Source organism: Arvicola amphibius, chromosome 2 (genome assembly GCF_903992535.2).
Source record: "Arvicola amphibius chromosome 2, mArvAmp1.2, whole genome shotgun sequence".
Classification (NCBI taxonomy): Eukaryota; Metazoa; Chordata; class Mammalia; order Rodentia; family Cricetidae; genus Arvicola; species Arvicola amphibius.
Window position 1 is genome coordinate 26,168,103 of NC_052048.2, and position 106,102 is coordinate 26,274,204.

Below are 106,102 nucleotides of genomic sequence, written 5' to 3' on the forward strand. Positions count from 1 at the left end.
TGCTCCCTGTCATTATGATCATGGACTCTAACCCTTTGAAACTACAAACCCCAAATTAAATACCTCCCTTTTTTATGATTAATAAATTAAATTTTCAGGTAGGGTCTCTCTATGTAATCCTGGATGTTCTGGAACTCACTATGTAGACTAGGCTAGTCTCTAACTTACGGAAATCTAATGTCTTTGTCTCCCAAGTGCTGATATTAAAGGCATGCTCGACCTCACCTGGCAAATACTTTCTTGTATAAGCAATATAAAAGTAACTAAGACAGTAATTATGCATATGTGGTTGCATATGCACACGTGTGTGCATGTGTGGGGAGGCCAGAGGTAGGATTAGGCTTTTGTTCTTCACTGTTCTCCATCTTTCTCTTGAAGATGAAGTCTCTCACTGAATGTGCGGTTCATCAGTTTGCTAGGCTCCCCGGCCAATGAGATTCAGAGATCTTTCTGTCTCTGCTCACCTCCCTCTGTGGCTGGAGTTGCAGGCATGCTGTGCTGGTTTTTTCCGTGAGTCCTAGGGATGAACTCAGTTCCTCATGCTCGTACATCAGACATTTCACCAACTAAGGTGCCTCCTTACCCATCAGGACCATTTGGTGAAGTAATTACTCTTTTTTGGTGACTTCGTGCTTTTGTTCAAAATCAGCGAACACACACATGCACGCACGCACGCACGCACGCACTTGCGCATGCACACCAATCCCTGCCTTCCTTTATTGTCTCAGTTATTTATGATGCTCCCTTTACAAAGCACTCACAATAGCTTTAGCCATCTTGAAATCGGGTCCTTTATCGCTTCTTAAAAACAAAATGTTTTAGCTGTTCTAGGCCCTGTACTCTTCCCTGTAGATTGTAGGTAAACATCCTTTAAATTTTTATTATTTTTTCATACGAATATATCAGAGAATATGTACTTGAAGTTTGGCTGGAGTCTTCCAAGTGTCCTACCAGCTTAAACTTCCCAGCACTGTGAACCACGGTGCCTGTTTATACCCTCACAAGGCAAAGGGAAGGTAAACCATGGACTCCTCAAGTTCTCCTGACTCTGTACAGGAAGAGCAGTGGTGAATTTGCACTAGGCAGAGATGCTCTGGGTCTTTTGCATCAGAATGTGCCCAACATCTTCTGAGCTGGCAGTCATCCCTTGGGAAACAGAGCTTTGATGATGATGATGTCTGTTTCCGTGTTAGTACTGAGATAGAGAAAGAAATGAAGAGGGGGGGAGAACACTTGAGTTTGGCACATAGGGCAGAGTATTGAAGTCAAGTCCAGGAAGCCAAGGACCGGAGTGAGTTTCAAAGCACAGCAAGGAACCATTAGGAAGACGTGTTAACGAGCTGTAAAGTGGGCTAACGAAAGGGAACTCTGCGGATTTGACAATAGGGGGCAATGCTGGTTATTCTGTATGGTGCTATGGTGACAGATGTGCAGCTGCAGAGAGCTGGCAGATGGAAGGGAGATAAGTGAGCGGAAGCAGCTCATGAAATGGCTGGTGACAGGAAGGAAGGAGATAATATCGAAGTAGTCACAAGCGAGGTCAAACGTGGATAAGAAAGAACAACACATTGACCACCAGAGGTGAAAAGTTCAGTTACTAAAAGGACACGCAAAGGGCAAGAGGAAGAAGGTTTCACATCTGGGCCCTCGAGGCCCTGAGATAATGGGGGTCCCAGCAGACAAGCGAGGGAACGAGCTGTAGGGCCCCTTTCGCCATCTAAGGACGGGACTGAATGACTGGAAAGACCGTGCAGTCTCTTCTTGTCGAGAGAATTTATCTTCTCAGTGAAACGGACGATAAAATCATGTACCAAGAACAAGGGAGGAAATGATAGGCTTGGAATAATTAAACCAGGAAAAGATAGACATCTGCTCAGAGACAGCGTCTCTGAGTGGTGGAGATGCCAGCAGAGGCAGGGCCTGTGCCTTCTAGTGAGACCAGCCTGTAGCACACATAGCGCTGTGTACGTGCCTTGGGCAGTGGCCGCCATCATCTTGGTCGTAGTAACTGACAAGTCTGATGGTGGCAGCCATGCTGGACCGTGGAGAGCTTCCAGGGTGGTTTAGAGGAGGAGAAGCAATCTAAGAAATCTAAAGGGGATGAGGTGGACAAGAAACCTAACAGTAGGTGGCTGGAAACCTAACAGTAGGCAGCTATGCTTGGTAGGAAGAGATTTGAGTATAGGACATGAAGTAAAACTACTTCCTGCACTATTTTTCCGTAATATATTCCTTTTTTTATTCTTTTAAAATTATATTTTAAGGTTAGCACACAAAGTAATGAATTTCATCATGGCATTTTGTTCTGTTTTGTTTTGGTCTTTTGAGACAGGATTTCTTTATGTAGCCCTGGCTGTCCTGGAACTCACTCTGTAGACCAGGCTGGCCTCAAACACAGAGATCTGCCTGCCTCTGCCTCCCAAGCACTGGGATTAAAAGCCTGGACTACTTATATGTGTTGTTAATCTTTATCCTCATTCATTCTCCTCCTCCACCTCCCTCCTCTGTGCTCCTCCCCTTTCCAGTTGTTTCTCTCTTTTCCCCCAACTAGTCTTTTAGTCTACTCACTGGCTTTATCATCACATCGACTTCATCTGTAATATGTTTCTTTGAATTTTTTCATTACATTTATTTTTATATGCACACACGTGTGTGCACACATGTGCATGCCACAGTACAATATGTGAAAGTCAGAGAACAACTTGCCCTGGGCGTTTCTCTCCTTCCACCATGCGGATCCTGCAAGTCAAACTCAAGTCACCAGGGTTGGTAGTGGCAAGGGCCTTAAGCCACCAAATCATCTTGTTGAGCTGTAATATTTTTCTAAAAGTGGCACTAATGAATTAAAATATACACTGAATTAAAAATGGTAATAGTTACAGAGAAACTGTCTCAACCCCCCCCCCAAAGAAAGAAAGAAAGAAAGAAAGAAAGAAAGAAAGCAAATGGATGCCACTAGCGTTCAAAAGGCTGAAAAGCTTGTTCTTTTGCTAGGGTCCTTCCTAACTCTCAGCTCCAGAAAGTCTTCACATTATAAATTTTAGCTTACTTGTTTTCCTTTTTGTCTTGTAGGCCTGGAGATTGAATCAAAGGCCTTGTATAGCTCGGCAAGTGCTCTAACACTGAGCTAGGTCCCTCCCCAATTTTGGTTTCTTATTGCTCCAATTTCTATATTGGGAAGGAATGATACATAGTGCATTTGTGTTAGGGTTTGTGTATTTCTGACTGCTGTCTTGAGTTATTTCTATTTTCTCTGAGTTGTGTGTTCATATCCTTTATTTGGCATTACTCTGAGCAAACACCTGTCAGGAGATAACTCATGGAAGAACAGTTTTACTGTAGCTTATGGTTTTAGGAGGTATGGTCCATTATGGTGCACTCCTAACCCTCCCCAACAGAGCCTCCGACTGGGGACCTACGGGGGACATTTCATTCAAATCACTATAGTCAGGAAAAGGTGCTCTCACAGTTTCACGTCTGCCGCTGTGGTAAAATGCCCTGATGAACAGCAGCAGGAGAGGAGGTTTGCTTCATCACAGTTCCAGGCTACAGTCTATTTCTTGGGGAAGCCAGAGCAGCAGGAGGCTGAGATGTCACATCGCACCTGCACTCAAGAGCAGAGAGAAACAAATGCTCACATGCTTGGTGCTCAGCTGACTTTCTCTACTCTGTCCTGTCTAGGACCCTGAACTGGGGAATGGTGTTGACCACATTCAGGCCGGGGCTTTCCGTAGCACTTAATCAAGACAGTCCCTCATAGACATGCCCATAGCCCAACCTTACCTAGAGAGTTCCTCATGGAGACTCCCTTCAGCCAGTTCTAGGTTGTATCAAGCTAACAATTAGATCTAACCATCATAGACGCCAACAGGCATAAGAACCAAACTAGAAAGGAACCTCCACACATTATATTATAATTAAAACATTAAACCTTCAGATGAAAGAAAGTATATGGAAAGTGGCAAGAAAGAAATACTAAGTTACGTATAAGGGTAAACCCAACAGAATAATGACAGATCAAAACTTTAAAATCCACGAGGGCATAGAAAGATGTATTTCAAAGTTCTGAAAGATACTGACAACAGACTACTATAATCAGCAAAACTGTCATATTGGAGGAAAACCAAGCATTCTCCATCATAAAAAGTCTGAGAGTATTTATGACCATAAAATTAGTTATATATAAGGCATTTGAAGTAATCTTTTGGAAGAGAGAGAGAGAGAGAGAGAGAGAGAGAGAGAGAGAGAGAGAGAGAGAGAGAGAGAAATAATCTATCCATGAGGTCACAGGAAAGAATAAAGCACTCTAGAATAATTGTTTAGCAGGGGAGGAAGACAAACCAACACTATCCAATCAGCAAAATGACAGGAAGCAATGTGTGCCTTTCAGTAACTACTCAGGATATTAATTGTCTCTACTTGCCTATGAAAAGATTCAGACTAGTAGACTGGATTAAAAACAAACAAAGCAGTGATGGAGGACTCTCATTGGTTAATAAAGAAACTGCTTTGGCCCATTCGATAGGCCAGCCTTTAGGTGGGTGGAGTAGACAGAACAGGAAGAAGGAAGTGAGGTAGATGGCTCAGACAGATGCCATGCCTCTCCTCTCTGAATCAGATGTAATGAAGCTCCGACCCAAGATAGACATAGGCTATAATCTTCCCAGTAAGCCACCCCTAAATATGGGTTAATCAAAATATGAGAGCCAGTAAGAGGCTGAAGCTAATGGGCCAAGCAGTGTTTAAATGAATACAGTTTGTGTGTTGTTATTTTGGGTTTTAAGCTAGCCGTGTGGGAGCCAGACAAGACGAAAAGCAGGCCGGCCTGTGCCTCACACTACAAAAGCAGGAATAATCTATTTGTTGACTCTAAGAAATAGACACTACTTTAGGATCAAGGGTGGAATAAAAGGTATTAAAGACCTAGGGACCAACTACGTGTCGCTGTTATAATGTCTGACAGAATAGAATTCAAATGAAAACTAGTGAGAGAAGAAGAAAGCCAGTTAGTACTGATTAAAAGAACAACCCACTAAGAAGGCATTATAGTTCTAAACATATGCCCCAAACACAGGTGCATACAACTTTATAAAACAAATGTAAAGTTTTCATTAAGCAGTAGGTTACTTCAGTACCCTATGCTCAGCAATTGGGATATTTCTGCGACACGAAAGAAGCAGGGCTGGAAGGATGGTCCACCAGATAAAGGTCCTTGTGGTGCAACCCGAGAGAGCTGAGCAACCTGACTTTGATCCCTGGAAGCCAGGGATGTTTCCAGCTGAAGGTGGAAGGAGAGGAGTAACTCCACAAAATTGTCCTCTAGCCTCCACTCTTGCTATGGCATGCATACATTCACACACATCATATATGTATATGTACACACACACTACTACTAATCAGTAAAAATAAAGTTAAACAAATAACTCTTCAAATAAACAGAGAAATGTGTAAATTAAATTATATCATAGAGCAAATGAACTCAACAGATGTCTGTAAAACTTTCCATGCAAACCCTGAAGAATGCATGACTTTTGCATTTCATGTGACTTTCACTAAAATGGATCATGTACTAGGACATAAAACAAGTCAAATCTGGACAACTTGAAACAAGTCTTGAGTTCTATTGGTCACAATGCAATCATTCTACAAATTAACAGCCAGAGATACACTAGAACATATACAGACTCACGGAGATTAAACAACACAGCACTGGTTGAGGAGTAAGTCCTTTAAGAAATCGAGAAGGAATTAAAACATCTTTATCCAAGTGAAAATGAAAAGACGACATGGAGAACAATGAGAGCTGTCTTGAGAGAAAGGTCTGTACATCCAGTGACTCAGGGAGGTATCAAGTCAATACTTAGTGATAACCCTTAGAGTCCTTTAAAGAGACCAGCACACCAAACCTCAACTCAGTAGATAAAAAGAAATTCAAACCAGGGCAGAAACTGATGAAGTAGAAGCAAAACAAGAATAAAAAGCAATACAAAGATAATGAAAGAAAAAGTTGGCTCTTTGAAAAGATAAATGAGGTTGACAAATCCCCAGTCATTGTAACCGAGAGAGAGAGAGAGAGAGAGAGAGAGAGAGAGGATCCCAATTACATAAATAATAAAGATGGAAAAAGAACAGCAACAGATACCAACACAATTTAGAAAAAAATTAGGAGATAGCTTTAAGATTCATATTCCCCAAATCGGAAAATCTGAAAGAAATGACAAAAACAAGATAAATAAATGCATCTATAACAAGAAATAAGATTGACACAATAATTTAAAATCTCCCAATTAAAACAAGCCAGGTTTACACTGCTGAATTCTATCAGCCCTTTAAGAAAGAACTAATGATGTTTCTCACACTATTCCGTATAACAGAAAAGGAGGGACATTGCTAAACTCTTTGAATGGAGCTGTTGTTATTCTGATACCCAAACCAACGATGTTAAAAGAAAAAAGAAATAGAAAATTACAGACCAATCTCCTTGATGAACACAGATGCAAAAATTATCAACAAAAGACTTGCAAACCAAATTCAACAACACATCAAAAAGATCATTCACCATGATCAAAATGTCTTTAATTCGAAGATACGAGGATAGTTCAATGCATGCTAACCAATAAATTACTACATAAAAGAACTCAAGGGCAGAAGAAAATCTTCTGAAAAAAGAATCAGACATCCTTCATGTTCAAAATCCTGAAAAACAGACCAGAAGGAACACATCCCAATAAAGGCTGCAAGTGGCAAACCTGTGGTTAACATTGTGTTAGATGGGGGGAAACTCAGAGCATTTCCACTAAACCAGGAAGAAGACCAGGGTGTCAACTTCCCCCGTTCTTATTCAGCATAGTGCTGGCACTCTTACCTACACCAATAAGACAAGAGAAGTAAATGGACATCAACAGGAAAGAAACCGAAGTGTATTTACTTTCAGATGATCTGATCCCGAAGACCCCAGCAGAAAACACTTAGAACTGGTAAGCACATTCATCAAAATGGCAAAATACAAAATTAACACATGAAGATCGGTGGCCTTCCCATATTCTAATGACAAACATATAGAGAAAGAAATCAGGGAAATAATTCCATTCACGACACCCTCAAAAACAACCCCCCCCCAAATAACAACCGTCAAGATAAACCTTGGAATAAACCTAACCTAAGGGGTGAGAACACTCTATGCTGAAAACTTTAAATCACAGAAGAAGCCAAGGAAGATGCTAGGATATGGGAAGACCTCCCCTGCTCACAGATTGGAGGAATCACTATTGTGAAAATAGCCTTTCTACCAAAACAAACACACACACACAAAATCTATAGATTCAATGCGACTTCATCCAAAATCCCAAGGACATTTTCACAGACACAAAAAGTCAGTATTCCAGTTCTTAGGGAAACACAGAAGATCTGGATAACCAAAGCAATCCTGAGCAAAAACTGATACTGCTGGGGCATCACATGATTGACTGTGCTATATTTTGGAGCCAAGTAATAACAATAGACATACAGATCAGGGGAATAGAACAGAGGCTCCAGATACAAGGCCACACAACTACAGCCACCTGATTTGGACAAAAATAAACACTGGGCAAAAGGCAGTGGTTTTCAACAAGTGGTGGTATCATTGCACTAAAGAATGAAAATAGATTCTTAAAATTTTTTTTGACAGGAATTCTCTGTGTAGCTTGGGTGGTCCTGTGTACTGAAATGCACTCTCTTGAGCAAGATTGCCAAGAGCTAGGAGATCCACCTGCTCTATCACCAGAGTGGTGGATATTAAAGGCCTGTACCACCACTTCCTGCTGAAGCTAGAGTCTTATCTCTCATTCTACACAAAAATAAACTCCAAGTGGATCGAAGACTTCAGTGTAACCTGAGCTCTGAAAGTGCTAGAGGAGAAATATAGGTCATAAACTTAAAGGCACATGGTCCCGGTGAGATGGGCTTTAGTAACTAAAGGTGCTTGCTTCCAAATCTGACAACCTGTGTTTGATCCCTGGGTCCCACATGGTGGAAGGGGAGAACGGACTTCTGCAAGAAGTCCTCTGACTTCCCATGCATGCTAGGCCACCTGTATGTATGTATGTATGTATGTATGTATACACACATGTATGCCCCCAGTAAATAAATAAATATAATGGAAAAATAGATAGTAAGCATATGAAAGAACTTTGAAAAATGACTCTAAACACTCAGTAGATAATGTCAATAATCAATAAATGGGACCTCATGAAACTGAAAGTTTCTGTACAGCAAAGGACACTGTCAGTTGACTGAAGAAGTGGCCCACAAAATGGGAGAAAATTTGTTTCAGTTATACATCCAACAAGAATTACTATCTAGAATATACAAAGAATTCCAGAAATTAAACAAGAAAGCAAACAACCCAATGAAACAATAGGCTATGGAACAAAGCAGAGAACTCTCTCTCTTCCCCCCTCTCTGCCTCTCCCCTCCCTCTCTCCCTCTCCCTCCCTCTCTCCCTCCCTCCCTTTCTCTCTCTCTCCCTTTCTCTCTCTCCCTTTCTCTCTCTCCCTCTCTCTCTCTCTCTCTCTCTCTCTCTCTCTCTCTCTCTCTCTCTCTCTCACACACACACACACACACGGAAGAAAATGCAAACTAAAACTGCTTTAAGATGCCATCTTATCCCAAACAGAATGGCCATCATCAAGATAACTGGAAATACTGGTGAAGGCGTGGGGAAAGGGTAGCCCTATCCACTGTTGATACATTGGTGCAGCCACTGTGAGAATCACCCCAGCATGCTTGGAACACTGACCTGTCAGGTAAGAGGTCCTACTGATGCCGTAGTGGTATGGCTGTTATTGGGGTAACCCACCACTTTCTGCCTGGCTATTAGGCCTGCATCACAGGAAATCATGCCTGGTATTGTAAGCTTGTTTGACAACCTGTGGCTGGGGAAGCTACAGGCAATAGGGAGGAACCCACTGTTGTTTTGCTAAATGGTCATGTTGAAAAATTGCCCCCTAAATATTTGTTTATATCCCTAGACCTGTGCTGCTCTCAACCTTAGCCAGAGAAACTCCTTTCTGCAGTAGGCAACAGTTAATGCAGAGAATCCTAAGTCGTCAAAGTGATGGCAACAAGTGACTGTTGAGTGATCAGCCTCACATGGAACAAATACTCTCGCTATGTCGAGAGTCCCAGCACCTATCACTGTGACCGTGGCCTAAGGAGGGGATTCTCCTCACTGACAAGATGAAGATGAAAGAGGAAGCATCCCAGACTGGCACAGGAGCCTGGATGTTGCAGGCATACATGCTGTAAAGGGATCTAGAGACCACAGGAAGCTGGTCATTACTGCATCTCCCAGTGAGCCCGCGGAGCACTGGAGCCTGGAGACTTCCTGAGCACGGTCCTCAGAGCTCTCGATGTCAGACCTCAGCATGTTTCCATCTTGGGGACCCGTGGAGATTCCACTGCAGCTGCGTAGAATAATCTTTGTTTGGGGAGTGACTTTGACAGAAATCTGAGAGTTTTCTGACTTGGGGAGCTGAGGCCACCACATCCTGGAACTGGTGGAGATTGCAAATGCCCTCTGGGGTGGGGTGGAAGTGGTGGGGTGGAGGCAGGATTTGAGAGCATCTGCATGTGGTTTTTCTGGGGCGATGCTGAAGAGGACCCTGCCCTCTTGCCACCACATCTTCGTGCTTATCACACACTCCTCTCTGGCATCTAGAAGATGCCTGCCCTGCACGCTGGAGAGAATATGTGTCTAGAGAGGCCTTCTCTCTGTGCGCTATTGTCCAGGTCAGAAACCTAGCTGAGAGGAGTTTCAGGCAGCTACTGCCTGGTCAGTCCTGAAATACTCAATGGGCACAACAGCAGGAAGAACTTGGTGTGCCGCTCTCTTGAATGGCTCATTGCCTTGGAGGCGCATAACCCAGGAAGACCCAGAGAAAGACTTCAATTAATCATCCACCTCCATCTGCTCTTTGGAGAGCCCGTCTTTGCTGGGAGAAAACTCTACTTTATTTGTATTTCTTAAAATTTTTATTCTTTTTATTTGTGCATGCTTTATTATGAAACTTTATATTTGTTAGGTCTCTGGCAGCCCATGTATCCAGAAATGAGCTCAAGTTAGACTATAGAAGGATTTCTGATGGTTAGATAAGAGGCAGCATTCCTCAGGAAATAGTGAAACAGGTTTTCTGTTCCCCTAAAGAAGTCATTTCCCCATAGGTAGCAGAAGGGACCTATGGTTCTCCAACTGATATATACCCCTCAGCATATCAAACCCCACATTGGCCCCCCAGGCTCCCTCAGTAGCACAAGTACTTGTTAAACACTTCAAGGTCTGTGCTAGCATCCTGGCTCTTCTCGCCTCCTCCCCTACTCTAAACTCCCTCCAGCTCTCTGGCTTCCCTCCCACAGCTGCTTACTCTCTGTATAACCCGGGTATTCTCACTATTCCCTCTTGCTGCCCTCCTACCATCTCACTACATTCTATTCTCAAGCTCTTACTCTCTCACCAATGCCGCTATCTTTCCCTCCTGTGCTCCCTCCCCCCTCTCCCCGCTTCCCCAGCCCTGACCATGTCCAGTCTGCTCTATTCTCTCTCTGCTCTAGACCCTTCCAGATGCCTCTGGATATTTTCTTTATCTTATTCACAAGAAAAGCCTTCCCCTAGCATCGAGTGGTTAAGTTGGCAGTTTCTTTACTACAAACTTAACTCTTGAATACAAGATTCCCTTAAATTGAGGTGGCTGGACATCCCATTTTTCTAGGACCTCCACAGTGGGACAAAACCCTGGGCCCCTCCCTCAACTCCCTCAGCTTTTATAGCCAGCCAGCAGGAGACCTTCCTGAAGGTAGGCTCTCCCCAAACCCAACCCCATCCATCTGACCTTCCAAGCTACTGGCCCCACCCTACCCCCAAACTCACCTATCCTCCTGCAACCTTGGTGGAACTCTGAAACACAGCTTGCTCCAATACTGAGGGCACTTAAGAGCTTGCTCCAATATTGAGGGGGCTAGGAGCTTGCTACAACATTGAGAAGACCAAGAGAGAGGACCAAGGGAGTGAACCAGGAAAGAAGACCAAGAGAGCAGGCTTAGAGAGACTTCAGAGGCTTCCTGACACATAGACATTGACAGTATAAAGCAGACCAAGAAAAATTCCCAAACAGACAGCCACTGCAAGGATTGGACCAAGGCACAAAGACACTTTTACTGTAATTTTAATGGGCATTTGCATTGAATCTGTAGACTGATTTCAGTAAGATTGTCATTTTTGCTATGTTGGTTCTACCTTCACAAGAGAATAGGAGATCTTTTCATTTTCTGATGTCTTCATTTTCTTTCTTCAGAGATTTAAAGTTCTTATCATGCAGAATTTTACACTTGTTCCGATAAAGTTACTCCAAAATATTTTATGGTATTTATGGCTATTGTAAAGGATGATGTCGCTCATTTATCATATGTGGAGAAGAGGTGCATTTGGGTTGTTTTCAGATTCTGTCTGTGACAAAATAATTCTGCTGTGAACATAGTTGAGGACATGTCCTATGGTATGGTTGAGCATCTTTTTTGTATAGGCCCCAAACTGGTACTTCTGAGCTTTAAGGTAGATGGTTGCCTAATTTTCTAAAAACTTGCCATACTAGGATCCAAAGCAGCTGTACCAGTTTGCACTTCCACCAGCAATGGAGAAGTTTTTTTTTTTTTATCCCACATTTCTTAAAGCATAAATTGTCAGCAGTATTTCTTTTTTTTTTGTTTTGTTTTGTTTTGTTTTTGTTTTTCGAGACAGGGTTTCCCTGTAGTTTCTAGAGCCTGTCCTGGAACTAGCTCTTGTAGACCAGGCTGGCCTCGAACTCAGAGATCCGCCTGCCTCTGCCTCCCGAGTGCTGGGATTAAAGGCGTGCGCCACCACTGCCCGGCATCAGCAGTATTTCTAATCATGGTCATTTTTACAAGGATAAGATGGAATCTCAGAGTTGTTTTAGATTTATATTTCTCTAATGGCTAAGGATGTTGAACATTTTTTAAATGTCTTTTAGTCATTTTAAGTTCATCTGTTGAGTTTTCAGTTTAGGTCTGTACCATATACTTTTATTAGATTATAACTAATTTCCTGAGTTCTTTGTATGTTTTGGAGTGGATTAGTAAAGGTATTTTACCTTTTTATAGGTTGATATTATGTCTTGTTGACTATGTCCTTTGCTAAACAGAAGCTTCTCAGTTCAGGAGATCTCATTTATTAATTCTTCTTCTCAATGTCTGTGCCACAGGGCTGTATTTGAGATGTGCCAAGGCATTCAAATGTACTTCTAACTTTTTCCTCTGTGAGGTTCAATGTGGTTGGTTTTGTATTGAGGTCTTTGATTCATTTAAACTTGAGTTTTGTGCATAGAGATGAATATGGATCCATTTTCATTCTTCTACATGTTGATGTCTAATTAGGCCGGCATCATTAGCTGAATATGCTTTCTTTTTCCGTTTTCCTATCAGCTAGGCAGACTTGCAAACATAAGAGAAGGATAGCTTACAAGCTTTTAATTATATATACAATGGTTAAAGCCTTAGTTATAATATCCTTATTGGGAGATCTTGGGCCACTAAGTAAAATTCTTAAAGGGAGCAATGAGCCAATTTCCAATAGAGAGCTTATAGAAGCTGCCAGACGGGTACTCAAGCAGGTGGAGTATAGATCAACAGGTAGAGTATACAATAATCAGCAAGTACAGCATATTAATTATGATTCAGCTATGGCAAGTGTGTGTAGTAAGTACAAAGCTTATTCTACAGCGGTTTTATGAAAAACTGGACGCTTTTTATGGCTGCACCTTCCCATTTTTGCCAGTTAAGATATTAAACTCTAAGGTGTGTGGTGGCAAGATGGCACAGGACAAAGAGAAGAAGAAGAAAGCAAACATCTTGGACTTGTCTAAGGGCTTTGACAAGACCATCCAAGTGACGTTCCAGGGTGGCTGGGAAGCCAACGGGATCCTGAAAGGGTTTGACCCACTGCTCAGGACCTTCGAGTACATGCGAGACCCGGATGACCAGGACAAGCTGACGGAGGACACAGGGCAGCTGGTGTGCCGTGCACCTCAGTGGTGCTTCTCATCTGCTCACAGGACGGCATGGAGGCCACCCCCAACCCGTCCTTACAGCAGCAGGATGCTCAGCAGGTGGAGGGCACCCTGACCCTGGGGACCTCCCTTCCTGTGTAAACTTCCTTTTGGTGTTTTTGTTTCTGTTTTTTATTTATTTATTTATTTTAAATAAAATTGCCCACTTGATAAAAAATAAAGCAAACAAAAAAGATATTAAACTCTTAATTTAAACAGTAGCTATCTAATACAAAAGAGCAGGATAAAATCTAGGAGATAGTTTAGCAGAAAATTGACTATGATCAATGTTTCTTATACTAAGCAATAGATTAATTGATAATTTTAAGATAGCGATTCCTAGACAATTTGTTTGCTCAGTTCAAAGGCCAGAGAAATGGTCTTTTCCCAGATGATCATTGCTGCAATTTGCACAACTCTATTTTGCTAACGTTATAGCAAAGATCCCTTAAAGATGTTATGCAAAAATTTTACACATGGTTCTTCCAATGAAAGAACTGCGTATATGGTTACTAATGGAAAGGAAATGTGGAGCAAGTCATGGCTCCTTAAAAACAACTTAAAAGTATAAAAGTTGCAGACACATCTGCCATGGTAGCACCAAGGTGACCTTTGCAAGGTTAAAAAGCCCTTACAATGAATTATAAAAAGACCCGACCCTATATTAATTTGGGGTCGAGGATGTGTTTGTGGTTTTTTTTTTTTTTTTCAGAAAGAAAATAAAGCTGGATGAGATGACTGCGTATACAGTAAAGGAACGGCAGACCCGATGTCATCGTTGCTGCAAACGCCCCCATAGAGGAGTCGGAGAGGAGTCCTTGGTTCAGTTTCCCCCCGCCCCCGCAGAGAGAAGTGCCTGATCGCACTGCAGAGTGCCAAGCTGCTCTGGCGGGACAGCTGCTGAGCTACTTCCAGACACTCAGGACACACAGACCCAGAGGCCCTGCTGCATGACGACTACAATTTTCTGCAGTCCGAATCCTGTTTGCTTTGGTGCTGAGATGAAGACTGAACATCTGATTGTTTTAATCTTTGGGACATACATAGAATATTTTGCTGTCATTCGACATAAGCTCAGAAGGGCGCGGATGTCTGCAAGGACAGGATGCTGATGTCCCTGTTGAGGGTGATCAGAGCATCCGGGATGGCTGGTTCTGCCCAGGTCTCTGGTGTTCCAGGCTGATGTTCGTGGGGTGAAGAGTCCAGGGCGATTTCCAGGTCCAAGATGTAAACAATGGTATGCTGCAGGATTTCCATCTTGGCCACCTTGTTCTACGGGATGCTGGGCGCCAACCAGTTCCTTGAGCTTTGAGTAGCAAACACTCATGTGGTAGAGCAGGCTCATTGGGTGGTCCACCAGCGTTTTGCTCCGTTTTGCTCCGGGAGATGCCCAAGATGTGGCCTGACAGGCTGTTTTCTTAATGGATCTCACCTGACGAAGGCTTTTTACTGGCTCTTACAAGGAGAATCTAGGAGGGAGTCGCTGCAGGTGGGCTGAGCAGGTTGCAGGGTACCAGGCTTTGCTCAGAATCCGGAGCCTTTATCTTAAAACAAACAAACAGATGAATGAGTGTGTGAACGACACTTTCCTAATGGACTAAACCAGTAGAGGTGGTGTGAGCCTGTTCTCCCCGTTGAGGCTTCAGGGTTACTTCAGGTCCTGCACTAATGGCCACTCTGGGACACAGTAGGACCTGGTTTCAAAAAATTGGCATGATCAACGTGCACTTTTTAAATAGAATCTCATCATATAGCACAGGCTGGTCTTGACCTTATGGTGACCTTTCTGCCACTATACATTGCTACACACACACGCACGTCACTTGGGTGTGATGTTAGCTGAAAACATCCTGTCTTGATTTGTTCATCTCCTAAGTAACATGTGGTAGAATTTCGCTCCAATGTAAGAAATTTCAATTTTTCACATACCAACCATCATCATTTGTCTTATGAGTTTCTGAGTTTTTATAATCCGGACCATTCCTTTTACATTTTAAGAGGTCATAAAACAAATTTTCCACATTCTCACATAGTGCATTTTTATTTATTTCCTGCTTAAACATTTAAAGCCTTTGGAATTTATGTTGGTGCAAGATGTGACTTTTCCATCAAGCCCGTATACCTGCCGCTATAACACTGATGGATTGATCCACTGCTTTAGAACTAATTCAGAACCTTACCTGTGTCATAGATCACCTTCCCTGCAAGCAGATAAACTTATCACTTTCTATTTTTCACCGAGTAGTGTGTTTCCTCAGTTAATCTGTTTCACAGTTTAAATTATTGCATCATGATGCAGTTTGGATGCAATAAACCTGTCCATTATGTTTCCTTACAGAATTCTTCTTCTTTGCTGATTTTTCTACTTGTATATTATAATTATATTGGTAGACTTGAGTTTTCATACTGACTTGCTATTCCCTGTGTTTAAATGATCAGCACCCATTGTGGTTTTCAGTAGTGTTTTGTCCAGATATGTCCTTAATGCACATAACTTCTGATCATATTTCCCTTCTGTTCTCTTTTCTCACACCCACTTCCTTCTTTCTATGTCCCTAATGGTCCCCGTTTTCTTTCCTACCCCCCTTCCCCCTAAATCCCATGTATGAGAGAAAACATGATGATGTCCTTGCAAGGCTGGCTTGTTTTGTTTGTAGGAAGATAGACTCCAATGAAATTGCAGGCAAATGACATGATTTCGTTTTTATAATGGATGAATACACGTCTGTTGTGTGTATACACCACACCTGTAAAGATCCCTTCATCTGTTCATGAGCCTTTGAAGGGTGATTCGGTGCTTGGTTGCCAGGAACAGTGCCATGACAGACATGGGTGCAGTTATTCCTACACAGTAAGTTGTCTTTGATTCTTTGGGTTAAAGAAGTGATGTGCTGGCTAGCCTTATGTCACCTTGACACAAGCTAGAATTATCTGAGAGGAGGAAACCTCAATTCAGAAGATGCCTTCATAAGATCTGACTGTAAGCAAGCCTGTAGGACATTTCCTTAATTAGTGATTGATGACGGAGGGCCCAGACCATTGTGGGTGGTGCCACTCCTAGGCTGGTGGTCCTGGGTTCTATAAGAAAGCAGGCCGAGCAAGTCAGGGGAAACAAACCAGTAAGCAGCGCCCCTCCATGGCCTCTGCATCAGCTCCTGCCTCCAGGATCCTGCCCTGCTTGAGTTCCTGTCCTGACTTCCTTCAGTGATGAACTATGATGTGAAACTATAAGTCAAATAAACCCCTTCCTCCTCAACTTGCTTTTGTTCATGGTATTTCATCGCAGCGACAGAAACTCTCAGATGGGGATGGTACATACTCTGTTCCAGCACAGATTTCCATACTGACCAGGCGAATAATCTTCACCCATGTTTCCCCACATCCTCACCAACATCCATTGCTTTAATTTTTTCACAGTAGCCATTCAGCCTGGGAGAGTTAACATCCCGGTTTACTTATTGATTTCCATTTCTTTGATGGGCCAAGAGAGTGGCTTTTCTTTTCTTTTTGTTTTTTTTTTAAATAATCTAAAAAATGTTCTGTGAATTTTTGTGCTAATGGGACTGGTTGGTGAAGGTGAAGTTATCCTGTGTCCTGGCAGTCACTTTCCAATTAACCACTCAGAAACTTATTAATTACAAATGCTCAGCCAATAGCTTAGGTTTCTTTAACTCTTACAACTCAAGTTAACCCATTTCTTTATTTTTTTATTTTAAATTGGTTTTTCGTTTTACATACCAACCACAGTTCCCCTTCCCTTCCTCCTCCTTCTCTCCCCACCTCCCCCCACCCAGTTAACCCGTTTTATTAATCACTGCTTTTACCTCTCCTCTACGTCCAGTTTTCTTTCTGTCTGGTTCGTGACTCCTCTGGCTCCACCGTTCTTCCCAGTGTCCTGAGTCTGGTTCTCCCACCCAAACTTATCCTGTCCAGCTTCTTTATTAAACCAATCACAGGGACATATATTCACACAGTGTGAAGGAATATTCCATATTTCTCCTACCCTGTGTAAAATATGCTGTGATTGGCTTGTGGGCCAAAGTTGGATGTCCCAACATTATAGAAGAGCCTAGGGTGACTGTCCAGGCCATCAAGAGGCCCCTGTCATTAGGAAACAACCTTCTGGGGTCTTTGATGGGTTAAAGACTAAAATTTAGACAAAGATTTTTAGTTATGATAAACAGGTAAATTAGATATGAAACTTTGTACTCACAAAGATAAGATAGATAACAGAATATTTTTCTGATTTTGCCAAATACAAATGACCGAATATTGTAACTGTAATTCTTACTTGATAACTTGTTTGTTGTATATAATTTTACTGTGTTCAAGTTAAAACCTTCCTTTATAATTTAGACAAAAGCGGGAAATGCTCTGTAATAATCCTTCTGTACACTGCTTAAATTAACCTGTGATTGGTTTAAAAAAGCTCACTGGCCAATAGCTGGGCATGATAAGGAAAACCAGACTAAGGACGCTGGGAAGAAAAAAGGATGGAGTCAGAGAAGTCGCCAGAGTGACATGGAGAGGAAACAGGAGGTGCAAGATGGAAGAGAGGTAACGTCAAGTGGCAGAATGGCACCGTGGTGTTTATTTTTGGGTTACTGTTCTTTCTTTCTAAAAGAAAATCAAACAGACATGTTATGTAGCTTAAGTGGATTGTGAATTTGTCATGCAGTCCGCGATAGCCAGGCCTAACTTGTGTTATCTTGTCTCAGCATCCTGAGAGCTGGGGCTAGGGTCCACACCACAGGGTCATAGATTTTATATTTTCCCGCTCTCTATATTTTCTCTGTGTTTTCTTTTCTTTTTTTTTTTTTTTTATCAATTCCATGTTAGATGAATAACTGGAAAAGATTTTCTTTCATTCCTTACTCTGTTTCTTTACTTTGTTAGGACTGTTTCCTTTGCTGTTGAGTAGCTTTTTAACATTCACGGAGCCATGTTGGTCAACTGCTCTTCTAGAGTTTAAAACTTAAAGTCTTAATTAAGAACCTCGATCCATTATGAGTTGATTCTTCACTAGGGACTGGGATTGGGATCTAGCTTCAGTCTTCTAGATGTGGGTGTACAGTTTCTCAGCAGCACCTGTTACTGCGGCTTCTTCAGTGGATGCTTTTGGGGTAGTATCTGGTGACTGCGGCTGCATGGCTTTATTTCTCAGGCTCACTAGTGTACTCTGAAGCCAGCTATTACGATAGCTCCAGCATTCTCTTTCCATTTAGGGTCTCTTTGGCTTTTCTCTCTTTTTCTCTTGAGTGCTTACTCACCCTCTCTCTGTGGGTGCATATGTGCATTTCTTTATAATGTTGCGCTCTCCCCCTCCCCCCCATTTCTGTGAGGAGGGTAAGTGGAAGAGATGTATTAGATTTCTAGATAATGTCTAATAATATGGTCATTTTCACAGTATTTTGCTGATTCGTGGACTTGGGAGGTTGTTCTACCCTCCAGTGTCTTGTTCAGCTTCTTCCTTTAGGTCTTGTGGTTTTCTTCAGAGATGTCCTTAACCCCTTTGTTATGTTTATACTTATGCTTTTCCTTATTTGAGGCTATTGTGAACACAATATTTGTACTTTGAGTTTTCATCCTACTACCTTTCTGACAATATTTATCAGATATGAGTCATCTGTTTGAATCTTAGTGTCTTTTAAGACCATTATCATCTGCAAAAAGGATAATTTGACCCCTTTGCTCTCTATCTGTATTCATTTTATTCTTCTGGGTAAAATTCAAGTACCTTTTCTTTTCTTTTCTTTTCCTTTCAAAATAGAGTCTCACTATGTAGACCAGGCTGGCTCAAAAATACAGAGGTCTACTTGCCTCCGCATCCTGAGCACTGGGATTAAAGGCATGTGCCACCACACCCAGTGGAGTTCAAGTATTTATTTAATAATAACAGCCAGAATGGATGTCTTTGTCTCATTCTTGATGTTAGAGAAAACATTTTCAGTTTTTCTCAGAATATTGCCTATCGGTTTGTTGTGCACAGTCTTTGCTCTGCTGAGTTGTGTTCTTTCTGCTCCTAGTTTCTTCAGGTCTTTTTATGGCGTAGATACACCTGATGTTGTTAAACGCTTTCTACACGTACTGAACTGATCACGTGCTCCAGGACACTTACTAATCTGTCAAGCCACCTTTGCTTTCAAGAGCAAGAGACAGCTTACTCTTAGTGCACAATCTTTTAAAAGGGAAATTATATTTGTGAATATTTGAGGACTTTTGTATCTAGGCACCTCAAGTAAATTGGTTTTTAGTGCTACCTTTTGTGTGTGTCCTTATCTGGTTCTGACGTCAGGGTAAGACAGTTTGTAGAGGCATTTTATCTGAGCTTCCTCTCCCATTCTCAGGACTTAAGAAGCATTCCTCTTTTCTATGTTATGAAATAGTGTGAGAAATAATTGTTAGTCCTTTTTTAGAATTCCGAAGTGGATCCAATTGGTCTTTAGCTATTCTTGTTAGGAGATTATTGCTACTTCAGTTTCGTAGCTCATTATGTAGCGGAATGGCTAAGGCGACGCCATCTTGTCCTGACTATCTTCTGTTTTGTTTCTGCCTCCACACTCCTCAGCCTTCTACACCCCACCCCTGTGGCCACAGCCTCCTTGGCAATGCTCTCAAGACTGTCTGTGACCCTGACCACGGTCCAGACCTATTAACCAAAACGATCAATGTTTGAGCAGGCAGAAACATAAAACTAAAATAACTAGGAGGAAGTGTAAGTCAAAAATAATTGTCATGTGGTGTCTGGAAAATACCACCAAGCTCTACAAAAAGGCAGAAGTTGCTCTGAGTCCCCTCAAACATTGATGTCATTGTGGTTTTTGTCTTTAAAAATGCTGTTCCCTAACCTTTGGCACCAAGAGACTTTGAGGCATGAGTCTGTTCTTGGTCACCCACTAATGAAAGAATTCATATATTTTAATCAGTATAATTAGCATGGTTGCCAATAACTATCTCCTGCGGACTATTTCATTAGAACTGTTTACATTGTTGATGTCTTGGTAAATCACACATCTGACTAGAAATGTACATACTTCATCAGTCATGCATATGCTCAGAAATTTATTATTCCCTCTAGATTTTCTGATTTACTGGAGTTTAATCTTTTAAGATAATTCCTAACTATCATCCCTCAGCCTCACACACCTCTCCTTTGACTGGAGGGGTGCAGTGATAGTTTATGTTTCCTGGAGTTAATGCCATGCTAAAGTCTGTGTCCAGTTGTTCTCTAGGGATCTAATTGTTGCTTTCTCTTCAGTGTGAATTTACCCTGATAAAGGCCCAAGGACCTTGTAGGGAAAGAACCATTGACTGTGTCCATGTTTGATGTTACACAGGGTGTTTCCTTAAGAAGGTCAACTTCCCTTCTCTGTAATCTGGCTTTGATGGTTTCTATAATTCATCCCGAGTTTTATACACTTGACCTGAAACTCTTCTGTTTATAGAAATCAAGTGAGGTGTCAGGAGGCTGATTTATATTATTTGTAGGCGTGGTTATAATTAGCCCATTCAGTGGCTCCGTGGGAGTCACATTATTTTACCTGTCACTTTGATTCTACTCTTGACTGTGATAACCACACTGTCATGGACTCAGTGGTTCTGAGCCTTTAAGATTTGGAAGTCTTAATTCCCAACATGGTGCTATTGAGATATAGGGGCCTTTGGGAAATTATTAGACCATGAACATGGACTTTTCACCCACACAGTGTCTTTTTAGGAAAAGCCCAGAGAACTAGTTTGAAGACTGTGACTACATTTCAGCAGACCAGCTAGTCAATAAAAGTCGTGGAGCAGGGAGGAACATTTTCTGAAGCTCCAGGGCCTGACAGCTGTCCAGCAATGCCATGGGCTGGACCACTGTTCCAGTATGGAATTTAGCCCCTCTGTCCACGTGGGTGTGCCCTGAAAGGTGGACTATAGCTTTAGCAGGTTAAAGAGAATTGAATATTAGGTTAGATACTGTATTGCTTTTTATTTTTTAATTTTTATTTATTTATTTATTTATTTTATTTTATTTTTTTTGTTTTTCGAGACAGGGTTTCCCTGTAGTTTCTAGAGCCTGTCCTGGAGCTAGCTCTTGTAGACCAGGCTGGCCTCGAACTCAGAGATCCGCCTGCCTCTGCCTCCCGAGTGCTGGGATTAAAGGCGTGCGCCACCACCGCCCGGCCTGCTTTTTATTTTATCATTTTGTCTTTCCAAAGTTATTTCCCTTTCCTTGTCTCTCTTCCTTTTGGCCATTTTATTTTTATCCATTCTTTAAGAATTTTGTATATCTATACAATGTATAAAATAGTCACACAATGTAAGGATATTTATACAATGATATTTTGATCATGTCACCTGCATGTTCCTCTCCCAACTTCGTCTTCCCCTTTCTCTCTTCTTCCTCTTGATTTTCTGCTCTTATAATCCGCTGAGTCCAGTTAGAGCTGTCTGTCTGCCTGTGGGTCCTTGGATGTCCAAGGGTCATCCTTGGAGTGTGTGGTCCGATTTCTGACTTTGTGCATGGTGTAAACAGAAGAGCAGTGCTTATATTTTTAACCATTGCTGCCATCATGTGGTCATCCTTCATTACTGTACTGGGGGTAAAAGGCTCCAACTTCTGACCATAACAGAACAGGGAACACACATACACACACACACACACACACACACACAACACACACACACACACACACACACACACACACACACACGAAACTCCAGATGGTGATGCGAAGAATCTGAGACCTGCATCCTATGTGTTTCATAACAGCATTCGTTCTTTAAAAACCATTCATCTGCATGTAACCTAATTTGAATAGTTTCCTAGTCCTAATCTCATCTCAAAGACGCGTAACGACTCTGGAAACGCATTGTTGATCCCGTCTCCTTACTGAAGTGGATTCCAGAAAAAAAAAAATGCACAGGAAGCTGGGCCTAGTCTCCAGAAAAGTTTCCATTGCTAAAAATCTCTCAGGAGACTTCCATTTTGTTCTAGAACTTACTGTATTGGCCCAAATAAGTTTGGCTGTCCCTAAAAATTAAATAACAAATGTTTTAAGAAGTACAAGTTTACTTGAGACAGATCTGTGCAACCGCCCCAGCACGGCTCTGTCCTCCATTTCTTGTCGTCCTACACCGCATCTGAGTGCGCAACCATTGCTCTTTGCTGCTGTTTTTTGTTTTGTTTTTTTCAGACAGGGTTTCTCTGTGTATCCCTGGCTGTCCTGGAACTCACTCTGTAGACCAGGCTGGCCTCAAACACGGTGATCCCCCTGCTTCTGAGTCCCGAGAGCTAGAATTAAAAGCATGGACCACCAGGCCCACATCACAACCACTGTTTTTAAATGACCTCACCAGCTTCTATAATAAAAACAGACCCTTGATAAATTAATCTCACCTCATATCTCCAGTCTCCTAGTGGCATAAATAAGCAGGGGCGTCGTGTTTTTTTGCTAACACAGCCTTTTGTTCACTGTAGCAAGTATCTGTCACAATCAATTTAGACAGGGAATGCTTTGTTTAGACTGATCAATTGTCCCTGCTCTTTTAGGTTTCGTGGTGAGGGGGCACAGAGCTCACAGTACGTAACAAACCAAAACAAAGCTGAGTAAAGGACTTATCTCGGAGGCATGGAATAAAGTAAGCCAGTGAGGACGAGCCAGGTCCCACTAGCCCTGCGAGGACACCATCCAGCTATTAACATTTCCCTCTCCTCCCTAAAGGAACTAAGGCCTTGACAGCTGGGCCCACATGTTAGAGACTTGGCCCTCAGCCTGTGGTACTATTGGGGATGGGGGTGGGATCTTAAAAGGGGCTGACCAATGGGAGCAAGACAGGTCGCTGAGGGGATTATGGGACTCTGTCCGTTTCTTTCTCTCTTTGGAAGGCTGATCCTGAAGTGAGTGACTTTCCCACAGGCTCAGAAAAACAGGCTAACTAACCGTTAGGATTTGAATCTCAGATGTCCCCACAGGCTCATGTGTTTAAACACCTGATTATCAGTTGGTGGGTCCCAGGCTGAGGGGATACAGCCCATCGTGGTCACCTGGCCATCACCTGGTGGTTCCCAGGCTGAGGGGATACAGCCCACTGTGGTCACCTGGTCTCAGTGGGTGGTTACCAGGTCGAGGGGATACAGCCCTTTGTGGTGGGGAAAGAATAATGGGTAGGAATGTTTAGGTCCAAGGATGTAAGAACTTACGAAGCAGATTCCTCATACTCCATAGATCGAGAAGCAGACAGAACTTGGCTGGGCTAGAATTCCCAAACTTCACCCTACTGCCATCTAGGAGCCATATCCAAAAGATTCCACAACCTCTCAGAACAGCACCAGCTTGGGACCGAGCATTCCTCAAACACCCAAGCCAATGGGGACACTCTGCATTAAAACCACAACACCTTCTATGACATAACAGATTTATCATTACCGTTTTCACAGGACCATTTCAACGGATTTTCAAGCTGTCAGTCAGGATAGCTATTTCAATGGCACTAATGGAGCCTCTTTTTACCTTTGCAAAAAGTGTTTCTACCCAGATGTATTATGTATTTTTCCCCCTGTGTTGGAAACTGAATCGACTGTTCTGGAATAATCCTTCTGCACACTGTGTGAATATAAGTCGCTGTGATTGGTTTAATAAGCAAGCTGACTGGCCAATAGCTGAACAGGATAAGTTAGGTGGGAAAGTCAAAGAGAGAATGATGGGAGGAGGAAGGGTGGAGTGAGGGAGGGAGACAGAGAATGAACTGGACACGCCAAATGGAACAGAGGTAAAAGCCATAAGCCTCGGAGTAGCACACAGATTAATAGAAACAGGTTAAGTTGTAAGAGCTAGTTAGTGACACCCCTGAGCTTTTGGTGGAACTTTATGATTGATATTAACTCTCTGAGTCGGTTATTTGGTGAACAGCTGCTGGTGATTTGGGAGCAGGCAGTCAGTACAGGAAAACTCCACCTACAGTCGACACTTAAGAATGCCGGTCAAAATGTACATATGACCTCAGAGACTGTGGCAGCATGCACTGGGCCTGCGCGGGTCTGAACCAGACACTGTGGGGTCCTAGAGATGAAAGAAGAAGTAGACACATGCCTCCATCCCTAACCCAGAAGCAATCTCTGATTGATAAGTACTTGATGTAGTGGTATATTATTTTTACTCTGATAAATAAATCTTGCTTGAAGAGCAGAGGCAAAGCTAAAGCCACTAGAGCTCAAGCGATGGTGACACACACCTTTAATCCCAGGATTCGGGAGACAGTCAGATGGACTTCCATGAGTTCAAGGCCACCCTGGGCTACACAAGATCAATGCAGAAACAAATCCAGGTGGTGGTGGATCACACTTTTAATCCCAGTCCTAGAGAGTTACACTTCTTTAATCCCAGCACAGGAGGGAATCTAAAATGGGAGGAGAGAGAGGCTTAGTCATCTTAGTTTTGTGGTCACCCAGCTTTGGATATTATATGATGTTCTATCATCATATAATATCATATTAGATATTATAATTATCCCTTAGAAAGCTGTTTGTTTTCTTTCCTTTCTTTTTTCCCTTTTTTTTGGGGGGGGGGCGGTTTCCAGACAAGGTTTCTCTGTGTAGTCCTGGCAGTGCTGGAACTAGCTCTGTAGACCAGGCTGGTCTTGAACTCAGATATCTGCCTGTCTCCGCCTCCCCGGTGCTGGGATTAAAGGGGTGCACCATCACTGCCTGGCTACTGTTTGTTTCCTAATGACAGGCAAACATGAGATGGGTTGGGATGGGAGAGGAGGGAGTGACCAGGAGGAATAGAGAGAAGGCAAAGTCTAATCAATACATATTATGTGAGTCAAAAAAAAATCTATTTTTAATAAAAGGGAAAAAATTTTAAAAACTGTTGATCAAGTATTCTGTCATTGAGTTGTAATCCCTGCCTTTTGATTTTTTGAGGTAGAGCTGGGTTATGAAGCCCAGGCACACCGGAACTTTCTCAGTAGCCTAGATGGCTCTTGGGTTGGCCTTCCTCCTGCCTCATCCTCCAGCAGTGCTCTGAATGCAGCTTGAACCACCACTTCTTGCTTGCTGCACAGCCCTGTTTCACTAATACACCCAGCGGGACTTTTCTTACGGAGGAAAGGTTGTCACACACCTCTCTTCATGCTCTGGGGGTCTGTATTATTGAGCAGTGTGGTAAAGTCTTCCCCATTTTCACAAAATGTAGGTGGAGTTTTTCTGTGTCCTGGCAGTAGCCCCCAAATAACCACAAGAGACTTAATATCAATTATAAATGCTCAACCAATAGCTCAGGCTTATTACTAACCACTTTTACATTTTAAATTAACCCATAGTTCTTATCTACTCTTTTCCACGTGGTTTGCATTTTCTTTCAACATGGAACAATTGTCTTGCTTCTCTCTACATCTCTCATGACTCCTGAGATTCCACCCTTCTTCTTGCCTGTGTCCTCTGTGTCTTGCTGTCCCACCTATACCTACTGCCTAGCTGTTGGCCAGTCAGCTCTTTTATTAAACCAGTCAGGAGGTGCCTTGGCAAAGGCACATCTTCACAGTGTCCAAAAAGATTATTCCATATCAATAATACGTGTTCTTCTGTTTGAATGCTATTTTTGTACATTGCAAATGTGGGGTCTGGTGCAAGGTACTAAATGAGCACGGAGTAAATTTGGATTAAGTGAGGAAAGAACCAAAGATAGAGACTTTCTGTAAGTGTGCATTTATTTACCACGCTTGTTCAGTTTTTATATTACAGAGACAAACAAAAATCACCATCTTGAAGGTTCCTGGATTTGGGGACTCCAGCAACGTCTTGCCCAGAGAAATTACTTTCAAAAATTTTGTTTCTCTGTGTATGTGGAGAGAAGAAACAACACATTAATGAATATAATTCTAACTGGGTACTGACAGTAGGGTTTTCTGCCGGAAAGCAAACTGGTTATGGTGGAGAACGGGGTCCATTGGATTTTCTTCCATAAGCTACGGTATACTTTGGTAAGGAAGCTAGAGTAGCCTTTCAGGGGCAGTGCGCCCATTTCAAGGTGCACGTTTCTGTGTTTTCATACCGTGGGAGAGGCCTGAGCTCATCTAACAAAAGTTCTCGGTAGTTTTGAAGGGAACCAGGTCAGAGGAAGGCTTGCAGCAAGGAGTGCTAGGTGCTCACCTGAGCTGCAGGGGGCGCTGTATTCAGCGAAAGCCACTTCATCTGAAAGACAGGAAGAAAAATTGAGAAGGGGAGTTTTGATGCGAGAGGGTTTTGTGGAGCGCAGTCGATGTTTTAGAACTGACCAATTTTCTCATTCAGAACCTGGATGACTGTTGAAAAGTCGTCTCTTTGGGGACATCAGACAAACTAAGCAGAGAAATTTCTCCCCTTGAAGCCACTGGTTGACACTTTATCCTGCGTCGGTGAGGTGGCTCAGTGGGGAAAGGCGCTTGTTGCCATGCCTGAAGACCACAGTGAGTTCCGTCCTCAGGATCCACATGGCAGAAGGCGAGAGACCCTTCCCCCAAATTGCCCTCTGGCCTCCAGAGGCACCGTGACATGCCTGCCTCTCATGAAATAAACAGATGTGCATCACCACCAGAGTAATTTACCCTGCGGAGGAAATCGAAGTATGCTTATCCTACAGTGTTTGAGTAGACTACTGGGAGTGCGTGTAGACCTAAATCCTCTCAGATAACTTCCTATATTTCTGATTTGTTTCCTTCATTGCTTCTTGAACTCTTCTAGTCTGAAACATTTGGCACAGAAACCCCCATTTAATTCTTCAGCTCTGACTTTGCTCTCTCTCTTTGGTCATCAGTGATCACTCAGGCTATAATTCTCTCTCATCCTTTTATTCCTACTATAATTATTTGTACAATTCTTCATTGCTGTATTGCTATGTTCAGAAGAAGATTTGTGTATTTTTTAACCTATAGACACTTCTTGGTAAAACGTTTGGTCCCTTGGGTTATTTGGACCTGTTTGGTCCTACATGATTGTTTAGACAAACAGGTAGGAACAAGACCTTGGTGGTTGAATAAATTGAAATCTCATAAATATTTGTCATACTCATATTCTTTTTTTATTAAGAGCTGACTTGGCCAGTCTGGCCTATATAATGTATCACTGTCTCAAAAATAATAATTTAAAAAACTGGGTGTGATGGTGTGTGTTTGCAATGTCAGTATTTGGGAGGCGGAGTCAGGAGGTTTGAGAGTTTGAGGCCAGCGTGGGTTATATAGTGAGAAGCTGTCATAAGGAACTCAAGTTGCTTTAGGGTCCTCCCTGATCTCCTGCTCACCTGTCTCATAGTAGTCATAGACTTTCACAATGGCAGGCTGCAGGTTTATTACTGGGATGTCTTGTTGAACCACAAAGGAGAAGGTCAGTGTCTGATTGGTCACCTGGTAAAGAGAGAGAAATAAGTCCAGAATCTTTGAGGTGGCCGCTGTTCTCCTTCAGCTTCACTCGGTCCTTGGATTCTGAGAAGCAGCTTATGTGTTGGGTAGCATTTAACTCACAGTCACTGTGCTTCGTAATGGCTCACACGTGTGGATGCTGATGTGCATTTTAGAGTAGGGTCCTGAGGAACTGAAGCAGAGGCTCCTGGGAGTATGTGAAGCTGTTCTAGTCTATTAAACTATTTCAAAAATCCAATTCCTCATTAATGTGCAATATAGGACACTTGGGACCCTATGACAAGTCCCAGGACATCCAGCAATGAGAAAAGAGAATTTAAAAATTATTTTTAATTATTATTAGTGGTATTTTTTATTCTTATTATTATCATTATTACTGAGTGTGTGTGTGTGTGTGTGTGTGTGTGTGTGTGTGCATGTATATACCAGTGGTGGCCAAAACAGGGCATCAGATCCACTAGAACAGGAGTTACAGGTAGTTGTGAGTTGGTGTGGACTCTGGGAACTGAACTCTGGTCCTCTGCAAAAACAGTAAGGGCTCTTAACTGCTGAGCCACATCTCCAGGCCAGGGAAAGAGAATTTAAAATATCATCTAGTAAGAACAGAGGGAAGGTGTCTCTCCAAAAGTCTTCTGCTAGAATTGTTTCTCTCCTGCCTTGTGTTTCCCACAAAGACTCACCTAGACATGTCTGGGAAGGCAGGAGGGACCCTCACCTGATCCACACAGATCAAGGGCTGGGCTGTGCACCTGTACATGTCTGGGGAGGCAGGAGGGACCCTCATCTGATCTACATAGAGCAAAGACTGAGCACCTATACATGTCTGGGGAGGCAGGCGGGACCCTTACCTGATCCATATAGAACAAGACATTGTTGGTGCTCACTTCCGTTCTGCTCACATGCTCTGATCTTTCAAGCTGAAAATGAGATAAAATACCTGTGTCACTGAAAAAGCAAAGGCCTTAGGAGGAGAAAAGGCAAATGAACCGTGGGATTGAAGGTGATAGAAAGGAGATGTCACCAATTCATTGAAATGAATTCGAAGAAACTTCCCTGATAAGAATGAAAATATATTCAGGAAATTGTGAAGGATGCTCTACCAGAGGCCTGACTTAGTGGGTATTTTTGACTTTTGTTTGAAGGTGAAGTAATCCTGCATTTTGGTAGTACTTACTAACTTCATCTTTTCTGTGCAAGCATCTTTCTCTGTACTCTGCTATTGATCTTAGTTTGTTGTTAATTTTTATAGTTCTTAAAGCACCACATCTATAATTTTGGTATTTAATAATATTTCCCCTGAATCATTATTGACCAGGTTGATCACACTTTAACAATTATTGTTAGCTAGACTGCGGACTCAGTGAATTAAGGAACTTTCTTATATTTCTCCTACTGGCCGCTACCACAGTCCTCACCTATACTTAGAATCATAAGAATCCGATTTTGTTAGATTAGTACTAATGTTGCTTTGATACAGGTTGGCATTATTACAATCATGTTGGCATGCTCCTGGTCTGAGAAGACAGAAAACCCAAACTTCTGGTCTACCTACCTTTTTTACTGTTGCTTTCAATGGAATGAAACCAGACACCATCTTCACATCAACAATCACCATGTTGGAGGCCGGGCGGCTCCCTATGTAACTGCAGACCAGGGAAGTGGATGAAGAAGTGATTTTAATACTTTGAATTTTTCCTTTATTGAGGTCCAGCACTAATTCCTGATAGGCCCTGTGTGATTTTTTTTCCATTCCTCAAAGTACACGGGCTTTACTGTCAATATAAATAGTTCTGAAAATAGAATGTATAACAATATCATCTGGAGAGTTCATTAAAAATAGAGGAATCCATGGGGCTTGCTGGGCAGTCAGCATAGTCTGCTTAACAAGTCTCGGGTCAGTAAGAAACCTTATCTCAAAAAGCTGGTATGTATGGAATCTGAGGACTGATGGTTGATGTCCCCCCCCCCCCAACTCTCTGTCTCTCTCTCATAGGATTCCCCTTTGTATGCTGTGAATACTGTTGATTAATAAACTAACTGCCTTGGCCTGTTGATAGGGTAAAGCCGAGGGTGGGGGAGGGCTAAACTGAATGCTGGGAGAAAGGAGGCAGAGTCAGGGAGAAGCTTTGTAGCCCCCTCTGGAGACAGATGCTGGATGGAACTTTACCCAGTAAGCCACAGCCATGTGGTGATACACAGATTAATATAAATGCGTTAAATTAATATGTAAGAGTCAGCCGGTAAGAAGCTGGAGCTAATAGGCCAAGCAGTGATTTAAATAATATAGTTTCTGTGTGATTATTTTGGGGCCGAGAATGAGCAAGTGACCTCCTCCAACTCTCTCTCTCTCTCTCTCTCTCTCTCTCTCTCTCTCTCTCTCTCTCTCTCCACACACACACACACACACACACACACACACACACACACCACTGTTGTGGAATATTTGTTTAATGATGAAAAGATGTGTTGCAGTCTTTTATGTTGCATTTGTTTAACTCTGTAAAGATGTGTTACTTTGCCTGCCTAAAACACTTGATTGATCTAATAAAGAGCTGAATGGCCAAGAGTTAGGCAGGAGAGAGGGATAAGTAGGGCGCCCAGGCAGAGAGAATAAATAGGAGGAGAAATCTAGGCTTCAGAAGAAGAGCAAGGAGGGAGAAAAGGTGAAGAGGAGGATGCCAGGGGCCAGCCATGGAGTAAGAAGGAAAGCAAGATATATAGAATAAAGAACGGCAAAAAGTCCAGGGGCAAAAGGTAGTTGAAGAGAAACAGGATAGTTTAAGTTGGAAAAGCTGGCTAGAAACAAGGCTAAGGCTGGGCATTCATAAAATAAGAATAAGTCTCAACGTATTTATTTGGGAGCTGGGTGGCAGGCTCCAAAGTGTGCTAAGAGCAATGACACCCGACACACTAGTGAAACAAGATGATAGGCGCACTGTGGGTGTCTTCCTTCCGTTCAAGAGCCCTTCAGCTTTTGCAGTTAGACCCAACTGCTGGTTATGTTTTATATGAAGCTTTTGACAAGTTTCCAGAAGAATAGAATCTTTTTTTCCCCTCTAGAAAAATGGAATCTTAAAAGACCAGGAAGGCTTGGCTTTGCTGGTAAAGAAGAGTACTCCACATTAGCTATCTATTTTACTACGATAGGAAAGTGAGAAAGGAACGCCAAAACTAGACTGATTAGAGATTCTGATTCTATAATCCTTTTTAGTTCACTTAGCTGATGTCAAGCATTTTTTTTTATAAACAAAGCAAAATCTTTTTCTTTTTGTTTTTAGATTTATTTATTACGTATACAGTATTCTGCCTGTGTGCCAGAAGAGGGCACCAGATCCAATTATAGATGGCTGTGAGCTACCACGTGGTTGCTGGGAATTGAACTCAGGACCTCTAGAAGAGCAGCCAGTGCTCCTAACCTTGAGCCACCTTTCGAGCCCTGACAAAGCAAAATCTTAATGAAGAGACTCGCTTTAGATATATCTGAACCCATTCCGTGAAGAGTTCTGGGAAGACAACACTGTAGTAGCTGAGAGAGAGAGAGAGAGAGAGAGAGAGAGAGAGAGAGAGAGAGAGGCAGACAGAGACTCATACCTGATTTCTAGTGAGATCTGGAAGCTGTTGTGGCCTTCGGGGTTATTACAGGTCAGAGGTACTGTCTGTACCCTCAGAGTGAATGCAGACTCCTGTTTCTCCAAGTGCTCGTTGTATTTCAGCGTTGTCTGATAAGTAGTGGATAGAAATACTTTACCTCCATTGCACTGGGTCCTTGGACTGATTTCTCCCAGTTTGAGCATAATGTGCGCAGGTAGGCAAAGGGCGACTTTCCATTTGGGGGAATCAGGCTCACAGCTACATACCCGCAACTTCCCCAGAATTTTACCTGAGCATGCACACATCCTTCCCCTGACACACTAATGTCATAGTTCCCCGGGATGTCTGGTAGTGAGACTTGCTGCAGTAACAGGCGGTTATTGTTCTCTACTTGGAACTTTCTAGAAAATGTCCCTGAAGACTGGATGGTCACCAAAGGAGTTTTCTGACTTCTGGTAAAAGTCGCTGCTCCGTACATGGACAAAGCATGGAGAGCCACCACGGTGTCCTGCGAGGGATGAGTGTAAAAGTTCAGGGTAGCATCAGTGTGGAAGGGCTAGGGCTCTCCCCGAAGCCATGACAAAAGTGTCACGAGGTTTTGTCTCCAGTTATTTGATCTCTAGACTTTAGGAAATATTTGAGAATCAAAGACATTCACATAATTTCTCTCCTTAAACAGAGTGCCTTGGCAAATGCAGATTCCCGTCTAGCCAGTACAAAGTATAAATACAAATTAGATTTTTCTCCTAGCATTTGCTGGTTTCTTCCTCTGTCCCCAAAGTCCACGATGATGCCCACCATCTTCCAACAACATTGCATTCCTGCTCTCCTCGCCAAACTTTCTTCTGCACTTGACGAGCAATCCAGAGACACCAACATCATGACCAAATGCTCGCCGTGATTCAATCTTATCAAATAAAAGGAACCACTACAAATTAGTGTTGTCCTTCATCGCCTTGCTCCTCGGTGGCATACCCTATGGGGATGCACTTCATGCTCTAGAAAGGATCTCTCCCATGGGCTCCCTCCTTATCCCAAGACAGCTCCAGATGCTCTCCTGATGGCACAGCCCAACAGGAGAACGGAAGCATGTGGCAAGGGTCTTACTATTTCAATGCAGACCGCCTATTGCATGGAAGTGGAATAACTGGATTGCCAAACAGGGTCACTAGTGCTGTGGAATTTTACTTCTACTTTCGAGGAGCCAGTCCTCTTATTGTACTTCTACAGAGATAAATTCTGCCACCTATGCCCCAGATACCCAGAGCATAATTTATAGATATTATGGTAGGTGTGTATTTTTTTGGAAAATATTACCCCATGAGAATCATACTGACTAGTTGATAAAGCACATAGTTTACAGTCTTGATTATTTCCAACTGTCAAGAAATTAAAGCGTGCAGCAGGACTCCTACTAGCTTGGGGAAAACCTGAGGCCAGTCTCTCCATACATAAGACTAGGAGAGTCTGTCAGGAGAAAGGAAATGGCCACTCCTCAGGGTAGCAGGATGATAAAGATGTCTGTTTGGTCCAAATAGCATCTCTTAGGTACTCCACGTGCTGTTCTAGGGTGAGGGATTATGTCTAGGAAACTGGACTTTCCAGGGTTTTTGCTACTGTGTTCTATCAAGGTTTGGGTCTGGGTTAGAGGTTGTCAGCAATGTGGGTCTGTTTCACTACATGTGGTATGAAGAGAACTCTTGTGTCAGAACACAGGATCTAGGAAAGTTTATTATGGGATATATCATCCCCCACTTCCCACAGACCTAAAATATGCAAGAATAACGCCATTGTTTTTTTTTTCTCTCCTTTCCCTTTTGATTGTTCCTGCATCTCTTGTTCCAATCCCCTCACTGCTTGGGAACTCTGAAGAAAGTCACCAACCTGTGTGGAAGAGAAGCCACCATGGGAATTCTGCTGCTTTGTGAGCCACTTCACAATGAGTGTTGCCAAAGTTAGGTCCTCAGGGGTTGGGGCTGGCTGGGCAGTGAGGAGAGTGAGGAGGACGTAGGCGTTCATCTCCACTTCAGCAGAGGGAGCCTGCGGCTCGTACAGATGGCTCTTTGAGTTTTGGGGTTTCTGAGGTCTTTCCCAATGGATGGAGTTATCTTAGAGTAAAAATAGAGAAATAACAAAGTATGAGTAGTCAATGAATGACTGTATGTCTATAGCTAGAAAGAAGGAAATATAAAAGGTTGTAGTAGGTTTTAAAATCTTCACTCACAGTAATTTATTAATCCCTAGCAAAAACCTTCAATCAGTATGATGGGGTGTGATTGAGAAAATTATCTAGACGGAGATTCCTAAGGTATTGATTAAACTACATCCTCAACGCTGCTCTAGCGGAGTTGGCGAGAAGACAATAGCAGACATGAGTCTTTCCCTCATTAACTCCCTCACACCCAACAAAACATCACTTGGTCAGTGTTCAGTCCAAATGACTTAGGGAAGTTTCCTGTTGGTTTCAGAATTGCAGCTGAAACAGCAAAACCTTGAGTCATAATTTCCTTTTCTGTGTTATTCATATCTTTGCTCCTCCTAATTGGGTATATGTGTATCAGAGAGAACAGTTAAGTGTTAGCTACATCTACCTTTGTAATGGTAGTTGGAACTGTATACATTCTACGGTGATACTACATTTGTTGATTTGGATCACTCTATGAGAAAATACTGAAGAGAAGCTGTTTGTATATAGAAGAAAGACTAATTTCCTAATGGGTCAGTCTAAGGAGAACCTCGGTGTGCCATAGAGATGGAACTAAACTGTAATACTATTTCCACACTCCGTATACTCCCCTGTTTCCCTCCACTGGAACCGGATGGAGACGAACATGATAACACACACCCTTACCTTCTTTTATAGCTTCATTATCAAGTGATTTCAGGATTTCATTTTTCTTATCCTGGCTCCCTGCCAGACCAAAAGCATAGGCCAGCAGTGCCTTGGTGTACACGAAGCTGCCATTTCCCCCTTGTTCTATTGTCTTCCAGGATGTCTCCAGGCAGGTCAGGGCTTTGGAGACAACAGGATGCTGTTGGCATAACAACAAAACCTGAGCAATGTGATGAACGGTCCCAGTAGGCCCTGGAGCAGACAGGGAGGATGTAGACATTTATGCTTTTCAAATCCATCCTTCCTTTCCCTCACTTCCTCTCTCCCTTTCTTCCTTCTTTTCTATCTCCTGTCACCGATCTTTCTTTCTTTCTTTCTTTCTTTCTTTCTTTCTTTCTTTCTTTCTTCCTTTCTTCCTTTCTTCCTTTCTTCCTTTCTATTCTTTATCTTTTGGGAATCATTCATTTTTATAAACTATATACCATTTAAATAGAGACTTAAAGGGATAGTATTATAGGCTGTGGGTTTGGCTTGATTTTTGGAACATATCCAGGATTTCATGGAGCAGGTAGATGCTCATTAATGGAACCTTAAAAATACAAAAGTATTATAGAAAAGAAAGCTACCATTTGGCTTCAGACAGGGTAGAAATGATATGGTATTCTCCTCTGTATGCTGTAGATATATTTTATTACTATTGGTTAATAAAGAAGTTAATGGCAGTGCAGAATAGAGTAAGGTGGGAATTTTAAGCAGAGACAGAGGAGAAAAGAAGGCAGAGTCAGGAAGATGCCGGGTAGCCCCTGGAGGGGACAGACACCAGCTGGAACCTTCCCAGTAGGCTACAGCCATGTGGTGATACACAGATGAATAGAAATGGGTTAATTTAAGATGTAGGAGCTAGCTAGAAATACACTTAAGCTGTTATGCCATTAATATAGTTTCTGTGTGATTATTTTGGGTCTTGATGGTCTGAAAGACAAATGAGCAGCCTCTGTCTACGTAAGAAGCCACAGGCTTTACACCCTTTTGGAAAGCTGGAGAAGCGATATGACACCTACTGTGTATTTGAGTGAACTCTCCAGAAGGGCAATGGTTACATAGGCAGAGAGGGTCACTTCATCTGCTACTCCACCCTGCAATCAAAAGGGGTGAAATAAGTAAAATACACAGCAAGCAATTCATCAAAGATGTCTTCCCCGCTCATGTCCGACCCTCTGTATTCAATGGAAATTTTTTCATTTATATCCTCATCAAGAGAAAGTATATTCCAAGCCTAGGGGCTTCTTCATCCCAACAGTAAGTAGTATGGCCTGACTTTCAAATGTTATTATTAGGTCACCATGATTATAAGTAGTTCAGAATAAGTCACCTTCATTGCATTGTTGAACAGCGATCCGGAGCTCCTGAAGCAGCCATTGTCCTGCTGTTGCTTGGAGAGCCAGGTGAAGGCGTGGGTGATGTGTGTTTCATCGATGAAGATGAAGGCTCGAGCCTGGGCAAAAGACTTGAGCACGAAGGCTGTGAGCCTGATCGGGAAGGGCGAGTGGGGAGATGAAGGCTTTTGTTCTGATGCAGCACCGTCACACAGGGTGTTGGTTGTCTGCATGTCTTATCTCAATAAGACGTTCTGATGTAAAGCAAGGCTACCTAAAGAAGGGTAACAGCTTTTCAAGTTTCCATTACGAGCGTCTTTGGATGCTCAGTAATATGTAGTCGGGTATTGACTGGTGAAAGATCTTGGGGGAGAAGTGAAAAAGCCAGCTTACTGAATTGAGTAGAGCGGGTGGTGCAGAGTCAAGGCAGATGAGCCCTGAGACAGCTTCGGTTCTATACTTATGATTCGGGCTACCTCAGCTATGCCCCTTACAGGCCCAGGCATTGGTTATAGCTCCATGAAATAAGATGCATGTGTAGTTGCTATGAGGAACAAGAGTTGAACAAGGCCTGACACAGAGTGGACTTTTCTTACCAAGTGTTTCCTTGGACATCTCGATCCCCAAAGGCACTGTAGGAGCCGTCTTTGTGTTTGTAGTTCAGCTCCCTCTGATAGCCTGGAACAGAAGGCTTTGAGTGGGTTTTGAAGGAACTGAGGCCTCAGAGAATGACAGGATGTAAGTCTGAAGCCGGAGAGGCCCTCATATATGCTGACTTATAGGACTGACTAATGAGAACACTGCTCAGTTTCCCCTGTCCGATCCTTAGCCCATTTCTAGAGAGACTGAGCCCAAGAACAAAGTGAAGTTTTTGACTGATATACTGACCAGCACTGAGATACTCAATGGCCTCTGACTTGATCTTCTCAGTCAGCTGTTGGGTCTCATTCAGATATTTCAGTACGTAGATGTTAGGAGCAAAAAGGGCCATGTTCTGCTCCCCACAGCCAAAGGGCATGCGGAGAAGATTCTGTGTGTTTCTTATGGCTGAACTTAAGATATCACCTGGGAGAAAGAGAGGTAATATTAGACAGAACAGTCATTATCTTCAAGAACAAAATAACATTTTTAATAGACTTATTTCTCAATGATATGAAGGCATTCTAAGGGTGAGGTGTGCTAGGAACCCAGTGGGTATTGAGGGGATAGAGACAGAAGATGTTAAAAGTTTACATGTCGTATTCTGAAGTTACATTTGGGATATCCGTGGGGACGGAGCAGTGGTAGTGACTCTTGTCCCCAGTCCTCCAGTTCTCCAGAAATGGGATGACTCACCCAGCACAGAGAAGTGGGCTCTGGCTGAATCTTTCACTACCGCTGGTGGGAGCACCAAGGACACTTTTTCAGATATCCCGGCATCTTAGAATAAAACAAATGGGTAGATGGTTACCTCTGTTTTCCGCATTTCTAAAGTCCCCTAAGGCAGTCACTTTAGAATTGTGTCATAAGCTTTGACCTCTTGCCTCCCTAGAAAAATGATCTTACAAATACTACAAATCCGCATTTCCTGGTACTGCTGGCTTGCCAAGCTCTTTTGTTTCTGCCTTCATCACCAGTCGTATTGAAGGAAAGCATCTCCAAAAGGAATTTCTGAGTCTCCTATTAATTATTAATTACTATTTACCTAATTTTTAAATAGACACATGAAAATGTGTTTCTTGACTGAATTTTGATGTAGGTATTTCTTTCCTAGAGTTTTTTGCTTTGTTTTGTGTGTGAACTTTGACATCAGTGTTTTCTGGCAACAGAGAACCTCAATTGAGAAAATGCCTCCATAAAATTGGTCTATAGGCAAGTCTTGGGGAATTTTCATTTTTAGTGACTGATGTGGCAGGGCCTAGCCCAGTGTGGGTGGTGCCTCCTCAGAGCAGGTGGTTCTGTCGGGTATGTGAGAAAGCGAACTGAGCAAGTCAGGGAAAGCAAGCCAGTAAGCAGCGCTCCCCCACAGCCTCTGGTTCAGTCCCTGCCTTCCCTTTAGGAGGGACTGTGAACGTGTGAGACGGAATAAACCACTCCTCTCCGAGTCGCTTTTGGTCATGGCGTTTTAAGGCAGTGATGGAAACCTGAAATAAGGGAGTGTGTGGATAAAAACCCAGTGTGCCAGCATAAGCGAGTGGATAAACTAACTCTGAGCTGTCTTTTATTTTTCCTGGGTCCCCCTGAGCTGCCTTGGGCGGTTTCACTGATCACTCCAATGCTGCTGCCGTGGAGGGCTTCTCTATGGCAGGAGTGACGGCCAGGTTACCTTGTAATAAATAAATATCAGGAGAACCAGAATAAACCAATGGGAAGAATAGGGTTTTTCTTATCATGTCCTTGGCTTTGTAAAAAAGAAAGAAAGAAAGAAATCAGTCTCCAGTGACCCCCTTCATGCGTGTCCTTTCATGGAAACTTTTAAAGGGTGTTAGCACCATGTGATGAGTCTCTTCTACACAGTCTATTAGTAGCTGTCACGAGTTTGCTCTATTTCATTTCTTTTGCTAACTTTTATATAATAATGGATTTTACATTAAATTAAAACTATTATTCCAATTTCTTTATTCTTTTGACAGACATATTTTGAGGAAGCACTACACCGCTCAATAGTGTAGGTGCTGGCAGAGTAGCCGTTATTGTGAGTGGACAGCCTCTGCCTTCATGCTGGTCCCTCAGAGGAAACAGAGAGCTTCCCTTGTGAGATACGTTGCTGTATTTCTTTGCAATAGTATGCCCAGTGAGGAGCACAGATGAAAGAACAAGCCATAAATGCAACCACTATTGAAAAATATTATGTTTAGTGTTTACTACACATCATGATTTAGCTAGGCTAATGTATGGAATTTATTCAGACATAAGCATAATTACTTTTATTTATGATCTAATACAATACAAATATGGTCTATCCCAAGATATTTCTGCATTTTTCATTTTATTAGGAAATTTTTGATTAAGACCTCTTCTTAGCTATTCCCTATCTATAGCTTTCTAAAGGACTGAATGAGAAGGTTTCTGTGTTCCAAAGAAAGGGGCTACAGTGAACTCTGAAGTCCCCGGCAGAACAATGACCGCACTCCTGACAGCTGCATCAGATAAGTAAAGATCTTGAAAATTTATGTGACTGAGTTTGTTTGTTTTTTTTTTTTAGATTTATTTATTTATTATGTATACGACATTCCTTCCAGGTATGCCAGAAGAGGGCACCAGATCTCATTATAGATGGCTGTGAGCCACCATGTGGTTACTGGGACTTGAACTCAGGATCTCTGGAAGAGCAGTCAGTTCTCTTAACCTCTGAGACATCTCTCCAGCCCCCCTGAGTTTGGTTATTTTTTAGTGGTTATAAGGTATACAGTATTCTAGTTTTCTGTTTTATTATTAATTTTTTTGTTTATTTTACATACCAGCCACAGTTTCCCTTCCTTCCTCTCTTCCCATTCCTTCCCCCCATCTCCTTCTCACCCCCCATCTGTTCAGAAAGGGGCAGGCCTCTCATGGGTGTCAACAAAGCATGACATGTCAAGTTGAGGCAGGACCAAGTTTTTCCCCTGGCATCAAGACTAGGCAAGGCATCCCAGCATGGGGAATAGGTTCCAAAAAGGTAGATCAGGATAGGTCCTGATCCCTCTGCTAGGATCACTATTCTCAACTATTCTGGTTTTCTTATAGGACTATTTCAAGAGATGTGAGTAGATGTTATAAGCTATTATCGTATTGCTGTTTTGAAGGAGTCTCACCTGATGCACAGAGCAGTGAACTGAAGGTATGTTCTTTCTTAATTCCTTCGGGCTTGGACAAAAAGATAGAAAGTTCAGACATGAGAAATTACTGAGTGTGTAAACACGAAGATGCTGGAGACATTGCTTTGTGTGTGTCTCTGTGTGTGCGTGTGTGTGAACAACGTCTTTACTTTTGGGGCTAGTGCTGGAATTAGATGGTCTAATTTTCCACCGTATCAGGAATGGCATAAACATTTGAGAATTTGGGCATGCCAGATTAAAAAGAAGGTAATAAGGAAAGGTAATAAAGACAAAAGGGATGGCATAATAGGAGCAGAGAAAGAGGTGGCGCTTAAGAAGATAACCCATCCCCTCTGCGCTCCAGTCAAGGGACTAGGAGAGGGAGAAAGGCAGAACCCAGTGCTCTGAAAGCAGGAGCTTGCGCTTGCTGTGAGCGGTCTCAAGGTCATGTGCTATCATCTTTTGTTTTTCATCTAAACACAATCAACATTGCTCCAGGCTCAGGACACAAGGGACATTACTCACCTCCACTATCAAGACTTTGACAACTGTGTCCTTTCTCCCAGTTTCAGGAACTGTGGCCACCTCAGAACCACAAGGCTCTGGGGACTGTCGCGCTTCCGCAGTCACAGAGAAGTTCACATTCCCTGAAACACACACAGAGCTGAGCTCAGTTGTGCCCGGAACTTGGCACCTTCCAAACCCCAAGGCCTGCAAAGCATCCTCAGGTCTATGAGCAGGTCGAGGGCTTGTCCTGTATTTAAGAAGATGGTGAGCACGGGCCAGAAGCAGCAGTGATGGAGAGCTTGGGGGCCCCGTGAGAAGAAAGAAACTTAAGAACCTTTCCTGCCGTCACCATTTCTGCAGAGAGTCCCCTTCCGGAGTTCTCACTCACCTAACAATTTGGGAGTTACCAACCAGGATGTGGTATGCCTCCCATTGGCACAGAGGCAGTGGGAATCTTGGTCTTTTGCCACTGGGACAGCTGTGAAATCGGGGGATTCTTCCAGCAGCACACTCACCTGTGGCCCCACATGGGCAAAGAAACAGCAAAGATGTCACCATAGAGGGACAACTTATCATGTATGGGTGGAGGTAGGTGGAAGGCTGTAGAGCATAGGAGTGCAACACACGTGCCTAAAATGTCACATATGCTGACACAGAACACTTCATAGATTTCAGATGCACATACGTGTTGAGAGTTTTATTTAGGTATTAGCTACACAAATAATTAGAGAGATAACTATATATTTCTCTATTTCTATTTGTTTTATCTTGATGGCAGACGTATTTACTCTACTAGATTTTTAACTACTATATTAAAGTACACATCTACCTCTAGTGACAGAAAATCCTCTGTAGAACAATATGCCATTTTATCCTGACAACAGCCTAACATATCTATGTGGACCATATCTTTTGATTGTGTCCAGAGGCCACATGGAATATCCAGTGTCAGTCTGTATGTACTATTTAACTAGTGTCAAAATCACCTAATACACTTTATGTGGTGTCCATATTGTTAAACAACTCTTTGCTGTATATACGTAGCTAGAGTCCGGAAATTTTGTAAGTATTTGGAATCAGTGCTGATGGGTACAATACAATCTCTTCCTCTTTTTATTTCTTCTTTCCACTTGATTCTTAGTTAAAATTTGCCCACACTAATTTCCCTCTTTCTCTCTGGTCATACTTAATTTGGAAAGGTCTTCACCCGAATGCACGCAGAGAGGTAGTTCAGCACCGTGGCCTTGAGCGTGAAGGCTTCTCCACGGATCACAGAGTAGGGCATCGTGAGCTCCACGAAGAAGGGCTGGAAGGCTTGGAAAGACACCACAGGAGAGAGGCCAAGGCCAGTGTCATTGGACAGGCAGAGGGCTCCGGCCTTCCACTCAGTGATGGTGTCAGGGGCCGTCAGTTCCATGTCAGCTACTCCCGAGGAGCTGGGAGAGTAAGAAGAGTGTGAAGCACAGAAAGTGAGCGTGTGAATTAGTTATTTCTGAGATGGCACCCAATGAGTATGACCTAACGCCATCACCAGTGAGTATGAACCAAAGCCACCTCTTTGAGTCCTTCAAAGGAATGATGGGAAGAGAGCAGTGTGAACAGGACTCCACATGGAGAAGTGAAAGGTCTTTCTGTGGTCTTGTTTTCTCAGCTCAACTATTGGCTTCCTGACGCCTCAAAGTCTGGATGGTAGTGGAAATTTGAACATAGATTCGAACACCCATCTTCAAATTACCATATAACAATTTTATGACTTATGCGGTCATCTCCACATAGCCATCTCGTAGTCTACTCCGTGTAGGATTGCCTTACTTACTACTCAGTATGTTCCTGAATGGTTTTAAGGATCAGAAAGGTGTATGAAAATTTTATGTGATTTTTTTTTGGGAGTGACGGAAATACATATATCTTATAATTGATGGGTTGATATGCTATGATCTTCTAAATTAGTGATTTCCTTTGTTTATGATAGAGATTATTTAGCGAAATACTAGAAAATAGAGAAATAAAATTTTTATACCCAGTCCAAATCCTACAAATGGAAATCACTTACTTTACTGTGACTAAATCCCAGATCCAGGTTTCAGGGAAGTATTTTCGAATGGTCTCGGTAAGTGGATCTTCACGAGGCGGATCTTTGCGAGGTGGATCCTCACGAGGTGGATTTCCAAGTCTTGCCATATGCTTGTTTTTTTTGGGGAGAGCCACATTCTTATACACCGCAGGAGGCGCTATGAAGTTACAATGGAGGAAATGAACAAAGTACTTAGCACAGTGGGGTACAATGGGCCACAGTGTGCAAGGTAAACGTAGCTTAGTTTTCAGTTTTGTCTTGACTGTTACATGCTGCTACTACAACTCTGGACACGATACATGGAACCACTCATTTTGGTGGAGGGTGGGTAACATCTTTGTCAAAAGTGGAAACTATGAAATCCTGGAGAAAGCATCCTAGTGCAGCTGGAGTTGGAAGGAAGCACAGTGCATATTTTCTTGGGTTGGATAGTCAGGGAATGCTTACAGATATAATGTTCCCCCTAGGAGAAATGAAGAGCCATAATACTAACTCCCAGGCAACAGATGAATGAGAATCACTTCAGACCAGTGCTGAATGATAGCTACATTATCAACAGAGACTTTCTTGGGATGCTTTTTTCCCCTCTAGATTCTAGATCTGTAGGATTAACCCATTATTTTAATAGCTTTTGATTTATATACAAACTGAGGGAGATATAGGTACAAACTCTTGAATCAGAAATATACATAATGGAGCTGGGTGGTGGTGGCCTTTAACCCCAGCACTCGGGAGGCAGAGGCAGGCTGATCTCTGTGAGTTCAAGGTCAGCTTGGTCTATAAGAGCTAGTTCCAGGACAGGCTCCAAAGCTGCAGTGAAACCCTGTCTCGAAAAAACAAAACAAAACAACAAAAAAGAAATATACACAATGGAAAAGTCCATATCAAGGTTGTGTGTGGGGGTGTGGAGGGGGGGAATTGGCGATGCAAAGGAAATTTATTATTCAAGAAACATAGCATTGGCTTGGGTTTACACTGGCAAGAAATGCAAGGTTTAAAGGTAGGGACAGAGGGTCTGTGCTCTGCTTTTTCTAGGAAAAAGTGTACATGCAGATTCAGTTAGGACTTTACCTAAATATTTCCCAATGGAATCTCAGCATTGAAAATCTTTCTCGTTTTTAAGTAAATATACACACAGATAGCTTCATTTCTACAGGTCCTTCTCCCTTCTCTGTGATGGCTACAACCTCTAACCTGTCTTTCTATTGGCCTTTGATGACTTAGTGATTTCTAGTATCTAAGTTCTTCACTCATTACCTTAAACGTCTCCAGGGAGTTGCCTAAATTATCCAGTGTCTAGAGTAGTCCCAGTGCCTTAGGTCCTGTTACTTTTAGAAACTTATAATGATATTTCAATTTCTTTTTGAATCAGCATGAGGAAAATTAATACCGTCCAGTCGGAATTATTTTTAATTTATGTTAACACACATGTCAAAATAAATTTTAGTATTTAGAATATAAATAATAATGAAGATGGGGATTCAAGATTTCAAGTTATATTGCAGAGGTATAGTAATAAAACCAGCATGGTACTGGTCTTGGATACTATACATGTGCTACAATTTTATTTTATCACAAAAATAGACATGCAGATTAATGGAACAGAATACGAGATCCAAACACAAGTTCATCATAATTACAGCCATCTGATAGTTGACACAGAGGCCAAGACACACACAGAGGGAAGCCAGCATTTTCAACCATGGTGCTGTAAAAACTGGACGCTCACATATAGAAGAAAGAAAATAGACCCATGTCAATGACCCAGCACAAAAGTCAACTCCAAGTGGATCAAGGACCTCGACATGAAACCCGAAGCTGCTAGAGAAGAAATGTGAGCAGTAACCCTGTGACACGGATGTGCAGGAAGGGGACTTTCACAGAGCATCCATTCACTTAGAAGGTAAGGTCAATAATTGACGAATGGGACCTTACAAAGCGAAAACGTTTCTGCACAGCGAAGGAAACCATCAACAGAGTGAAGCGGAAGCCCACGGAGTGGGAGCCATACATCTGACACAAGCAGCCCAGTTTTAAAATGGACTGTGGATCTAAACACAGTTTTCAAAAGACATAAAAATGGCCAAGAAATAGCTTTGAAAAGTGTTCATCGTGCTAGTCATTAAGGAAATTAAATTAAAACAACTTGGAGATTTCATCCTACTTCAGTCAGACTAGCCAACGAAACAACTGACCCAGGAGTTGGAGAGGATGTAGGGAAGCGGAAACTGTCATTGGCTGATGATGGGAATGCAAGCCAGTGCCGCCTGGAAGTGACTCACAGGAGAGGAAGGGGAAAGGTTTAAAGTGGCTAGCCTTGGTTGAAGGCAGGGGAGTGCGCACCTTGTGACTTATGTGCTTTGCTTGTGCTGTCTTCACCCCTGTCTGCAGTGCCTGGTCTTTTCCTTCTCCTCTTTATCTGCAATGCTTAGGAAATTCTCTTCACCTCTCATGAAAAGTCTACAAAATTCTTCACACTTCACATAACGATTCTCTATTACAGTAACTATTGCATCTTGTCTTATCTGTCTCTTTAACAATGAAGGAAGAACCCCAATTTTTAACTTCCTTCTAGAATCAGCATGCATTTGGACACATTTTGCACAGGTAAGTTTGGGTTCTTTCTCTCTTATTTGGATACTATACATGTTCTACAATTTTATTTGATCATCTTTGATAAGTAATTCACATTTATTTTATTCTGAAAAATACATGCAGATATGTTATTTTACCTGCTAACAACACTGGAGGAAAATCTTTATGGTGAAAACATAGTGTACGAGGTTTGATCTTCAAGTTGGTGAATGCCTTTAAGCCTATGTCCTGGAAAGAACATTATTAATCACATAAAACATCTCAAAATTCTAAAGACAATGTATATAAAAATTATAGTAACTAATTCAGATATATGTTAATTCTTATTCAAATTGTGTTTTTCATACTCTTTAGAGTATTTATCTGTGGTGAGGAACACAGAATTCACAGTGAGGCATATGTTCTGACCTTCTGTCTGATACAATGCCCTGTTATTTTATTTTATTTTATTTTTTTTAAATATTTATTTATTTATTATGTATACAATATTCTGTCTGTGTGTATATCTGCAGGCCAGAAGAGGGCACCAGACCCCTTTACAGATGGTCATAAGCCACCATGTGGTTGCTGGGAATTGAACTCAGGACCTTGGGAAGAGCAGGCAATGCTCTTAACCTCTGAGCCATCTCTCCAGCCCCATGCCCTGTTATTTTAAAAAGGCATTCACAGCCATGTACAGTGGTGCATGCCTTTAATCCTAGCACTCGGTGTAAACAGACTGCACATTCTTTTCTCAGCCACCCAAACCCAAATAATCACATAAACACTATATTAATTGCTGCACTGTTTGGCCAATGTCTTAGGCATATTGCTAGCTAGCTCTTATATCTTAAAGTAACCCATTTTTATTAATCTGTATATTGCCACTAGGCTGTGGCTTACAGATGCTGGCATGTTATTCCTTTGGTGGTTACATGGCATCTGCCTGACTCTACCTTCTGCTCGGATTTTCTGCTTTGCTATATTCTTCCCTACTATAGGCCAAAGTGGCTTCTTTATTAACCAATGGCAATAAAACATATCCACATAAGCATACAGAGGGGAATCCCACATCAACTTGGTATGCAGAGGCAGGTAGCTCTCTGCTGCGAGATATTTGATTACATTGTGTAAAGATATGTCACTGTGATTGGTTTAATGAAAAGCTAAATAGTCAATAGCCAGGCAGGGAGAGAAAGTAGAAAGAGGAACTTAGTTGGTGGGGAGGGAGAAGAAAGAGAAAGAGATGCCAGGGCCAGCCAGTTAGACACAGAGGAAGCAGAAAAGCAGAACATACAGAAAGAAAGAAAGGTAAAAAAAGTCCAAGGCAAATGTAGATAAATAGAAAGAGGTTAAATTAAGTCATAAGAGCTAGTGGGAAAAGCCTAAGTTAATACTGAGCATTCATAATAATAAGTCTCTGTGTCTTTATTTGGGGACTGGCTTGTAGGACAGAGAAAGACTCGTTACAGAACTCTGTGAGTCTGAGGCCAGCCTGGTCTACAGAGTGAGTGCCAGGAAAGACAGAGCTACATTGTGACAGCTTATTTCAAAAATCCAGAATTTATTTTTAAAAAATGTCACTTATTCACTTTGTGCCTAGACTGGACACTTTCCAAGATGCAATTTTTGCAATGCTTGGGATTGAATCCAAGAACCATAACACATAAGGTCTGCTAGTGATTTATATCCTTGATCTGACTTTGAAATTCTTTACTAGTTTAGCTTCTCATTAAAGCTAAGCATCATAGCTCAGCACGTTGATGGGTAATACTGCTTACCTCCACGTATTTGTAGACACCCTTCTCATATCCGTGTAAGTATACGACACTATGATTAACCCTATCATCTCCAGTCCACACACACGGTTCATCAAGTAGCTGATCCATAGTATGAGGGAGGTTGTTTAACTTCATCTCTGGCAGATTGTATATCTGTAAGAAACAAGGGAGACTCTTTCTTGGGCTTTCTTGGAAGATACTCACAAAGAGAAAAGAATCAGTATGATCACTGCAAATCACTTCTGGAATGTTCGATGATCCCTAAGCGAGGTTTTCTAAATATTTTCTATTGAAGAGTGCTTTAATTCTGAAGGTGCTCACAATATTTAGGAAAAGACTAAAAATACTCCACATATTAAAAAAGAGGTATGAACATAAATCCTGCATATTATATTTGAGAATGATATAATTTTAACATATTAATATAGAATATTAAACATTGAGAAATATGTTTATGCTACTTCAACCATTCAATACATATAAAATACCAAGGTTGTATATTTCAGTCTACTGAAATAGTATAAAAACAAACAAATAAGACGAAAGTTAAATTAGTCAATATGTAAATAGCCTGAAGAGATCTGAATGAAGAATTTGCTACATATTTTTTTCCTAAAATTCAGGGGAAAAAATTCAAAATAAAATAAACCCAAGCCACCTCCATCTTTGACAGAAGGATGCATTCAAGCCTTCAAACAGCACTTCACAGGATTAGAAAGAGGTCGAGGGGGCTGGAGAGAAGTCTCAGAGGTTAGGAGTACTGGCTGCTCTTCCAGAGGTCCTGAGTTCAGTTTCCTAGCAATCATATGGTGGCTCACAACCATCTATAATGAGAGCTGGTGCCCTCTTCTGACATGGAGGCAGAACACTGTATACATAGTAAATAAATCTTTTTTTTTTTTTTTTTTTAAAAAAAAGAGGCAGAGGGACTGCAGGTAATGTGTCCAAATGGAAGTGCATCACGTTTTAGCAGCCATAGGAGATGCTTGGGAAATATGGAAGTGCATCACGCATCAGCATAGGATATGCTGGGGACATATGGAAGTGTATCATTCATTTGCACCCATAGCAGATGCTGGGGAAATATGGAAGTGCATCACGCATCAGCATAGGATATTCTGGGGACATATGGAAGTGTATCATTCATTTGCAGCCATAGCAGATGCTGGGGACATACAAGCAAGTTTGCCAAACTTTGCCGGACCCAGCCTGGGCAGTGGAGGATGGGAGAAGTCAAGGCTAGGTGAATGTGTGTGAAGAAGACAGGAGACAAAGGCTTGCCAACCCAAGGTGCTCCGAGCCTGTGTCTCTGAGACATGAACTTTTCTTGGGATGGGGTGGTGTCTGGGCAAACAAAGCTCACAAACTGACTTTTGTCTTTGGTGGCTCCCTTTAAAAGAACAGACTGGCTTGCTTGTAAAGCAGCAGCACAGCCAGTCATATGACAGACAGTGACACCCAAGCCCAGACCACAGGACCAGCTTCAGTTCCCTATGAATACACTTTCAATTCTTCTGCAGATTTCCAGTGTTAATGACAGAAACCAATGTGAGCAGAGATAAGAGACTTGAGGAAAAATAGTAATTAGAAACCAAATAATAAAACAAAAGGCTCCAAAGTAAACAGAAAGGAAGAAATAAACAAAAACTATAAAATTCTCACCAAGATATGACGCACTGCATCCATGCATCTATATTTAAAATCTAGAGCAGGGAAAAGTAGGTTTGGACATAAAGCTAATTTGCAACAAAATATTTAAAAATATGAAAGGTACATCTGAAGTAAATTGTTCGGAAAATAGAAAAACCCAAGGATAACCAGGTTAAAAGAAAGACAATGTTAGATGATTTACTTGAGACACCCACCATCTGTCTAAGAAGAACAACAGAATGACAGAGAAATTGATACGAATTGAAACAAAATCTTAGAGAAGAAGCAAATTAGTCTGTCCTTCCAGGTTTTAAACTTGGGATCACTATGATCTCAAGGCCCTGAGAATTTAGCGGTCTGGATATGTGCGTGGGGAAATTCATATCTTACTTTCTTAGGCATTTAACAGAAATTGCCTGACTGGTGAATCAATTAAACAGCCACACACATGCTTACACCCACCAGCAAGATTATGACTTTTGACCAGATGCAAGACCAGAGATGTTTTCACACTATATTCAGTTCAGCCAGGTAGTCTGAAGTGCTGTCTGCATCACCGTTTGTCAGGACTCAAGTGGATATTTAACAAATATGGCCAGCTTGATCCAAGTGACAGAACCGGGCAATAATTGCACAACTGATACTCAGGAGCCTTCAGCTTCTGAATAGGGAACTCATATTTTCTAAGTTCGGAGGCCCCAGCTGAATGTGGGCTCCGGAGCTCTCTGTCTACCCTTGGTTCACAGTCAGTGTGTGGGAGGATGTGAGTTAAGGCAGTCCACAGTGAAGCAGGAGTGTTAACGCCATCTCCGCTTCCACGCTCCCTAGCTTTAACTTGTTCAATGATGATTTGTATTGATGTTGTAGTTTATGTGGACTGTTATTTCATACAGGGCATATTTTTTTTTGCAACTGTCCTTTCTTGTCTTCTTACATGTTTTATCTCATGTATTTAAAACAGTACTGTCAGAAAAGACCCACAGGCTCACCAGGACATGGCGAGAACCCAGGGCTCCCACGGCCTCACATGCTAGTGAATATTCTGGAGATCAGACACAAAACAGAAGACCTTAAAAGATTACAGAGAAAAAAAATAAATAAAATAAAAGCAAAATTAATGGCTTTGTGCCTTTTAGCGCTAACTTAGGAAGATATAAATTCAGAGACCCAATGTCTCCCGAGTTCTCAGGGAATGTGATTTCTTAGCTGACGTTTTGCCCCATTTCAAAGTATTAATTATTACTGTAAGTATAGATACTTGGAGCTGCAAAAGAAGTTTGTCTCTGATTCCCTCTTTCTCAGAATAGTACCACCACATGCTTAACACGCAAGGGAGTCAGCGACCTGAAAAGAAGTCATAAGAAAATTAGAAAACAGTGAACCAAATACAGGGGTGAACACCTGTGTTACAGAAGTCATCCAGGAAGAGAGCAGCAGGGTGACAGAGAGCTCCTCTGGGGACAGCAGAAGAACTGCCACAGATGCCAGAGAACTGAAATCGAGTGAGGGGGAGGATGGCCCTAAAGCAAACATGAAAAGGAATGATTAAATGTCAGGACGTACAAATGAGAGGAAATATAGCCACAGCACACCATCTGACTTAATAACGAGCCATAATTTTTGGTTATAGAAATGAAGACTTTCTAAGAATTTGACACACGAATCATATAGATCTGTAGGCGGGATGAAGATAGGAGGGGTCTGCCTAATCAGTATTATCATGCTGCTTTATAGTAAGAAGAATAAAGAGATAATGTTAAAAATGAAGGAAGGTCAAGACTTTCAAAGACAGAGAATTTAACAGAGAATGGGAAATAAAATATTAAAGAACTAGCTGTAATCATTGAAAGTATGAGCAGCCAAAGCATGGGTAGTGCAGGTGGAGACCAGCCCAAGGGAGGGAGGAACGATAATACGAGCAAAAGGGTCAAGACCGTCAAGGGGATAACCACAGAAACACCTAACCTGGGCTAGTGGGAGCTCATTGACTCCAAACTGGTAGCAGGCGAACCTGCATAGGACCAAACTAGGCCACTGAGTGTGGGTAACAACTTTGTGGCTTGGATAGTCTGTGAGGCCACTGGCAGAGGGACCAGGATTTACCCCTAGTGCTTGGACTGGCATTTTGGAGTTCTTTCCCTGTGGAGGGATACCTTGCTCAGCCTAGATACAGGGTTGAGGGCCTTGGTCCTGCCTCAAAGTGATGTGTCGTCAGACTGTTGACTCCCCTTGGGAAGCCATGCATGCTCTTGTTTGTTTGCTTGCTTGTTTTTTAAACTAATTGCCAGTATTTGTCAGCTAAAGCAATTGCTCGAGAAATCTCTTATTTAATAGATTTGGGGGAAAGTCAGACTCTAACAGAAAAGCATTTTAGTCATATTTTTTTCTCAGCTGTTTTCTGCATGTGCGCCATAAAATTCTGCCATTAAAATGAAATTAAATGCTGGTTTACCTTGTGCGTTAGTCGAAGATTGGTTAGTTCTCAGCGCTGTCTGGACTAAAGGTTACGTGCGCACCTTACACACATTTTAAAATAGGCTATTAGCCAGTGTCAACAATTTCTTAAAACTATTACATGATGTGTAGTTTTTCTTACTAAAGCCCATTCTTATTTCCATATGAAGAAGAATTTTGCTGTGGTTGTGGTTTCAGTTGCACGCCTGAGAATTTTCAAAACAAGTTGAGAATCTCCTTGTAGTGTTTTTAAATTTCAAAGCGTTATGTATTTTTCTTATTTGGGGAACTCTTGAGATGCCCAAGATTCCATCTGTGTAAACGGTTTTGTTTGGCTCCCACAGACAGCGTCTCTCTGAAAAGCTCCATGGGGAGCGTGTTAGGGGGCCAGCCACTCCTGGTGGAAGAGGAGCAGTAAGGACACAGAGGACCTGGGCCACACACAGGCTTACAACCCACTGAGTGCTTGGCTTCAGGCTTTGTCTCGAGTTTATTGGCTGAAGATTTTGGAGTTGTCCTTTGGGATTTTATAATGGAGAGCTCCTTTAGCGATGACTTTAGCATTAAATGCGGTGTTTTTACATTAAAGAGCCCTAGAGTCTGAATGACCTCTGTTTTATCAGAACCAGCACCCCGGAGCCTCACCTCTGGCCTCTCTTGGACAGAGGATGATAAGGACTCACCCAGGAAGGGGAGAGCTCAGCTTCAGGTCTCAGGAGCAGCACGCTTTGGTCCACGGCTCTCAGGCCACAGAGGGACTGAGGAGAAGCTGTGAGCTGCAGATGGGCATGTGAGGCAGGAAGACTTTGGGCTGGAGTGAAGCTCAGGTCCACCTGTGGGAAGGGGAATCAGGCTTAGCCAGCTTCCTGCTCTAGCAACCCGGAAGCTCGCCACTTGAGTCACACTCCAACTCTGCGTGCACATCTGCTTGCGTGCACATCTGCTTGCGTGCACATCTGCTTGCGTGCACATCTGCTTGCGTGCACATCTGCTTGCCAGATCATGACTGTCGGGAGATCAGCTGAGGCTCTTCGCTTCCTTTTCCATCACTGGGATTGATTTAGGATGGCAGGAGATATGTCAGTCAAACTCTGAAGCAATACGTGACTATTTTGGCTCCTTGAAAATCTTGCAAATAGCTCATTTTTGATATGTGTGCGCATGTATGTGAGTATGGTGTAATGCACATGTGTGTACAGGTGCATGTACCCATGCACCCAGCAGAGGAAGGTGTGGGTGCCCGTCTCTCACTCTCTACCTTATAGACACAAACCTGGAGCTAAACTGGCAGCCGTCAAGTTCCAGCAATTCTCCTGCCTCTGGCCTCCACAGCACTGGGGCTATAGGAGTTACCGGTCATGCCTGGTTTGTCACATGAGTGTTGGGATCTATGATTTAATAGTGTCATATGATAAAATTTAGTAATAGCAAGGCCCTATGTCTTTATTATACACGTAAAAAATTATAATGAAAAACTGGAGGGAAAACGAAGTACACTAACAATTGATAGGCCTGGATTCTATTACTGGTCTTGCATAACACTATGTGACATTAAGGGCCTAGGAGATGGCTCACCGAGTAAAGGCACCTGTCATTGAGTCTGATGCCCTGAACCTGATCTCCCAGATGCCTGTGGAAGGAGACAGGCATCGAAAACTTGTTCTCTTTCCTCCACATGTGTGCATTCATGTGCACATTGCTCACGCAGGTAAATACAATAAAAATTTTAAGTTATCCGACGTTGAAATAGTTAGCAAGCTGCTAAGCATTCAGTTCCCCTCTCTTGTCCCCCACTTCCTTGCTTTCTTTCTCCTCAGCCTCCAGCCATTTGGGGGTTTGTGGATTAAAATCTGGTGCTCCAGTGCTATCTGCATCTTTGCACTGAGGAACGCACCTGTTACTGGGTTTAGTTTATTGAAATCTGTATCCTTAAGACATGTTTTTTTTTTTTTTAAAAAAAGAGATTTTTAGAAATAAGTCACTCACTTTGTTGGGAAGACACTTTTCAATGTCAAAATTTGCAGAATCTGCAATCATTTCTCCATCAGGCAAGATGGCATAGATGAGTATCTTAGCCACCGGAGCCATGCTCAACTCTACAGGGATCTCCAGGGCGAAGTCCCCTTTCACTGGAGCTGGGGAGAATGGGAAGAGGCACAGGCATGGGTCAGAATACTGTCAGGAAAGCCCAAATAGCTAAACACAGGGATCTGGGGGACTGTCTGTATGTGGAAGACATTCTCACATCTGGTCTGTTCTGTGGTTAACTGTTTGCATGCTAATGATCTCAGGAGGGTGTGGGATGCTCACAGCATGCTATCTTCCACCAAGATGGTCACCATGGAAGGTTATAGTGCTTATTTGTAGCTAATCAAATACTAATCTCTTATCTCCTTTGCCCCCTAACATCCCAAACAGCATCTGGTAGATACTCCTGTTATGAAAAGGGATGAAGCAACCTTGCCTGATATTTCATTTATTATTCAGATAAGAGGAGGAATAATATAGATGACAACTTGATCTCAGAGGAGCAAGCTACATTTGGAAATAATAAGCATATCTTTGGAGTTAATGAAATGTTCGCTGTATTTCCATTTCTTTTTTTTTTTTTTTTCCCGAGACAGGGTTTCTCTGTAGCTTTAGAGCCTGTCCTGGAACTAGCTCTTGCAGACCAGGCTGGTCTCGAACTCACAGAGATCCGCCTGCCTCTGCCTCCCGAGTGCTGGGATTAAAGGCGTGCGCCACCGCCGCCCGGCTTGTATTTTCATTTCTTGAGAGAAGATTATGCAATTTTAGAAGTCTCTGTTATTGCTTCTGGTGCATCTGAGCAGATTCACACACCTTTTCAAGATGGGTGCTACGACTCCTATTTAGTGTTCGTAGAAAAACTAACTGGATATTTTATTAAATAGATGAATAGATTTTATAGTTGGTCAGAGAGGTTTGGTAGCAAGGAGGGCTCAAAGGGGGATGGGACACATTGATTTCCCTGGAAAGGGGAAATAGAAGAGATCTCGTGGGTGGACTGGGGGCAGTGGTGGTGGGAACTCGAGGGACTGTGTTGGGGAGTGGATGGAGGGGAGAGTATTGAAAGAGGTGACTGGAAAGGGGGCACATTTTGGGGTCAGGTAGAAACCTGGTGCACGGGAAACTCCCAGGAATCCAAAAGGATGACCCCAGCTAAGACTCCTAGCAATAGTGGATATGTAGCCTAAACTGGCCATTTCCTGTCATCACATTGGTGACTATCCCGACTGTCACCAGAGAATCTTCATCCAGTAACTGATGGAAACAGATGCAGAGACCCACAACCGAATATTAGGCTGAGCTCAGGGAATCCCTCTGAAGAGAAGGAGGACGGACTGTAGGAGTCAGAGGGTTCAAGGACACCACAAGAACACAAGTCACAGAATCAATTAACTTGGCTCATAGGAACTCAGAGTCTGGGCCAATAACCAGAGAGCCTGCATGGGACTGACCTAGGCTCTCTACATAAATGTGACAATTGTGTGGCTTGGTCTAGTTGTGGAACTCCTAACGATGGGAGTAGGGGCTGTCCCTGATGCTTTGGCTGACTTTTGGGAGCCCATTCCTCATGCTGGGTCGCCTTGCCCAGACTTAGCACAAGGGAGGTGCTTAGTCTTACCACAACTTGATGTGCCATGTCTTACTGATGTCCATGTGAGGCCTGTCGAACAGAAACCGAGGAGGAGTGGATTTAGGGGGTGGGGGAAGGAATGGGAAGAGATGAGGGAGGGAATACTTCAGTGAGAATATGAAATAAATAAATCAAAAATTCATTGTATAAATATATGTAACATTCAAAGAATAAATAGAATGTCTTTAAAAATAAAAGCAAAGGACTGGAGAGATATCTCAGAAGTTTAAGATCACTTGAAGCTCTTCTAGAGGACCCAGCACCCACATCAGGCTGCTTAGAACTCTCTGTAACTGATGCCTCTGACTTTGAGGTCACCTGCACTGATCTGCACATACTTATAAATGTGTGCGCGCACACACATGCATACACAGTTTAAAACAATAAAAATGAATCAAATGGATAAAAACTGATGTATCTTGACCGGCCTAAAGACGAAGGCTGAAACCGTTCAGATTTTTTTTTTTTTGTGGATGGACATTAAGATAACACATTTTGCCTTGGTGGTGATAATCTGTGTGTAAATGCATAGATTCCTCACTTGGGGTGTATCTTGGAGTACTTCGTATTTTTAGGGTTACCTCTTTAGAATAGAAATTTCACCGTGCTGAATGAGACCCACTTTTTAGGGGTCTGAGGCTTGTCCATCCTGAAGATCCTGGTATGAGAGATAACCTACTTGAGATGGCAGAACCTGGCCTTCCTGCTGTGGAGGGTGTTTACAGAGACACAAGCACCATGGCATCCTTAGCCGTTCAGTGGTGAGATCTCTCTGGTGATTCTGTGGGGAACTCAGTGGAGACGTGCAACCGGGTGGGAACCACTCACATTCTCCTGGCTCCGTGTGCTGCGTGTGGCTTCCAGTCTGGATAATTCTGCCCTTGGCCATGACCTGAGATTAAAAAGTGTTTTTCAAGCTTACATCGAAATTTTACACGGCAGGAGGAGAGGCGCATGGTCAGGAGGTGAAAGGACTCTTTGTATTTCTCAGCGTGGAGCTAGAACTCACCAGGTAATAAAAAGTGAGTTCTCTCAGCACTCTCAAGACCGGTCCCTTCAGAATAAAATGTGCCCGGATTGTCTTAGTCTGACTGCAGGGCCAGACGCCGCCCGCCTCTGTCTCCAGCTGGACGTAGCTCCAGCTGTAGGAGTAGACACTGTGGGCTGAGTGGTGCACCTCTGCGTATTCGACTGCTGCGCAAGGGTACAAACGACAAGGACTTTCCTCCCTGTGATAGACCTGGAGAAACAGCACATTTTGTCATTAATCGTTTTAAAAAAATTAGACTTATAAAACTACATAACATTCCATGTGCTTCGGTGGCTTTGAGGCCAGGTACTGGAAAATCAGGAGATTTGGGGCCCAGTATTGATAGTGTAGCAGAAGCCAGAGGCTTCTCATTGCAGTGAACACTTACAAGTAAAGATGTAGAGACTAAGGGTTTACTGTGTGACTCACTGGAGCACACTACAGCTTCCACACCAAGATTTTATTCTGTTTTTTGTTTGTTTGTTGTTTGTTTTACTTTAAAATTTTTTTTTGGGCGGGGTGTAGCAAGAACAGAGGGCAGAAGCAAGGGGACGGGGAGATGAGCAGAGTTGGGATGCATGATGTGAAATCCACAAAGAATCAATGAAAAGTTTTTAAAAACATGCAAAAAAAATTAGAGATAAATTTCATTACTAAAGCAGTACAAAGAGAGTGTGGGGAAAAGAAAAAAAGAAGCAAGCCCAGAAAGAAAGGAGATGAGGTCCAAGTCTGAGAAAGAAGATCAAGGAGCAGCGCACTAGAAATCTGAAGTCCTAAAATAAGACAGCTTGGCGTGGGAATACTTCTTCGTTAAGCTACACACTATTGAGTTCCAGCTGTTACAAGGCTTCACCATATGTCTCATGCCCCCATTTCTGACTCACTTTGATAGTGAGGGACTGTATGTCGACGTCGGTGATGTTGATGGAGAACTCTGCCAGGCCATGCTGATCCGTGGTAGTAACATTGGTGTAGCCAAGTTCCCGCGGTTTGATGAAGACTTGCTCATTTGGGATGGGGTCTCCTTTGGGATCCACTAGACGGACCTGAATTGAACATGGAAGAAAAGTTTAGTCTAGGTATGATGATTCTACACAGACTATAAGAGAAAAACGTGTTTCAATATTATATAAAGATCTCAAAAGATGCACCAACTAACAGCATGCACAAATATCTAATATCTAACACAAACACCTAACACTTTAATCTAGTAGAACTGGATGTGCTATGAAAGCCAGGGGCTAAAGATGGTATATTCCTACCATGGCTCCATAACAGACACTTCACACTTAGCTGTTATTCACAAGAAACCATTGATGAGTTCATTGCACAAACAAAAGGGGGTAGACGCCCTGACGCTGTCAAAATAGAAGCTAGTTAGGGCCCTGAGGCTAATGGGGAGTGTGGTTTTATTATGAATATGTAGCATAGCTAACATCATTATTGAAACTCAGTGATACTTTGGGGTTTAAGGTTTTCAAGGACGGTAGTTATAAATAAAAATTTTGCTATATAAGCATTTGATTTGGGGCTTCCTGATAACTTTTTTTAAACTTTTTCGATTTAGCTCTGAGAATTGAACTCATGCGCTTGACCAGGTGAAGTACAAGCTCTGCCAGCAAGCTAAATTCCTGTTTGGCAAGCAGTGATGTCAGACAAGTTGAACACCCAGCAGAATGGCTGGGTTGAGGAACCACAATACAGCCCAAGCATCTATGAATCCAAAAGTACTTTACTTTCACAAAGAATGGAATCCCGTATTTAAAGTGTGAGTCCACTTTCACGAATATGAGTTTGGTTGTGGTTCTTTCAATTTCAGTTCTCCTAGATCCACTGAACTCGAATCCTGAAAAAGAAATTAGCAGCACCATTGAAAGCCCAAGCCAGTTAGAGAAGAATTATTTGCATTTTACGTCCTTTTTCAACACCATTTAAACCACCGTTGACGTGAACAGGTGTGAGTTTTCACAGCCTCCTTCTCCAAATTCTCACGTACCTGTCCCTTCTTCTATAACCTTCGCGTCCACTTGAAGATGCTGGACTTGATAATACCTTTGCTTTAATTCAAACACACTGATGTCTATTTCTTGTGTGGTGCAGCCATTGCTGTCTAGCTGATATGCAAGATAAAAACAAGGTAAGAAGGCACAGTATTCAGATCGATGGGCAACTCAAACCTACATGTGAGGGCTTCTTTGAGAAACATGGGTGCTCAGTGCTTTACAGCATGGCATTCTGGTCATAGGCACCGGGACTCAGCTCACACACGGAGCTGATGGGTGCCACGGTCACGAGCCAGGCACAAAGCTGCCTCGGCTTTGTCATCTATTACAAATAGTGATTGTCTTCGTAGACAATAAAGAGCACGAAGTAAATTCACAATGAGAATGTAATCCGACCACTTACTTGTATATCATTAGGACTTACTTTGTATTATTTAAAATAGCAACTACAGGCTTGCATGTAGCTCAGTGGTACATTTTACTAGTAGGCGTGAAACTGTTGGCTTGATACTACGTGCCAGTAAATAGATTTTACTGGTAAAAAAAAAAAAAAGTGAAATCTATTTCCAGATGTGTAATGGGAGCTTAGGTGTTGCCTCGGTGTGCCTCTGTGATTGAGAAAAGTCTTCAGAGGAAAAAGAACAGATATTATTCTGAAATGTGAAAGAGAAGGGTCACCAGAATTATATTACTTTGTTTTGTTTTTTGTTTTGTTTTGTTTTGGCTTGGTTTTTTTTTTGTTTTGGTTTCTCTGCAGCTTTGGAACCTGTACTGGAACTCACTCTGTAGCCCAGGTTGGCCTTGAGCTTGTAGAGTTCCACTTCTCTTTGCCTCCTGAGTGCTCAGATTAAAGGCTGAAACCACCATCTGGCTATTTTGTTTGTTTGTTTGTTTTTGTTTAGAGACAAAGTTTCTCTATTGTTGGGGCAGCTGGCCCAATCCCTGCGTTCAGGGGTGTGGCTGCCCCAGGGGAGTAGGGTACCCTTAAAAAGGACCCGGTCCGGAAGGACGCCCCTGTTTTTTGCCCCCCCCTTTACCCTCCGCTTCGCTGGACCCTTGGCTCTGTAAGTTCCCTTATTCTCCTTTTATTAAAACTGATTTATTCTAAAAAGGACTATTTTTGGTTATTTTCAAACTCCTCCGACCGCCGCTACACTCTATGACTTTTGGAGCCTGTCCTGGACCTCACTCTGTAGACCAGGCTGGCCTCCCACTCACAGAGATCATCTGCCTCTGCCTCCCGAGTGCTCGGATTAAAAGCATGTGCCACCACTGCCCAGCTCTTAATTCAATTTTAACTGCACAGTTTACATTGCCTTCCAGTTTCATTTCCACAGTGATTGCTGGCATAGCACTGCACTTTGTTTTATTTAAATTGTATCACTCTATCATCTTTGGTTTCCTGGTGTATGGCAGTTTGTTTTCTTGTCTCTGAATGGCCGTGGGTACTGGGCTGTTAAGTGAAAACTGCTTATTTAGAAGACCCCCAAATAAAACCGGAGGAGATATGTATTATAGGATATATGTAGATCACGATGTAGAAACAGGAAATGTTTCTACAAGGCAAAATGACAACTATGAAAAGGCACAGCTCCTCACTAACTAAATCCCAGAATACTGAAATTGTCATAAGGCTGGACCAACAATCTAATTGGCTAGCTTGGGAAATGGCTAGTGGCCTCAAAGAGGATTCAGAGAAACAGATGATGGTGTTGTTATTATCAGCTCAGGACAAGAATGGGAAAGTCAGCAGCAGATGTGCTGGATACTAAAAGATAAATAGCATGTGAACCAACCAGAACATCCAATAAAAATCATGGCAAATAAATAAATAAATAAATATCAACAAATAAACTCAAATACAAATGATTTTAACTCCTTAAGAGACACAGGACAACTAGTTCGACTAAAACATGAAAGAATACTATGATAGTTTGGATATAATTGGCCCCTTTAAGCTTACAGGGAATGGCACTATTGGGAGGTGGCTTTGTTGGAATAGGTATGGCCTTGTTAGAGGATGTGTTTCACTGTGGAGGCAGACTTTGAGGTCTTTATTTGCTCAAGCCATGCCCGGTACTGTAGAACACTTCCTGTTGCCTGCTCAAGTTGTAGAACTCTCAGCTACGTCTCTAACACCATGTCTGTCTGCCTGCTGCCAGATCCCACCATGAGGATAATGGACTGAACCGCTGAACTGTAAGTTACTTAATTAAATGTTTTCCTTTATAAAACTTGCTATGGTCATGATGTCTCCTCATAGCAATAGAAATCCTAACTAAGACAGAGAAAAAAGAATAGATAAGAAAATCCAAAGCTGATAAGAATCAGGAGTATCAATACTCATAAATGATAAAATAGACTTCAGTGCAAAATTAGTTACAAGAAATAAAAACTCACTACCTATTAGTGAAATGAATACACCAAAAAGAGGATACTAAATAAACATGTCAACGCATCCAATTTCATAAAAGAAATACTACTAAGGAAAGGATAGATAGGTCCATATGCAATCATAATGGGTGACTTTAGTACTACACACTCATTAATTGGCCATCTGGACAAAAAATAATAATAATAATTTCCAGAGTGTTGTATAGGAATTTCATCTGAGTTTAAACATCCTATCTGGAAGGAAGCTCACTAAGACCCAGGACATAAACAAGAATTACGAGGCTCAGGAAGTATACAACTCACAAGTCTCAAGAAGATCCTAAAACTGATAAGACTGCAAAGTGACAAACAGGCTAAAAGAATTAACGTCCATCAAACCAGCCATACAGAGAATATGAAACTGAGGAGGGTAATAAGCATAGGTAATAGGCTACTGAAAGGAAAAAATGAAACTATGATTATTATAACATGAAATAGGATTAAACACAAATATCAACAAAATAATAAATGGCAGCAATCAACAGACACCTTCCAGAGACAACTTTAAATATTAATGGCTTCAACTCTACAATCAAAATATACAGGACGGTTGAATGGTTAAGAAAGAATATCGGTCTTTTTGTTGTTTACAAGAAGCTCATTTTATCTTCAGGCATAGAGAAGAGAAAAAGAGGAACACTTTATTCTTATCAAGGGAACAATTAATTGAGCTGACACTATAATTGTAAACATATATGAGCCAAACTCTAGCACACACACCTTCATAAAAATCATACTCTACTGGACTTCAAGACACAAATGAAACCCAATTCATTTCTAAACCTCAGTTCCTCCATTAGGGCATTTGAACCAAAAATAAACATAGAATCATCAAAATTAAATGACATTATACATTAAATAAAGCTAACATATACCTATAGAATATTCCACCTAACACCAAAGAATACTTATTATTCTTTGAAGTAACAAATGGAAGTTCCTGTAAAATAGACTACACACTGGGACACAAAACAAATCTGAACAAATATAATTGTTGAAAATTGAAATAACCTAGTCCATTCTATCTGACCACAATGCAGTACAGGTTAGAACCAACAGCAAAAGAATTTCTGGAAATTACACCAACTCATAGATATGAAACAGCCCACTACTGAATAATGAGTGCATCAAAGAAGAAATAAAAAAAGAAAAATTTAAAAATCCCGAAATTAAGTTAAAATGAAAATACAGCACAATAAAACCTCTGGAACACATTCATAGCAGTCCTAAGAGGGACATTTGCAGATCTGAATACTGGCATAAAAAAGAAGAAAAATCACATAAATAAAGGATTTGATGATAGAAGTCAAGGATTTGAAAAAGAAAAGTCAAACCAAACTCAATATTAATAAACGGGAAAAAATAATAAAGACTAGGACAGAAATTAGTAGAATATAAATAGAGAATACAAAGAATCAATGAGTCTAAGAGATGGTTATTTAAGAAGATAAGATCAACAGACCTTTGGAACAATCAACCAAAAGACCAAAAGAAATTACTCAAATTAACAGAATCAGAAATTTATAAGGAAACATTATACGGATATTAAAGAGATTTAGAAGACTGTAAAGGAATACTTTAAAAACCTGTACTACATTAATTATTTAGAAAACCTAAAACAAATGGACAAATTTCTACATTCACTGAAAATACAAATGTTAAACCAATAAGAAATGGACAACTTCAATACATAGACTCTAGGGGGGGAAAGCCACCACTGCCATTTTCCTAAACCAATATAGCTCCTTATTATATTCCAAAGACTTATCCTTATACTTACAGATACGTGTAGATCTTACCCCTCATCAAATACTCTTATTTTTCAATCTCTAGAGACACGATAGAGATCCACAACTCACCACAATGAAGAGAGTAAGTGCCCCCGATGTGCTCATCCCCACCTGATGCATCTCCAACATAACCACTGCATCGATGGAACAGGGAAAGTCATGGAACAAGCATCAGAAAGAATGTAAAAGACCAGACCGCAGTCGCAGCATAGAGGGACAGGGGAGCCTGGTAGAGGAGTTGGGAGGGAGAAGGGAGCAGGGAAGAGAACATGAGGGATCAGGAAGATCGAGCTGGGTGAAGGGCAGAGAGGGAGAGCAAAGAAAGAGATACCTTGAAAGAGGGAACCATTATGGGGTTAGCAAGAAACCAGACACTAGGGTAGTTTCCAGGAACCAACAAGGATGATTCCAGCTAAGAATCTAAGCAATAGTGGAGAGGGTACATAAAATGCCCTTCCCCCCTAATCAGATCAATGACTACCTTAATTGTCATCACAGAACCTTTATCCAGTAACTGATGGAAGCAGATGCAGAGATGCACAGCTAAGCACTGGGCCGAACTCCTGGAGTCCAGCTATAGAGAGCGAGGAGTGATGTGTGCAAAGGGGCCAAGAACATGACGGGGGAAACCCACAGAAACAGCTGACCTGAACTAGTGGAACTGACAGCAGGGGAACCTGCATAAGACTCAACTAGGCCCTGTGAATGTGAGTGACAGCTGTGTGGCTTGGGCAGTTTGTGGGGCCACTAGCAGGGGAACCAGTACTTATCCCTAGTGCCTGAGCTGGCTCTTTGGAGCCCATTTTCTATGGAGGGATACCTTGCTCAGCCTAGGTACATGGGGATGGGCCTTGGTCCTGCTTCAAGTGATGTGATAGACTTTGTTGACTCCCCATGGGAGGCCTCACCCTCTCTGAGGAGTGGATCGGGGCTGGGGTAGGGAGAAGGTGGAGGAAGTGGAAGAACAGGAGGAAGAGGCAACAGGGATTGGTATGTAAAATAAGATTGTTTTAAAAAGAAAAGTAAAAAGGCACACGTGAAACATTAAGCTGAGTTAAATACACTTTCTTGAACTTAAAAAAAATTAACCCAACCCTGTGTGTATGCAACAAAGCTTAAAAGATGTTTACATTGAGACTCTTTACAAAGTACATGTGACCACTTCCATAAAGATGGAGTCTATTGACTGAAAAACAAGGCTCAGCTAAGGGTCTATGGAGAATGACTGATATAAACATAAGAGTCTGTGGGAGCCGGGAGTGGCCTGGCCCTACAGGTAGCACAGAGGTCACCTAGTCTGTTGTAAAGTACACATGACAACTTCCATAAGGATGGGTCCTATAGACTGAGAAACAAAGCTAAAGATAAGGATCCAGAAAGGAAGAGTCTGGAATAAACATATAGTCTGGGCGTTCAGGTGTGTCCTGGTCCTACAGATAACATGGATCACCAGGATATTAACTACATCCATTCCCAGCCTTTGGGGTGGAAAATAGGTATACATTGCCTCTGTGGAGGAGACGATCCTGCTTGTTTAACCTTCCTGATTTCCCTAATGCTTATCTGTGAGCCCAAGGACCTTGGGCTCTCTACACTTCATACACTGTGGTCACGTGAAACTACAAACTAGTACAGCCACTTAACAAGTACGTATAGACGCTCCTCAGAAAACACAAGGTCAAAGTACCACATGATCATCTATCAGGAATGTATAAAAGGAACCTACATCAGGATACCAAGAGCTGTGTTCACGTGCATGCTTGGCATTTATTGATTCACAAATAAATGAGTCTATCAGTTGATGAATGGATAATCAAAACTGGACCAGAGAATGGTACAGGCATGGGGAGTGTCACCTTACACAAAATATACCAGACTTAGACACACAGCAGTGTGTGCTTTCTGCCGCATGAAAGGGGAAAACAAAGAAGACTGCGAAGTAGATGCTGTTTCATTGGGGAAGAAGAAGAGTCGGGCAGAAGGACGGATGGGGGAACAGCGAAGGTAACAGAGGAGATAATCAAGTACGTGATACACAAGTAGAAATGTATTGGAAAGAAGCATAATCGTTTGGTACAATTTACTCACATTCTATATGTGCCAATCAAAACATACTTTCAAAGAATAGTCTAAAAGGCATGAAAGTAGCAAGGGCTACACAAGAAGAGGAGAAGAACACAGGAGCAGACAGAGGTGGCGATGGGACTAGGGAATATGGTGAAAATACATGATCCTCGTGTATGAAAATGTCATAAACCTATTACTTTTGTCCAATGAATATATACTAAAAATTATTGGTGGCCAAGTTTAGCCGCAAAGTTGCTGACCTATCCCTAAAGTAATAGTGGGTCCCAGGACTATCAATATTGTCAATGAGGTGGTAGGGGTGCTGGGAGTTGCACACCTGCCTGGCTAGTGTTCCACCAGAGAACCACACCCCGAAGTCCTGAGGTCCCGAAGTCCCAGAGCATCCTCTTTTAATACCTGGGTGTGTGTTTCTTCTCAGTCTTGCTGTCTGTTCAGCCTTTGAACAGATTTACTCACCTGTCTACTGACTTCTTTGCATCCAGTCTCTTTATTCTTGATATGCTCCTTATATTTATTACATATGTGTATCTTTGCATGTCCTGGCACAGGCTTCCCATAGGTATACCTGTCAAAAGATGAATTCAGAGAGACAAGAGTCTTCCTAAAGCAGAGACCTACAGCCCTCCCATCCACGTTCACATGGTCAATCTGTAACAGTAGACTGACTATGTAGTTTCACAACGACAGAAAATATGGTCCATTGGTACCACATGACACTTTATAACTAGACATAGTAACAATTTAGCCCCATTAAGAACCTCTGGGGGACATGATTTTCTCCCCTTTGTAGTTCTGGAAAGATTAAATGACCAAATCAGGAACTTCAGCTAGCAAATAGCAGGGCTGAGAGGACTGGGAAGTGTGGCAAAGGACTCAGAACTATTCTAACGGACTTTCTCGATCTTTTGCCTTCTTCCTAATCAATTTCCTTTTGAGCATGTTTATTTTAATGACAAGCAATTGTGAGCTCAGGTGTGTCTCTTCTGTTTGATTCAGGCCCCTTTGCAAATTCTTTCTACCGTGGTTTGGCTTACCACGATTCCAGACTTAAAGAGCAATTTCAGTTGCTGTGGCACAGGGTCCTTATTTATCAGGTACAGAAATGCAAACAGAAAAGTGAGCTGTTTAAAAGTTCAACTTGGGCGGCAGCGACCAGAAGTAGAGCCAGACTGGGAACTCTTGTTTCTCTGCTCTTTCCGTCAACCCGTAATAGGTCAGGAGAATGGTGAGTTTAGTGCCTGTGTCCTCTTCACATGGACCAGGGAATCTTTTTAGGTACCTTCCTGTCTCCAAAGGCAGGAACTCTCTACTGCCTCATACAGCTAATTTTATCATTGGTGTCATCAGAATTAACATCAGCAACATACGCAATGAACGGTCAAGCAGTGATGGATGCAGAGCCGTCAGGGACATGAAGAGGAAATGAACACCATGGGGCAACATTCTAGGAGGGAAGGCCACACAGCCTTAGCATTTGTAAATACTCTACTGTGAGGCCTTATCCCAGATATTTCTTATGTTCAAGCATATTCTTAAGCCTAGAAGGTTAAACACAGCTGACTCACATCCCGCACACAGTCACGTTGAGTTTTTCATCTTGTATCGAGATGGCCTTTGGGACCTTTACTTGAACTTCAAATCTGGGAAGCACTATTGGGGGAGAGAGAGAGAGAGAGAGAGAGAGGGGAGAAACTCAGGTGGGAAATGACTTTTGCCTAAAGGATCAGCCTCCGCCAAGAAATGGTGATTTCATATTATTGAGGTAACCGCCCCCTCTAAAGTTAGAAAGTTGAGCGGTCATAGGTCATAGGTTATATACAGTTTGAAAATCCCAGAACTCTCTGGAAGCTCCATGTTGCTAGCTGGGTAGCTTAGTGAGAGTCAGAGGAAGCCCAGTCTTATGCACTGGAACTTAATGTCCCCGAAGAACTCATCCCACGACAACCAGAAACTTGGGACATCCACTTTCCCTTGTCAGTCTTCCCAAGACGTACCGAATTCCTCCACAGTGAAGGAGTGCTCTTTCTTATCTCCTGATTGCTTTTGTATCACTATCTTGTAGGACCCCAGAATGGGCTCTGAGGACAGGCTGAAGGACAGCTGCTTAAGCCCGGTCTCCGTGGTAACATCCCTCCACTGCATAATGCGGTTCCTTTTTGGATCCTGTGAAACAGGTTGCAGACTTTCTAAGTAGACCAAGTGTCAACTGAAGCCACACATCTGAGAGCATTATCTGTGTGGTGGAACATCTGGGAACTTGCTAATATTCCTTTTGGATAGGGGGCAATCAAGGTAAAGTGGGGGATAATGAATCAGTTATCTGGGGCGGTGGTGGAAGGCTGCCGACCCATAGCACTGCTGCAGCGTGCCAATATCTAGTTACTGTCAGTGGACTGATTTCTCTCAGAATAGGAGATAGTTGAGTTTCTTACCTCAATGTAAGCCAGAGGAAACTGGAACAAAAGGAAAACAGTGTTAGTTTAGAACAGTGTTCTCAGTCTAGGGGTCACGACCCCCTTGGCAAACCTCTCTCTTCAAAACTGTTTACATTATGATTCGTAGCAGTAACAAAATTATGGTTATGATGTATCAATAAAAACAACTGTATGATTGGGGATCACCACATGAGGAACTGTATTAAAGAGTCACAGCATGAGGAATGTTGAGAACCAATGGAGGAATGTTAGAAATTTCACATATACAGCAAATTCAGTAGAGTCACACACAGCACGGACCATATGATAGAAGTTTCAGCCAGAATTCAGCAAATTTAATATCCGGTAACAAAGTCAATTACAAACCAATTAACCATCATAGAGAAATTTTAAGTGTATGTTCTAGCACTCTCTGAGTCATACGAACACCACTTAACAGACAGGAACTGAGAAATGGAGCTTCGTGGGCCCTTATCAGCAAGGTGTCTCCAACGTGCTATGAGACCCACCCTGAGCCTTTGCGGTATAGAGATTACAGAGTCTATTGTTCAAATCAGGAACATCTTTAGTGTGAAGTGGGGTTACTAGTTTTAAATATATCCAGTTATAATGCTTAACTTGGGGTGTGTCCTGGGCACACATATAGCTAAGCTCACTCCACGCAAGGCACTGGCTTCCCACTCCTCGTCTAATGAGCACGCGCACTCAATATGCACCTCCTGGACGCAGTTCAGCAGAGCAAACCAGTGTCTAACCATTGCTCTAAGTCAGAGGAATGATAATAAATGCACAGGAAGAGGAAATAACCATAAATAAACAACAGTGACTACAAAGGAAGAAAGGACTCATAGCTGTTCTTGTGTCTATGGAGAGTCGCTGCTGACTAAGGCACAGCTGCATGTTCAGAGGTCTTGTGGGCGAAGTGTTTCTGATGGATCAGGTGAAGATCACACAGTTAGGTAGGCGGTGGCAAGGTCATTTTTAAGGTTCTGTAATAGCTGAGCTGTCTGAAACGGTAAACTTATTCTAGGTGAGCATCAACTTGCGGAAAACACGATCACTTCCAGCAGTTGAAGAGGGAGCAAGCTGTGGCAGTTGTAAGGGAATTTTAGTGATACAGAGCTTGTTTCTGAAAGTCTGGAAGGATAAATCATGACAACGGCTGATGAAAGTGTGGTGCACGTGTACACAATGAAAGTTTATCCTGCTGTAAAAAACGAAATCACAAAACTTGCAGGCAAAACTCAAGAAATGATAATGGTAAGTTTGTGGGGGCCAGCCATGATAAGTTAAGTATGAACAGGTCACCCAAAGGAAGTTCTTTATTTCCAACAATTATCACCTGCCAGAGTAGAACTCGGCCTTCGATAAATTTTATAAGAAGTCGGAGTCTCAGTAGTTTACCCTGAGATAATGCCTGGCTGCAAGAGGAACCACAAGTTGAGTTACTCGACCCCCACCCAAGAACAGACCATCCAAAGGAAATGCCTAGCATTTCAACCACTGTAGATAGGACCACCTGCCACAACACACCCACCAGGACATCCCTCAACAAATGTCAGGGGTTCTAAACCTCAGAAACCCCCCACTCCCACCTTTACTACTATAAAAACCCAATTCTAACTGAGCTTGGGGCTCTCCAGTTATCCCAATACATTGGACATGCAGAGAGACCGAGTTTGCAAACTTGATTAAAATAAAGGCTCTTTGCTTTTACTATATGGGACTCGGTCTCCTTGTTGGCTTTTGCGGGACTTCACGGATTTGGGCATAACAAGTTCAGAAAGATGATTGCTATGTGTTCTTACATGTGGTGTCCCGCTCCAAATAGAGCTATGTGGTTAACCAAAAGTCTTGTGCAAGCAAGGAAACTAGAAGAAGACCACTGGGGAGGGAAATCCCTCAAGGTGGGGGACAAAGCATGCCATAGGTGATGTCAAAGCACAGGTGCACTTTTGAGAGCAAAATGTTTAAACAAAGATGAGTGTGTAGGATGGGAGAGATGAGAGGGGAGGGTGGGATGGTTAACCCAAAGAAGAATCCATGAAAAAAACCACATGGAAACTTTTTCTAAGTCAATTAAGAAGCATAAGTTGAAAGGAGTCAGAAGGACTACGCACTGCAAATCTAGATAATGCTGCTTCTGACAGCCCTGGGTCACCACACAAATGTCCCAATGGTAGGCATGAGATATCTCCCTAGGAGTTGCTGGCCAGCGAGGCCCTAGAGACCCCCAAAGCAGTATAGGGTCTTGCACTCATCTTGATTGCCCACAATAACTAGTTGATGATATTCTATTGTGGAAGACACCGCTCTCCTTGGTTGAAGGGTGCAGAGAAACCAAGCCGGGGTTCCGCTGACATCCCACCCTCCTTGACTAGCTTTCACAAGGCCATAAGGTGCTTGCTGTAGGGACTGCGGCAGGAGAGGAGACGTCAATGGCCTCATCCAGTTGAGGCTCAAGGATTTACAACACCAGCATGCCAGGCAACATGTGCCCAGTGGTAATAGTAGCGCAACTTATGGTGGTAATCAGCTGATCTCTGACTGAATTCGAGTCTTGTTCTGTAAGATGGAATTCATGCTGGGTACTGAAAACCCAGTCAGCAACACATGACTGAGGAAGTGATAGGCCCAAGTGGAGAGATGAATCTTTTGTTTAGCTAAATAGCCATGGTACCCAGTTGCCTTCTGAATAATTTATGCTAATACCCACGGACAACTATCACATGCAGTTTGAATGAGAGGCGCTTCTCTTTGCTGTGCGACCTGTCCTCAGGACTCTAGGCTCTCTCCATTTTCCTCTGATCTTTTTTGTGTGTGCCAGATTTCCTCACCTTCTAAATAAGTGGTCCTTAGGACGGAAACTCTCTTCTCTTTCCTGCTCTTCTCAAATGCTGTGTCTCTGTGTGTCACCCACTTTCACCTTGAAATGCAGATGATGAGGGTGCACATGCTGTTCTTTTGGAAACAATGACTGCAGTTTGAGTTTTATAAAATCAGGATGAACCAAAAAAAGGAAGAGGCACTTGTTGACTTAGTAGACTTTAAAGACATCAGTTGAGCCAGACAGGCATGGTGGCAAATCCTTTAATCCCAGCACTCAGGAAGCAGAGCCAGGTGAATCTCTGTGAGTTTAAGACCAGCCTGGTCTACATAGAAAGTTCCAGGACAGCCAGAAATACATGGGGAGATCATGTTTTGTTTTTTTTTAAAAGTCAAGAAAAATTTTCATAACAATCCTGTATATGATTTCTTTTAATATCATCCTGGATGACCTGGCCTCATGGCCAGCAAAGAACACTAATGTAAATGGAGACTGCTCTTTCATTTCTCTGCAGCCCAGACCCCCCAAAATCACACAGAAACTATATTAATTACAATACTGCATCACCTATATTAATTACAATACTGCATCACCTATTAGCTCTGGCTTCTTATTAACTAACTCTTACATCTTAAATTAACCCATTTCTATTAATCTGTGTATCGGCACAAGACTGTGGCTTACTGGTAAGGGTCCGGCATCTGTCTCCTTCTGCAGCTGCATGCTGTCTCTTTGACTCTGCCTACTCTCTGTATATATCTCTGTTTGGATTTCTGACTTGGCTTTGCTCTGCTATGCCATTGGCCGAAACAGTTTCTTTATTAACCAATGGTAATAAAGCATATCCATAGCATACAGAGGGGAATCCCATAGCACACTAAGCTATAAAGACTGTGAGTGAAGAAGTAAAATTGTTTCTGTCAGATTGAGGGACCAAAACTTAGACCAGTCCCCAGTCGGTAACCAGGCAGGAAGAGGAGCCACAGACAGATACTAAAAACTGGGAACTCCTGGCTTCCTTCTCATACTCCTGACCCGTGACAAAGACCTATTGGAATTCAAGATAAGTCATTTTGACAAAGGATTTTAGTGAGATCAACATCATAAAAAGTAATGGGGTACATAGACACACAGTAATGGGTGACACACAGAGACATAGCATTTGAGAAGAGCAGGAAAGAGAAGAGAGTTTCCGTCCTAAGGACCACTTATTTAGAAGGTGAGGAAATCTGGCACACAAAGAATGATCAGAGGAAAATGGAGAGAGCCTAGAGTCCTGAGGACAGGTCGCACTGCAAAGAGAAGCGCCTCTCATTCAAACTGCATTCCTCTAATACCAGGGCACTTCTGCAATAAACCAGTCCAACATGTTCAAGGCCAAGCCCAGGATGGACTCACCCTACAGTTGTATCTGCTTCTCTGTCTTTGTTCAAACTTATCAACCCTAAATAAGGGAAGAAAGACTCCTTAAAGTTCCTCAAAGACCCCAGCCCTGGGGAGACAGGATTTTCCAATCCCCCTCTGCAGAGGGTCTTCCCGCCCATGCTCCTGCTGTGTGTGTGTTTCTTCACCTCTAATAAAAGCCTTTCTTTGCTGGTGGATTCGACCTGCTGTGCTCAAGATTTTTCCTGATTTTTAATTCTTTAACTGGCAGAGAAAAATGAACCCTACTGTGTACAATAGTAGCAGATCATTTTATAACTGGCACACAAAACCTATTGGAATTCAAGATAAGTCATTTTGACAAAGGATTTCAGTGAGATCAACATCATAAAAAGTAATGGGGTACATAGAAAAAAGATCTTAATTGCATGAAAATGAAGCAAATGAATTATAAACTCTATCAACACCATTTATTAATGAAAACTATGATTTGGAGAATAAGTCAATTAGGAAATTCAGTAGGCTTAAGAAGAACATTGCAAACCATTAGGAAATACACAGAAACATTTGTTATTAAATGATTAAAGGTGTTACCAAACACTCTTTTCAAATCAATATATACATTATTAATATTTCAATGACATTTCCAAGTCTAATTGTAGAACTGCAGCCTGATAGCAAAATTTACACAAAACATCAAGGAGCAGTTGATGAAATTCTGAAGAAAGAATTAATCTGAGGACCTAAATTTAACCTAAATAAAAATGAAGGTGCAGTAATGTTCACGAAGCCAGGAAGTGAAAGATGGGAGGGAGAGGCAGTTGGTAAATGTTAGCTGCTCAAGCAGAAGAACCTGGGTTCCATCTGTGGAATCCGCATAAAAAGCAGGGACAGGTGCTTGCTGTCATCCCAGCTGGGGAGCAGAGACAGCCAGCTCTCACAGGGTCCCTGGCCAGGCCACCTAGCCTGATCATCAAGCCCCAGGTGAGCCAGAGTCCAAGTCAAAACCCACGATGTTCAGCACTTAAGAAAACGAAACCTAAGATTGCCCTCTGGCTCGCACACACATGTGTACACACATGCACACACACAGAATGAACATGTATTATGCACAGACACACAAAGTACTAGGAAGTGAGTCAACAGTCTATGCTGGGAATTTAACAGTGTCACAAGCCTACAGAGCTAGGTAAAGGGATTAAGAGACTGCCCATACATATGCGTATATAATGAGGGATGGAGTTAGACTTACCTTGGTCTGTACTCTTAAAGAAAGCTGACCTCTCCCAGTAGCTATCAGTTAGCACCAGCGCCTCAGCTAGAGGTGGGTTTTTACGAACATCTCTCCTCTCCATGCTAAGGTTTGGTCTGGCTTGATCTTGCACATGCTAATTGTGCATGCTAACACAATTGTAAGTTCATATTTGTGGCCACCATGCCGGGTCCAGAGGACTGTTCCTTTGTATTCATTTACTACCTCTGACTCTTATGCTCTTTCCTTCCTCTCTGACACAGTAGTCTATGGTCCTTGAGAAGAGAGGATGCTGTTCAGATGTTTAATTTGGGCCTTCACAGTCCACAGTCAAGCTGCTGCTGATTGGAGCCATCATCCCTACCGTCTAACTTTCATGGAGCTGGAAGGTGCTATGCACACCATAGGGGATGGGGGTAGGGGTGCAGGGGGGTGAGGAATCATCAGTCTTACCCAGCTGTGAACCCTATGAACTATGAGAACCACTGGCCTGGCAAGACATGGCCCACTGGTGCAATAGTAACACATGGAAGTAATCAACCACTCTCTGACTAGATTTAAGTCCCATTATACAAGAGGAAACCCACATTTGACAACACTTTTAGGCCAAGAACCCATGGCTGGATGTGTGATAGGTCCTAAAAGAGAATCCAGTATTATTAGGCTGCTAAAGAGCATGGTATCAAACCAACTGCTACTGATTGATCTTTATACTTAGAAAGCATCTCTCAGTCCTTGTCAGAGAAGCTTCTATTTGTAGCAGAGAGTGATTAGCACAGACACCCACAACTTGCTGAAGTACAGAGGACGAGAGACTGGTAAATGCTGTTTTATATAAGAGAGTCCATTTAGGGAAGGACCTCAGTGTTAAATACAAAGTTGTATATAGAAATACCCTTTAGACTATAAGTGAATTCTTCAAGGATGGCATGACGTGACACAAACTATAAAAACATGATGAAAAACATGATTAAGATGAAAGGTTCTGTACAGTAAAAGTCTCCATGAAGTATAAAGAAACCCCAGAGGCTCTTAACCAGAAACAGACTGCAAAATACAAGGAAAACATAGCAGGGCCAACAGTAACTGAGGAAGAGGTAGAAATAGGCAAATGAGCAGAATAGGAAGCAAGATCAACTCATACCTTAGCAAGGGGCTAGAAATGAAAATATTTCAGTAACATTGTGTCTTTATGAACCCACCAATACCCACATGTAAAAGACTCACCGACTCATTCAGAGGGTGCAGATTTATATCCATAGAGACAACCCGGAATTTGACTGGACAAAGAGAGAGAGAGAAGATTTCCTAGTGAGTTCCAGACCTAGGCCTTCTCTGTGCCATGCTGAGGATGGCTTCTTACGTTCATTGCCCACAATGGAGCTTCGCACCTGTCTGTCCTGGTTTGTACACGGGTTTGTCTGTCTGGACAAAGACAGCATTCACTTTGTTCCACACCAACATCATATTCTTCTTGCTGAATTCATGTTCTTGTCCTTTAATGTGGACAGTCAGGTACCCCCTCTCATAGGAAGATGAGACTCTGGAGAGCTGAGAACGAGAGGAATGCAAGACCCTTCATCATCTGACCCTTTGGAGGGCGGAGAGTCCCTCCTCTCCTTCCACACCATGGGAAGGAAGGGAGGCCCATCAGTTTCTGTTTAAGCATTTTGAGGAGGAGGGTACATCAGGAAAAAGGTAAGGAAAGAAAGCACAATGTTTCATATGAGTTGATGGAAGCAACAAAGACACAGTCGTTTATACGGAGTACGAGCAATCTCGACTGAGAATTAGCTCTAACTCTGAAACCAAGGTAGAGTGAAAACTAACATATTAATGGCAGTAGGAATTGTGTCTTGAGGATAGGTCCAGAGAAGAAACCCAGCACTTTTCCAGGATATCAGTTACACAAAGGAGGTGTAGTCTGGACTAGTTGGACTGCTATCTGAAGCTTATAACGTACTAGCGGAAAGTATTACGAAGTGGCAAAAACCCTTTGTCCTCTGGGTGGGAAAGGAGCATATGCACAAGTATTGTCTCTCTTCCCATTTTGGGGTGGGATAATCTGTGCTATTTGTTTATTGGATAAATATTCTGAGTTTCTATTGTTTTGAAGAAGTAGATGTGTTTCTAGGTTAATCTTTTTCAGAATGGTGTAAGTACATTAGATATCTGCACACATATGGACATAAATACAGAAAACAAGTTGGGACCGGTCCCTGTACTCACAGTGAAGGAGACACAGTGGAACAAGTCCTTGTCAACCACGAGTTCGTTGAACAGACTTGTGCTTCCTGAGCGAAACTGCAAGGAGGCTCTGACAGTCACCGTCTCATTCAGGTTGTAGAGATGGAAGCAGATTTTCTCAGGGGTCTCAGTGTAGAGCCGGGTAGGGACCAGTGCTATATACTTCCTGGAAAGGAAAGAGTTGGGGTCAGCTGAGGACAGGTATCATTGTCTATGACTGGAGTTTCATTACACTAATTATCACCATCCACGTTTCGACAGCTGAGATGGCAGGTGACACCTGATACAGTGGAGAGGTCAGACAAGTATCAGTTTTGTAATAACCCAGCTTCAGCAGTGGTATCCATCGAGACAGGTTCAAATGGCATGTACACCCTTCGCTTAAACAGCTATAATTCAAGTTCTAGGAGGGTTTTTTAAACATCTTTTAAAATGAAAACACGGGAGGAATCATTATTATTTTCATAAAAAATTATGAAGATTATTCTTAATTACCATATTTAATTACTGAAAAATAGATCAGTGCCATGTTTTTATTCCCGGGTACTCTTAAACCTAAGATTTATAATGTGACTGTGCAGTCCAGAGTTGCACGATTCATACATGTTACACTTGAGCAAGTGCCAAAGGTTATCTGTAGGAATCATACTCTACCTTCTTTTTTGCATTCAGGTTTTTTTGTACCCAAACTTGCCCCAAATCTAGCCTGTCATTACTACATCATAAAAATGCAAAAAAATTATCAGGTTGCTTTGATTTTTACCACTTTAAATATACTTTTCTGATCAAAGATAATAGCAAAAGCCACTCAACAATATAATCCTGATAATGTGGCTATTTGGGCACCAAGTAACAAGTTCTACTGGTAGTTTAAAAATTAGTTTAAAAAATTACATATAACAAAACAAGTATCAAGCAAGAATTACAGTTATAACATTTATATCTACTTCATCTTTTATCATAACTAAGAAAAAATATCTATCTATTCTTCAACTTCACCAAAGATCCCTGAAGAATATAATATTACCTAAGTTAACAGGAAGTGCATTGTAAACAACTTCCCAAACTCTAGAACTGACAGAGACATCTTGCTGCCTGGACAGTCACCCAAAGTTTTTCTGTAACATTGGGGCATCCATCTTCAGCCTACTGGCTCATAATATCCAGCAGACTTTCCCATGAAGCAGGAAACCCAAAGATCTGTTCTGTATTGTAGTGGCAAAGTCCATCAGTTGCTTTCTTCTGTGTCCTGCAGAATGTCTGGCAGACTGTTTTATGAAGCAGGAAGCTCAAAGGATGGTCTCACCTTTAAGCAAGTCCAGGAGTCATTTTTCTGTGGGTCTTCCCTATCCAGTTCATACAGTATAATATTAAGCAGTCTAGGCAAGAGTAGTTTTTTTTTCCCAAATGGCCAACAAACTCCATCAGGAGCCTCTTTGATGACCATCATCCTCTTTAAATAGATTTATGTTGCCAAGAGCAGATGTGTCTCATTGTCATGAAAAGTCTTAAGTTAATAATTTAAACATTTTAAATGTCATATTCTGTAGGTCTTTAAAAGGTTTGAAGATTATCTATCTAACTGAAATATATCTCTATATGTCTAGAAAGCCTAACTAACAAGTTTTACTATTACAGATGACTATCTATTAGCCTGTATTTCTTAATTATACATTATATTTTTAAATAAGCTGCACAAACATAGTATCTTAACCAAGAATAATATATATATATATATATATATATATATATATATATAAAATTGATCTTAAATTTATACCAATACATCAAGATCCATACCAATGCAAAGTATTGATCTCTATAGTATATCTAGTATATCCTCCTTTAAATGTAAAGAAACCTTTATAAACAATATTTGGAAATTTGGGAGTAGCTTTCTCCAAATTGTTTCCTGTTTTTTGTTGGGCAAAGTAATTTTTGGGGAGTGTTCATGGCAACCTTTTGAGGAATCTTGATCCATCCAACCACATTAGTCTGAAAGGAATCCATAGGTTCTCATCTTCTGTGGAAACAAAAGAAGAACCTCTTTTCCAAAGCAACAAAGCCTTAGACTCAAATTTTGAAGTCAAGATACCTTTAAAATATATGTTAGTTCAGCTTAGCAGCCCATACAATGACATGTCTCTCTGAACTTAGCTCATATACAGTAAAAAAAAATCAAAGAAAACATAATGATATACATAATCTAGACTCTGTGTATATTCCATTTTTACGTGACTTATTTTTTCTTTACTCCTTTAATCAATGACTGTCTGTACTCTGTCTCTTTAAATACTTTATTAAAATAACCATTTACTTCCTTTTATAACTGTCTATATTCTTTTTCTTCTCTCTCCCAAGCCTATGTACATTTATCCAACACTGTGACCCATTTAGAGGTCTTTTATTTCTTCTGAATCTGTCTTTATTGTGTATCTGTAATCGTTTTCTGACTAGGACCATTTCTTAAAATACAAAGTAGATTGGCTAGGACTAAGGCTGATTTGCCTTTTGGCTCCACCCAGTCCAACATGGTAGCAGTCCATTCACTGCTTCTGAGACTGCCAGGTGGGAGCCATGCTCACAACCTCAACTCTGGTAACCAGTTGGTCCATATTGCCACTAAGTAATTTGCAGCATGCTGCCCACAAACCCCATTCCAGTGCTTGGCCTTCTGAAAGAGCCAGAGTTTATGCTGGCAAAAAGCCACCATTTTGAAACCACGCAGGTTTTTTTTTCTGCTGCTGCTGCTGAATCATGCCTCTTAAAGAAATTATGCCTCTGCTTTCTTCTAGCAAGCAGCACCCACCCGAGAAAATGATGCTACCAAAAAAGCCACGCTTAACTCTGTTCTTTTGTGTCTAGGACTCCTTTCCAAGCTTTCTCAGGTTTTATGTGGATTTAGTCAGCCCCACATTGGTGCGCCAATTGTTGGGGGAGGGTGCTTGCTTGTTCCTGGCTGCCCAGACTCCCCAAATAATCATCCAGAAACTATATTATTTGTAATACTCTTTGGCCAATAGCTTAAGCATATTGCTAGCTAGCTCTTATATCTTAAATTAACCATTAAGAGGCCCTTGGTGGTACTCACGGTTGTCCATAGAATGAGGAAGCAGAAGTCAGGAAGGCAAGAAGAACTGAAATAAGACATTGCAGAGCCTGCTTGCCCTTCCACATGGTGTAGGAAGAAAGGACAAGAGGATGGTACCTATATGGAGATTTCTTGAGACACAGTGGTCTATTTATGAGTGCCCTGTGCAGATAGGAAGCTCCACCCTAGGTGGCCAAACAGAGAAGTGGAATTTTGCAAGAGTTCTCTGTTAGTGTCACTGTATTCAGTGGTGGCCTCGAAACAACTCAAATAAATTACAACAGTCTCAGGAAAAGTGCCAGAGCAGCTGCCGATGGTGTTGGAAAAGGGTCAAGGTCATAGAATCTACTAGGTTTGAATTACAGCAGATGTTTTCAGTCTTAACACTACTGAGCGATAAATCTTTGCAGTCTGCGGCTGTGCTATGATTGTGTGACATTTGCTACCTCACTGCCTCCAGTCACCTGGAATCTTAACACCATACTCCCTGGAATGGGACATCTCAGTTCCCCTCTTTTCTTGTTTGAGAGTCACTTGAGTAGTCCAGGTTGGAGATTTTCAATTCTCCTTTCTCTTGTCATTCAAGTATCTAATTTTATGGGTCTTGTGTGTAAAAGGGCTACTGTGGATACTGGGCAAGCCCCCAAACTCACCTACTACAAGTTACTGTGTCTAACTCTTTTTAGTTAGAATAGAAATTCACAGACCTCATCCAGAGGTACTTGAGAAGTCTTATCTCTACAGTCTAACAGGAATCCCAATATAATCTGTGCAACTAAAGGCAATTGCTTTAAATGTTAAGGTGATCAATATTTGGGGTGCAACTCATTTCCTTTGGAAGGATACTAAAGTATGAGCTGGGAAGCACATTAGCATTTCTATTTCAGATCATGGAACTGTTTATTTTTACAAAGAACTTACGATATTGGCTTGAGAGAAAATTATAGCATAAGCTAAATCAACTATAATCTTGAGGCATTAAGTAAAAAGAAAGAACATGCTAAAAGGGGATATAGGGCAAACATGTCAAGGTTGAAAGAGAAATTAAACTGATTGAAAGAGAAATTAAATTCATTGATTGACCTCTGAACCCCAATTAATCATCAACAGGAAGCTTCATCAACTCCTGAGCTGGTCCTTTTTCTCCAAATTCCACAGAAACAATAATTGCACTTTTCATCTCCTCTCCCTGATCTTTATTTTGAGCATGACAATGAATGGCTTTAAATTTCCATAAGATGATGCTTGAAGTGATGGATATACAAACATAAACAGGTGCTGATAGTGTGGGATAATATTTGGTGGCAGGGCAGGTCTAAGATGGCATAACTCAGACTCAGAACTCACAGGTGACTTCTTGTTAGAGAACAGACATGCTACAATGATTTACTTGAAGTTTTCCAGACAGAGTAAAAGCAGGGTACAGATCTGTCTTAAAAAAGCATATGAGAAGGCCCAGAGATCAGGAAAGCATTGGCATATCTGAAATGGAAATGTTTCATCAGAATAATGATACTTCAATAAAAGCTAAACATATATATGAGGGCCTATAGGAAGGAGTATAACCAAAAGTGAATTTAAATAATCAAAGAATATAAAAAGTTTTCTGTTTAGCATGATAGCTTCTATAGTGCCTTGAGGGGATGACTAAAAGTCTAGAGACCCCACTGGATGACTGGTGTAGTTCTCTAGATAAGCCGTGATGGTGTTCCAAGCTGAGAAGCTAGGAGTCAGGCAGACTCACTGGTAGGTAGACAGGGAGATGGGTTATGACTGAGTAATAAGGGTGGCAAACCTCCAAGATGACTGGCATTTTTCTTCCTGTGGTAGTTGAATAAAAATGACCCCTATAGGCTCATATATTCGGGCGCTTAGTCTCCAGGGAATGAATTGTTTAGAAGAATTAGAAAGTATGGCTTTGTTGGAGGATATGTGCCACTGGGGGTGGGTTTGAGGTTTTGAAAGTCCATGCCACCAGACTCTCTCTCTCTCTCTCTCTCTCTCTCTCTCTCTCTCTCTCTCTCTTCTCTCTCTCTCTCTCTCTCTCTCTCTCTCTCTCTCTCTCTCTCTGCCTATGGATCAGGATACAGCTCTCAACTATTTCTCCAACACCATGCCTCATGCATGTGGTCATGTTACCTGCTATGATGATAATGGATAATAACCTCTGAAACTGTAAACAAGAAATTGATACCAGGGGTTGGGATTTTGCTGTGATGGGTCTGGACACTTTGAGTTGGCCTAATGTGAACTTTGGCACTTTGAACTAGAGAAGTGGTTGAACACTTTAAGTGGCACTTACTGGGGCATCCTAGTAGGAACATGGACAGTGGTGCTGAGGGCAATGTAAATTATGACAGCCTAGCTCAAGAAGTTTCAGAGTGGAAGACTATTAGTGAATGGCCCTGAGACCATTCTTGTGATATTTTGGAAAAGAGTAAGTCTGCTTTTTGGCCCTATCTTAAAAATCTGCCTGAGGCTAAATTGAAGATTTTTTAATTAATGGCATTGGTGGAGGATATTTCAAGGCAGCCTAGTATTGATTCTGTCATGTGGTTATTAGTAATCACTCTTATGCAGACCTATCATGAAAAAGAGACAGCTGGACAAAGAGAAACACAAAATGTCCACTTTGAGGAGAAAAGAAGTACCAGGAAATGTAATGGAGCAAAGTCCAGAGCTCAAGGAGATAAAAAATTGAAAGAAAACCTGATTGAAACACGATTAGTAAAAACTCAGAAACAGAAATTGGGGTTCAGCCTGAAGATCTGAAAAGCAAAACAGCCAACCACTGGCTCTTACCTCTACCTCAGTCTGAAATGGCAGTCTTGTCTCCAGGAATCTCAGAATGAGACTGTGTCTGAGAGCTATCTCCTCCCGTTTTATAATCCTCTCTAGCGCTAGGATTAAAGGCGTGCACCAGTACCACCTGGTTTCTATGGCAAATTAGTGTGGTTCCTGGGATTAAAGGTGTGTGTCATTGCTGCCTGGACTGTAAGGCTTGCCGCTGATGCTAGATGGTATAAGGGGACTAGTGACTTCAGGGCAATACTCTGCCCAGTTAAGCTTCCAACTTGTGAAACGGTATTAAAAGAAAACAAAAAGTAAAAACAAACAAAAACAAACAAAATCCTTAAGCCGTGAAAGAAGCAATCAGCAACAGAAAGCTGATGCAGACATAACTGAAAGAAGTAGCCCTTGTTTTAGCCCCATCAACCAGCAGAATTTGGCAGCATCAGTTACATGGTTTAACAAGAAAGGTGTTGTGGAATCTTCCTCCACGGTTAAGGAGAGCCATTAAGGCTAAGCACGTGTCAGAGGCGTCCCTGCATGGAGGCCCAGAGAGACCATGTGTGAAGCTGTGAAGGTGAAGCCTGGATTGTCTTGGAGACACCTGTGACAGATTTCAAATACACTGGGAAAATACCACAGACTTGCTTCAAATTGTCATTAAATGAATTTATTGAATATTGCTAGCAGACCGACAGCCTTAAACCCAAACTGAAGGCGTGTTATGCCGATCTGGCTAGAGGAAGAGTTCTAACTGCCCCACAAGTATTCTAATGAACTCATTGAGTCTGCGTCTGAGAGCTTTAACAGTTTATCATGGAAGGAGAGGCCTAGAGGCAGGAGTGAGAGGTGACATCACATTGAATGTGTAGCCAGAGGAGGCAGAGAACAAAGAATGCTCGTGCTCAGCTGGTTTTCTATTCAGTCCAGGACTCCAGTCCATGTGTTGGTACCATGGCACATAAGCATGAGACTTCCCACCACAGCGAAGCCAAATTAAAAACTCCATAGTGAGTCCAGATCCTAAAGGCAGACACTATAGAGGTATTGATCTCTGATTTTCTCCTTCTCTGTGATGTTGAAAAAAACAGTGTCCTCTTCCAGGGCCATACTGCAGTTCATGGAAACTAGTTCGTATCATCAAGATTCCCCGTGTTTGGTATTTTGACCAGAGACAAGTTCTTTTTGGAGCTCTAAGGTCTATAACTGTTTATGGTGCTAGGCTTTCAGAGTCCCCAATATGCAATGAGTGCCATCTTTGTCTCTCTTACAAGATAAAGGATCCTGGAATTTGTCATGGACCTGCCAATCACATAATGCACGTTCTATTGATTAAAAAAAATCCAGACAAGAGCAACATAAGGGAAAAGTGACTTCGTTTGGCTCTCAGTTCCAGGGTTGGAAAGTCAAGCAAGCAGGAGCTAGAAGTGGCTGGGCACAGACATCTACAACCAGGAAGCAGGTTGAATGCGTGCATGCCTGCTCAGCATGAAGAAGCAATGTGTGCTGTACATGCATCTGTGGACACACATAAGATAAAATGGAAAGGGATGTGTTGCGTTAGCACACTTGTTACAGGTATTAATCTCTACACTTGTGGGTAAACGAAGCAGCAAAGACATTCAGGAGGGACTGTCACCAACAGGCACTGACTGATCGTGGCCACAGACAAAATGCAAGGAGGATGCAGGAGGCAAGGGCAGCCTCATATTTTAATGTATAGATGTTCTACCTGGTGGAGTCAGGCCCACCCCACCCAGACCATCTCTTTTTGGGCCATTCTGTAGGGAGATGATCCGGAAATTTACTTTGCAAATTCCTTTCATGATGCCACTCAGGTTTGTGTTCAATGTTGTGACTCCTGAGATGTTGAGCAGCCCATGAAGGGCACTACTTTCCTCTGCTTCCCATTTGGGGACAGTCCTTGAAGCATGTCCTAGTGAGAAACAAACTAGGAAGGAAATTCTAGACTACGGTTCAGTGGAGCTGTGGTGGCATACCAAGCACTATCTTATGTGAAAGATGCAGCTTTGATCAAATGTGGTTTTCTTCCCTTTTGGTTTTGCTCTTGACGTTTATTCGTGGGATTGCAGCATGACACAGAGATGGAGGAGAAAGGACAGCTTGAAGGAGTCAGTTTTCTCCTTTCCTGTGGGTCCCGGATGTGGAATTTGTGTCATCAGGCTTCCTTGCTAGCACCATCTCACTGTTAGGTCCAATGTGGGGCCCCAACTCTCCAAATGTCAGTCTGGGTTCAGGGCAGGCCGGACTCTGACCTGGCAAACACATGGATTGTTCGCAGATAAACAAAATCTAAAATCGACTTTTCTTAGAAATGTGTGCAGAGAGTATCCATATGCCAAGAAGAGTCATCTGTTCCCTTAGCTCCACATGTGAGAGCAGATGCTAAGTCTAGAGCGTGAAGCCGTGTCCACTACATATTAACTGGACACCGTGGCTCCTCAATATAACGGCACCTCAGCTCTTGATTTGCTAAGGCTCTCCTTGGGGTATCCAGGAAAAAAAAGCAAACAACGCAGCCTCCAAACAATCAAGGCAGTGAACACACCTTGGGATCCTCTCAAACAAGCCACAGCCTGTGTGCAGACAAGAGGGTTAAGAGATGGAGAGAATGTCAACTTGCGGCTTCTCAATTCCCAGGAATGCTTTTCTACAATTTACTCTCAAATATTCATACAAAAACATGGGCTTTATCTAGTTACGTATTTGAGAATTATTTAAGCGTGATAGACAGTCAATCAACATGAATGCATATAAAACAGGGTGGCAAGATGTTCATACAAGATGAAATAAATTAAGAAGGCCAGTGGCTAGTCACAAATGGATGGCTCAATTAAATAGAGGGATGCAGGGGCATCACACAGCCATTTGATTGCCTCCTTGAGCATAAAATGTATGTCTGGGACAGAGAGTAGCTTTCATGTGTTAAAGTCCTGTAGCATACACATGATAGGGACCCAAACCATAGTTTGGTTTTCACAGATGCTTTCAGAGAGGTGGTGTTGGTGTGTGCTTGACTTCTCATCATGACTGCACGCAGAGCCATTTGCAAATTCACTGGAGACACAAGAAAGTTTGGCCTGCATTTGCACTTCAGAATAAGGCACAGTCTGGACCCAGACAGCCTAGCTTTTAGGCATAGTGCCTCCAATTGCTAGTTGTGTCCTCTTGGGTATTTTAAAAAATGTATTAGTAGATTAGTATCCAGAATCTCCAGATACACAGTGGGTTTCCTGTCTGTATCTCCTTGGTTCCCAGGAAAAGACCAAAGTTGAAAGCTCTTGTATTATCAGTTCTTTGTTTGCTTCGAAGTGTCCCTTTGCCCACGAGAAGGTTTCACCCCATCAGAGTCAGCCTCTGTCATGCTCTATATTTCCCCATTTGGTATAAAAGATTTCTTTTAAAGGATTGTTTTGTTTTCTTGCCCTATAAGACTTCATTTTACCAGCAGGTTTGGACTACATCTTGAGAACGGAGGAGGTTTGGACTTCATCTTGAGAACGGAGGATGGACACATAAACAAGACCATCTGTTGAGCACCATTCATGCTGACTGAGGAGTGCTTATCCCTGGAAGTTGAAAGTGTACCCCCAGTGAGGTTGTCAGGGTCACTTGAGAAAAGGATAAGGCCTATGTAGTTTGAATGAGAATGTTCAGTCCTCAGCTGGGTCCTTGTTTGGAGAGGCTTGGGAGGTGTGGCCTTGTTGGAGGAAGTGTGTCACTGGAGACAGGCTGCAAGAGTTTAAAGACTCAGGCCACATCCACCCCAGGCCCTCCCTGCTCTGTTTATGGTTCAAGTTGTGGACTCTCAGCGGCTGCTCCAACAGTCTCTGCTCCACTCTCATGGACTTTTATCCCTCTGGGCCTGAAAGCACTGACTCTTCTAGAAAACATCTTGATACAGTACTTTAGGAGAGCAACGAAAAGTAACTGATGGCAGTTGTCTCGACACACACGGTTTCTAACAGTAGAAAGAAGTCAAGAGAGTGACTAATAGCTATTTGACAAACAGGAAATCGAACAAATACTTCATTGAAAATTCTGATAAGCACAGTAAAAATACCATCAGCAAATAGGCAAGCTTAATTTAATGGGCATATATAAACTTCTGTGGTGGGCAGAGAAACCTTGACACAAGTGGACTGTGTACAAGTACTGACTTCATGCTGGTTTGCAGTGCAAATCTCTCTCTCTCTCTCTCTCTCTCTCTCTCTCTCTCTCTCTCTCTCTCTCTCTCTCTCGTTCTCAAGACAGGGTTTCTCATTAGCTATGGAGCCAGTCCTAGAACTCACTCTGTAGATCAGGCTGGCCTTAAACTCACAGAGATCCGCCTGCCTCTGCCTTCCAGTGTGGGGATTAAAAGCATGCGCCAACAGTGCCTGGCTTGCAGAGAAAATCATTAGTCTCAGAGATTCAATACCATATAAAATATGTTTAAACTTTTTATTACAATTATTTTTTAGTGCATATGTGCACAGGCACACACGTGCGTGTAAAAGGTAGAAGACAACTATGGGATCATTTCTCTGTGTGTAAGGTTGTCAGCTGCAGCAGTAAGCACCTTTAACCACAGAAAAGTGTGTGTCAGAGAAGCTTCATGCAGCTATGAGCCACAGGTTGTGGTCAGAGCCCTAAGGGACCAGCTCAGTCACATCTGGACTCTCAATTCAGACTGTGCCTCTCCAGAGTCCCAACCTTATTCAGGGACCCAGCATGTCCTGCAGCTTTGTAGAACATACTGCCAAGGCTCTATGTGTCCTTTCTTATTGTCAGCTTGATACAGGCAAGACTCACCTGGGAAGATGGAGACCCAGGTGAAGGAGTGCCCAGATCAGATTGGCTATGTCTTGGGGGATAGTCTTGATTAATGCTTGATGTGGGTGGGGCCAAGCCACTGTGGGTGTGGCCACAGAGCCTCTTCCAGATGCTGCTGCTGGGAAGAAGAGCACAGTCTATAAATTTGGAGGGACACTGAATTGACGACTGGGAGCCCTGGCTCCTGGCATAGCATATGGTGCAGCCTGGAAACCTCAGGCCACACTTAGTCACCTAGTCGCTACAGGACTGTTGGGGTAGGTCGTGTCATTTAATTTTGTTTTCTGACACAATGTCTCACTCTGTAGCCAAGCTGGCCTACAGCTATGTATTTCAGACTGGTCTCCACTTCCAGGGAGGCCTCTAGATGGACCCTGTTTGGGGACCATCTCGAGGTCAGGAAAGGTGTCTGGCCTCCCCTCACTCAATAAATTAGCCTTCTGGGGCATTCCTGTCAGGACGGGGCAGCAGAGAGGAGACAGGACAGTCTTCCCCTCTCTTCCTGGTCCACTCTGCTGTCTAACACTATGCTTCCACCTCCTCCTTCCAAATCACTCATCTACAGACAGTGGCTAAGCTGGCCCAAGGCTAGCATTCTGGGGAGCAGTCACGCCTATTGATGTTCAGACTTACAGCGTAAGGAATTCAGAAAAGCAGTTTGACTGGATGTGTGTAGTGTGACTTTCTGAAAAGAAGTGAACCTGCATTTATTCACCCTAAATAAGGCACTGACAAGATAAGGCTTGACAGACAAGAGAGGGAGGACCACCCAAGTCTATGTTACAATGAACCAGTGAGGTTATTAGGATGACTTCCAGGTGCTCAGCTGAGGGGGTCATTAACAGAAGCATGAGTGATGATTCATGCTCTCTATATATCAGGTGTTCCATGCACGCACGACAAGCAGCTTCCCTGAAGAGTCTCCTCTCCTCACAGCCCTTGTGTACTGACCGGAAAAACTCAGGGAGAGATCTTGTGAATTTCCTATGCCCTGTCAGTTTTACTCCGCTCCCTGCTCCTCCCACTTCAGTCCTCCCTCCAAGAGGAAAGGCTGCTGTGTGGAGGAGACAGCTACACAGTAGGGCCCACACAGCACAACTGCAACCCCAACACTCTGGGAACTGAGTCAGAAGAATCATGAGTTTAATGGCAACCTGCCAATGTAACAGGATGTCCTATGAGAAAATTTTTAAAAGAAAAGAAAGTAAAGCAAGGCACTGTTCAATTTCAGTCTTGAATTAGTGACAGCTGATAAAGTGACATGGGTCTTTTTGGTGGTTTGAAAGAAAATGGCTCCCAGAGTGGCATTACTGAAAGGTGTGGCCTTAGTGGAGGAAGTGAGTCACTGTGGGGGCAGGCTTTGAGGTCTCATATATGCTCAAGATACCATCGCCCAGTGTCTCAGTTCACTTTCTGCTGCCTGCTGATCAAGATGTGGGACTCTCAGCTCCAGCACCATGTCTGCCTGTACGTAGTCATGTCCCACCATGATGGATAATGGACTGAACCTCTGTAAGCCACCATTAAATGTTTTCCTTTATAAGAGCTGCTGTGGTCATGGTGTCTCTTCACAGAAAGAGAAACCCTAACTAAGACAGTCTTAACAAGTAATCCTGGGACTGGAGAGATGCGTGACTCTGTAAGAGCAGCAGCCACAAGCATGAGGACCTGAGTTGGGATCCCAGCATCCTCATAAAACATACAGTGAGACCTGGACTTGGGTACACACCATGATGCCTGTGAGTAGGAGGTGCTCAGTTGACATAAAGAAACCAAGGAAGAGATGGTGGAATTGGGATTGTCCATCTGGAGTCCAGGTTCTGATAGGAGCCGTGCTTCTTGCCTCTGAACCACAGGCCCTGAACACAGACCCAGTCACTGATTACTTCCAAGGAAGCAAGCAGCTGCCTGCATTTCAAGAGGGAACTCGGGAAGTACGCTGATGGACAATCTGTTGGAGGGAAGAGTTTAGGTGTCATTATATTAAAGCACCCGAGGTATACCTTAGAAATAATCTAATGCTTTCAGTTCAAAGAAGGTTTGTGTGGGTTGTGGGTTCCCTAGAATAACTGAAGGAGGGGAAGAGAGGGTAAAAATTTTGAAGAATAGGTAAAAAGTATAAAAAGAAAGTGACCAGAAAAGGCAACATGGAACATGCTATTCACAGGGAGGAATTACTGAACAAGGAGATTAAAAACTTCCTATTATTTACTCTCTGCTAAAACTACATGAATAAGGATCTTACTTATAAATGAGCTTAATGCTGGGGCAGCATGCATAGCTGAAAATAGAGACAGTGGAGATTGGGAAATTACTGATGAAATAAATATTCTATTGATGAGACCAAACAAGAGACTGCAGAGGAGAAAAGAACAGCTTGAAATGAAGATACACACGAGAGAGAGAGAGAGAGAGAGAGAGAGAGAGAGAGAGAGAGAGAGAGAGAGAGCGCATAACCATTAATACTAAGAAAACAGTTTGATAAAACATGATCGAGAGGACAGAGGTAGTTTAGCACTGAGGTAATATCATATAACACAGAATCTCCACGGCACAAAAAACCCGTCTAGATGTCTTACCGGAACTGGAGGTCAGCCTGAGCTACATAGTCTGTGTGGAGGGGTGGTATGCAAGTGTACATGTTTACCTGCATAGTGTAGCCACATCAGGCATGGCCATCTCCACTTCACTGACACCACCACTAAGAGGAAAGGCCCATCCCACCAAGCATACTTTTCACAAAAAAATTGTTAGTATTTCTGAATGTATGTATATGTTTAGGTATCCGAGTATATGTGTACAAAGGCACCAAACACATGAAGAAACCCATGGATATCAGAAGAGGGCACTGGATATTCTGAAGCTGGCTTTACACGTATGATTATGAGTCAGAGTTCAGGTTTGAGACCCAAATGCAGGTCTTCTGCAAGAGCAGTAAGCGGTCTCACCACTAAGCTCTCACCAGAAACGGCATAAAAGTCCTTAGGAAAGAAAATGTAACCAAAAGGCTCATCACGCGATCCTGTGAGGGTGATGGGAGTGCACAAGTTAGTATGGATAAGCCCTACTCATGCGCATACATAAAACATACATGTAGTCTCATTCATACACATACACATATAAAAATGTAATCTGTCTCTCTCTGTTTTGCACACACACAAATGCTTAAGCAAACAAACAAAGGGGTGTCAGTGTAGGGCAGTGGTCAACCCATGTAGAGATGGGCATCTGGTCTTCTTAACTCTCTGCAATTCAGAAAGTTACTCAAGAGTTCAGTGACCGTGCGAGACAGAGACAGTCTGAGTGGGAGCGAACAGGATATGCATTAAGATTTATTTCTCATCTTAGTGTTTCAAGCGATGTGTGAGGATTCTAATATCTGCATGAAACAAAAACAGCAGTGGGGAAGAAAATACATGGGGTAGTTTATTCTAACTTAGAAATATTAGTTATTTCTAATATTATAAATCAAGAAACGTATTTCCTAAACATACTGAAAACGAACAAAAACTACCAGAAAAAATAGAATACTGTGGTGTGATGATGAACATTATGTTTAAAAGTTTAAAATTTTGTCAATTTCCAATATCCAGGAAGATAACAGTATGTTTTTTCTTTGGGTTCACCTTCTTATTTAGCTTCTCTAGGATCACGAATTCTAGGCTCTATGTCCTTTATTTATGGCTAGAATCCACTTATGAGTGGATATTCCTCTTTTTGGGTCTGGGTTACCTCACTCAGGATGGCGTTTTCTATTTCCATCCATTTGCATGCAAAATTCAAGATGTCATTTTTTTTTTCCGCTGAGTGGTACTCTAAAGTGTATATGTGCCACACTTTCTTTATCCATTCTTATATTGAGGGGCACCTAGGTTGTTTCCAGGTTCTGGCTATTATAAATCATGCTGCTATAAACATAGTTGAACAAATACTTTTGTAGTATGATTGGGCATCTCTTGGGTATATTCCCAAGAGTGAAATTGCTGGGTCCTGTGGTAGGTTGACTCCCAGTTTCCTGAGAAACCGCCACACTGATTTCCAAAGTGGTTGCACAAGTTTGCATTCCCACCAACAATGGATGAGTGTTCCCCTTACTCCACATCCTCTCCAGCATAGGCTACCATTGGTGTTTTTGATTTTAGCCATTCTAACAGGTATAAATTGCTGGGCAGGGGTTGGGAGCACGGGGGTGGGGGTGAGGTGAAGATAAGGGGAGATGGGGGGAGAGAAGTGAGAAAGAGAGGATGGGGAGAGCTTGAGGGTATGGGATGGTTGGGATGGAGGAGGGGGCATATGGGAGCAGGGAAGTGTATATCTTAATTACAGGAGCCATTTTAGGGTTGGCAAGAGACTTGACTCTAGAGGGGTTCCCAAGTGTCAAAGGAGATGTCCCCAGCTTGTTCCTTGGGCAGCAGAGGAAAGGGTGCCTGAACTGGCCTGTCCTATAGCCACACTGATGATTATCTTGCATATTACCATAGAACCTCCATCTGGTGATGAATGGATATAGAGACAGAGACCCACATTGGAGCACTGGACTGAGCTCCCATGGTCCTAATGAGGAGCAGAAGGAGGGAGAACATGAGCAAGGAAGTCAGGACCGCGAGGGGTGCGTTCACTCACTGAGACGGTGGATCAGATCTAATGGGAGATCACCAAGGCCAGCTGGAATGGGACTGATGGAACATGTGATCAAATTGGACTCTTTGAATGTGGCTGACGGTGGAGGCTGACTGAGAAGCCAAGGACAATGGTGCTGGGCTTTGATTCTACTGCATGGATGGGCTCTGTGGGAATCTTGTCAGTTTGGATGCTCACCTTCCTGGACCTGGGGGGAATTGGGAGGACCTTGGACTTCCCATAGTGTAGGGAACCCTGATGGCTCTTTGGCCTGGAGAGGGAGGGAATGGAGGTGTGGGTGGAGGGGAGGGGAGGGAAGTGGGAGGAAGGGAGGAGATGGAAATTTTTAATTTTAAAATAAAAAACAAAATAAAAAATAAATAAAAAACAAAAAAAGTTTAAAATTACGGTGCCTAAGAGAACTATAAAACAAAAATGCCTCTCATCTGTGAGTCCCACAAGCCCAAGGACAGATGACTTCCAGGAATTGTGGGTTGTCCTTAAAATTACCCAATTTTGTTTACATAAGATAACAAACCACATTTTCACTTCTGCAAACAAGTGTGTTTGCCCCTCAGCACGTGGGAAGGATGTGTGCTTTCCTGCATGTAGGCGGCATGTGTACCTGATTACATGTAGGCAGGAAGTATGTCACCGTGGCATTTTGTTCCAAGTTGCATGAAGGCAGGAAGCAAGCAGCCTTGTGAGTTTTGCCTTTAGAAATCCCTTACAGATGTAATTTGGAGCATCTTGAGAAAGCCCTAGGGTACAGTCCTGGTGCCATGAGAATCCAACATACGTATCTAAATAAAGCCTCTTATTTGTTAAAATTCGTTAATGATCAGACTGGTGAATCTCTAAGTGACCCCAGACTCATAACAGTGGTGGTCAATTTCTGTGTCTAGTCTTGTGTGGATTTTGGGAACTAAGTATGTCTGTGACCAGAGCATTAGAATCGCTGGACTCAGAACTGCAGCTCAACTTTCAGTGTAGGGTCACCACCCAGACTACTGAGGGTCTGACAGGAGTTCCGGTTGAGGATGAACACTGCCATCTGGGTTGCATGGTCACTGAGGCTGCAATAGCAACCTAACTAAGACAGAATCCTCCACTGGGACGTGAAATTTGTATCAGTTTGTGGAATCCGTGGATGGGGGAAGAGCACTGTTGGGGCCTGGAGAAAGGAGGTTGTGAAGATCAAAGATCAGCCCAAGACTGGATAAAGCAGAAAGAGGAAGAGACTCCAAGGAAGAATTGACTTCTCTACTGTCCCACTCTGCCTGGGCACCCCAAGACTAGAGCAGATTTCCTGCTTGAAATTTTGGCAATAAGCTGGGCATGAGCTGGAACACATCAGAAAGACATTTTTCTCTTCCTGGCTACCAATACCCAGTACCCTCAATTCTCCTCTTCAGGGGGAAGAATACTCTGATCCTATTTGTTGCTCATGGCCTCTGTCCCCACCCAGGATGCTCATGGTTTTCTTCTCAGATCCCTCACTGGAATTTCTTGTGGGCAGTGTCTTAGCTAGAGTTTCTATTGCTGCTGTGAAGAGACACCATAACCACTGACAACTCTTATAAAGAGATATATAATTGGGCTAGCTTACAGTTTCAGAGGTGAGAATCACAGCAGCATGCAGGCAGACATGGTCCTGGAAAAGGAGTTGGGAGCTCTACATCCTGATCTGCAGGCAGCAGTGGGAGTCTGTGTCTATACTGAGGGTAGCTTGAGCATAGGAGACCTGAAAGCCCATCATCACAGTGACATACTTCCTCCAACAAGGTCATACCTCCTCCAACAAAGCCATATCTCCTAATAGTGGCACTGCCTATGAGATTATGGGGGTCAATTACATTCAAACTACCATAGGCAGACTCCTCTCCGCCATCATCCAGCTTCGGGCCCTTTCATCCTCCTGTCCTTTTCTTACTCCTTTTTTTCTTTCTTGACATGTCCCAGTTGCTCTTCTCCTCCTCATATCCCCCCCCCCATCTCCTCCTAGTGCTGGTGGGAACTATAAACTTATTTAGTGGGGAGCTAACAGCTCACATTCTGCAGGGAGAGGAGGGGTAGAGAGCTTGTGCCCTGGTTTCTGGAGGAGTCTGACAGGTTTAAACAGGTTTTGAGGTACACAGCCTCCTCAGTTTCTGGCCTGACTTCCTCCTGGGGCCCCACATAAGACCAAACATAGACTCATGGTTTAAAAACCACGGACCTGGCCCTGTTCTTCAGCTCTCAAAAGGAGACACAAGCAAAGGACCCTGTTAGTGACTTTGAGACAGGTAGGACTTAGCACTGAGCTACCCTGCTGTACTATAACTCTCTGATTCCTCCCTTCCCAACTTGTGATCCCCTTCACCAAACCCCAAAAGAACAACTCCAGTCATTCCCAGTTACTGTGGAGGACATGTCTCACCAGGAAAATTAAAAAATCCAGTGCCTTCTTTAAAAAAAAAAAAAACCATGCTGTTCTGAATGATGGAATAAACATGAAGGATGAATCAAAAATTCCAATAGGTACTAGGAAACCTATATTCTGGCAGACTTCTATAAATGATCAAAGACCAAAGCCAAGAGTTTATATAAATAGCATTGTAATTGTGGGTTTGATAGACACACCTGTGAACATGAGTATCTAGAATCTTGGCATCCAAACTGGCCTCTTCAATGTTCAATTTCTAAGGATTTGGTACGAGGCAATTCTGTATTCTGTCAATTATGTTGTAAATAAATGCTGATTGACCAGTAGCCAGGCAGGAAGTATAGGTGGGACAACCAGGCAGGAAGTAGAGGTGGGGCAAGGAGAACAGGAGTATTCTGGGAAGAAGGAAGTTCTTCTGCAGTCCTGCTCAGACATGGAAGAAGGAAGGTGTGATCTTCCCTGCAGAAAAAGGTACCGAGCTAACATAGATAAGAATAATGGGTTAATGTAGTTATAAGAGTTAATAAGAAGCCTGAGCTAATGGGCCAATCAGTTTATATCTAATGTAGACTCTCTGTATGATTTTCTTTGGGGCTAAAAGGCTGTGGGACCTGGTGGGAGAACATATGAGTCTGCCAGGTCCTCTAGCACAAGGTAATACAGAAATTTATCAATTATTGATTTCAAACATGTTGCAGGCCTCAGAATATCACAAAAAACATTATGTCAATAACAAAGGTTTAAAAGTTTTCTATGATGTAATGCTTTATTAACCTTGAATTTTCTTAACTCTAATGAGAAAGGGACAACAGCAGCAGAGAGACATTTGATAATAGAAAAGACTTCTGAATTAAGTCAGCTGGTGTATTTCAAGGATGTGTTGACCTCACAATGGAAACCAGGAGATGTGCTATGTTGGGGAAGGGGTTTTACTCTTGTTTTCACAGGAGAACAAAAGCTATGGATACCATAGAAATTAATAAAGATTCGGTTTGAAAAAGAGAAATTACTTGAAGAAGAGAAATGACAACTCATCTACAATGATGACAACCATACAGGTGATGAGGAAACCTTATAAGAGTTGGGTCAGGGTTCTGTTCTTATCTTTCCAGGACACCTCCTTCCACTTCCCAACTTAACCCTTTCCCTTCTCCTGAGGATCTGCAGTCCTGCCTGAGGCAGTCTAGGACTTTTTTTCTTGCTTCTGTCACTTCTCAGTACTTTTTCGGGGGCTTCTATGATATCGTGTGACCATATTCTCTTGTCTCTCAGCTCCTGCCTGCAGTCCCACAGCTTCTGCACTCAGATCCCTCTGAAAGTTCCCTCTTTCCCCTCAGAGCTACATATTCTGTCTTTTCCTCTGTGGAGCTCCTCCTGCAGCTTGCAAAAAATAAATGATGTTATAGCTCTTATAGCGTGCTCTGTTCTGCACTTCTAAAAGTCTCTTATCTCCACTTGGAACTCAAACATCTTTTAACTACTAAAATTTATAAATTGTTATTTAATTCATTTAATGATAAACTTTATTTAACCTCCTGTATATGTTTTCAATATTAAGCTGAAAATCAGGTATGCTTAGTAGATAGATGGTCCTCAAACTCTTCAGAGATCTGCTGAATATGGCATTTAAAATGTTTAATAAAACAGCTTCCATAATAGACATACCAATTTTTACTGGAAATCCCAAGTTCTACAAAGAAGATAGATGGGGTCAATGACTTCACCTGGATTGTCGTAATGCTAACCACTGGCCGAAACTGCCCCATGCCTTGCCAGCTGCTAGGGCTCAAACTGTGTACACTGTTGGGTTGATTACCCCACTCTGCCTGGCCAAAATAAGGTCAGTTCTCCCAAGATCCTCTACAGGAAAAAATCTCTCAGATCTGAGTCTGATCACCAAAGGCCAAAGTTGCTCTGTGTGGCAGCTGAAGATTAAATGTTCTCCTGTAAGACAATTGAAGACCTATACCACTGCCCCAATGAAGCCGAGGGAGCCTAGGGCAACCATCCAGAAAATGTCATTTTCGGTGATGCACAGGCCATTTGGATTATACCTCCTACTAGAATTCATCCTTCTCAGATCTCTGATGACACTGACTGAGCTGACTAAACCCACACTAATCACTCCCCAGCAGCCTAGGATTTCACTTCTTGTGGCAGGTGGCCTCATCATGTCCCTCCTAGACACTGAAGCTACCTTTTCAGTACTGAGAGAATTCTGGGATCCCATTCACCCCTCTCCTTCCTTCATAGTCAGAGTACATGGTAGGTCTTCCAGACCTCTCTTAAAACTCACTCCTGCAAAAACACTTGCTGCTTGCTGTCTGCCTTTGCCTGATCTAGAGCCAGTCCCTGAGTCAACTGCCCCTCCAGAGTAATGAATCTCCTTTGTGCTGAGAATTTAGTGTCTGAGCCCTGTACTGACTCCGAGAGCCCCCCAAACCTTTCAGAAACCACTGTGAGTCCTTTCCTCCCAATCAGCATGCAGACAAGTAGGTTAAGAGAGAAACGAATGCTACTTGTGTATTTTCTATGCCCAAGAATGGTTTCTTACAATTTCCTCTCATATGTTCATGTAGAAAACATAGACTTTATATAGATACTCACTTGAGAGTTATTTAAGTGTGATAGATGGCCATTCAAAATGGAGGCATATACAGTGACCTGGAAAGATGTTCATATATGATACAATGAATTAAGGAGCTTCATGGCCAGTTGCAAATGAATAAATAAAGATTTAATTGCCTCCATGAGCATAAAATATATTCTAGGACAAAAAGAAAAAGTAGGCTTTTCTCTGTTAAAATCTGCAATACATACCTCATAGGGAATCTAACTACTATGATTTATAAACTGCAATTTGTTTGACATAGAACCTTCTAGAGAGGTGCTATCAGTGTGTGCTTGACAGTAAGGCATTTTTAGCTGTGTAGTAGGTGCTAATGAAGTTTGAACGATATGGGCATTTCAGAACAGGCACAGGCTGGATCCAAACAGTCTAGCTTTAGACATAGGCACAGTCAGTGTTAATTGTGTCCTCTTGGTAATTTTCTTAATATATTAATCGATTGATAACTACAGTCTCCAGAGATGCTGTGGGCTCCCTACTGTATCTCCTTAGCCCTCAGGATGAGTCCCCAGTGTCTGTCTTCCATCTGGCTGTCTCTCTCTTTCTCTATAGGAATCACAAGATGGCTTGCAGCTACTTCTCCAGCACCATGTCTGCTGCACTTTGTGATGTTCTCTACCTTGATGATAATGGGCTGAACCTCTGAAACTGTAAGCACGCTCCCAGTTAAATTCTTTCTTTTATAGGAGTTGCCTTGATCATGGTGTCTCTTCACAGCAATAGAACAGTGACTAAGACTTTTACCCTCCTGCTCTGAGACAAAAGCCTATCAGCTTAAAACAAAGACCTTGTAGGTTTTTGTCTCCCACCAGCAGGTCCCCTAGCTCAACAAGTTCAAGGATGGCTCAGGTTACATAATAGTTGTGAACTGTTGCAGGAGCTCCTTCTGTTCCTTCAGCCAATAGCTGCTGAGATACCAGCCCATTGGGGCATGGTCTCTCTCTTTTTAACAAAGCAGCGACCCTCCGCTTGCTCTCTTGCTTCCAGCTCCACTTCCGGCTCCTAGACTCCTTTCCTTATCACGCAGAGGGCTGTTGTCTGGGACAGTGATCTGTAAGTTTTTCCCCTTTAAATAAGTACAACCATTCTATTAATCATAATTCCAAACTGGTGTGGGTTCACCTTCAGTGAAGCAATCAACCTTCCTACTTTTCATCAAACTGACCAATCCTAAATTAGGGGAGGAAGACTTTTCAGAGACCTTAAGATCTTTTTCAGGCCTGTTTTTCTCTCTGTGTACTTCCTCACCCCCAATAAACACCTTTCTTTCACTGCTGGTTCTGTCTGCCGCTGTCCTTAGTGTTTGCAATTTCTCTGCTGCTACCTGTTGTACTCCAGATCTTCCCTGCCATTTAATTCTTTAACTGGCACAGAAAACAAACCTGACCAAGACTGCATCAACACTTCAGTTGATAAAGCATTAGGATTGCTGAGAAGATAAGGAATTGACCATATGGTTAGAAGAAAACTGTGGTGACCATCTGGTGAATCATTCTATGTTCAGGAAAGAAAGTGAGGAGAAACTTGTGTTGCCTTGGAGCTCTCTGCTTTGTTTTGGTACACTGTGGCATGTCTGCTGGCTGAAAGCAAATTCTGAGTGTAGTGTGGGTGTGAGGTGACTGTGGAAGGCTGTGTTAGTTGACATTTAGTTCCTGTGACAAATACCCGAGAACTCCACTTACGAGGATAGACTATATGAGGACAGTTTTTCCACAGGTTTCAGCTATAGTCTCTTTGGAGTTCGTAATGAGGCTCCACAACATGACGAAGGCTTTGGGTGAGAGAAAGTTTGTGGATTGTGGGAAGGGTGAGGGAGAGTTTCCAATATCCTGTTCCAAGCCATGGCTTTGATACCTCACTTCCCTCCAACAGATCCCACCTCTCAGAAGTTCCAGTACCTCTCATTTGCATCGCAGGTTGGTGACCAAACCTTGAACACATGGAGTCATGGCATCATGGAATTTGAGAGGCATTTCAGGTCAAAACTGTAACACCTACCACTGTGTTGTGCGTGACAGAGTTAATCAAAATGAAGAAAGTTTGAAAACTATATGAAAAGCTACATTTCTTGTAGCCCAATTAAAAAGATTTTAAGAGAAAATAATGGAAGACATGTAACACGAATGAACCTAGTGGATGGCAAGGGTAGACACCAAGAGTTAAAGTCTCCTTGAGACCTGGATCTTTCTAAGGTTTTTTGTAATTGCACTTTATATCTCTCTTTTTATTCTGTCTTTATGCAAACTATCTCACTCCATGTATTCCTGTTTTCTACTTATTGCTAGGAATATTTCCTAAAATGAACTTCTCCGCCAACACAAATAATCCTAATCAGACCAAATAATCAGACCAAATGAAAAGATTGGACGTCTGTGTTCTTGGGTGGTCTGAGAGGCAGGGACAGAAAGCAGACACAACCACCAAAGAGAAAGAGGGAAAATCACGTGTTTATTCTCTGGGAGGCAGTTTAAATAGCCTGAGGGGGTGGTCTTGACCTTTCCTGGGGAGGGGTCAAGGTTTGGTGGGCTCCCTTGACCCTCCCTGGGGAGGGGGTCAAGGTTTGATGGGCTCAGGGGAGGTGGCTTCCGAAGATGAATGCCAGAGGCTGGGATTACATTCCAAACTCTTTGTATAAGGGGAGGAAGCTGAGGTGATATTTATGACTGACATTTTAGGCTCTCTTTGGATTAAGGGACATCGGCTCAAGTCTGGTTTCTTCCTGTGGGCATGGGGTGGGTGAAGAGGGAAGGGAGAGCTGCATGTTGGTGGGTTGATGTTCAGCGAGAGGTGTGGCCGGAGAGGCCAGGCATCTGTTCCTTGAGGGAGATGAGAAGGCAGGTGACTAGGAGAAAAAATATTGTTATTAACCATTTTATGTGTATCAACAAAGATGAGTGTGCCAGGGTGAGGGGCATGTAGGCTCTTCAATGTTGCATCTTGGAAAACTGGAGGGTGGAAGGTCCTAACTGCTGGACAGACCAATATCCTGAGTAGGTGCCCGCTTGAGCCTAGAGAGATGGTACCAGCATGGATGTCCCAGGAGCTTGGCAGCTGAGGGGGTGGTGAGGATTACCATGTGAGGTCCTGTCCATTGAGGTTTGAGAGACCTAGGAGTTAGCTATTTGAGGAGTACTATGCCCCCTGGGGAGACCGAGGCAGTTTTAGGGATATTAAGGTCCACTGGTGTGGTGGCAGGGAGACAACTGTTAGTGTGTGAGCGGAGAAGGGACCTCAGAAGGGAGAGGTAGGGTAGGCACCCCACCAGTGCAGGAGTTTGGGCTGCGAGGTGATGGTTAAGGAGAAAGGGCCTGCCGTAAAGGAGCTCACAAGGGCTCAGACACATAGGGGAACGTGGAGTGGCCCTGAGCTGAGTAAAGGCAATGGGGAGAAGGGAGGGCCAAGATAACCTGAGTTCAATGGAGAACTTGGTTAGCTGTTGCTTGATGAGTCCACTGGCCCTCTCGACCATTCCCAAGGATTGTGGATGGTAGGAGGTGTGGAATTTCCAGGAGATGTTGAGAGCTTCTAACACGAGCTTCATGACCCTGGAAGTGAAGGCTGGCCCATTGTCTGTTTGGATGGCTCGTGGGAACGCCAAACTGAGGAATGATGTGGTCTAGGGGTACCTGAGCCACCACATCTGTGGTTTCCCTGGAGGGCGGAAACACTTCTATCCATCCTGTAAAGGTGTCAACAAGTATTAAGAGATAACAGAGTTTTTTATGAGTAGGCATATGAGTGAAATCAACCTGCCAATCTTCGCCTGGTTGGTGCCCACGAAGCTGGTGTAGAGACTGACATATGTGGAGAGCCCCCATGTGGATTGGCCTGGGCACACATCTGGCAGGAGGAGTAAACCTGTGAAATACCATCTCAGAGATGGGTGGGGTCTAAGAGGAGCTCCAAGAAGTGAAACAAAGCTTTGGGGCCTATGTGTAAGGTCTGGTAGATGTCTGAAATGATAGATAATGCCTGGTCTTGAGGAAGAATGAGACGGTTATTTAAACAGAACCATCCATCCTTTGTTTTTGTAGGCCCCCTTTTTAAGAGCTCATCCCTCTCTTTTGGTTGGTAGCAGGGCTGATAGGAGGGAGGTAAGAACAAAACATGTTCTGTGGAATCAGAGGAGCTGGAGGCCAGGCCCCAGGCCACTGAGTCAGCCTTGGCATTGCCAAAGGCCACTGGGTGCTTAGAGGATTGGTGTCCCCCAGTGAATAATGGTTACTTTTGCAGGGAGCTGGAGGGCCTCCAAGAGGTTGACTATAAGGGGTCTATTAACTGTGGAAGTGTCCTTGGTAGTAAGGAAGCCCCTTTCCTTCCAGAGTGCAGAATGAGTATGGGCTATTAAGAAGGTATACTTAGAGTCAGTATAGATATTAGCCCGTTGGCCCTTGGTCCTAGTCAAGGCAAATAATTCAGCCTTTTGTGAGGAAGTTCTCATTGGCAGGCATCTCACTTCAACTGTGTTAGTGGAAGGGACCATTGCGTATGCTACCTGGAGGTTTTCTGATTTATCTATTTATTATTATTTATCTATTTATTCCATCAACAAACAGGGCGAGTTGGGGATCTGTAAGTGGCTGGTTTAGAAGACCCAGCCAGGGTGAGGTAGTCTCTACAGTCTCTGGGTATGAGTGAGAGGAGGTGCCAGAGTAGGAAGGAGAGTTATGGGGTTTAGGGCAGGACAGAGAGAGAGAGAGAGAGAGAGAGAGAGAGAGAGAGAGAGAGAGAGAGAGAGAGGAGAGAGAGGAGAGAGGAGAGAGAGAGAGAGAGAGAGAGAGAGAGAGAGAGAGAGAGAGGAGAGAGAGAGAGGTCTCAGAAGGTCTGAGAGGCAGTGTATTCAGTGAGAATATGCTGTGATTGGTCCAGACAAGGTGATCTTGAGAGCCTCCCCAGTGAGTGCAGCTGCCGCCACCAGGGCTTTCAGGCCTGGTTACCATCCACAGACAGTGAGGTCCAGCTGTTTGGATAAAATGGTGATGGCCCGATTTGAAGGCCCGGCCTGTTGGGTTAGAACTTCCTTGGCCACTCCTGACCTCTCATCTGTATAGAGATGGTAAGGTTTCATGGGGTCTGTAAGAGCAAGAACAGGGGCTGTTAGAAGGGCATCTCGCAGGAGAGAGGAGGCAGCAGACGATGGCCGGGTGGGTCATCTGTGGGGATCTCTCTGGCTGCCTGGTACAGAGGCTTGGCTATAATGGCAAAGTTAGGGATCCAATGGCAGAAGAACCCTAGCAGGCCCAAAAATGAGAGGATCTGAGCCCATGTGGTTGGGGACTATAAATCCTACAGGGCCTGAACCCTGTCAGAGGTGAGGGTCTTAGACCCCGGGCTAAGTTGAAGACCCAAACATACCACTGTAGGAGAGCACAGCTGAGCCTTAGTTGGCAAGACTCGATATTCCAGAGATCCAAAGAAGTTGAGGAGTGCAGAGGTGGCCTGTTGGGGCAGAGACAATGTAGGACTGCAGAGAAGGAGAGCATCCATGTACTGGAGGAGCGTGCTAGGACCTGGGTCAATATCGGAGAGATCTTGAGCCAGAGCTTGGCCAAAGAAATGGGGGCTGTCCTGAAAGCTCTGAGGGATAACAGTCCACATAAGCTGTCTGGAGGACCGGGAGTCAAAGTCCTCCAAAGTGAAGGCAAAGAGGAAGTATTGAGTCAGGGTGTAAAGGGACAGTAAAGAAGGCATCTATTAGGTTCAGAACAGTAAAGTAGGAGGTGGTAGGAGGGACATTAGACAGGACATTGTATGGGTTGTTAACCAGTGAGTGAATTGGAATAACTGTCTCATGTATGAGGCCGAGGTATTGAACCAAGCGGTAAGCACCAGAGGACTTAAGCACAGGAAGAATTGGAGTGTTGCAGGGTAAGTCGATAGGAATTAAAAGTCCTTGACATAGGAGACTTAAGGCCTCTGATAGGCTTAAGGCCTCTGTGCTTGTTGCAGCCTCATGTCGGGAAGACTCAGCTGTTTCTTCTTGGGCTTTAAAAACATTTTCACCAATTCCTGCATGGGGGTTTGGAGACCTTCCTCAGCCTTTTTTTAAACTTTTTTCTTATATCTAGTGCTGACTGAGAAATAAAATGGGTAGTCAGGACTGTGGCTCCCGCCGGGGAGGCTGGGTCCAGTCTAGTATATTGGACCATGGTCTCTTATAATTGGTTTGTCAAAATAACTACTTTTTCTGATATCATCTCCATTCCCTGAAGGAGGCATGGGACCATGATGTCCCGCCTCTATGGCCGGTTTTGGCCAGGTTGGTTCTGTGACTGGCACGGCCACTTCCCCCACAGGGACTGTACTGTCTACTAGGTGGGTCTGGTCTGCATACTGTCTAGCTGTTGTTGCCTGAATTCTACTTCGCCCCTCAGGAGGGAGAGTAGAAGCCCGGATGACATCAAAGTCGTGCCTAGGTTAGATCGTAGGCTGGGGCAGATAGTGAAACTCCTTAATACTTCTGTTTAGAAGTATTAGCAGAAAAGGAACCCAGCCACTTTTCTATTTGAGAAAGATCTGGAAGAGAGAAGGGAACATGGACTTTAATAACGCCATCGGCTCCAGCTACCTCCCGGAGAGGGCAGAGAACGGCAGGGTTATGGTGAGATCCGGTATGAGAGGAGATGGGGGAGGGTTAGGAGGGGTGAGTCCAGTGTGTAGAGGGGGTCCAAGAAGTAGGTTGAGGCATGGGAGGGGTAGGGAGATGTAGTAGGAGGGAGGGGAGGGGAGGAAGGTGGGTAAGGAGAAAGTTGACCTTGAACTTCTGGTTTGGCTGTGAGTAGGTGGGGCTGGGTAAGGGGAGGAATGTGGAAAATGTCGTTCCACAGGAGGGGCTTGAGTAATCAGGATTTGAGGGAGTGGGGGAGGGGCCAGTGCCTCTGGCAACACGGCCATGGTGGAGCTATCAGGGTCCTGATACCCAGATGGTCAGGAATCTGGAAGCACTTTGACCCTGGCGACCAGAACCGGTGCTGCAAGACAATGGCTACTGAGGGAGGGGCAAGATGGACATATGAGAGTTCTGTCCATTTATCCTCACGCTGGCAAAAATTTTCTAGGTACCTGAGGATGGTAAACTCAAGAGTTCCCTCTGGTGGCCATTGCATCCCATTGTCAAGGTTGAGGCCAATCTTAGTGCATAGAGAAATTAGGCATTCGGGACAGATTGTATCGGACAGTCCTAATTTATAAATAGTTTGTAGGAGGCAGCCCAGGGGTGATAATGGACCTGGCTTCAAATTGCAAAGCACCCATTTTAAAAGTCGAAGCCCAATTATGGAGCTCAAGTCTGTTACAGCGCATCCACTGGGACAACTCTTGAGCCAAAATGGGGCTGTGATGAAAATTGACTGGTAGGCATCCCTGGCCACACAATCTTCACTTCAGCAAAGCTCCGTTTAGCCGCTTGGGTGAGGCTTTCATGGTGCGATTGCAACTTCAGTGGAAAGCCCCAAAATCGACAAAATCGACACGAATGGATCCCCTACCTTACTGGCATAGACCAAAAAAAGGCGGGGGGGTGGGGGGAGGCGGGGAACTCACTGAGATGAAGCGGATGTAGTCTGGAAGCTGATTGTTGTCCTGGTGGAGAGCACCGGCAATAAAAGGGTGTTTCTAACACATGGCCTTGAACCCCTGGGAAAAACGGCCCTCTTCGTGGGACCTCCAAAAATGTTAGGAATATTTCCTAAAAGGAGCCTCTCTGCTGATGCAAATAATCCAAATCAGACCAAATTAAAAGATATCCAGGTTTAGTTGGACTCCTGCCCTCGGGAAAGCCTATAACACCACCAAAGAGGAAGAGAAGACCACGCGTTTATTTTCTAGGGTGCTGTTTAAATAGCCTGTGGGAGTGGTCTTGACCTTTCCTGGGGAGGGATCAAGACTCAGGGGAGGGGCTTCAAAAATGGATCCCGGAGCCTGGGATTAAACTTACTTTTCTCTCTAAGATTTTCCCTATATCAATCTAGCAATAATCATTAATCTTTTTTCCGTTCCAAGCGTGTACACTGTAACTGATGTCTTGATGCAAAGCGTCTCCTATCATCCTTCTTTTACTATCTAATATGATTAGAGCTTAAGTGGTGAGTGCTGTATTCATAGCAAATGAAACTTCAACAGTGATTGATTTTTGTGTATAGTTTTCTTATTCACTAGTAAATTTTGTTCTTTCAGAATTTTATATGTATCTACACTGTGTTTGGGTCCTTTTCTCAGTTCCTTCCCACTCCTAACAGTTTCCCTCTACCTAAAAATCTCTTGCTTTTATTTACTAGATTTTTTTTTTCCTTATTGTGTCTCACAGAGTTTGATCCTAACTGTCTGTGTGTTTCTAAATTTGGAAGTAGTTATCAAAGCCTGGTGGGCCACCCTGGGAGCACAGCTGGAGACCATGCTTCCCTCTTTTCCTAGGATTTGTTGATTGCCTATAGTGTAAGTGTTACAGCTCTGAAGGGAATGGTATCCTGGCTGCCAGAAGCAAGGCTGCGTCTGTAACTGTGTTCCCGAGGGGGATGGTTTCCTTGCAGGAATGTAGCAATCCTGCTCCCCTCTGAGAGAGGTGCTACAGCTCAGTTGTACACTCTGCCAAGAGAGTTTCCTAGCAGGGATGTCCCTTGCTTCTGTGCTCTGCTCCACTAAGGGAGTTTCCCAGAAGAGATGCCCACTGTTTCTCTGCTTTACTCTGCTAAGGGGAAGACCGCTGCAGAAATGCAACAGTTTGCTCCTGATCTGGTGAAAGTTGTTACTTTTCTGCTCCACTACACTCCAGTGGTTTTCAGTGGTTCTTTACCCCAAACTCATTCATTTATTTTATTTATTGGGAGGGAGGAATCCAGAAGAATGGCTACCTCTGCCAGGGTGGAAAAAGGCAGCTGCCAACTGAACAGGTACAGGGGCTTGTAGAGGGCTTCTTAGGGGTGGAGTTTTTCCAGAGTGAAGATTTTCAGGGTGGGAACTGGTTGGATTTCAATACCTGAGCTCGGACTGTTGTAGGAGGTGCGGACCACATCCCACCACCTGGCTAGCTTAACCCCTGAAATAACCACAGAGAAATTGTATTAATTTAATTACTGCCTGGCCCATTATATCTAGCCTCTTCTTGGCCAACTCTCAAATTCTGATCTAATCCATTTCCGTTAATCTGTGTATCACTATGAGATGGTGGCTTACGGGGAAAGAGTCAGTGTCTCTGATCTGGCGACTTCATGGCAGCTCGCCCTGTCTGCCTTCCTCCTCCCAGCATTCTGTTCTGTCTACTCCGCCCACCTAAGGGCTGCCCTATGAAAAGGCCAAGGTAGTCTCTTTATTCAACCAATGAAAGCAACACACAAACAGAGGAACCTCCTACACCATTGGACAAACTCAAAGACTGGCTAGATTTTGGGCTCAGGGATTGACTGGTTTCATGCTCAGGTTTTCATACTGAGTTGATCAGGGGCAGAGTGTGTTTCTTTGGCTCTGCTTTAAGGGCCAAAATTTGTTTCTTTCACTAGCTGTTTTTAACCTTTTGGCTATGGTTTCAGGGCCACAATGCATTTCTTTCACTGACTCAGGTTTTAGGGCCAATGTGTGGGTTTTGTTGTTGTTGTTGGCTCTGGTTTCAGGGTCGTGGTGTATTTCTTTGGCTGACCTCTTTTACTCTACAAATAAAGGAGCAATATGTTGATGCAGGGATAGCTTTCACAGTGCCAGAAGAATCTATGTAGGCCTCTGCAGGAGAATTAACCACTGGCGAACCCTGCATTCTACAATTTTGACCTTCCAGATAAGAGGTACCTACTGCTGCAATGGTGGTGCCACTGTTATGGGGTAACCAGTTGTTTTCTGGTTGTGGTTGAAACTCATGTTTGGTGCTATAAACTAGTCAAAAGTATGTGCCTAGGAGGATTGTGGGGCCTAGAGGGAAACCTGTTGTTTTTGCGGCCATGAGCAGTAAACCACAGGGCTCAACAAACCCATATAGGAGTTTATTAGGGAAGGGAAGGGATAAGGGGAAAGAAATATGGTAGACCAGCAGTAGCTGAGGCTCCTCACTCCTGCCCTAGGGCCAGGCGTCGGCCGAAGTCGCCTCCTTAGAGCTCTGTGGTTACTTGCAGATCCTGAGGGGCAGCAACAGTTCACTGCTGATCTGCTCTAGGGCCTGTGTGCTGAGTCTCCCTGGGCAACAGTGGCTGCAGAACTGGGTTGCCCTGTGCCATGTGCATCTTGCTACTGTGCCACTGGTGTCAGTGATTCTGAGTGTGCAGTGGTTCAATGTGCAACCTCGATAGTGTGCAAGGCGGCTCCAGTGGAAGAGACAGGAGAGGGGACAGGTGGCAGGAAGACTGAGGAAGGGACTGTGGCAGGGCCAGTATAATGCAGAATCCTAACAGAACCTACTACTGTTTGTTTTTTAATGGACACGTTGACAAAATATCATTGTTTATACCCATAGATTATTGCTGCTGTTAACCTTTGCTGGAGAAGCTGCTTCTCCTCCTCCCCCTCCTCTTCTTCTTTCCCCTCCTCCTCTTCCTCCTCCTCTTCTTTTGTTTGTTTGTTTGTTTGGTTTTTTTTTTTTTTTTTTTTTTTTTTTTAGACAAAGTTTCTCTGTAGCTTTGGAAGCTGTCATGGAACTAGCTATTGTAAACCAGGCTGGCCTGGAACTCACAGAGATCCACCTGCCTCTGCCTCCCAAGTGCTGGTAGTAAAGGCATGTGCCACCACTGCCCAGCTTTTTATTTATTTATTTTTTTTTTTATCTAGCAATCAGTGGTTATTGCAAGACACTCATGACTGGGCAATGTGCAGATAAGTGACTGTTGAGTGTTTAGTTCCAAAGTGGGTCAGCGATATCAATTCCCTACCTCCAATGCTTGGGAAACATCATTGAAGAGGGTGGTAAAGGAGTAGATAAAATGTAAGAGCTAGGGAATGAGAAGGTGTGGTGGTTTGAAAGAAAATGGCTCCCATAGGGAGTGATGTTATTAGGAAGTGTGGCTTTGGGGAATAGGTATGGCCTTGTTGGAGGAAGTCTGCCACTATGGGAGTGGGTTTTGAGGGCTCATATGCTCAAGCTATGCTCGGTGTGGCATCAGTTTACTTCCTGCTGCCTATGGATCAAGATGTTGAACTCTCAGCTCCTTCTCCAATGCCATGTCTGCCTGCATGCCACCATGTCCTACCATGATGACAATGTACCAAACCTCTGAAACTGCAAACCGGCCCTATGAAATGTCTTCCTTTATGAGATGCTGTGGTCATGGAGTCTCTTCACAGCAATAGAAGCCCTAAGACAGAAGTTGGTGCCAGGAACTAGAGTATTGCTGTGATAGGCCTGACCATGTTTTGGGGGGACTTAGGGTTAGGAAAACATTGCTTAGTAGATTATCTTACTAGAAGCATAGAAGATGGTGATGCTGAAGGTGATTTGAATTGTGGGTGCCTGGCTCAAGAAATTTCAGATAACTTTAGTGTGTTGCCTAAAGATCATTCTTGTAATATTTTAGTAAAGATATGGCTGCTTTTGCCCTTCTCTGAAAAGTCTGCCTGAGGGTAGAGTGAAAAATTTTGGATAAATTGCATTGTCAAAGGAAATCTCAAAACAGCCTAGTGTAGACTCTGTCGTGTGCTTACTAGTGTTGACTCTTATAAAGGTTTATAATGAAAGGGGGCAAGCTGAGCAAGGAAAATTACAAAATGTATAATTTGAGGAGAAAAGGGGAACCAGGAAGTAGAATGGAGCTAAGGCCTTTGTTCAAGGAGATAAACAAAGAAATGGAATAAAGGGAGTGGTGACCTTAGGGCAAGACCCCACACAGCTAAGCTTCCAACTTGTGAAAATGAATTAAAGAAAAGCTTAGATCCAGGTGTGATGGTTCATGTCTTTAATCCTAGCACTCCAGAGACAGAGACAGAGACAGACAGATCTTTGGGCTTGAGGCCAGTGTGGTCTACTTCTCAAGCCCTATGCCTGACTGTATGTCACTGTGTTCCACCAAAATGAGAATGGACTAAAGCTCTGAAACCATAAGCCAGCCCCAATTAAATGTTTTCCTTTGGAAGAATTTCTGTGGTCATGATGTCTATTCACAACAAAAGAAGCCCTAACTAAGATATGAGGAGTCCCAAGAAGTATTCTCTTCTGTACATGACATACCCACTGCACTCATGAACTTATAGCTGTTGTGGTGATGTACACAAGAATTTCAAAAGATCAAGTTAGGCAACATTCCAGGATGGGTATGGGAGGAGCTTGTGTGGCTCTACTCTACATAAGGTATTGGTAGTTGATGGCTATTAGGAATGAGGAGTCATTTTTCTTCAGGGATATAACCACTGCTTAGGTAGAAGCCTGAGGTAGATTGCCTCTGCTCAGGTAGATGATTCCATACCTAAGTGCATACAGACAGTATTAATTGGATTCAGTGGCCATAAAAAAATGAAGAGAACGTGGCAGTTGGGTGGAGATGTGCTGGAAAGATAGGAAGGGG

At 42.9% G+C, this 106,102-nt stretch overlaps 1 protein-coding gene and 1 pseudogene across 2 annotated transcripts; one reads left to right on the forward strand and one right to left on the reverse strand.

Annotated features, from left to right (window-relative positions):
- The first annotated feature begins 12,861 nt into the window (after positions 1-12,861).
- LOC119807131 lies at positions 12,862-13,199 on the forward strand (annotated as a pseudogene).
- A 12,575-nt stretch (positions 13,200-25,774) lies between these two features.
- LOC119808036 (murinoglobulin-1-like) lies at positions 25,775-76,486 on the reverse strand. Of its 2 annotated transcripts, XM_038320353.2 has the most exons (38): positions 76,330-76,414; positions 75,198-75,261; positions 73,221-73,404; positions 72,383-72,542; positions 72,219-72,271; positions 65,527-65,547; positions 65,089-65,257; positions 64,660-64,744; positions 63,551-63,659; positions 56,777-56,894; positions 56,517-56,626; positions 55,665-55,826; positions 54,760-54,990; positions 54,579-54,642; positions 53,739-53,780; positions 52,079-52,227; positions 50,776-50,925; positions 45,989-46,141; positions 44,366-44,456; positions 41,613-41,790; positions 40,767-40,995; positions 39,948-40,074; positions 39,578-39,699; positions 39,050-39,101; positions 36,612-36,695; positions 36,165-36,341; positions 35,873-35,954; positions 35,273-35,429; positions 34,962-35,036; positions 33,919-34,099; positions 32,952-33,175; positions 31,357-31,575; positions 31,068-31,195; positions 29,029-29,119; positions 28,325-28,393; positions 27,359-27,461; positions 26,233-26,274; positions 25,775-25,917 (listed from the first exon to the last, which is right to left on the reverse strand). In XM_038320353.2, exons 1-38 carry the CDS (start codon positions 76,337-76,339, stop codon positions 25,901-25,903), a joined length of 4,482 nt encoding a protein of 1,493 aa, XP_038176281.1. In that variant the 5' UTR covers positions 76,340-76,414; the 3' UTR covers positions 25,775-25,900. The 2 variants fall into 2 exon arrangements, with proteins under 2 accessions (XP_038176281.1, XP_038176280.1); XM_038320352.2 differs by lacking the exon at positions 75,198-75,261 and having other exon boundaries at positions 76,330-76,486.
- Positions 76,487-106,102: the final 29,616 nt, after the last annotated feature.

Excerpts from the sequence above, each read along its gene's own strand:
- LOC119808036 (XM_038320352.2), bottom strand. The coding sequence starts at position 76,415 with ATGTGGAAGGGCAAGCAGGCTCTGCAATGTCTTATTTCAGTTCTTCTT. Across the intron at positions 46,142-50,775 it reads CTGAGCTCTCCCCTTCCTGG|ATATACAATCTGCCAGAGAT; the intron begins GTGAGTCCTTAT and ends TGTTTCTTACAG. Across the intron at positions 39,102-39,577 it reads TCAAAGTCTTGATAGTGGAG|CCCGAAGGAATTAAGAAAGA; the intron begins GTGAGTAATGTC and ends TTTTTGTCCAAG.